At 36.4% G+C, this 144,179-nt stretch overlaps 2 protein-coding genes and 1 long non-coding RNA gene across 8 annotated transcripts; 1 reads left to right on the forward strand and 2 right to left on the reverse strand.

Annotated features, from left to right (window-relative positions):
• Positions 1–19,274: 19,274 nt before the first annotated feature.
• On the reverse strand, positions 19,275–48,190 carry KLHL31 (kelch like family member 31). Of its 3 annotated transcripts, XM_056818407.1 has the most exons (5): positions 48,104–48,190; positions 47,935–48,006; positions 33,024–33,129; positions 30,245–31,448; positions 19,275–27,217 (listed from the first exon to the last, which is right to left on the reverse strand). In XM_056818407.1, the coding sequence occupies exons 4-5, from the start codon at positions 31,414–31,416 to the stop codon at positions 26,485–26,487; spliced, it is 1,905 nt and encodes a 634-aa protein (XP_056674385.1). In that variant the 5' UTR covers positions 31,417–31,448; positions 33,024–33,129; positions 47,935–48,006; positions 48,104–48,190; the 3' UTR covers positions 19,275–26,484. The 3 variants fall into 3 exon arrangements, with proteins under 3 accessions (XP_056674385.1, XP_056674384.1, XP_001364569.1); XM_056818406.1 differs by lacking the exon at positions 33,024–33,129 and having other exon boundaries at positions 48,104–48,186; XM_001364532.4 differs by lacking the exon at positions 33,024–33,129 and having other exon boundaries at positions 47,935–48,186.
• A 2,601-nt stretch (positions 48,191–50,791) lies between these two features.
• LOC103102461 (elongin-A-like) lies at positions 50,792–112,762 on the forward strand. Of its 3 annotated transcripts, none has more exons than XM_007484098.2 (11): positions 50,792–51,016; positions 76,488–76,544; positions 85,828–85,940; positions 88,851–89,430; positions 91,761–91,863; positions 104,299–104,457; positions 104,655–104,752; positions 105,861–106,041; positions 107,505–107,613; positions 110,821–110,930; positions 112,419–112,762. In XM_007484098.2, exons 1-11 carry the CDS (start codon positions 50,807–50,809, stop codon positions 112,490–112,492), a joined length of 1,794 nt encoding a protein of 597 aa, XP_007484160.2. In that variant the 5' UTR covers positions 50,792–50,806; the 3' UTR covers positions 112,493–112,762. The 3 variants fall into 3 exon arrangements, with proteins under 3 accessions (XP_007484160.2, XP_007484161.2, XP_007484162.2); XM_007484099.2 differs by having other exon boundaries at positions 104,302–104,457; XM_007484100.2 differs by lacking the exon at positions 76,488–76,544.
• LOC103103243 (uncharacterized) lies at positions 71,288–101,309 on the reverse strand. 2 transcript variants are annotated; one of them, XR_462586.3, is made up of 4 exons: positions 101,196–101,309; positions 100,978–101,075; positions 94,609–94,713; positions 71,288–71,527 (listed from the first exon to the last, which is right to left on the reverse strand). It is a non-coding gene; the product is annotated as an uncharacterized LOC103103243 (long non-coding RNA). The 2 variants fall into 2 exon arrangements; XR_008916574.1 differs by lacking the exons at positions 71,288–71,527; positions 94,609–94,713 and adding an exon at positions 98,499–98,735.
• Positions 112,763–144,179: the final 31,417 nt, after the last annotated feature.

A 144,179-nucleotide genomic window follows, 5' to 3' on the forward strand; every position in this document is an offset into this window, starting at 1 on the left:
TTTTACCCTTATTCCATAGAGGCATATTCTGCCACAAACTGTCATGCTTCCAAGTGGGAAAGAGAATGTTCATAGCCCCGGCAATTTACATTCCTGGGTTGTGTCCCAGTTGGAACATTTTTCTCACTCTGAGCATGCCATATGCTGCTTGCTTGGAGACCTGCTGTTGTCACCTTCAGGCTATTTTTTTCTTAACTGACCTGCCATATTGGTAGCTTCAGTGATAAGCTGCTATTATTATATGTTGCCTCTCTGGTGAATAGCAATTGATAGGTAGCTTTTCCCCCTCGGGAGGAAATTTATGTTTTGAGTTGGCTTCTTCTTGAGCCAACCTCTAGTCTTAGGATTATTTCAGACCTCCTGGAAGCAGGTCCCACAAGCATACCCATTCATCAGAGTAAAAGCCCCTCAGGTGTAAACTATATCTTTTTTTATTGACTTTGATTTCCATCAGTAGAAATATTCCAGGCTTGATATTGGGTTGGAGTGAATACATCCTTTAAATCTGCACCATGTCCCTCGTAGCTAGCATCAGGGCCATGCCAAGCATCCTGGATCTTCATTTAGCAGCAATGGAAAGGTGGGATAGAGCTGACAACATTTACCTGAATTTCTGCAGCTAGACCAAGATCTTTGCCTCCCCAGTTCAGAAAAGCAAGGGTAAAATAGAGCATGTATACATATGTAGCATATATGTAACATATTTATTATAGAAATATATAGATGAGGTGTGTAGTGGAATGACTAGATCAGATCTTGAGGTCCAGCCTATTTCTGTGGCTATATAGCAAGGTCCAGTGGGAATAAGATTCTCCAAAAAGGTTGGATAATTTCATTCACACTTCATAATTTTCACTGGGCTAGAACCAATGACCACATATTCCATAATTATAACTTCAAATGGTGTGAGCATGAATACATGTGACCACTTAGGGGATTCATAATTTGTACTAATTGGTCACTCATTGTACCTGGAAGAGCATTCTGAGTGGAAAAGGGGCAATCTGCATCCCGGATCTCCAAGACTGGAAGAGCTATCCTATCTCCAAGAGGTCCAGGACTAGAATTATATCTATCTACCATCTCCTTAGATATTTCTAGGCCAGGGGGTTGATTTTTAGGATTTTAGATTGAAAGCTGCTTCCCTGATTATTCTTATAAGAAAGGATTCCCCCCCTGGTGATACAGTGGCTAGAATTATTGCCTGGAGATAGCCTGTGTTTAATTCCAACCTTAGATCTTTACTAGTTGATGGCCCTGGACAAGTCACTTAATCTCTGTTTCTTTTAGTTTCCTCATGTAAAATAGGGATAATAATAGCATCTAACTTACTAACTTGAGAGAAAAATAATTGTGAAGTGCTTAGCATAGTGCCTGGTACATAATAAGCTCTATACAAATATTAGTTATATTATTATTATCGGCCCTACCCTTTCCAGCTTAGCCCCTTTCCAAAAAAAGAAATACTGATTATAAAAAAGACCATCCATCACAAATAGCTGTAGCAAGGGAAAGTAGAATTTGCAAGAATGATTGACTGGTCTTAAGACTTAGAATATTTCATGAATTGGTTGGGTCAGAGTTCCAAGGAGTAGTTTCCAACTGATTCAGTCTGAAGTAAAGAAGGAACATGTGTAGTGAGACTCCCTGAACAAATGACCTATCAAGCAATTGATCTTTGAGGATTAACTGGCTGAGGGTGAGAGGAAAATCTCCAGTTTTCCTGATGGACAGATTAACTGGGGAAAAGTCCTCTGCTTTACTGGGACCATCTGTGGACACTTCAACTGGGATTCCTGATACCTGACCAACCATTGACTGTGTGTGTGAGATTCTGGGTTTACTGTGGGATTTATTCTTAGTAGTCTTTAGTTAAGATAGCTAGACAGTGTAAGCTTAGATAATCAAATATAGTGGGTAAAAAGTCAGATGCTACCATTACCCTTATTCCTTATCCATCATCTTTCCCTTCTCTGTTAATAAACTCAAGTTATTTATATGTGATTTTACCCTTTGTATATAACCTTCCTTCCCCCTTTCCAAAATTTATTAAACAGTTTGGCAGAGTCAGCTAGGTTAAGAAACCTTAGGAAATTAGGTTTATATAGGAAAACAGTTAAGTTTTATATAGGGAAAGTCAGTTATAGGCTGGAAGATTCTATCTTATACTTAGCAAGTGGAACATTCCACAGGGGAAGGGGGACCGTGGAACTCTGGGACTCTAACTGAGTTGGAAGAGATATTTAATCTTTAAAAAGCCCTCTGTCCCATATACTAGGTGGCCATATTGAAATTTTTTGAAATTTTTTTGAAAAATTTTCCCCTTTCCTTAATTGTATATATATATATATGTGTGTGTGTGTATATATATATATATATATATATATATATATATGTATTTCATTGTATATACATGATTAACAATGAATGTAAGCATGTTTTGGGTACATATTAATGGATCTTTTGCTTGTTCTGTGAGATTGTATTCTGTACATCCCATATATTCTGTTCATCCTATTCCCCAAAGTATGTTATATAGTTTTAGACTATAAGTAGATGAAAATGTGTATGTCAATGACTGTGCAAACTGTGTTGTCCCATGTCCCCATACTATGTATTTGTCTGTATGTTGTATATAAGTGTAGAGTGGTGTTATTTGTTATTGGCAATTGATTCAAAGATATAATGGTATGGGTTATGAAGGATTCTGAACTTGAGCAAATGGTCATATTCATGAAGCAACAACTGGACCAGATGGAATTGTATATGAAAGATAAAAGGTTTATGAATACTGAATATGGTTTTGGGGTAAAAGAAAATAATGGTACAACTGGAAATCTAAATAGATTACAGAAGGAAGAGACTGAAAGGATGGTTACCTTATTCCCATTAAGAGATCTCCTAATAGTTTCTAGGGATGAGATATTCCAGGTAAAAACACATAAGAGATTTACACCAGAAGACTCAGAATCCATAAAAAAGAGAACACCTGCCTTTGTTGATAAACCTAATAAGGTAATCAAAGAAATGAGAATAGCCATTGATTTGTTTGATCGTGATTATAATGATTTTGCCCTACTAATGAAAGAACTTTTGACAAAAAGGGAAAGAAACAAATTCATAGATGAAACTAGGCAGGATTTCTTGTTAACACCATGGCTGGAACATTATAATGACACTGACATGACAAAACGAGGCTCAATATGACATGATGAAAGAATCCAGACAAGCAGTATTAGAGGTTATGGGTAGATATACTAAGAGACCAAATGCATGGTCTAAGTTTGACGGCATAAAGCAAAAAGCAACTGAAACAACAACTTCATTCCTTGACCATATCACTGAAGCTGCTGAGACATACCTGAACATAGATGTTCTGGAAGAGGGAACAATAGCATGTATAAAAAGAATCTTTGTGAAAAATGCTATCGCTAAGAGAAAACTATTTTTAAAAAATTACCCTGATTGGGAGAAGATGGAATTGGAAGATATTAAAAGGAAGGCTACATACTTATGCACAGATACTGAGGATAAATATGAGGAGAGATGTACAGTTATAGAAGATCTTAAAAGGAGATTAAAGGAAGCAGAGGGAAAAGCAAGAGAAAGTGAAGTTAAGGCTAAAGAGAAAGAGGTTAAGGCAGTGGCTGCATAAAGATCTATGAAACCTAATTACAACCATTACAAGCCGAGGGGATAGGAGATCTGGTCCCCAACATTGTTTCCTCTGCAATAGAATTAGTCATTTTGTCAGGGAATGTAGATACAGAGGTCAGTTTTCCAGACATTTGAATAGGTATGGAGGATTTAGTAGGCAGAATAATTAGAATAACAATAATAATAACAATAGCAATAATAGCTGGAATAACTATTCAAGAAGGAATAATGGAAATACATGTCAGAATGCCTGCTGTCAGGGAGCTCAAGAACCAGATCTGAGCACAATGCAGGACTGGGTTAAGTCTGGAGCAAGGTTTAAATACAGTCAGGTTGTTAAGGGTGATCAAAGCAAAGGGGCTTGTTCCTTATGAAGTTTGCCCAGTGTTCTTCTGTATATAAATCAAGAGATAATGAATTGAGAGTAAATGAAAGTGATTATAATGATAATCAGGTTAACGAAGATATAGATGATGTGACTGAATCATAGGATAATTTAATTAGTGTTAATAATTATAGGGGAAAAATATTGTAGTGTAAAATTAGTAGAAAATTCTAATGATTGTAAAGTAATGGAAAATAGTGAAGAATATAAACTGGATAATGATAATGAGATTGTAAAAGAGAACAATGATACCAAGATAGAGAGTATAAGGACCAAAGGGAGGAGTGATAAAGCTGATGATGGTGTTAAAGGTGCAAAATCCTGGGAATATCATACAGTTCAAGCAGATGTAAACTTGGATGGTCAGGAAATGACTGAACTTTGTTCTGATGTTACTATGCTTGTACCAGTATTAGAAACATTATCTTGACCTCCAAAAAGTACTGAACCATATGTATCTGTTACTATAGGTGATCATATTTATGATCTTCTGGTTGATACTGGAGCCAGTAAATCAGTTTTTCAAAGTCTTGCTAAGAATTGTGGAGCGGTTTGGTACAATGGAAGTAATAGGAACTACTGATAAACCAGAGAGAGTAGCTAAATTACAACCTAAAATGATTACTTTAGGTCCTTTATCTGTGGAACATACATTTCTTTGTATGCCAGACTGTCCCATGAATCTTTTAGGTAGGGATTTATTATGTACATTATAGGCAATAATCCAATGTATCATTACATCTACCAGAAGAATCTCTGAAAGCTTTTCCATTGCTGTTCTTAGATTCAGAGGATCACAGAGGATGACTTGGATTCTATCGATCCTATACCTGAGGATATCCCTGAAGGTTTATGGTCAAAGTCTTCCACAGATGAAGGTCTATTTAAATCAGCTACTCCTGTAAGGATTAAGGAAGGACCAGTTCCTTGTGTACCTCAATATCCCTTAACTATCGAATAAACAGAGGGTATCAGACCAATCATTGAATCCCTAATCCAACAGGAGGTAATACCTTGCTTCTCAGAATATACTACACCTTTTCTTCCAATCAAAAAGCCAAAGCTAGATCAAAATGGCAAAGTGGTATATAGATTCATACAGAATTTAAAAGTGGTAAATGATTATGTGATAAAGACACACCCTATTGTAGCAAGTCCAGCTGCTATAATTTCTTCCATTCAAAGTCAGGCAAGATATTTCACCATGGTAGATTTATGCAAGTGTTTTTTTTTCAATACCAATCCATGAGGATTCTCAAAAGATCTTTGCTTTTACCTGGGAAAAAAACTCATTGGACATGGACTCATCTTCCCCAAGGGTATACTGATTCACTGAGTCAATTTTCACAAATTTTAAATAGAGATCTAAAAACCATAACATTCAAGGAAAGTAAGTTAATGCATTTTGTAGATGATATTATCCTTGAATCCCCAAATGTTAAAATATGTCTAAGAGGTAGCAAGATTTTTTAAATAGAATTATAAGCATGGGCATAAAACCTCCAAGGCAAAATTACAGTGGGTTTTGCCTCAGGTGCAATTTCTTGGTTTTGTGTTATCAGAGGGTTCCAGAAATATCACACAGAAAAGAATAGCAGATATCCAGAAACTGAGTGCTCCTAAGACCAAAAAGCAACTCAGAGCTGTTCTTGGATCAACTGGTTTCTATAGGCAATTAATACCTGGGTATAGTGAATTAAGAAAGTGTCTAACAGATTTAACCAGGAATACAGAACCAAAACCTGTGAAACTAAAACCTGAACATCTGCAAGCATTAAGTAAACTTAAAGAAGCCATTTTATCTGCTCTAGATTTGGGTATCCCAGACTATATAAAACCATTCCAACTGTTTGTAAATGAAACTAAAGGAGCACTTTGTAAATGAAACTAAAGGAGTAAACTTCTGGAGTCTGACACAGACTTTAGGACAAAGTTATTGTTCAATTGGATATTATAGTTGTCAACTTGATCCAATAGCTGCTGGTACAGTTCTTTGTCTAAGGGGTATAACAGCTGCAGCTGTGTTAGTCCAGAAGTCAACAGACTTAGTTTTAGGATGTCCATTGACTGTATATTATTCACTCAAATAGAGGCACTAATGAGGAAATTTTGTACTCAAGCATATTCCAATCAACAAATACCTAAGTATGAAATTATACTTCTAGGTAATGAGAACATTCAGATGAGGAGGTGTGGTGTATTAAATCCAGCTACACTTCTTCCTGATTTGCCAAAGAACAGTGAACAATTACATAAGTGTGTAGAAGTAGTAGATCTAGTGGATATGCCTAGGATGGATTTGAAAAACACTCCAACCAAAAATCCAGACTTGGTGTTATTCACAGATGGATCTTCATATTTGTGTAATGGAATTAGATGTACAGGTGCTGCAGTGGTCACAGAATTTGAGCCACTGTTGTATGACTCATTACCTAATAACTTTAGTGCTCAAGGGGCAGAGTTCGTCACATTGAAGCAGGCATGTCTTCTAGCTGAGGGTAAAAGTGCAAATAACTCTCATTTTGCATTTTCTGTATGTAATACTACAGGAAAAATATGGAAACAATGAGATTTTATTACTGCATTGGGAAAACCAATTGCTCATGCAGAAATAATAACTGAGTTGTTGTATGCTATCCAAAAACCAACAACAGCTAGCAGTGATCCATTTTAGAAGTCATACTTCTGGCAGAGATTCAGTCTCTAAAGGAAATCATAGAGCTGATATAACTGCAAAATTTTCTGCCAGGAATGCTCCAGTGTATGTAATTAATTTGTCAACTATTGAATCTGATGATCTAGAAAAAGCTTATGTACACTCAGAAATTCAGAAGTGGAAGGAGAAATTTGGAGCAAGGAAATAACATGGAATATGGGTTGCAGACACTGGAAAACTGCTGTTACCAAAAGACTTGTATATCTATTTGTATCAATCCACCCACACAAAAGGTCATTTTAGTCCTCAAGCTGTAGTAGACTCTATAAAGAGGCAATGGGTAGCTCTTGGAATAAGTTGTGTAGCAAATAAGATCTGTACAAGTTGTTCTGTTTGTCAAAAATTCGACCAAAGGGCAGAGACAGAAAGGTTTGGGTGGTAGACCCTTAGCATATTGTCCATTTGAAAGTCTGCAAATTGATTACATCAGCATGCCAAAAGCTAGAAGATACAAGTTGTTTTCTGGTAATTTTGGACAGATTAACTAAGTGGCCTGAAGTTTTTCTATCAAATACAAATGCAGCTAGCTTTGTGGTGAAAGTGTTGATTAAGGAAATTATTCCTAGATTTGGTGTACCAGTTACCATAGACTCTGATAAGGGATCTCATTTAACCCAATATATCTTGAAAAGAGTCTATGAGAATCTAGGAATAACACCCAAATATCATGTTCCTTATCATCCACAAAGTACAAGTCAAGTGGAGTGTGTAAATAGGGAACTCAAGACTATGGTGGGGAAAATCTGTGCTAAAACTCATCTATAATGGCCAGATATTCTTCCCAAAGCTTTGTTTTACCTATGTACGAGACCAAGAACAGATTTACATATATCATCCTATGAAATGCTCTTTGGATATGCTATACAGGCAAAGACTTGTAAGACAGTCTATACATCTCTCTTAGGAGGAGATTGTGAATTTGCATCTTACTTAAGTGCTATACAACAACAACTTAAAGATTTACATGATATGGGAGTATTGATCCAATCTGGTCCATTGGATTATTCTTTCCATGATTTCCAACCAGTAGACATGGTAAATGTCAAAAATTTTGCTAAAACTTCAGCAACACAAGAGAGTTGGGTAGGACTTAAACAATTGTGTTAGTTTCTACATCTTCTGTAAAAGTTTTAGGTAGAGATTCATGGTGTCATTGTTCACATATAAAATTAGCGCATGGAATTAATAATGAAAATGTACAAATTATTAAGGAAGAAAATGAAGAAGAGATAGTAGAAAGTGAGAATCATCGGTCAAATTGAATCTACAGTTAGAAAGATCAGTAAGGAGAGGACCATTCCAGTGGAAGAGGACATCTGGATAGAAGAGGACAATGCAGACGAAAAGGAGAATTCAGAAATTAATAGACATTGTTAAAAGACTGTAAGGACTTTAAATATTTATACAAAGACTTTAAGGAAATTTGCAATGAAGAAGATCAAGTAATTAATGGACTAATGGATTAAAATTTTGGGTAATGTATTATAACACAAATACAATATAACACATATTCACACAAGCATTCTTAATTATATTTACTACCATGGAGTTGGTGAAGAAGAATTCTTCAATCAAGATGAGGAGAGAAGGAAAGTTTGAAGGAGTGGTTAAGTATATTACATGCAACAGTAACATAACACTAACATAGAGGTAACATTGAAACAACACTAGCAAAACAACATAACAGCAAAAATAACAACATAACAAAACACATATACACAAATACATAAACATGATTAGGTTACATTGATTCAGTAGTTGAATGAGCGAAACAATGTATAGCTATGATACTAACAATGTTATAATTAGCTATAAATTAGTTAGTTACTAACAAAAATAGTTAGATACTTAGTTTAGTATAGGAATATAGGTAGACAGGAGAATTTTGAAGATGGGGATTTAGTTAGATAAAATTAAAGTAGATAAGATAAGGTAAGATACTGACTTACACTACAAAAGGCATACAACATACATAACATGACAGACATATAACATCACACCACACAAAATTGTAAATACATATGTAAATAGTGTCTATAATAGTTAGGATTGTAAAATTAATTGTATTATAGTGTATGTACATGTGTATATGTAACATATGGGCAAAATGAAGTACATTGGTGTACTTGTATAACATACATGTATATATTGTATGTAGGATCAGTATGTAAAATTTATGTAAATAGATCACTTATGTTTATTTTTATCTATTGTTACATGTATTTTGCATAAGTGAGTTTAATGTTTTGGTTTAATTTTCTTTGTAAAACTTATGCAATGTTGTATTATAATTTTCAAAAAAATTTTCTCTAAGTTAGATATTAGTGCATTACAATGGTAGCAGAATGTTTTGTATTAGTTGATAAGAGTTTATGAGTTTTGCATGAAAGTTATGTTTATCTTTTGATTTTGATGTTATTTGTTTGTTGTGCTTTTTCATATGTTTGTTCTGTGAATGAAATTTATAATTGTTCATTATTTAATTCCCTTTTTTCCTTTCCTTGATAAAATTCCTAGATTAGGATAGTATTAGGTTAAGATAGTTGAGTGTAGGATGTTTGATATTTTAGTTTAAGTAATATGTAAGTAAGTTAGTTAATGCACAAATGCCAAAATAGTGTTTTCCACATGATTTAGGCTTTGTGCAAAGGGGGGACCGTAGCAAGGAAAGGTAGAAGTTGCAAGATTGGTTGACAGATCTTAAGACTTAGAATCTTGGGTCAGAGTTCCAAGGAGCAGTTTCCAATTGACTCAATCTGAAGTTGAAAGTAAAGAAGGAATGTGTGTAGCTGAGACTCCCTGAACAAACCACCTATCAAGCAACTGGTCTTTGAGGATCAGCTGGCTGAGGGTGTGAGGAAAATCTCCAATCTTCCTGATGGACAGAGTGACTGGGGAAAAGTCCTCTACCTTGCTGTGACCATCTGAGGACACCACAACTGGGATTCCTGATATCTGACCAACCACTGACTTTCTGTGTGTGAGATTCTGGGTTTACTGTGGGATTTATTCTTAGTAGTCTTTAGTTAAGATAGTTAGACAGTGTAAACTTAGATAATCAAATATGGTGAGTAAAAAGTCAGATGCTACCCTTCCTCTTATTCCTTCCTCAACATCTTTACCTTCTCTGTTAATAAACTCAAGTTATTTATATGTGATTTTATCCTTTGTATATAACCTCCCTTCCTCCCTTCCAAAAATTTGTGAACTATTTCATCTGAACTAATGAACTAATTTATCCAAACACCATAGCAAAAAGATCAGATAAGTTCTATAGCTTTTACCATGCCAAAGAACCTACAAGTAAGTGAGAACTTCATCTGGGAGTAAGAGATTTCAAGTCAAAGGAGAAAAGCAAAAATGAATGATCTCACCCAGAGATCCAGTCTTGGTAGTTTTTAGAATTGTAAGCCCTGGAAGTCAAAGAACATGATGGAGCCATTCCCAGGTTTAAGGACTCCAGCAAAACATTTAAAAGTGACTTGCTCAAAATCCCAAATGAATTAAGTAGTACAGATGGGATTTGAACCCAGGGCTTCTGTGGCTCTTAATCAAGTCCTCTTTCCAATGCATCATGAGATTCCATAATTCCATCATCAAAGAGATATTATAGAGGATACCATGGATATAAAGGTTTGTGACTTTTTAAAACCCTTACCTTCTGCCTTTGGTTCCAAGGTAGAAGAGTGGTAAAGTTGGAGTTCTATAACTTGCCCAGGTTCACACAACTAGGAAGTATCTGGGGCCACATTTGAACCCAGGATCTCCCAACTCTAGGTGTAGCACTCTATGCATGGAGCCACTTAGCTGGCCCTATGCATATAAGGTTTTGCAGAAATAAGGGGGAAGAAAGGAGAAGATCGTGGATTGGGAGAAGCATGATTGCACTCATCATTCACATTACTATAATTCTCTTATATTTCCAAAGTACTTTAATTATATTATCCCATGTAGAATGACAAAGAACCTTTCTCAGGTGTTGATGGTAGAAAGTTATCCATGCAAGAAATGTCAGTGACAGACTGTAGCTGGGAAGTGTTCTTTGGGGGGGGGGGTCCTGAGGACCAGGTTTCATCTCTGAGGATATTGCTCCCCCTGCCCCCACAGGATTTATTCTCAGAACTCCATTATCCTCTTTGCTCTTGTCTCCACCTTTAGCTCTGAAGGGAGTCCCTTCCACTCTTCTGCTGCTTGAGGCCCTAAAAAGCATGGATCAGTGCAAAGTACACACCAACTAGTAGATTTTCATTTTAATTTCATTTACTCCTTAAACATTAAAAAAAATCTGCTTATTACATGCAGCGGTAATTAAGTTAAATATGGAGAGAAGCCATCTGAATGCTAAGATATGTTACTGGTGCTTAAATTAGAGTGACTAAATGAGGACTTGGCTGCCCCTGCTGAAAGGTAGCCAGTGCTTCTTACATTAAATGCTTTATCATAGTTGATTCCTGCTCAAATGTGAAGAAAATTTGGAGACAAATGCCAGAATGGTGAATTTTTTGAATTAACATTCAGATGGTTGACATAAGGGATGCTGAATTTCAACCCATCTTTTAAAGTAGAAAATTTTAACCTTTTCTGTTCCACAGAGCCCTTTGTGGGGTATGAATGACTATTTAAAAACAAGTTCATAGACTGTAGGATAAGGACTCTTGTTTATAAACCTTCTTCAAGTGTCTGTTGAATTTACTTTGATGATTTACCTGGCTGTTAACCATCTTCCCATTCAGAATTTTCACAACACTTTTCTCTTCCCCCTTTTCAATACATTTATGTGATATAGTGTATCATAATTATTCAGGATTTTACCTCTACTTCTTACTGGGTTGATGCATTGGAAAAAGAATCAGATTTTGGTCAAAGGGAATTGGGTTCAAATCCCAGTTCTGCCACTTATTACCTACATGACCTTGGGTAAATAATTTTCCAGCTTATTTTGTAATCTATAAAAAGGGGGTGGGGATAGACTAGATGAACTCTGGAGGTAGTTTCCAATTCTAAATCTAAAATCCTGTGGTTTTGTGACCATTGCCAATGGTTCTAAATATTTTGATAACTATTTTTAGTATAATTGGTTTCCTTTATAATTCTATGTGTCTTATTTTATACATTTAAAAATATTATTCTGAGAATGGGTCCACAGACTTCCCTAGAATGCCAAAGAGAGCTATGTCATGAAAAGCTTAAGAACTTCTCTATTAGACTATAATTTCAAGGGGGATCATATCTTACATAAAATTTATATATCTTTCAGAACAATTCACATGACTCTGCATACAATTGTAGGAATTTCCATTTTGGTGTCAAAGGATTTGAGTTTAAATCCTGGCTCTCTCAAATTCCCACTGCCTGTAATGACCTTGGACAAGTCATTTAATGTCTCTAATTCTTGGTTTCTAATCTGTAAAATGAAGAACTTAGACTCCATACCTGCTTAGGAAACATTAGTCTTTAAAAATGTTTAAAGAAAAACAATTTTGAATTTAATAAATACTAAAAACAGCATATATATTTTCCAAGTAGAACACACAAATAGGATTATATATAAAACATGTTTCTTAATTCTGTACTTCTTATTTTTAAATATATAAATTCAATATGTTATTTTCAACAATCTACATTTTTCTGTTCCTGTTTGAATTCCTTTCTTCTCTGTGCATATCTTAAAATGTTTCAATGGTCCTCCTCTTTTCCACTTTTTGTTTCCTTTGATATAATTTTTGCTACTCCTCTTTCCCATTTCTTAACTCCTATTCCTTTAATTAAAAAAAGAAGAAAATGTTTTATAATAAGAACAGTCAAGCTCCACAAACCCATAGCATGGATATATCCAAAGATATATGTCTCCCTCCACACTTTGAGTCCATCTCTATTTTGGTCAAGAGATGTATATCATACTTCATCTTTAGGTCCTCTGAATTGGTATGATCAGAGTTCTTAAGTCTTTCAGAGATTTTTATTTTTCTTTGCAAGGTTGTTTAACTCATATAAATTGTATTCCTGGCTTCTCCACTTCATTCTGTGATAGTATGAAACTGCTCAGGATTCTCTGAAATATTAAAAATTTTTTTTTCTTATGATAAAATAACATGTTCATCCATTTTCCAATTGTCTAAAAACAGTTTTAGATTCTGAGTTTTCTTTTTTTCCCCACCTCTTCCCCATCTTTTATTCCCTCCTTCAGGAAAAAGAAATTTGTTTTTCTTGTAATGATTTTTTACTAAGTATTTTCCTCACTCTTAATACGTTTTATTCAATTCTCCTGTTTCTCTGTTGAATTTGATGTATTTCTTCACCTGACTCTTCCTCTTTCTGTGTGTATGTGTATATATTTAACTATCCTTTGTCACTTTCAGATAAAATGTGTTTTACTTGACCCCTCCCATTGCTTCCTTCATGATTGTATGTTCTTCTTCTCACTTTCTCAACTGTGAGAAATAACAAATTCCAACCCCTTCTTCTTCCTTTCAATACTGGTATATTCCTCTTTTTATTCTCTCTTCTTTTTCAGCATTTCAAACCCTCTGAACAAAACCGATATACTACCAGAACCTTTATTTTTCTGATTTAACTTCCTCAATACACACTGAAAACAGGTTCTGAAGACACACTGGTTTTTTCTTCCCTGAATAGAATGTCAGCACTATCTCACCATATAGCCTCTTCCAATTGCTCAAATAAATATATCATTATGGGTTTCTCTGGACTTTTATGTATTTGCTTCAAGTTCCTACTCAGTTCTGATCTTTTTCATCAGAAATACCTGAACATCCTATATTCCATTAAAGGTCCATTCCTCTTTGCCTCTCCTCATCCCCACTACCTCCCTCCAGGGTTACATTGAGTTCTGAAGAGTAATTAATTTTTGGTTTTAAGCCCATTTCTTTCCTTTTGGAATATGGTGTTCCAAAGTTTCCTCTCATTAATAGAACAAGAAACTAGGTCTTTTGTGATACTGACTGTGATGTCTTGGTCCCTGAACTACTCTTCCCCAAATACTTATAGTATTTTTCCTTTGACATACGAGTTCTGGATTTTGGCTATGATATTCCCGGACTCTTCCTTATGGGGAGGTTTCTTTCAGGAGGCGATTGGTAGATGTTTTCTAATTTTACCTTAATGCCTGTTTCTAATAGATCTGGACAGTTTTAATTTATAATTTCTTATTCTTTTAGAATTTTTTGATTTTGTTCTAATGTGTCATATAAATGCTTGATTTCTTCTTAGTCTGTTTTAATTTTCTTGGAGTTCATTACTTGGATAAGTTTTATCACTTTCTCTTCTAAGCTGTTTTTTTCTCTTTCTAATTATTTCCTATTGAGCTTTTCTTGAGGAAAGAGGTTCACTTTATTTCTTTTAGGCATTTGTGTAGTTCTTCTGGAAAATTCATTTTTTTCCTTGAGTCTTTTCTTAGTTGTTATGGAGTTATGCTCCTCTTCTAGTTGGATTTTTTGGCATTTTTACATTTATAATGATACTTTACATTGTCTTCTTTGGCTTAGTTCCTGAATTGGAGCTTTGTTCCAGGTGCAGGTTCCATCTCTGTTATGTTTTTGAGTGACATAGTTGAGCTTGCTTGATTTGGATGTGGGCCACACACTGACCCCTATGCCCCAGGGTTAAATCCCCTTGAATCTTTCAAGTTTAGAATGCTGAATATTCAGGGACTTGACATGATGTCTCTGAATAGATTACTAGGGTCTTTGAGTCCAACTGCTTGGGTGGTCGGGATTTGAGTACTTCGTCAAACCTACTACATCCCAATGGTCAGTGCCACTCATTGTTGCTTCCAAGATCTATGCCAATGATTTCTAACCACCCCAAGTCTTTCTCAGGGATACTCTTGATTCTACACATACAACCTTGAAGGCAATATATGTTTCTGGTGTACTAAGAAGTTACTAGTTTGTCTACCTGAGTTTGGACAATAGTCTCCTTGACACATTCCTTTTCCTATTGTCTGTGGACTTCTGGCTGACTTTTTGTGAATTTCTGTGAATGAAATCAACCTATTTTACTATTATTATTATTATTATTATTATACTATTACTATTATTATAGTATTATACTATACTATAGTTTTTCATTAAGTGATGGAAGTCCTTTTCTCCCCTTTATGGGGTACTCAGAAATTTCTTATACTATAGTTGTTCATTGGATTTTTTGAACATTGTTTCAATTGGTATTAATTTTTGTGTCTTTTTCCTCTCTCCCTAGAGTAGGAGTCTAGGAGTTGGGCTGTATGCCTCCTTTTCCATTTTGGTTGAAAATGTACTCCCTTTAGCTTTAAAACTCTGATCCCAATTCTTTTTTTATTATCAAAACCAATTAATTAATGAATTTATTAAATGGTGTTAGGGGTAAAATTAGGGGTTATGACTGAATATATTATATTAGTGGTTGCCAAGGATTTAATTTCAATCCCAATGAAATACTCAAGTCAGTATGGGATTTTATGGTGGTTTATTTTCAATACAAGGAAGAAATTAAGAAGAAGGAAAAGAGGTAAAGGGTAGAAGATCTGCTCTGACCTGGCCTAAGCCAAAGGGAGTTCAGAGGCCTCATCCAAGGGGCCTTCTAAGAAGATCTAATCTAGCTCAACTTCCAGCCTCAAAGCCTCCTCCAAGATGAGGGGCCTCCTTGGAGTATAGTGCCTTCAGAAGGTCAAGGAAAGGGGGAGTCAGTCTTATCACTCACCAAGGTTGATTGAGGGAAACCACCTCACCTAAACCATGCTACAGAGCTCTTCCCAGTAAACTTCAATGCCAAGCCTGCCAAAGTTGCAAGCACACCAAACGCTGCCAAAAGCTCCCAACACTGTGGAGTTCTCACAGGAAGTGTTGCAAAATATATAGACCCTTCTTTATATCACTTCCTGTGTCTCACATGTACCAATGGTGGCTTATGCTTGTCTTAGGACAACCCAGGGGGCTAGTCAGTTGTTTCTGATTTGTCATTTGTTAGCACATGCTGGTCATAGGCCATCCTCCCCTACAGTTAATCCTTAAGTGGGGATGTATACATTCCTGGTTGCTAGAATTCTAAGGACTAAGCAGGGTAGAGTAAAACTAAAATTCTCAATGGGTTTGATAGGATATTCAGAAGTTTGAAGCAATAAATACAAGAATTACTATGTAAGGAGTGATCTAGTAAGTAAATGTGGCTGGGAAGGTGGTACAGTGAATAGATCTCTAGTTCAGGAATTGGGAAGATTCATCTTCCTGAATTTAAATCTGGCCTCAGACACTTACTAGCTGGGTATCCCTGGGCAAATCACTTAACCTTGTTTTCCTCAGTTTTCTCATCTGAGGCTGGAGAAGGAGACTGGAGAAGGAAATGGCAAATCAAGTATTTTTGCCAAGAAAACCTCAAAAGGGGTCACAAAGAGTCAGATATGACTGAAAAACAACTAACCAACAGTGAACTGCTGCCTTTATATAGGTGAATCATTAGGATGAGATTTACCAGTCCCAGTTTGAACCATCTGCCATGGCAATGAAATTTATATTGTCATCTAGAGAAGAGCTAGTTTCAAATCAACTATGGACAAAGAAGTTCCACTAATTTCCCTAAATATACTTGCCTATTGAGAAAACACAGCTGTATTGACAAAGCCACATCGTTTACTGAAGTGTGGACAATAGCTTCTCTGGCAGGTTCCCTTTCCTGTTGCCTGAGTACTTCTGGGTGACTTTTTGTGCAGTTTGGAAGCGAATGAAGTCACTTGCTTAGCTGTTTCTTGAATTTCTTGATCATTATTCCATCTGGTGTTATTCTTGGCTTATCCATTTGCTTTTCATTTATTTTCTGGAAAATTCTCTCCTCACAATCAATACATATAATAATGGGGAAAAAGAACTCTCTTATTTACTATTAACAACTCCCTAAGAAGAAGTCTTTTGAGGGTTAGGAAAGCACCTGACCCTTAGTTTCCATCTGCTCCCCCCTTCCTTAGCTGGAGAAGGATCACATAAACTTTGGATGATTAAGGAATTTGGATTTTCCCATAAATTTTCTAATCCTAGCAAAATCTTAGAATAGTTTTCCAGCAAGGTAAAACTAGATACATTGAGGAAAGGTAGCTTCAGGACTCCAGAAAGAGCCCAGCAGAAAAGTGACAATATGCCTGCCTAAAGAGAAATTTCTGTGTACCCCATGAAGGGGAGAAAAGGACTTCCAGCTAGGAACTGTTAGGTACCCAATTTACCATATATACTCTCTAAGCTTGAATCCACTTTCCCTTGGACTCTGTATATACTTGTGGAAAGGAAAAGGAATAAGCATTTATATAATCCCTACTATATTTCAGGCACTGTTTTAAACAGTTTTACAAATATCTCATTTGACTCATAGCAAACCTGGGATGTGAGCGCTTTTATTAAGAAACTGAGATAAATAGAGGTTAAGTGACTTGCCCAGGGTCAGACAGTTAGTGAGTCTTGCTGACTTCAGACTCAGCCCTTAATTCACCATCTTACCAGAACGTATAACAGACTTTTGTCTGGATGTTTTTAACTCTTCTTACACTAACCCTTTAGTAAAGATTCTTTTATAAAAGCTAATTAGACTAGTCTGACTAATTGTTTTCAACTAATAATCATGAGGGGAGCATTCTGGTGGAAGATTACAACCTATAGTGCTAGAAAAGATACCCTCAATTTCTCAGGGCTGTGTTCTGGGGATCAAGCTCATGTATGAAGACTGGGGGTTGGGACAGTCAACCCAGAACTTGTGCTACACAGATGAGTAAACTGAGACTGAAGAAGTCACTTCTTCAAGGTCACACTTGCCACACAGAGGCAGCTGGGAGATAGAGCCCTGGGTCTAGAGTTGGGAAAACCTAGGCTCAGATCCTGACTCAGACATTTCTTAGCTGTGCGACCCTGGGCAAGTCAGTTAACCTTGTTTGCTTCAGTTTCCTTAACTGCAAAATGAGGATAATGGCACACACCTCTCAAGGTTATGAGGCTAAAATGAGATATTTGTAAAAGCACAGTGCCTGGCACATAGAATGTAAATGCTTTTTCTTTTCCCTTTTATTTTCCCCTTCTTCTGTTACTGAATTCATGGTTTTAAGTTTTCACAGGTGAGGAAATTAAGGGCCAGAAGGGCTAGGTAATTTACTAAAAGTCCCAGAGATAATGTGGTAGGTCTGGTCTTCTGACTTCAAAATTCAGTCCTCATTTTATTACACCTCACTGGTTGTGGTCACTGTGGAATCAGGAATTGAATCTTGTAGAAGAGCATCCCAAAGGATGTTTCCAAGGATATGCTTTGCTTGACATTTCCCCAGTGTAAAAATAATAAGCAGTGAATTATGGATTATAAACTGATTAGATACTCTGCTTGCTGTGCTTACAAAGTTTCTTTATAGAAGCTTATATAAGTGAAATGAAGCTCATATGTGAACTTTTCTTCTGGGCCAGGCTCAAGGATGCTAAAGAGATTCTTGTTATATAAAAACAAACTTTTTATTGAGAATATAAGGATTAAACAAGATTTCTAAGTCTAAGGGATTCTAACTTCACACAAATAAAACTCCCCAGCTCCACAAGGAACCACTTCTCCTGTTTCCACAGGCTACCTTGATCCTTCCTGATCTGACTAACTCAAATTTTCGCTTTTCTACAATAAATTAAACACTATTATTCTTATACTTCTTAACTTTGTCTCCAAGTTATAAAAGTAACAAAGGCTAGCTGACTGAGCCTCAGCAAGAACCAAGTTAGGATTCTGAGCCTTAGACTCAGAGTCCAAACCAAAGACCAGGTCTTTCTTTGGTCTTCTCAGATATAAAAACAATTTATGAAACAACAATAGACTGTCACTAGTGTTTCCCAAGTTGAAAAAGGAAAATCACTTGATTCCTTCAGGTTCTACCCTTCTTTCCTTTTACCTCAGACAGTGAGGAGAGAGAGAAAAAATGTCACCCACACTCCAAGAGAGAGTAACTGCCAACTCCCTCAGAGTAATTGCCACACCTAGAGAGCGTAACTGTTACAGAAAAACTGTTAGACTGTCAACATTTGAAACTGACACTCTGTCTCAGATCTGCTTCAAACTCCAATTTTTTCTCAAGCCAGCTTCTCTACTTCTTATTTCTAAAGTAATATAACAAGACTTCATTTCTATTATCATCCTTATACTAGCCAGTGTTATGATAAAAATGGGGGACCAGATCAACTGAGATTTTCACAAGTTATCTTTGACACATTTTTTTAGTAGACCTCTGTTTGAAATTCATTCCTGTACTTGGTGAAGGACAACATGAACTTTGGAAAGATCTACTATGAAACCTAATTATGTATTTAATCTGTGTTTTATATTCTGAAAGTTTGAATGACAAGGCCACCCATCCAGTAACTTATTTATTTTTCAAACTTTGTATATGATTTGCCTGACTTCTCTAGCCTTTATTGCAACTTTAGTTATTCCTGAGTTTTTGTATTTTCTTTTTTTCTCCTTCATTTTCAATGACATCAGAGACAAAAATCTCTCATCACACACACAAAATCAAAATGATCCACATATATTTATTTAATTCTTATTGAACATAGCTTTAATGATGATGAAAAGGTTACATAATATTGCATAAATTTTATTTTGTAGTACTAGAGTCATATAAAAATAGATTTTTTTGGTGAAAATTTACCAAATAAATTAATTTTATTTCAGGCATACCAACCTAACCATTTTGGAAGGTCATTCATAATTATTCTAGAGCTTGGTAAACTTTATTAGTCTAGCAGAGACTTATTCCCCTTAGCTTAGGCAGATTCATGGAGGAAATTATATGAATTAATTTCATTATAACTAGAAAAAATACATAAAGTTGAAATGGCTTAAGTTTTTTCCATCTAGGTGCTTTTCTGAGTTTTAAAGAAGTAATTGGCCAGTTCAGAAAGTAAAGAATCGATCTATTTATGCTTACATATTTCTGGGGAATTACTTATTTACACTCATATTGACAAATGCATGACTGGTAATAATTCACACAACTTTTACTATCATCCCTTATCTTCTAATTGCAGTAAGCTTATAACATTCCACCACTTCCTAATTAGAACCTAAAATAAATGACTCTGAGGTTACTGAGCACATCACAACTCACAACCATTCTTTAATACAGTAGATTGAAAAAACAAAACAAAACAAAAACACTGCATTCAATGACTTTGGCCAATGCTTTCCAGTTCTTTTAAAAAAAATAAAGGCTCAGCAACAAATCTTTTCTCTTCATCCTGAAATTCCCCAGAACACTTTGCATTTTTTTGTGCTTATCCTATTTACTTGACTTTATAATCAACCATATATTTTCCCATCTTTTTTGATTGATTAGATTGCAAGATTCTTAAGGGTAAGGATTTAACATTAGCTTTTTATACACCTAACCCTCTTCGATGTCCTCCCTCCTCCCTGTAAATCCTATTCCCCTCTCCCTTGAAATCCCACCAATATCCTTATAGGCTTGCTGCTTAAGAAATAATGAATCCAGTGGACCCAAGGAAGGTAACTAGATATTAAATAGCATTACTAACAATGTAATTGTTAATCCATCCATTGATTCCTTGATTCTGATAATTTCCCATGCTTCATGATGGTGGCTTCTCTCTTCTGTCTCCCACCCAGTCAAAGAGAGGAGAACTTAAAATTTATCTTTTCATGTCAAATGATTTTGCTTTCTATGTATGTACTCAAATGTTCCCTCTCCCCTCGCCCCAGCCTAAACTGCTAGTTTTCTAAAAATATAAGTACTTTTCATGAAGTGAGTAAAAGGAAGTCTTTAACTGATTGACCCCTTAACATCTGACAACATAACTGAATGAAGGGTTAAGTCAAAATTAAAATGAAGCAATTTCCAGTTGGCAAATTTAAAAAAAGAAACCTCAAATCATCCTGAGAGCACTGTATTAAAAGTGTTAAGTTTTTTAAAGCTTAATACCTAATAAATAAAACATACACTTTTTGTTCTACATTTTTATGCAGCTTTCAAAAAATAGGTTGGAAAGAAAAAGTGACAAATACTAACCTGCTCTCTCCAAAGAGGTTCTATATTATAACTTTCAACACCTGAGAGTTCAATTTATGCAACAGCTTCCTGCTTGCTCTTAAGTAAGTCATTACAGCATTCCAATTCACAATTGTCTTGATTTCAGCAAGCATGATACAGGATAATGATACACTGGGAAACTGCAAAGTATAGCTATGGAAGCTTTTTTCATTCTTCATACTGGCAATTTGTAAACTGAGGAATTAGTACTTTAATATGGCTTATCCAACTCAAATGTATCTCAATTTTCATCACAGAAACAAATCGCCACAAACTTTCTTTCCCACATTTATCTATCTAATCTATTATCACACATTCACAGGTGAATGAACTTCACTTTCACAATCTTTCCTTATTCCCTTCTTACATGTTTACAACCATACAAGACGCGAGTCTTCTTTTATTCCAAGCCCATGAAGCCTATTCTGGATACAAGGATCCCTTCAAGTCAGTGGAATCTGTCTCCATTGGCATGCATTAGGGAATCTTCTTAACATACCTCACATCGAATAGCTTTTCCTATCTTTGAGTCTGTCAGCAGTAAGTACCCTCAGGTTTTACTTAAATACCTGTCATTGGATCCACCAGGAATTCTAGAATAGACAAGATAGTCTCCTCATAAAAGCTATCATAGGTCTTGCTGAAACAACTTGTTGAAAAGTGAAATCTTTGTCACTGATTGAAAATACCTGGGGCAAGAACTTTTTCATGATGCTCCAGTAGAGCACTGAGGCTGGAATCAGGAAAAGTTGAAATCCAGCCCCAGATACTTCTTAGCTGTGTGATCCTGGACAAGCCACTCCATCTCTGATTGTCTGACAAAAAGAGAAGAAGATGGCAAACCACTCTAGTAACCTTGCCACATTATGGCTAGTTATGGTTCAGAGGGTCACAAAGTCTGACATGACTGAATGACTCAACAACAACAACAACAAAATAGCATCACAAATATTTTCAAGGAGAACATTTGTGGTCAAAATTTCTCGGGCTCTGAGTAAGTTATAATGTTTGAGGTAGGTATTTAGAAGGACTTGAGGCTAATCACTGTATTTCCAGCTATGATATTTATTTGAGGGATGACTCTGAACTTTCGTCAAAATCCAAGCAGTTATACAATCGAGATAATTATTTGCTGATAGAATTGAGGGTGGAAATTATGGTGGAGGTGGGGTATTGGTATCTCTAGTACCTAACTCAATGCCTTGGCATATCATAAGGATTTAATAAATGCTTGTTGACTTATGGGATGGAGATCAATTGGCTTGGACTGGGATGATTAAGGCTCTCCTAAGAAGCACACTATCATTGACTTCACTGTTATTTGTTTTTCTCCTGAGATCTTTTGAAGGTATTATTTGTGGAGAGAGAGAGAGAGCCTAGGGAAGGAATCTGTTGCTGGAGCTTTGAGATGTTTAACAACCCACTTGATTGAGCCATAGTTGTGAGATGTCATTACTTTAATGTGTCCCATTGTTTCAAGCTCTATCACAAGCACTAGCACAGTGCTAACTCCAGAAAATTCCCATTTCTTCCATCATGGCCATGACTGCTAAGAGGAAATGTTGATATGGGATGAACCATGTGTGATCTTAAAGCTTTTTAGATAACTTAGCTTGTTCAACAAGACTGATTCTCATGTTGTTTTATAACTCAGCCCTGGCAGCCAAGTTGCCAAGGGAGCAGAGCTCTCTTTGAAGTCAAGGGGAATTGTGTTTAGAGAGGTTTCCCATGGCTACTATGGGGGGAGGGAAGGTTGGGAGAGTCAGGGAGGGAGAACTGGAGCCAATCTGCTTGGTGGTGACATTCTTTCTGAATGTAGACGTATTCTTAAAATCACAAACCCCTCTTCAGGTATATCAGGAATACTTACAGCTTTGACTCTGGTGTATGTTGAAAGATTAAAATACCATAAAGTGACATTATAAAATTAACCCAAGGAAATTGAAAGTATAAACCTGTTTTCCCAGTTTGAGGAAATAAAAACCCCACCAGAACAGAAATACCACAATTTTCAGCCATAATCCAATATAAGATGGGTCAAGGATGAATGAAAACAGAATTAGAATTTTTCCATATACCTCATATTTAACCCTCTAAGTGTTTCTTTTGTTTTTTATTACAGATCGCTCAAAATTAAAGAGTGTTTTCTTTCCAAAACAATGAAAGTAGAATCCTGTGCACATTCCCACCTGAACAATGAATAATAGGAAAATGTATATCAATTGGCTACAATTTGTCTTTTTTGGATGATTTAGAGTTTGGCAATTATAAAAGTAAAAGGGATGATATACAGTAGACAGTTTCTATCTTGATTCACAAAGCAAATATGGGGTAGAGGTAACTAGGGAGCTAGGGTATCACAGTGGATAGGGTGTCAGACCTCCTGAGTTCAAATCTGGCCTCAGACCTTGGGCAAATTTTCCTCATCTGTTAAATGAGCTGGAGAATTAAATGGCAAACTACTCTAGTATCTGCTAAGAAAATCATTTGGGGTTATGAAGAGTTGGGCATGACTAAAAATTACTGAACTAGGCATATACATTAAAATGGTGATGAACAGTTTTTAATATTTCTTCATGAAATATGTCTGTTTTTCATTCAGAAGTCAAATGGAGCAGTGCAATTAGGGACTCAAAAGAAGAAGGATAGTATTTCACTGTTAAAGCCAGAGTTTAAGAGCGGCACTATAGTTTAAGGACATTCATAAGCTGGAGTGTCTACAGAAGCACAAGCAAGACTGTGTGAAGGGCCTTGAATCCATATCTTATGAGAATTGGTCAATGGACACTGGACATTTAGCTTGGTTAAGAGAATACTCAAGGAGAACAGTGATAGCTGTGGTTAAATATTTGCAGGGTTGGCATATTTGGAGAGGGATTAGAGCTGTTCTGTTTGGCTCCAGAGGGCAGAAACAGAAACGACAAATGTAAGTTATGAACAAGCAAAATTTAGATTTGATATCGAGAAAACTTTCTAACAATGTCTCTGAACAGAGACTGGATGACTATCTGTCATTTTTATTATACTGATGATTCCTTCTGGATTCATATAGAAGTCCTTCGAGTTGCTATGCTTTATGTATATAGCATCAAAACCCAAAGCAATCTAGAGTTTATAGTCATTTTTCATATGTGTTAAAGAGAGGTCAGTATAGTTTAAAAGGACCAGAGAAAAGGAAGAAAAGTATTAAATGAAGAGATTTTCATCTAAGTAGTAAATTGAAAAGTTTATTAAGACTCAAGAATAGTGTAACTTAGGGTCTTGCCATCATACAAATGAAAGGCAGGAAAAATTAGCAGCCATAGAGGATATAGAACATAGGGAGGGACACAGTGAATGGCACTTTAAAATATTATTTCTTTTAATTTATTTAAATTACATTTGAAATGTATTTTATTAGATATTTTAAGATAATATTTATACATGCATTTCTTTTCCTCTTTTTTTTAAACCTTTACTTTCTGCCAATCCTAAGTATCAGTTCTAAGACAGAAGCATGGCAAGGATTAACAAATAGTGGACCTGATTTTTAAACCTTGCTCTGGGAATAGAGAAGCTTTGATCTAGTTCTAATGGGCAGAATTAAAAAATAGGTATAGGAAGTGATCTTTATGGAAAATTAACCACTCATAATTCCCTGAAAAAATGAGGGAATAATAAAACTGGACTGAATTTTAACCTTATTTTGGTCAGTGATGAATTCTAATGTTTCAGATTACTGACACTATTATATATACCTCCAGTATTATGAGTTGTCTATTTGCCAAAGAATAACTAGATGGACTGCCTTCATGTTTGGAGGATTAACAATAGGATTTGTGACTCACTTGTCAAATTTTGCCTTGTGAATAAATAGAAAAACCTCTCATTCTATAATTAGAACTGCTGTACTAACAAAGTCATAGAAACAGAGGTTGGAACTGTTATTTCACTGATATAGGAAAGTCCTTGGTGAGGGATCCTTCAACGAATGCAAATCAATACCTTCTCTAGAATTTATAGACTCAGAGAGTGGATTAGAGAACTGAGAATTTAAGTGACTTGCTCAGTCTACCTGACCAACATGTTTCAGAGGTGGAACTTGAACTCAGGCTTCCATATTGCTTCTTTGACCAATTGATCCCAATGTATAAATGGCTGGTGTTAAATTCTTTTCTGAGAACAGGTTTTGCTACTTAGGGAGGAAGATATTGTGCCACAGGCCCCCAAATGGAGGAAAGGACTCATAAAGGCACATTCAAGAGCATCAAAGTCAAATTTTGTTTCTGATTTTGTCTGAGCTAGCCTTGATTAAGGATCCTGGCTCTTTTCCTATAAGACTCCATTCTAAGGGATGGGTAATAGAGCCAGGTTGAGGTTGTTTGTTAAGCTTTCTTTCTTTCTCTCTCTTTTTTTTTTAACATAGACTGCCTTAGGATATCCATTACCTAGCTATAACTAAGAAAATAAAACCACACTTCAATTATGACCAAATTGTCTCAAGTTGTTTTAGAAATAAATGACTGGAAAGAAGATGGGAGGGCAGTAAGAGGGCAAACCAATTCCCCCCTCCAATGATCTTAAAAGTGTCATATGCACAATTGAAATGACTGAGAATGAATTTTACCCAAGAATGAATTTCTTGCTTCCATGGGAGTCCTGTAGGTATGAGCATTTGTTTTCTATCTAATGTGTAACAAAGTACTGAGTGATAATATGAAATATGCATACCGGTAAAGGATGTATTTTAAAGTATTACAGAACTGGATCTATTCTATGCAGGTCCGTAATGTAAACGTAAGCAAGATTATTCTTAAACTTTAATGTAAAGTCAAAACTGAATTGGAAAATTCACACACTTCCAGGAGAAAAGCAACAAACCCAGACTTAGGTGCCACCCAGCGGTCATTGTTGGGAACTGCTGCCTCTTTACTATGGCTGAAGTCTTGGTCTTCCATTCAAAATTCCACTTGTGAAGGAAGTCCGCAGGCAAGCCACTATAGGCGATTAGATGATATCCGGGTTTTTAAAATCTCCTGGCGTGGGATCATGGTTTTATAGTTGGAAGGTAAATTGCAGGTCATTATTATTATTCATTAGAACATAAGAGGGTGGGGACTATCTTTTGCCTCTTTTTGTATCACTAGTGCTTAGCACAGCTCCCAGCACATAGCAGGCACTTACTTAATAACTGTTTACTGAATAGAATAGAATCTCGAATGAGATATCTATAAAGGGTATAGTGTCTGGCACATAGTAGGCACTTAATAAATGTTTACTGAATTGAATCTCAAATGAGATATTTAGAAAGCCCATAGCACAGTGCTGCTTGGCACATTGTAGGTGCTCTTTCCCTTCCCCCTCACCTTAACCAACTCCCTTCATTTTACAGATGAGGAAACTATATGATGAGACCCAGATCTCAGGTGTATTCAGTAACTCGCCCAAAGTCATACAGTGGCAAAGTTGGGATGCGAACCCAGGGGCTCTGACTCCATATAACTGCGCTGTCCGGTCTCCTACTTGGTTCCATTATATTTTAAAATACAATCTTCTTAGGGGAAGTTTATATACTACTCTTTGTGGTTATCCAACCCTCTTCCCGCCCCCCCCCCCAAAAAAAAAAAAAAAACCCAAGTGACCAAGGAGTTAAATACATAGCTATACAAATGCATCTTTTCAATCTTACTACATTTAAATGCTGACTGGTACAGAGGACACTGAGCTAGCCCTAGATTCCCGGGTCATATTGTTAGGCATAGAAATGGTACAGCAAGAAACTCCCACAGTTGCTTCGGGCAACTCATCTTCCTCAATCCATTCATTAAGGTCAGGATTGAAGCACTGAATGCACTTCTTGTATTTCTTTTCTATTTCGTTCCAGCCTCCCACCAAGTAAATCCTACCATTGAGGGTGGAAGCCCCGGCTGTGCTGACACCTGTCTGAAGAGGAGCGACGTAACTCCACTGACCAGTATAAGGATTGTAGCACTCCACGGGAATCACATCCACCCTTTCCCCTCTGGGCCCTACCTGGCTCCCCCCCATAACATAGACCCTCTCGCTAAGAGCGATGGCACAGTGCCAGCCTCGTGGAGTGCTAAGGATAGACTTATCCTGCCAGTCATCGCTAGCTGGGTCATACATACATACTGAACGAGAATAAGCGCTATTGATATAGCCTCCCGTCACTAGGATCTTGCCATCCACCACTGCACTGGCGTGGCAACACCTTGCCACCTCCAGAGACTTCTTCATCTGCCACTGGTTGGTGGAAGGCACGTAGCATTCAATGGAAGACAGACAGCCTTCAGAGTTACGGCCACCTACTGCAAAAAGGAGCCCGTTGAAAACATTCAGGCTGAAATGAGTGCGTTTCTGATTCATGTTTGCCAGGTGGATCCAAGTATTGAAACGGGGGTCATATCTAGAAATGGTAAAGACATTGAGTTACTCTTCTTGGCGGCTTCTGGGAAATTTAAGCTAATTTTTATTTATTTATTTAAACGACAACTACAACAACCCCTTACAGAAGGATTGATTCCAAGGCAGAAGAAGAGTGGTAAGGGCTAGGCAATGGGGGTTAAGTGTGTTGCCCAGGATCTCACAGCTGGGAAGTGTCTGAGGCCAGATTTGAACCTAGGACCTTCCATCTCTAGGCCTGGCTCTCAATCCACTGAGACACCTAGCTGCCCTCTTAAGCTAATTTTTAAACCTTATTGGACTAATCCTAATAATATCCATGGAAAAGAGACTAAGGAAAGAGTCCGTTGTATTGATTTCTCTTCATACTATGGACTGTCTACTCCATTAAAAAACAAATTGTGACGCCAGAAAAAGATAATCAACAAATATCTTGTAAAGAAAATTTTAAGATATTAGCAGAATGTAGAGCAGCAATGTATCTCAGGGATTGTGAAATCCAGGCATTTCATTTTACAGATGAAGAAACCGAAGCCTGAGACGGTTAACTTGCCTAAAGTCACAAATATATTAAGCAGCAAAGGTGGCTTTGGGACCTGAATCCAGGTCCTTTTTTCCCTTTTAATCAATACAGTGCATTATCTGCTCCATCAATGACGAGTTATGAGACTTGCATTTTTTTGGATATATAGCTCTAGATTTAGGGTTGTATTCAGCAGATTTTTTTTTTCCTCATTGGTTGCCAATAGAACCCTGTGAACTCCTCAGTTCCATAGACACCTGAGAGAAGAGTTTGGACAAAAGTTGATGGCTAGTTCACCTTTTATAGTGATAATGCAGACTACTTAAGAAAGGGATGTTTGTGGGGTTTCAGGGAGAGATTAGATATTTATGGGGGACCGAAAGAAGACATCATCTTCCACCTTTGCCTTCATCTTATATCCCCACAAACATCCACCCATCCATAGCCAATTATCTACCTCCCTTTCACCCCTTCACTTCTCATCAAGATGGAAGATGTGCTTGGGATGTCATTTTTCAGTATCAGAACTTTTTATTCTTACTCTGTTCCTTACAATGTCCTGGTCTTTTAACTAGTTTGATACTGCTGCTGTAAACTTTGAAAAAGAGAGAATTAAATGTTACTTCTCTTATTCTTTATCTTTAGTTTATAAGGTCATTTTGATTTTAAGATATCTTTTCTGGTCATTTAATCAGTGATTTAGAGGGGCAAATATGTAATTGTATTGAATATTATATACCAGGAAAGACAACAGTGTGAGCCACAAACTCTGCCCCCTCCCCTTTTTGGTCACCTATATAGCAGTGGTTGGCACAAAATTAATATAGATGTAGAAATCACCTCTACATTCTAATATTTACCTTTGCCCAATAATAAAATCCTGTATACATACAGACAGATGCTCATTAAGTAAAAAAGAAACACAAAGATAGAACAAAATATTTTTCAAAGAATAATTTCTTCTTTTGTAATTGCCACCATTTAGGAAGAATAGATCTTCAAAGATACTTTTTTGTATGATCTAACTAGGCCTGAAGAGAAACACATTGTCTCTGAAAGTTCAAGGAGATGAAATTGCCCCATCCCTGCCCACATTCTCCCTACCTCCCCCATGCTGTCCCTCTGCCCTCCCTCAACCCCAAGCATACAAAACCAAGGGGATCCCTAGGAGAACATCATGTCGGTTGAACCCCTAGGAAGCTACAGAAACTTGGACAATAGGGTTGGTTCCTGGGAATTCCCACGGACATTAGAACCTCATGGACGTTCTATGTCTAAAACGACTGCCCATTCTTTCACTCATCATCTATCTGATGCAATCAGTATTCTGCTTTGGAAGAATTTCCATTGGTGTGGCCACTGGCAACCTCAGACTGCAAGAATTCAGGTTACAAACTCTTCCAGGAAATACCAACTGGTCAGAGACACAATCCTCCCCAAGTGTGCTCACCTGTTATGTGAAACATTCTTGGGCTTGCTTCCTATACTGAGAAGAGCAGTGTCTGTTTGGAAACCCCTCCTCCCCCGGCTTTATTTTTCTTTCGACAGTACCTCTTGATTTTGCAGAGATACTAATGTTCACACATGATTTGCTGAACATGAGATTTAAATGAAAGGATAATGGGAAGATACTTGTCTTCATTCTCTGAATAACCGTGTGATGAATGGATGCCTATAAAAGAATTTGTGCTTTTCTCTATACTTTTGCTACAATCTACTTATTCCTTCATATAAGTCTTAGAAATTAACTTAAATGGTAATTATTCCAACTTTCCCCCTGTTATTAATCAATCATTTGACAAGCATTTAGGGAACCCCTATTATTATTGCTAGATGCAAGATGCATCAGTTATGCATGTGGTAGAGTGAGCTGTCATGTAAAATAGGCAGCTAGTAGAGTTGGAAATACCTGGGTTCCAATCTGGCCTCAGAGAGTTCCTAGCTGCGTGACCCTGGGCAAGTCACTTAACCCCAATTACCTAGCCTTTACAATTCTTCTGTCTTAGAATTGATACCACAGAGGGCAGTGGGGGTGGCTCAGTGGATTGAGAGCCAGGCTTAGAGCCCAGAGGTCCTAGGTTCAAATCTAGCCTCAGACACTTCTTAACTGTGTGACCCTGGGCAAGTCATTTGACCTCCATTGCCTAGCCCTTACCACTCTTCTGCCTTGGAACCAATACACAGTATTGATTCCAAAATGGAAGGTAAGGGTTAAAAATAAAAAAAGAATTGATATTACAATAGAAGGTAAGGGTTTAAAAAAAAATAAAACATTAACAACAATGTCTCAAGAGTTTTCTTCCTAATGTATTAATTCATGTATTCAGCTCTGACTTTCCTCATAGAATCTATCTGTTCTGTTAGCCCTGGACCAATTTCTTTCCTTCTCCGATTCTATAAACTGAAATAGCACCCCTCCCTGCTCCTACCCATGGCTAGTGTACTCCCAAATAAGGACCATTTCTCTCAAATATTGACCTTTTCATTTCCTAATGAGAGATCATTTACCTGCAGAAATTGCTAACTGCATGCTTGGCTTGGTTCCTTGCATCATTCTGGTCTTCACCACCAGCCACATAAAGAAATCCATCCATCACAGTCACACACTGATTAAAACTCTTGGCGGGCATTTCAGTAAGCTTGCTCCATCCATTCTCAGGGTCCCTGTATAAGACATCTCTACTAAGGGACTTTTCCGTGAGAGCGGGCCGTCCCCCAACAGTGACTAGAACTCGGAAGCCCCCTCGGATTCTCGTGCGCCTAGACTGCAATGTGTTTTGGTGGTAGGGAAGCAGGTGATAATTCATGGCATCCACAAGAAGCTTGTGACAATCTGCATCTTGCATCATCCTGGGTACGGACTGAACATAGTTGACTAGGTCTTGAGCAGAGATGGTACCAAAGCGAATATTGCTCAAGAGATCAGCAGCATATTTCACTCTCTTTTGGTCGAATTCTAACCATTTGGTTGCAATCTGGAATGCGACTACTTCTGAAGGCAGCTGTAGGTCATCATCCACCAGCAGTTCATTGATCTGCTCAAAAGTGAGCTTGAGGAACTGGTCAGTTTCTGAAAACTCAATGAAGTTGTCCCGGATAAATTTCTGGGCGGCTGCTTTAGTGGTTTTTAGATTATAGGTTTCTGCTATGTTAGCAACATACATACAATTCTCAACACTGATTTCTCGTATCAGAAAGTCACTGCACATCTTCACAAGGGTATGAATCTGAAGGTAGGCAGCAGCAGAAATGATGCTTCCTATTGTATATAAGGAAAGAGTCAGCTTTCCAGTATAAGCATATGCAATCACAGTAGCCAGGCCAACTGGTGAGACATCATTAAGGTCCACTCTTTGAGTGGCAGGGTCCTTCTTTAATATGTTATAAAAATAGTCACTACAGGAAGCCATCACCGACTTGTGAACATTGAAGGATTTGGTTTTGGTACCAATGACTAAGTCACAAAGGAAATTCTCCTGCCTCATTTTGCTTAATCCTTCTAAGAGGTTGGGTCCATATGAGGCATCAGTCACTTCTGATGAGATGCAATTCAATACATTGCCTCCTTCTAAGAAACTGTTTAAGGCATTCAGTTTGTTGAGTGGGCTGTCTTCCACAATTATCGTCATCTCATTGACCTCTCCTTTGTTCTTTTTAATGGTCTTCTTTTTGGGCGCCATGACTGCAACAAGATGTCACAGGCAAGAGCTTGCTAAACAATGACAACAACAGAATATGATAAAATACATAGATTCAGTTTGGTCATTAAAAATTTCACCTGTAGATAATGTAGTAACATGATTCCCCCTCCATTTTCAGTAAGGTATATGCCAACTTACAAGTGTTATGGTTTAAATTCACAGATGTACCTGGGTACCAAGTATGATTTGTAGGAACTATGGGATTTTGTAATGAGTGAGAGAAGGTAGGAAGGCATATCTGTGTACAAAACCCATGTTACTTTAATGTATGGAGCTGAGACCCTTGCCAATTGGAGGAAATCCTCTTTGAAGTATACCTCTAAGAAACCTGTACATGGATTCTGTAAAATCTAAAAGTATATCTCAAATAATAAAAATATTATAGTTTTGGAGGTTTATTAAATGATCATTAGAAATCAAGGAATAAAGAGGATACAAAATAAAAACCATGTGTCCATGGCTGGTTAGCCATTTTAAAAATCCCCACTTACCACCATCACCACTGGCTGCAAGCCCAAGCAGTACTGGGACTCTCCCCTTCCTCACATTATATCCTCTGTCTACAGGAAGTATGTAATGACAGGAAGTCAGTGGGCTACTGGGAAATGTAGTTCTTTTTTTTTAGGGAAACAGATTTTCAATTATACAACTCTGAAACATGGCAGCATTATATAGATTCATATTGGGTAGATGTGCCTCCATTGTTCATAGTTTAAAAATATATGGGAGTCTAGCGGCATCTAGATAGCACAGTAGATAAAGTACCATGTCTAGAATTAGGAGGATTCGGGTTCAAATCTAGACTCAGATACTTCCTAGCTATATGACCCTGGGCAAGTCACTTAACTCTGTTTGCCTTGTTCTTGCCTTTCTGTCTGAGAGTTGTTACTAAGACAGAAAGTAAGGGTTAAAAAAAGTTTATAGGAGTCTCCTGAGAAAAGTGGATATGAGGAAGATGAGAGACAAAAGAAAAATAATAGCCTTACAGAGAAAATAAAAGTGAGAGAAGTTAGTAGCAGTGCCAAGAAAAGAGTATTACCAATATTTCTGCTGCAATGGATTCCCTTAATACCTTTCCATGAATTAACCTACTACCACTGCGTTAGGGAGATATAAGAGATGATTGGGAGTCAACTAATGTTCCTACAATTGTGGGACTGAAGGAGGTTAAGTACTACCAGTGTCCTCTAAATTTTAGTCCCCAAGGCAAAGCTCTATTTTCCCCACTCTGTTTATGGTCTAGGTCTATTACTGCTAAAAGTGTGCTCCAGCAGTCATTTGTGAATGGTTCCAGAGATCATTAAGTACCCAATTCTTTATTAATACCTTGCCATTCTCTTTTAATTAAATGTCTTTGTTTTGAATTTAGGTGTTTTCTGGATTGATTAAGTATAAAATGATATATCAATGGGGGTTCAAAGCTATGAATTTTAATAGTCAACTATCCCAACAGGACCATGGAGCTGGGTATAGCTGAGAAGAGGGTCATATTAAAGGGGGGCATGCTAGGTTGCATGCTTGTGAGTAGGTCAAATGTATTTAAGCATATAATTAAATTATATCCCACTTCAATTAAAACTACTAACCGATCTAATCCTGCTAGCGAGACACCTGGCAACATCAACAGTCACACAACAGGAACAGCAGTCCTTCTGTTAGTCCCTTCTGGCTTTTTCAGTTGATGTGGACTGACTGATAGTAAAAAATGTGTGTGTGTGTATGTGTGTGTAAGAGAGAGAGAGAGAAAGAGAGAGAGAGAGAGAGAGAGAGAGAGAGAGAGAGAGAGAGAGAGAGAGAGAGAGAGAGAGAGAGTAATAGAATCATAAAGGCTATCCTTCAAGATCAGTGGAACTACTTTTGGTCCTGACAGGCTATGTATGGGTCAGAGAAGGACTAGATAATTGCTATGATCTCTTAGCATCATAATTCTATGATCATAATAGCTAACATTTATATAGCCCTTACTATATACCAGACACTATGCTAAGTGCTTTGCAGTTATCTCATTTGTTCCTCAGGACAACCCTGGGAAGTAGGTGCTAATATGCTAATCCCCATTTTATAGCTAAAAAACCCCAATTAAATCAAAGAGGTTAAGTGATTAGGAAATGCCTGAGGATGGATTGGAATTCAGATTTTCCAGACTCCAGGTCCAGCATTCTATCTTCCAGACCATGTAGCTGCCCTTTTGAATTTTAGAATCACAGATTTCAGAATTGAGAGGGACCTCAGTGGCCTCCCAGTCACACTCCCACTCCCAAAGCAATCCTTATTACAACATATTCAATAAGTAATGGATTTGGCCCTAGAGTGAAGAGATAAGATCAGGAAAAACCTAGTATTGTGGAAAGGTAACTCCTTCCATTTTTGTTGTTCAGTCATTTTTATTATGTATGACTTCCTGACACCAGTTGGGGTTTTCTTTGCAGAGATACTGTAGTGATTTGCAATTTCCTTCCCACTGCAGCTCATTTACAGATGAGAAAACTGAGTCAAACATTGTTAAGTTGACTTGCCCAGGTTCACATAGCTAGGAAGTGTCTGAGGCCAGATTTGAACTCAGGAAGATGAGTCTTACTGACTTCAGGTCCTGTGCTTTATCCCCGGTGCCACCTAGCTTCCCTCCTTCCATTTTATAGTATCTCTAGCTGTCTAGGAAATTATTTCCTGGCATTGAACCCAAGTTTTTTTTTTCTTTGTTTGTTTGTTTTGTTTTTGCAACTTCTACGGATTGTTCTTATCTCTGTCCCCTGGTACCAAACAGAACAAGATTATTCCTTCTTCCATACAGCAGCCCTTCAAATAAGTGAACAGAGACATTTGTGTCCCCTAGCCTTTTCTTCTCTAGGTTAAACATTCCCATTTCCTTCACCTAATCTTCATGTGGCTGGAATTATGGCTCTTGACAATTCTGGTTGCTATCCTTTGGATATTCTCCACTTTATAGATATTCTTTACCTGTGGCCCCTAGACTTGAGCACAATCTTATGCATCTCAATTAAGTCCAGTCTCATTCACATTTGGGGGCTTATTTATATTAATTCACTATTGATTCATTCTGAGTTTACAATCTCCTAAAAACTCTGGATAGTTTTCAGATGAAGTACACTCTAATCATGCCTCCTCCATTTTGTGTTTGTCAAGTCTATTTTTTTAACCCAAGCATAAGAAATTTATCCTTGCTAAATTTTATTTTATTAGATTTAGCCCAGTGCTCTTGTTCTTGGCTTTGGTTTTCATTGTGTTAGTTATTCATTGGTCCCCTAACATCTTCCCCTTTGTCCCTGTCCTCAATCTTCATGTCTTCTTTAAATCTGATACTTGTACCATTCAGCCTCCAACCAAAATATTGATGTTAAACAGAATATAGTCATGCATCACAGATACCTTATGGACATTATATCTAGGACATTCCTAAAGAAATTTTGAATTTTGAGGAGTGTGAGAAAAATCACTGACTTTGGAGTCAAATTTCCTTTTCTACATGGGCTAGATTACTCTCCTTTGGTTTTCAGTTTATTCATCTGTAAAATGAACGCATGAAAGGAGATGGTCTCTAAGATCTAATTCTAAAATAGAAAATGTTTTTGCATTTTTAAGAGTGTTATTGAATATTTATAATATGGGCATCCCTGAATTTAGCCATAAAATGACTTTAATGCTATTAGATCCCTCTTCATTTTAGAATATGTGTGGCTTTAAAAAAATGGTTTTTGAGTCTTGGCCTCCTCATCTCATCCAGTGCTGGGAAATGCAATGCCCCTTCACCAGCCTGATCTCACTACTGATGAGCAGTGAAGTTTTGACTGGCTCCGTCTCTGACCCGTGCCAGTTCACTGCCATCCCTTTTTAGGTACATGGTGACCCTCTGCTCCCAGGAGTTCACCCTATTAGTCCTGGGTTTACTTCAGACTTTAAGCCCCAGTGAAGCCTGGAACCCACAAGCTCAAATTCACCAGCCACAGCTTCTAGTCTTTTCTATTACTATTATAAAGCTACAGTGACAAGGGGATCCAAAGAATGGATGGAGGAGGAGGGAGAGTGGGCTTTGAGGCTAGGGTCTTACTCCAAGGAAGGTGTGTATGACTCATTAGAGGGGATTAAGACAGGTCACATCTTCCCCCATAAGCCACCCCTCTTCCAAATTTGCCTGTGACTATGAAGGTCACAACAAATCTTACAATCAGGAATAATGAATATTTAATTTAAAAATCAATTTCATCCTCCATTGGGAAAGGCTGCAGCAGAATTTCATTGCATTTGATATTCAATGTGGAAATATGTTGATAAATTAATCTAAATATTTTTAAAAGAAATATAGTAGAAAATCTGCTGTAAAACTGATTCCACAATAAAGACAATAAATGTGTATCACTAAAAAGATACTTTTTGAATAAAGAATAAAAATTAAAAATCTAAACGCCAGTGAGCAAGTGCTAAATCTAATCACCAACCTTTATTACTATGATGACCTTATTAACCACTGAGAGAGTAGTGAGACTTAAGAGTTTATAAAATGTTTTGAGATTCTCGGGAAAGAATAGCAACCATTTTAAGTGAAAATAGGTAAGTTAAATTTTTAAAATGAATTCCAGCTATAATTCTATTGCACAAGACCAACTTCGAGGCAGCTGGTGGTGCAAAAGATAGAGTGCTAGACTTGGAGTGAGGAAGACTTGCGTTCAAATTCTTCCTCAGATACTAGTTAGCTGACCTTTGGCAACCCATTAATCTCAGCCTCAGTTTCCTTAAGTGTATATGTGCATAGTAACATCTCTTCATAGAGTTGTTGGGAAGATCAAATGAGATAGCTTAGAGATTTGAAACCCTTAAAATACAATATAAATGCTAAATATCAATATTATTAGGCTACCGATTTAAAAAGTAGATGCAGATGATTTTATGCAAACACAACAGGAATGAAGCCAGCTAACTGATTATTTTATGGAATCCCCAATTCTTCCTTATCTATAAAAAAGGGAATGGCTAGATGACCTTTAAAATTTTTTCCATATCTAAATTTATGATCTTATACAAACCAATGAACTAAGAACTCTCTGGACTCAGCCATCAGGCACTTGCAGGTCTTTCATTAGGGTTCTAAGAGATCTGGTCTATAACCTACCTGGTCCCTAAAAGTGAGATCCTTCTTTTTTTAACTTGGGCAGTGCTTGGGCTAAGCTTGAAATTCCAGATATCGTAAGGCATTGATCTTGGTCCTGGCTATTGCAATCACCTGGGCTGGAGGTGAATTCCAGTGCTTTATTGGAAGGATTTAAATTTCATTCCATTTGGGAATGACAAAACAGTTTCTGAATCTTTTGGTCTTATTCCCCATAAGCTATTCTTCTAAGTGAAATGAGAGGAAGCAGAAAAGTTCTATCTCTCTCTCCTCATTTCTCAAAGTCTTGATTGCCCTTGACTGTCAGAGAGGCCATTTACCTTCTTAGTCTAGGGTGAATAGGTATGATGGTTTGTATTTGTGCTCTGAGGTCTCCTGAGAAGATGGCAGAGGAAAGTGGGAATAGGGAGGCAGTGGGGTACAGGGAATGGGTCAGATGATGTAGTGTGGTACAATAGGAAGAGTGCTACATTTGGAATCAGAGCACCTCAGTTCAAATCCTAGCTCTGCCAGGTAAAACTTGTATGACCTTAGCTAAGTCACTGAACCTTTGTTGACCTCAGTTTCTTCATCTGTAAAATGAGTGGGTTGAACTAGATGACTTCTCTTCCATCTCTACAACTATAATTCTTTTCCTGGGATTTGAATCCTGGTTTTGTTGTTTCATACTTATATGACCTTAGGTAAGTTAGTTCTCCTCTCTGGGCCTCAGTTTCCCCATCTGCAAAATGATGATTTTGAAGTCCCGTCCATTCTCGGACCACTATCCTTTATTTTAAAATGTTGGTTTTAAAATATCATCTTTGGGTCTCTCTAATTGACGAGTAAAGAAGAAAGAAAAATGTTTATATCATCATGGATGAAATTGCAACTCTAATAGCATTTAGATCACCAAATGACTCTGTCGAGGATTGATCAAATAATCAATAGGCCAAGAACATGAATCTCATGGAAATACAAAAACAAGATAGTCCCTGACTGTGAGATATTTGCAATTGGATTTAGAAACTAAAAACAGCAGCAATAACTGCTGTTTATATGGCACTTTACATTCGTTGTCATCTGATATTCATAAAAATACAATAGCATCAATGTTATTATATAATATGTAAAAATGATGTCATTATATAATATATATTATTATGTTAGGTCATCTATATGTTACAGTGGATAGAGTGCTAATCCTGGAGTCTGGAAGTCATCTTCCTAAGTTCAAAATCTGGTATCTGACACTTAGCTGTGTGACCCTGGGCAAGTCACTTAACTCTGTTTGCTTCAGTTTCTTCATCTGTAAATGATCTGGTGAAGGAAGTGGCAAACCACTCCAATATTTTTGCCATGAAAACCCAGACAGGGTCATGAGGAGTCAGACATGACTGAAACAACTGAACAAAACAAAGTTTATGAGGTAAGAAAATGCAAGATTTTTTGGTGCAAACTAATAAGGTTAGTTATAAAAGGTACCATTTTTATAGTGATTTAAGTTTTGCAAAGCACAATGCATACATTTTTTCATTAGATCCTTACAACCATCCTGAGAGGTAAATGCTGTATGTAGACAGCTGTATGATCCTGGGCAAATCACTTAACTCTTTTTGTCCCACTTCCCTTGTCTATAAAATGAGCTGGAGAAGGAAATGGCAAACCATTCCAGTGTCTTTGCCAAGAAAGCTCCAAATGGGGTCAGGTAGAATTGGACAATCCCTACTTGGCCATTTAGCTAAAATCACATGTAGGAAGATGTTGAATTGAAGGAAGAATTGAATACAATTGAAATAATTAAATGAGAACAACTACACAGATGAGGAAACAGAGGTTGAGATGGGTTAAATGCCTCATGGCCACATAACTTATATGCATGGCAGGATTTGAAATCAGGTCTTCCTGACTCCATAATCAAGCCCTCTTTCTATCATATGATGCTACTACAAGATATACACTATCTCTACTGATGAGGGAAATGAAAATAAGGGGAAAATCACAGGGGGGAAGTCTTAGGATGGGAAGTCTTACAAGAAAATATACAAAACCTTAAAGTGTTAGAAATAAAGAAATCTCTGGGCCACAATTCTGAGCTGAAGATCCCAACTATGTCTAAAGATTGTTGTAAGGAGTTTTTTCATAATTATGAATCAAAGCAACGCATACATCATATATCTTAATCCATCCTAATCCTAATCCACTAGTAATTATTTCTATCTTCTTTTGATTGTGTATAGCTAATAGGCAGGGTTTGTGGGACTCTTTAACTCACATCAGTATCTTTGCCAAGAAAACCCCAAATGGCATCATGAAGAGTCAGACATAACTGAAATGACTGGAATAACAACAACTGCACCTTCCTCACAGAGTTCTGATGAAGATCAAATGACATCAAATGGATAAAGTGTTTCGCAAACCTTAGAAATGCTACACAAATGTTAGTTATTGTCATTATCATTCAAATATCTTACGAGTTGCCCAATCTTGTTAGTTTTACCTCCGCAATATCTCTTATATCCATCCTCTACCCTTTGACCATACATCCGCCATCCTGGTTCAAGCCCTTATCCTCTCTCACCTAAACCATGGCAACAGCCTCCTATTTGCTTTCCCTTCTTCTTCCTCATCCTGTACCCCATCTTTCTCCCTGCTGCAAAAAGTGACTTTCTTAAAGTCCATGTCAGTCCATTTCACTCCCCTGCTCAATAAACTCCAATGGCTTCCTATTGATTGTAGGAACAATTCTTATTTCATTTTTTCTTATTCTTATAAGATGTATATCTTTGTACAAGTTTTATAATATGAATAATTATTAGCATAGCAGTCTATGCATGTGATTTAAAAAACCCTTACCTTCTGTCTTAGAATCAAAACTGTGCATTGGTTCCAAGGCAAAAAGCAATAAGGATTAGACAATGGGTAAGGGACTTCCCCAGGATCACACAGCTAAGAAGTGTCTGAGGCCAGGTTTGAACCTAGGACCTCCCATCCATAGACCTGGCTCTCTATCCACCAAGTCACCTAGCTGCCTCCTCAGCACCCCCTGTAAATAGTTTATAAGTGATCAAATATATGGATATTGAAGGTGTGAGCCCATGAATCTTTTACTGATGGAGTGCATGATCAAAAACATTACTGATATAGACAACAGAGGGAACTATAGAGTTTTAAGGAAAGAAGTGGTTGAGGATGGATTACATGAGGACAAGCAGAGGCTGATCTAGCCTTTGTGCAAAGATTGTGCAAAAGGTAAAGGCAAAGCTGGTGTTTGGCACCCTTCTGTTCTTCTTGGAGGCCTCTCTTTTCCTAATTAGCATGTACTCTTTGTGCTGCCATCTTGATGCTCAGGATTTCCTTCTGGAATGTCCTATCCTTGATTCCTGCTCTCCCAATCCTACCTCACCTTCTTCCTCATTCAAAATCCATCAGTCCTCTTCCCCCTTTCTTGTCACCCTCCTAAGATCCTGGCTGGCTAAGGCGATAAATTAATTCAGACTAAGGAGTGAGTGGTTATTTTATTAATCCCTTCAGATAAATACCCTCTTGAAATGCAGTGTGAATTTACAGTGACTCACAAAGACACTTCAGTATAATGGCTAATGGGGGGATATTTTAAGGCTGGCTCTACCACTTGGCCGCTAGGCAGCTAGATGGTATAGTGGATAGAGTGCCAGGATTGGAGTCAGGAAGACCTAAATTCAAATCCAGTCTCAGACTCTTCTGAGCTGTGTGAGTAGTAAGTAAGCAAGTTACTTAACCTCAACTGTAAAGTGAGGAAAATAGTATCTAACTCATAGAGTTGTTGTGGGAATTAAATGACATGACATTTGTCAAGAGCTTTGCTAAATACTAGAGATTATCATTACTACATGTGTGACATAGAGCAAGTCACTTAACCTCTCTGAGACTCAGTTCGCTCATCTGTAAAATAAAGGGGATAGATACTAAGTTCCCTTTTAGCTCTAAATCCTATAGCTGTAGGCTTCTTTTCAGGTGTTTATGACATTTGTAGGAAAAGAGAAATCATTTCTTCTCTAGTCATTGTCATATGTCCTATAGCTATCTTTGCCCTCAAATGCACAAAATTCCTACATTAAACCCTGGTGCTTACTTTAGTCCCTGTATGCTTGTTGCAGCCTTCTCTACTTTCCTGAGCAATTTCCTCTCTCCGATCCTTCCCTCTCCTTGCCTTGCATCAATCTTCATCCTTCTTAGTACTTCCTCTGTTCCCAACCCATGGTCTTGCTCAATTCATTCAGGCAGCAGGCCAAGGAAACTAGAGGGCCTGTAAGGGAACGAGGGTTAGTGGTCACTGTTGCTTAGTATCCAGTGACCAATGTCAGCAGTGAGGACTCCCTGTTTACCTGAGGGATCAGATGTTCTGGCCAAAGCAAAACCTGAGACCTCTGTCCATCTAGGACAGGTAGGACGAGTTATCAGGCAAGTTGTCTAGTTACTTTAAATAGGTCTATACCTAGGCTGTGTTGGTGAACCTATGGCATGAGTGCCAGAGAGGGGAGCTGCTCTACCATGCCTGAGGACATTTCTTCCATCACCCACCCATCTGCCCAGCAGCCCAATGAGAGCACTTCCTCCTGCCCTTGTCTGGGGTAAAGGGGCTATTTTTTTTTAAACCCTTACCTTCCATCTTGGAGTCAATACTGTGTATTGGCTCCAAGGCAGAAGAGTGGTAAGAGTAGGCAATGGGGGTCAAGTGACTTGCCCAGGGTCACACAGCTGGGAAGTGTCTGAGGCCAGATTTGAACCTAGGACCCCCCGTCTCTAGGGCTAGCTCTCAATTCATTGAGCTACCCAGCTGCCCCCTTAAAGGGGCTATTTTTATGTGATATGAGGGGTGCAGTTTGAGCACTCAGTCTCTAAAAGGTTCACCATCACTGGAGGGGATATGTGTTCAAAGCAAAAAATGCCCCTGACCTTTTTGCCCTCCTCCACCCCTCCATATACAAATAACAACTCCAAAATATCTGTATACAGGTGAAATCAGACTAAAGTGAATACTAAGGACAGCTTTTGAAAGGAAAAAGGAATCACAAAATGGCAACCAAAGGAATGTGTATGAAAGAGGAGGGGCATTTCCTTGCTTAATACCAGTGAGTGTGTTGGGTTTTTTGGACTGCTTATGTATGCCTGCACATCAGCCTCTTATCCTTTTTTTTTTCTTTTTTTAGCACCTGCTGGTCTCCTCCTTAAGTTACTCAGCAGTTGTAACTCAAGCTTCCCAAAGCATGCAGTCCAGAACAGTTGTCCCAATTCGGTGGACTTTGGAAACTTCTCTGATCTCAGACTAAATCTCATATGCTTTTTACACCATTTAAAGAAAATTGACCCTGCCTTCTGCACATACTGACTCTGTGATTTTAGGTGTCACTTGACCTCTCAAAGTCCCAGGCAACTCTAAGACTAGACATTACAGAAAAGTTGTTGGTCTCCTTGGCTGAAAGAAGTGAGTTCTCCACTCTGAGATCCAAGTTCTTTATAAAAAATAAACAAAGGAAAGAATAAAATATGTGATGACTTGTTCACTCATTACCAACACTTTTAACCTATTTAGGATTTTCTTGGCAAAAATTTTGGAGTGGTTTGCCATTTCCTTCTCCAGCTCATTTTACAGATGGGGAAACTGAATCAAAGAAGGCTATATGACTTGTCCAAGGTCACATAGCTAGTACATGTCGGAGGCTAGATTTGTCTTCCTGACTCCAGACCTGGCTCTTTATCCACTGCCCTGAATAGGTGCTTTATGTGATGACTATTGTAATGCAAATGAAAAAAAAAACCCTAAAAAGCAGGCAAATTCAAATGAATTTCAGTGGCCACTCTTGGTTGCAACCAAAGAAGCAAAGATGACACGTATTTCCTTTCTTTGGTTAGAGATGTAAGTTACTGTGGGAATGGAATGTTGAATACACTGTCAGATGTGGTTATTTTTGCTCAGTGTTTTTCTTTGCTAGGAGGGAAGAATAGGTGTAGAGCATAGAGTAATGCATACTGGGAAATGACTGTGGTCTTGAGGTAAAATAAAACTTAAAAAATAACAACAGAGGGACAAATGGCTAGAAGTCCATTTTCAAAAGCATAAAAGATTTGAGAGTCTTTTCTGCCCTCAGGAAGGCTCCAGCAGCATGCCCCTTTGATGGGGAGGATCAAAGTCCTTTTTGCCTTGACAAGCAAGGTGAAATCCCTGCTTATCTTGTCTCCGTGCAGAGTGAGTGGGTAGGCTTAAACCCCTAATCGCAATAACTGACAACACATGAAAGAAAACATATGGAAAGAGAATGCAAAAACAAATGATATTACTTTTTAAGTCTCCATACTTATTTTTTCCTTTTGACAGACCATAAATACATCTAAGTTAGTAATATAAATTGAGAGCCAGACTGTGTAATAGTTCGAGTGATAGATTTGGGGAGAGAACAATCTGAGTATAGATTAGGGTTAGAATCTGAAGTCAAGAAGACCAAAGTTAGTTCAAATCTAGTCTTAACACTTAACTTCGGTCTGACTCAGTTTCCTCATTTGTAAAAGGGGTATAATAGCAGCATCTGCCTCCCAGGGCAAGTGAAGATCAAATGGGACAACTTTGTAAAGGGCTTTGCAAATCTGAAAGTGCTATGTAAATTCTAGTTAACATAACTAAAACAAACCCACCTCTGACATTTAATGGCTGTATAACTTTGGAAAAGACATTTCATCTTCCCAAGTTTCATTTTCCTCATCTATAAAATGTAATAACATCTACCATTCAGGTTTAGTATGAGGTTCAATTGAGATAATGACATTCAGTGCTATATAAATATGAGTTATATAGATCTTTATTCCTTATTTTGTATATTTGTTTCTTCATCTGTAGAGTGGGGATAAGAACACCTGTCATTATTGCCTCACAGGGTTAATATGAGTCTTGAATGAGATAATGTTCATTCAACCCTATATAGGTGTAAGCTTCTGTGTAGGATTTTGTTATTTATTTGAGACTCAGTTTCCTCATTTGTAAAATAAGAAGGAAGTGGCAAATCACTCTAGGATCTTTGCCAAGATGGGGTCATGAAGAATTGGACGTGACTGAACAACCCAAAGCAACACAATATATTAGAAACCATAATGAAAGGCATGGCTTTTGCATGTCATTGTTCATCACATTGTTCAGATTCCTTGGTTTGATCACTGACCATAATTCATTGACCTTTCTCAATGAATTCCCAAAGACAAATCACTGAGAATGAATATATGCTAGTACCAATGTCCTAGATGTAATCTGATATAGCAAATTATCCCTGAGATAAAATGCAGATAAAATTCCTCCACTTACTTAAAGAGATTAAACCTCTTGAATCTGGAAAGCTAGAAGTTGAGAAGACTATTACTAAAGTCTATGATATCCTGAAGAATATAGATATAGATATAGAATATAGATAGCTATAGAAATGACCCTTTTATCCAGATCTCAGAATCTAAGACCAAGAGAACACTTTATAAATGTTAAAGAAGCCCACCCAGAGTAAAATTAAGTAAAGGGAAGAGCTTCTTCCATCAACAGTTAACATATATGACCCCTAGGGGTTGTCCAGAATGAAACCATAAATAGGTTTAAGACAGGCTTAAGGAGAACGTATAGAGCAGAAAAAGGCTCAGAATAGCTGGGACCGGTGGCCTAGACATATAGTCCCTGCTGTGGGAAGACTGACGCTTGTGGATCATTAGAGTAAGGGAGCTTTGACCTGCAGAAGAGCCAAAACTGATCAGGTGTCCCTACTAAGTTCAGCATCAATATGGTGAGCCCCTCAGGGTAGGGTCTGTTAGGCTTCATAAGATGGGTAAAGTGGACCAGGTGGTATACAGAGAATATCAAAACTCCTATGCTGATCAGTAGTAGGATTGAGTCCTGGGTTGTATTAGTTTGGGCAAAATAAGGAGAAAATGCAATCACTCACCCTCATTGTTCCCACAAATAAACTTAGACTGATATGTCACCATAAGTAGCAATATGCTTCTCAGAGGATGAGCCCTAATTCAGGGAAGCAGGTCTCAAAAGGTTGGTATCAAAGTGGATCATCTATCATCATCATCATCATCATCATCATCATCATCATCTCTCTCATCTATCTATCTATCTATATCTATCTATCTTACCAATTTATCTATCCATCTACCTATCTATGCGTCTATTTATCTGTTGTTATTAATTTGTTTTCAGTTGAGTTCAATCCTTTGTGATCTCATTTGGGGCTTTCTTGGCAGTGATAGTGGTTTGCTTTTTCCTTCTCCAGCTCATTTTACAGATGAGAAAACTGAGTGAAATAGGGTGAAATGATTTGCCCAGGGTCACACAGCTACTAAGTGTCTGAAGCCAGTTTTGAACTCAAAAAGATGAGTCTTCCTGATGCCAGGCCCATCCCTCTATCCACCTAGCTGTTCTCTGCTTATTTATTTGCTTATCTCTCCACCTTCTCCCATATATAGACAAAATAAATAAGTAAATTCATTTGTTTGTTTAATGTGTTCGCTTACTTACTTTATCTATGTAATCTATCTATCTAATTACCTATCTATTCATCAATCTAATATCTATCATATCTATTTATCTAATCTTATCTACTACCTACCAACTACCTACCTACCTACCTACCTATCTATCTACTACAACATGTCCCAAAGATCTTCTATTGAGTCATGGAGATTTTGCCATTTTCACCAGTGGAAGGAATACCTACATACTCATGAACTCCAGATATTTTGGAGAGGTGAAATAAAATAGTGATGATAAGACATATTATGGAACTCATAGAGTTCCTGTGAGAAAAATGGTATCCAAGGATTTAGGAGCTGTAATGGACTGGAAAAATCACCGAGTCTTACTCAATCATTTTTACAGGTGAGGAAACTGAGTCCCAGTGAAGGGAAGGGACTTGTACTTTGCTAACTTTTTAGTGTTGTATATAAATATAAGTTGTCAGTATCTACAGGATGCAAACCTGAAAAACATTAATATAAATATGATTTAGTAGATGAGGGAATAGTAGAATGAGAATACTTTCTAGTTTTCACATTTAAACAGTCAACATTCATACACACCTCCTAAATCAATTTGTTCCCTCTTTAAACACATTTCTGATAATATTTCCTAGTGTTATAGCAATTCTAGCAACATAGGCAGTGTCTTTGGAATTGTCTAAGCTTAGCTGGGCACCTTTGCCAAGTCATAACCTCTATGAGACTCAGTTTCCTTTTTTGTTGTTTAGTCATGTCCACCTCTTTGTGAACCAATCGATCATACTCTTCATTGGATTTTCTTGGCAAAGATATTGGAGTGGTTTGCTATTTCCTTCTTCAGCTCAGTTTTAAGATGAGGAAACAAACAGGATTAAGTGACTTGCCAAAGGTCACAGCTAGTGTCTGAGCCTAGATTAGAACTCAGGTCTTTTTGACTCTAAGCCCAGTGCCCTACCTACTGAGCCACTCAGCTGTGTCAGTTTCTTTACATATCTAAACAAGCATTTACTTAATATCTAGCATGTGCCAGGTTGAAGTAGATGAAATGGTCTTTTACGATTAATTCCATCTCTGGATCTAGAATCCTAATAATCTGTGACTTCACCAGTTTTGGAAATGAAGAAACTCCTACCTAGGCAAATCAGCAACTTCTCATCACTTTAGTTTTAAAGAGTTGCCTGGGGACACTGAGAGGTTAACTGATTTGCCTAGGAGCATACAGCCAATAAGTAGGAGAAGTAGGACTTGAACCTAGAGCTTCCAAACTCTGAAGTCAACTCTTTATCCTCCCTACTATGATGTTTCACATACATACCTGTGTATGCAAGGTGTCCCAAAATATTAGGGCAGTTTTAAGCTTGAATATCTCTAAGGCTTTTGGAATATGTCTGTCTCTTTGTCTGTTTATGTGTGTCTCTCTCCTTGTCTCTGTTTCTCTCGGGCTCTCCTGTGTGTGTGTGTGTGTGTGTGTGTGTGTGTGTGTGTGTGTGTGTGTGTGTGTGTGTGTGTGTGTGTCTCATCTATTTCTGTCTCTATCTCTCTTTCTCTCTCTCCCTCCCAGATATGTGATTTCATTGAGAGGGAACTCCCACAAGAGGAAACTCCCTCTGAGACCAGTACTCATCAAAGCCTTCTCTACAATTCATAGTTTTAGGAAGCTGCTAGAACTCAAAAGGTTAAATGACTATGTCAGGATCACACAGCCAAGAGGAGTCAGAAGCAGGACTTGAACCTATATCTTCCTGCACAGTTTTCTATTCACTCCATTATTCTGCATATACACACATGCCTGTATTTAGTTCTAGTAATTATAAGCAGAGATTATCAGTTTACTTTTAGACTTTTTGAGGGGAAGGGAGAAAGATCAAAAGCCCCCCCCCCCCCCAAGATGTGACTCCACCAGAGGCTAGATAAAAAGCCATGTGTGCTAAAGTGTCAGTGTCATTCCCTAGTTTGAACTGGTTGGGTGTTCTAAATGTCTTATAGCTGGAGAGGTGAATCAGCTGCTCCCTTTCCCCCCTCCCTTCCACATTCCAATGGTTGCATCTGTTGAAGCCTATCAGAGTTAGCTCCAGGAATAGTAACAGACAGGAGGAGCCTGGCCCAGCTTGCCATTTTAAGTTAGGTCCAGTTTAAGGTGCATCTGCTCCTTGTATGCCTTGTATGTCCCATGTGCCTCCTTGCAATGTCTCATCACACTTTAGTTAAGGAACCTATACAGGCACAAGAGAACATGCTCATTCAAAGGCAATCTATTTCAGAGATGGCGAACCAAGGAGCTAGCGAGGCTGTTCTCTCTAGCTGAGAAGGATGCTTTTGACAGTCATCTAAAGTGTGAGTCCTGTGCTCTCCTAGCATTCGCATTCTGAGATCTATATGTTTTAGGTTTATATATGATACACATAAATGTGTAATATATACGCTGAATGTAAACTCTGGCTTCTTCTTAGTAGAAGAAACTTCTGGGGTGAATATAGCGGTGATATATTTTTCTGTCCTACTAAACCATTTAGAAAAATTCACCATACTCAAATATGGGAAGATGAAACTAGATGTGAAATGTGGGATTTAAAAAACACCCCCAAATACCACTGTTTTCTTCCCCCCACACTCCAACCCATCATGATTAGTTTTGGTCTTTCAAGTAACAATTAACTTGGGTTTCAATATATTAAACGTTTTCCAAAATTTGTCTGATCCCTGAGACTTTACACGAAATAGTACCCCCATTTGAACTTCCACTTGAAACCTCAGGCATGGCTAATTTGCACCAGCTGTAGAATTCCCTCAATAGAATTAAACAAAAAATAAAATGTGAAACCTTCTCCTGTGCCCTAACTCCAAGGAGGCACACACCCCAGAACACAAACTCCAGCTCTTACCCTCCACTATCCAAGTGCTGGCCCAGTGTTCCAAAACGAAGCCTCTGTACTGAACTCTTCTTGGTGGATAACCTGAGGGTAGAATGAGAGATATAGAGGGAGAGGGAGAAAAAGAAACAGAGAGAAAGAAAGAACAAGGAAAAATCCCACCCGAGCTGCCAACAGCCACCTGACAAGTCCCAGCAGCAGTGATTTCTAGAGTGACCCTTTCCTGTCACTCTGAAGAAGGGAGCCTGGAGACTGCGCGCTGGGACAGTGAGCATGACCCCTCCTGGCCACCCAGGGCCAGAGGGAGGGACTGGGCTTGGGAGGAAGGAGTTGGATTTCTCAGCCTATCCAACTTTTAAAAGTCAAGGGATCAGTTGACCTCAGTTCACAAAAAAGAATACATTTAGGGTAATGTGGAAATTTCTGGGGGGTGGGGAGTGGTGGAACATGGATTAAAAAATTAAGTCTTTAGAGAAATAGAAGACAATCACCTCAAATTCTTTGGGAAGATATTATCTGTCACAGATTGATTGGACAGATGTTACTGGCTCCATGGGATCTTGTCAGTCAGCCAATAGGCAGGTAGATGGCATATAAACCACTGGACTTGGAATCAGGAAGATCTGATTTCAAATACTGCCTCAGGCTGTAGTTGTGGGGCATTGGACAAGTCATGTAAACTCTTTCAGACTTAGTTTCCCCATCTTAAAAATGCCATTAAGAATAACACTTATCTTTTGGAATATCTTTTGTGAAGATCAAATGAAATAATATTTGTACAATGTTTTGCAAACTTTAAAATGCTATATAAATGCTATTATTATCAAATATTTATTAAGCACTCACTGCATGCCAAGATTACCTCCTATTTTGTTGTTGTTTAGTCATTTCAGTCATGTCTTTGAGATCCCATTTGGAATTTTCTTGCAAAATTCCTGGAGTGGTTTGCCATTTCCTTCTCCCATTGATACTGTATATATTTGACACATAGATGTTTGCATGCTGTCTCTTCCAATGGAATGTGAGCTACTTGAAGCCAGGAACTATGTTTATATTTTTCTTTGAATCCTTAGAGTTTAGCAGGATGCCTAGCACATAGAAAACTCTTAATAAAGAGTTTGCTTTATTGACAAGGCACATTTGCTTTACAAATATTATCTCATTTTATCCTCACAATAATCTCAGGGAATAACACCTATGAGTCCCATTTCACAGTTGAGAAAACAGGTAGAGGTGAAGTGACTTGCCTAAGGTCACACAATTAAGAACTTTCTGGGGCCAAATTTGAACTCAAGACTTCCTGAATTTAGAATGAGGGCATTGTCCACTGAGCTAGCCCTTATCCTCAGGGAGCTTGCATTCTAATGAGACAGACAATATAAAAGAAGCATGTAGCATTTTGTTCTAGCAGCTCATGTTATATGACCCCTGGAGGTACCTTTTGGCTCTGAGCACTATAGTCCTATTAAGCCTCAATTTTTAGTCAGTAGTTGTTCAGTTCTTATAATCATATCTGGCTCTTCCTGACCCCTTTTGGAGTTTTCAGCAAAGATACTAGAATTTACCCTTTCCTTCTCTAGCTCATTCTTTAGGAAACTGAGGCAAACAAAGTTAAATGATTTGCTCAGGGTCACATGGCTAGTAAGGGTCTGAGGCAATATTTGAACTCAGGTCTCCTGATTTCAGGTCCAGCACTCTATATCCACTGTGCCACCTAGCTTCCATTTAGTTAGTAGAGACTTGTGTTAAAATCTTGTTTCCCATATTTACTAGCTGAGTGATCACAGGCAAGTCATTCAGTCCCTCTGATCCTCATTTCCCTCATTGGCAAAATGGTCACTTATGCTCACCAATTTACAGGGTTGCTGTGAGAAAGGTGCTTTCTAAACCTTAAAGTTTGATTTAAAAGTAAACTAATATTTATGTTTATTTTCTGCTTAACCATCATATTTCTCAATGACAGTATTCTCTCCAGCAAAATGAATAAGATACTGGACTCAGCCTGGGGATCTGGTTATTTCTACTCTGGATATTCCATTTGAATCTCTAAGTTTTAAGTTTCCTCACTTGGAAGATGAAGAAGCTAGACAAGAGGAGCTCTAAAATCCCTTCATATTTCAATGATCTATGAGTCTATCTTATAGTTACTGGAGATAGGCAAAGAAAGTTAAATGACTGATCATCAATTATTTAATTTCTCCTGGGAAGACCTGAGATTAGAATTTTGGCATTCATCTCTCAATGCAATTCAAGCTGAGTTAGAACTAGCTTTTAGTGGAGGACATAATTTATTTGTTTGTTTTTTTCTATTGCTTTATTGCCACACAGTTCCATGGCCCAGCTCTCATCAGCTAGCTCTCATCAGGACATAAGATAAAACTAATGGTGTTTAGGAACATATCATGCACACTATAGTCAGGTGGGAGCCTTGTGACCTTAGATTAATTACACAAGGCAGTCAATGGTCTTGTCAACATCAGCTAATCAACAAACATTTATCAAATACTTACTATTTGACAATTGAGTATGATTGAAAAATGACTGAATGGCATGTAGCAATGTGCTAGGCACTGGCACATAGTAGGTCCTAAAGAATTGTTTATTGAATGGATAAGTACTGGGGATGAGAAGAAAAAAGAAACATGAAATAGTGCCCTGCCCTGTAAGGGCTTCCCTCCTATCAAGAAAAATTATATACATATAAATATATGCAAAATATGTAAAAATGAATAAGAGGTTAGGATTCATGGCAGGGGTGGGCATAAGCTGCTAGTGGTTTTCTAAAAAGGAACAGAAAACTTCACAAACACTCATCTTCCCTCCCAGTTTTCAGAGACTGGGTGGATTTATTGAGCCTTAGGACAAGTGTGGCTAGTTAAGAGTGATGGGTTTTTCTATAAAAGACACAGATGGGGCTAATTTCAGAGTGGAAGCTGAAGCTTTGGAGGTTATGGGATTGCAGTTCCCTGCTTTCCTTGAGGTCCCTACTGAAGGAACTCCCAGGGGGACTCTAACAATGGCAAAAACTAAAGACCTTGTAGCAAGAGTCCTGAAACTGAAAGAGCAGCTGGATAAGATTCAGGATTCCCAAAAGGTATGAGTCTGCTCTGTTAAAAGCTATGGAGATTCTGCAGATGCTTGTGTCTTCCTACCCACAGTAGCCTTGGGGATGGAGAAATTTGTGGAGTAATCCAAAATTCTGTCTGGACTCTTAGGGAAGGTTTCTTGCCAAGGTAAATTATTAAGGGAGGGTGATGGAGGTGAAAGATGTACAGGAAATATTTTAATGATGTTCCCAGAAAGCTGCCCTCTTTTTGGCTTCATGCTGACACCCTGAAATCTGCCTGAGGATGACAGTCTAAACTAGATTAATAAATGGTTAGACCCCCAGGTAAGGATTTGTGGTATAGTAGCTACTATAATCAATCTGTCAACAAGCATTTAAGTGTATTAATTGCCAGCTATTGTGCTTTATTATATAAAAGTTGGAGAGGGAGGAGGATGATCATTTTAGCTGGTTTCAGGTGCTTTGTTGGATGGTTAACAACTGGAGTCTAGTCATGCCTTCAAGTTACAGAGACAACTGTGTCAAGATAGAAAAACTCATTTTATATAACTTGAAACAAGTTTAAAGTTACTTTTCAATTAGTAACTAGAAAACAACATTCCTGTTCAGTTTGGGGGGTTGGTCTCTGGAAAGTGTTATATCCTGGGCACCAGAGTATCCAGAGCTTAAACATGTCTTTAGATCCATCCTGCGGGGTATCTGTGAGGGAAATGCTAGGCTCCTATGAAAGAACAAGGCGGATCTTCTTTACCTAATTCCTCATTAAGTCTTACAGAGCCATTCAGAAAATCCATCCATTCACTGGAATTTTCATTTTGGATATTTAAGTTTGCATTTCATATGCTATCTTGGTCCATATCCTCATAAGATCAAAGCAACCTATTCTCCAAAATCTGAATATATGTGAGTAACAACTTATATATGATATGTGAGTAATTCATCTTCAGGGTAGGACGTGCCGTGTGGAACTGAATTAGGGCCAGAACAGGTGGAGAAGAGAACAAATGCACAGAACCTAAAGAACCTAGTTCCCCAAAGAATGCAGCATGTCAAAAAGGGAATAATAAATAATATATAATATAATAAGTTATATTATTTATGTAATAATATAATAAATTCAAAAGTTGTGATGATGAAATGAGATGATAATTGGTAAGTGCTTTGCAAACACAACTATTACTATATCAAGGTTAATATAACTTTCCCTTTTTTTTCTTCCTTGATAATAACATTGTGAAGGAGGGGACCTGCTGTGGTGATATGGGAGACCATGAGAGGCAAGGCAGTCTTTGAATTTGAAAGGAGCCGGTACACAATAGATGGAGGGGGGCAGGAGAAATCATTCACAATTGATTTTGCTTAGTACAATTTCCTTTTTATAAGAAAGGAAGCTCTCTCAGACTCTCAGCTACTGAGTAGGTGTCAGTCTGTAGTAACAGGGAATTTCCTCACTTTGGAGTTCTCTGGAACAAGGAGTCCAACACAAGAGAATTCTGTGGATTTGGGGGGAGAGGCAATATTGAAACCTGTTAGTGGGATTGCTGTATACAAAAGCATCAATAAACATTTTAAATCCTTGACCTCAGTGGATGTAAAAGCAATTATTATTATGTAAAAACACATGTGAATTATGAGACTCAATCAACTTAATCAGCATTTATTAAGCATATGCCAGGTATTGTTAGATTGTGGAGATACAAGGACAAAAATGAAACTGTCCATGCCCTCTGGAAACCTACTTTAGAGTATCTGTACCAAAGACTTAATTTTTAATACAATAGCTTCTGAGTCACTATCAATTTGGCACTTTCCATTTAGATTTTCAGGATTAAATCTGATACTTGAAAGAAAAATGTCACCCTCTCATTAGTCCTTAATCTCATCAATAAAATGAAGGAGTTTGGATACTATGCAAGGTCCCTCTTTGCACTGAATCCTATGGTTGATAAAGGCTCTCTATGCTTCCTATTATTAGACACATGCACTTCTCAGATGCTTCCAATGTGCCAATCACTCTCCTAGTTTTGAAAAGCATATGAAACCAATTAATAAAGCCAGTTTTGTAGAAATTATGGCTAATACCCTTTCATAAGGCCTCTCCAAGAAGAGCCTGTTGGTACTATGTTATGACCACATTGAATGCTATCAGGTGGTTCTTCATATTTTTATTCCCACATGTGCAAACTTCCTCCTTAAGATTCTTTTATTATTATGTAATAAAAAAAACAAGCAGAAGAGGATAGGAGAAATGCACTGAACCTACATCAAATTTGTTTTGATGTCAAGTGTATGGTCCCCCCAAATATATAACCAAATGGGGATAACAATGTTGTGTTTATCAAATGATAAATATGTGAAGAGCTTTGTAGACCTTAATTCACTATTATCAGTATTGGTTATTAGGATCAACAGTCTTTATTATGCTTTTTAGATGAGATTAATTTTAAATACTAACAATTTATGAAGGAAGGGAAGCAGTGTGATATAGGGAAAACTCCCTGGGTTGGGAGTCAGGAGATTTAGGCTCTAGTTAAGGCAGACTGGGGTAACGGGAGCTCTTTCCCAGAGACACTGACATTTAAAAGGAATGAAAAGCATTTACCATCCTTTAGTATAAAAACAATTATATTGAACAGCTAGGTAGCAAGATAATTAGTCAAATAGGAAGCTAGCAAGTAGTGAGTTTCTAATTATTTGCTTTTTTTGTCTCTCTGAATCTATACCCACAGTGGCTGATATACTAAGATCTTTTTCTCCCTCTGAGGTCTTGTGTCCCACTGACTGGGCCCTCTTTCTTCTCTACTTTACCCTCAACAGAATTTATCTCAAGTGGTTCCTACCTTGGCTGCCAAAATTGTTAGTTACAGCGCTGTTCTTCCACTAATCAATTTTGCCTGAGCCAATTATAAATGTTCTGGGCCTGTTTCCTCCTTTGTAAAAGGAGAGGTTGAATTAACTCTCCAAAATTCCCTCTAAGGCTAAAACTCTCTTCTGAAAATTAACAATTAAATTTATTTGATGTAAGGGATATAGTAATGCCGGATAGCTAGCCTTCCACCTGGAGAACTTCCACTTGGAGAACTGACTTGGTGGGCAAAATTCCTTGATTTATGATGGTGTTAGAGTTTAAGTAACCATACATTCCTTGTGTATTAAGTAGGTGTGATACAACTTCTGTCCTTAGTAACCTCCTTGGAGTCTTCCTTTTCTCCTTTTGGGAGAATGAGTAAGTAGTCAGGTCTTTCCTGTATTGAATTGCTGCCTCCTTTCCTATCCAGCTGTCCATTTGCCTCATTACTTCTTTTCCAGTTTCCCTAAATTCTTGGTTTCTCTAAATGCCTCTGTGCTCCCATTATCCAAAGATATTCTAGTAATCCCATCTTAATCTTGCATCTTAGTATCTTTCATTATCCAATTACCTAAAAATATTTTTGTTCTCAAGGTCTTGATAGTTAATCTAGTCTTGGTCACTTGAGTTTTCAAATGTACAAAATAGCCTTTTTTTTTTTTGCAATGAGCAATGCTTGGCATCAGTGATTACTCCCAAGAGGTAAAGGAATAGTATGTGACATTTCAACAATCATTCCTTTTTTTCCCCTCCTAAGTTCCTTAAAAAACTGATGCTGTCAAACCTTTGAAAGTACAGTGTTTTCTAGCATTCTGTTCTAATGAGGTGTGAGATCATTAAGAACACCTACAACCTCTAAAGCAAAACTTAAAAACAGAGACACCTGTTTAAAAGAATCCTGATGAAAATTTAAAACTGCTTTACTTAAAAAAATTCCTCATAAATAATCATTAAAGTTGTGTCCTAATAAGTTTTTTTAAACTCTTTTTCCAGAAAGTAACTTAGAGATTTAGAAACGCCCTCATTTATCTGGAGTCCTGTAATACAGCTGTGGTAAGAAAATGTAGGCAGATGTTTCACATTTCTTTAATCTTGCTTCCAGGTTAATCTTTCAAAATGTAAGGATCTGTAGAACTGATGGGAACAATTAGTGTTAGCTATTTAAATACTTTTATAGAAAAGGTCGTTAATCTCATGTTAATACCTTCCAATTCTGTACAGATGAACTACTTAAGTAATAACCTGCACATTTGATCGAATACTCATATTGTAGGGAACATATGAAAGTTGAAAAATGTTAGGAAACAGAGTTCGTCAAAAATGTTCATGAACATTTTATATGTAATTGAAAAAATATGGAAACAATGAACATATCCAGGAACATGGACATGGTTAAACTGTTGCACATTAATATACTTACAGTGGAAAAATATAAGGAAAACAGACAGATCTAGGAGAACTTTTATGACATAATGGAAAGTGAAAAATAGCACAAAGGATCAAAAGAATGACATATACCCAATCTATGGGGAATAAGAATGGACAAAGAATTCTGATAGCAATTTATTGGGAAGAGCTAAAAAGAAATAGTTATAATGGATTATAGTTCATCTGGCATAAACAGATGCTAAATTTAATCCATAGGATCATATATCAAGAGCTTGAAGAGACCTTAGAGGTCATCTAATCTAACCCCCTCATTTTCCAGAAGAGGTACCCAGAGTACTAAGTGATTTTCCAAAGTTGCATGTCATAAGTGGCAACTTTTGCTCACATTGATGTCTTAGAACATAACCCCAGAAACAAATGGATAAAAGCAGAAATATTATGCAAATCTTTTGATGACCAATTTGCAACACAAATTATATTAAAAGGTTACTAAATAAAAAGTATTAAAATTAGTTAGAAACTAAAATAACTTGATCTTATGTGAGCCAATGGGTCAAAAATCATAGAAACAATAGATAATAACAATGAGATTAAAGAACAAAATTTGAGGAATGTTACCAAAGCTTTTGTTCCAAACAAACAAAAACCCAAGTAGTAAGTGACAGGGCCAAGATTGAACCCAGGTGTTTTGACTCAAGCACATCACTTTTCCCCCATTGTACCAGCCTGTATCTCTTATTGATATTTAACTGCTTTATTAAAAATATGTGAATTACCTCACAACAGAAACTGATAATAGAATGGATTAAAAGCAAGAATCCAACAGTATGTTCTTTATAAGAAACACTTTTGAAACAGAGAGACAAAGTAAAACTAAGGATGGAGTAGAATCTATTATGTTACAGCTGAGGTTAAAAAAAAAAGGCAGAGATAAGAATTATGATCTCAGACAAAAACCAAACCAAGAATAGACCAAATTAAAAGAAACTAAATCCATACTAAACACATATACACCAAATTGCATGGCATCCAAATTCTTGAAGGAAAAGATGAGTTAGAGGAAGAAATAAATAGTAAAACTATATTATTAGAGGGGCCCCTCAATTTCTCACCCTCTTAGAACTAGATAAATTTAATATAAATAAGAAATGTAAGGAGAGGAATTGAATTTTATAAAAGTTAAGTATAGTACACCTCTGGAGAACATTGAATGGGAAAAGAAAGGGACATATACCTTTATATCAACTGTAGATGGCATTTTCACAAAAATTGATCATGATCATGAACAGCAGACATTAAATGCATCCTTTTCAGACCATAATGCAACAAAAATTACATTCAATAAAGGCCTGTGGAAACATAGGTTAAATTAATTGGAAAATAAATTCTAAAGAATGAGTAGGTTAAAGAACAAATCTAAAACAATATCACTAAGTGAAACAACAAAATTTATGTGATGTAGTAAATGTTAAGCATAATTTATGTCTCTAAACACATCATTAAAGAAGAGAGCAGATCAATGAACTGGATATGCAACTAAAAAAACCCTTATTAAACCCCCAATTGAATGTCAAATTGGAAATCCAAAAAAATCAAAGGAGAAATTAATAAAAACAAAAGCAAGAAAACCATTGAGCTAATAAAGCTACAAGCAGGTTTCATTTGTTAAAAAAAAAAACTCTAACAAACTAGGTAAACCATTGGCTAATTTAATTTTTAAAAAGGAAAACCAAATTCAGTATCAAAATGAAAAGCATGAATTCACTACTAATGAAGATAAAATTAAAATAATTATCAGGAACTATTTTACTCCATTAAATGCTAATAAGTCTAATAATCTAAATTAGATGAATATTTACAAAAATATAAATTGTCCAGATAAGCAGAAGAAATAAAATACTTAAAATAACCCTATCTTAGAAAAAAAAAAAACTGAACAAGCTCTAAATGAGCTCCTAAGGAAAAAATCTCCAGGATCAGATGGATTTCCAAGTGAGTACTACCAAATATTTAAAGAATAATTAATTCCAATGCTGCATAAATGATTTAGAAAAATAGGCAAAGGGATCATGTAAAATTCATTTTATGACTCCAATATGATCCTGATACCCAAACCAGGGAGAGGAAAAAACTGAAAAAACTGTAGACAGCATTTCCCTAATGAATATTGGTGAACAAATTTTAAATAAAATACTAGCAAGGAGATTACAGCAAATATATCACAAAGGTCACACAAACAGTATGACCAGGTGGAATTTCTACTAGGAATTCAGGAATGGTTCTATATCAGGAAAACTATCAGCATAATTGGCCATGATAGATAATAAAAAAAAAATTATTGATTATCTCAAAAGATGCAGAAAAAGCTTTTGACAAAATACAGCACTGATTCCTATTAAAAAACATGTGAGAGGGGGCAGCTGGGTAGCTCAGTGGATTGAGAGCCAGGCCTAGAGACAGGAGGTCCTGGGTTCAAATATGGCCTCAGACACTGCCCAGCTGTGTGACCCTGGGCAAGTCACTTGACCCCCATTGCCTAGCCCTTACACAGCCAACACATAGTATTGGCTCCAAGATGGAAGGTAAGGGTTTAAAAAAAACAAACACGTGAGAGCCTAGGACTAAGTGATAAGTAATATCTAATACCAAGAACAAGCATTATATGTAATGGGGATAAACTTGAAGACTTTCCAATCATATCAGAAGTGAAGCAAAGATGACCATTATTGTCACTATTATTCAGTATTTTACTAGAAATACTAGCTATATCGATTAAAGAAGAAAAAAATTGAAATTAGAATGGACAACAAAGAAACAAAATAATCCCTTTGTAAATGATATAATGGTTTACTTAGAAAATCAGCTAAAAAGCTAGTAGAAATAATTATAGCAGAGTTTCAGGATATAAAACCCACATAAACCATCAGCATTTCTATATGCCACTGACCAAGTCTAGCAGGAAGAGACAGAAAAGGAAATTCTATTTAAAAATTACTACAGACTGCAAAAAATAAGATGCTGGGAGACTTTTTTGGGCAAAGATCTGACTTTATTGTGACAGAGAAACCATATGGCCAGAGGCCTGCTGGCTTCCTCCTCTGCAATTTAGAATTTGTTCTCCAAGGACTCTCTTTCCCAGCATCCCCAGTTATGTATCTATGTTATGTGCTAATATAGGGAGGATATACATTTTGTGTAGCTCTTCCCTCACATGCTCTTTTCCCCTGATCATAGCTGGAAAAGCTGGACTTCATGATGGACTGGAGAATCTAGACACGTAGTTTTACTTTTTGTTAGATAATTAGGTTTGAACTTCTATTTCTTTTATTTTCTTTCTTCTGCAAGTGATTATGAATAAACCTTATAAAACATAATACTTGGAGTTATGAGATATTAATTTTAATCTTATATTCCCAGTTCAAAACCTGAGACACTGACCATTGACATTGACAGGTTTTTAAAGGTAAAAAGAAGTTAGTAGAGGTGAAGACTTACAGGGATCACTCTTGATGTGAGTTACTGTGACTTATAGGTCTGCACACTTTTGACCTGGGCTTCTTTACACGTCATTCTGACATTCAACCCCCAGGAATCCTCTAAGGACCCTTGACCTCCTAGGCTCCAGTCCAATAATGACTCCTGTCTTTAATGACTTTTGGGTGGCCTTCTGATTCTTATAGCCTCTTAAATGAATTAACTTGATATAAAGTATATTATAAAATAGATTCATACTCCTAGGATTAACATAGTAACCCATTTATGATTATTATGGTAAATACACTTAAAATTACTATACCAAAGCACATATTTGAAATTATAACTCTGTTATTATCCTGGGACTACATTCTTAAATTGGTTACATACACAGACTCTTGTCTGGGATTATATTCTTACTATAAATCACACAGTTACAAGGTATCAAACTAAAGGGCTTCTTAAATGAAGTGCAGTTTAAGTTTCTCTTGCAGGACAATATAAAATACTTTGGAGTCACTTGCCCAGAAATTATATAAACACAATTACAAAATACTTTTTACACAAAGTGAGATCTAAACATTTGTAGAAATATTAATTGCTCATGGATCAGCCAAGTCAAAATAATATAAATGAAATTTCTACCTAAATTAATTTACTAATTCAGTAAATCAAAATAACAAAAACCCTATTTTATAGAATGAATAACAAAATTTGTCTGGAGGTATGAGGCCAAGAATATCAAGGGAATCAAAAAAAATGTGAAGGAAGGTGGCTTAGCAGTATAAGATCTCAAACTGTATTACAAAGTGGCAATCATCAAAATAATCTAGTGCTGCTTAAGAAACAATGGTGGATCAGTGGAATAAATTAGGTACACAGTAGTAAATGATCAAAGTAATCTAGTGTTCAAACTCAAAGATCAAAACTTTTAGGATAAAAACTCACTATTTGGCAAAAATTGCTGGGAAAACAAGAAATAAGTAAAAAGTAGGTATAAACTAATGCTCACATTGTGTAGCAATATAAGCGAATTAGAAGAATGAGGAAAATTTTATCTCTCAGATCTATGGATAAGGAAGAATTCTATGACCAAAAAAGGTAGAGAGCGCATTACAGGAAATGAAATGGATAATTTTGATTAAATTAAAAGCTTTTTGGGGAAAAAAACTAAGATTGGAAGAAAAGCAGAAAATTGGGGGAAATTTTTCAGAAACTTTCTCTAGTAAAGACCTCATTTATCAAATATATAGAGAACTGAGACAAATTTATTGGACTATGTGTCATTCCCCAATTGCTAAAAGGTCAAAGGATATGAACAGGCAGTTTTCAGAAGAAGAAATCAACACCGATAATAATGAAACCCTGCCCTAAATCACAATTGACTAGGGAAATTCAAATTAAAGCTACTCTTAGAGCACTGTATATCTATCAGCCTGGATAAAATAGACAAACATTGGAATGAATGTGGAAAAATTGGACACTAAGACATTGATGGTAGAGTTATGAACAATCCAACCATTCTGGAGAACAATTTGAAACTCTGCCCAACTGGCTATATAATATATCCTTTGATCCAACAATACCACTAATAGGTCTGTGTCCCAAAGAGAGCAAAGAAAATGGAAAAGGACTCATATACACATAAATATTTATAACAGTTCTTTTTGTAGTGGCAAAGAATTAGAAATGGGAGGGGGGAGATGCCCATCAATTGGGGAATAGCTGAATAAGTTGTATATGATTGTGATGGAATATTATTATGATATAAAAATGATGAGAAGAATATATATATTTTTAAAAACCCTTACCTTCCGTCTTGGAGTCAATACTGTGTATTGGCTCCAAGGCAGAAGAGTGGTAAGGGCTAGGCAATGGGGGTCAAGTGACTTGCCCAGGGTCACATAGCTGGGAAGTGTCTGAGGCCAGATTTGAACCTAGGACCTCCCATCTCTAGGCCTGGATTTCAATACACTGAACCACCCAGCTGATCCTGAGAAGAATATTTTTAAGAAAAACCTTGGATGACTCCTATGAACTGGTGAAAAGTGAAGTGGGCAGAACCAGGAAAACGTTGCATATATTAATACCTATAATGTAAAATGATAAACTGTGAATGACAGCTATTCTCAGCAATCAAAGACAATTCCGAAGGACCTATAATGAAAAATGCTATCCACATCTAGAGAAAGAATTAATGAAGTCTGAATGTAGATCAAAGGACACTTTAAAATTTTTCTTTTTTTGGGGGGGTCTGGGTTTTTTTTCACAATATATCTTAGGTTGGAACTATGTTTTCCATGGCCACACATGTATAACATATCAAATTTCTTGCCTTCTCCAAGAAGGGGAGAGGGAGAGAACTTGCAACCCAAAATTGTTTAAAAGAATGTTAATTTTTTTTACATGCAACTGAGAAAAAAAACCAAAAAGTTAAGATAAAAGGAATAGCAAGCCAAAGAAAATCTAATCTGCTATTTTAAACACTTTAGAAACTAATGAAAAATAATAGAAACTAAGATTATTCTGGGGATAGTTTATTTTGCAATGAAGCAGGGATAGTTACAAAAAATTTTTTCTTATATAGAATTAAACAGAGCTGTATCTTTCCTTCATATGCATGCTTCAACATACTGGCTTCTGACAACTTTAGAAATAGAAGATACTTGTCTGGTGATTTTTAAAAAAATAACTCTTCTGCCTTAGAATCAATACTGCTTATTGATTCTGAGGCAGAAAAGTGATAAAAGCTTGGCAATGTAGGTTAACTGACCTGCCCAGGGTCACACAAGTAGGAAGTGTCTGAAGCCAGATTTGAATTTAGGGCCTCTTGTCTCTAGGTTTGGCTCTCAATCTATTGAACTACCTATTTGCCCTCTTGTCTGGAGATTTTGAGCTACTTTAATAATAAAGCAAACAACACTCATTTTGATAACCTCTATGGGTTTAGTGACAGTTTTTGTTTAATGTTTTTAGACAAAAATGACCAAGGGTTAAAACAAATTATTTGTTGGGGAAAGTCCAAATTAAAAAAAAAAAAGAATTCTCATTGCACTTTGACCTACCTCTAATGTACTGATTATTCTTTTTTATAGTATTTATATAAGGGGCTTGTTTCTCCTACTAGATCACAAGCAGGGAACATGTCTATTTTTCTTTATATTGTCTCTTACACACAGTCCTAGTAGGCATATAATGTTTGACTATTTTATAGTTAGTCTTTCAACAGGCAAATATTGGTAATAGCTTTGGAATCAACTTAATGAAAATGTTCTTTTCTTCTCCCCCACCCCCCCAACTCCTACTTCAAATGAATCATATAGTTATTGAAGAACATATAGAACCATGACAGTCCCTACTAAGAATCAGCACAACAAAAACGTCTGCATTAAAAATGTCTTACAGTAAACAAAATTGTGTCAGTCTTTGGGCATTAATAACAGCCTCTATTAAATATTAGTAAAAAACCCTGAAAGTGATTGAGGCTTTAGCTATGATAGCTCAGATCAAGCAGGTTCCCCCAGTTGATATTCTATTTTTTAAATTTAATCTTAGCTTTTAAAAATACATATAAAGTCTTTCCTTCTGATTTCCCTATTTCTATGAATGGCTTGAAACCTCAAAGCCCACTTTAGATGTGGGAAGAGAAGAATAAATCAGTTGCCAAGATCTGTTAATATTTGAGTTCTAAGTTCATGATCTCTCTCTTTCCTCTCATCTTTCTCTTATCTCCTCCTTACTCCCATGATTCAGGCTCTCTTCAGCTCTCACTATGTCATAGATTTCTAGCTGGTTTCCATGATTTCAGTAATTACCAATCTGTCTACATAAATGCCAAATGTCTTTCTAATTTGTAGTTTTGACCAATGGACTGCTCTGCTTTAAAGCCTTCAGTGGCTCCCTTAATACTTGTCTTCAAAGATAGAGGGCTGTTTTATTTTTGTCTATATCTTCAATGCTCCTTGGTCCCTCAAAGTCCCTTTATGCTTGTCTGTCATCCTTTGCCTCAAAACTTAAAGTCTGATGTCACTACCTCCATGAAATGTCCTTTGTTGTTTTTTCTTTTCCTTTTCCTTCAGCTGAAAATGGTCTTGTGCCTCACTGTCTTTTCTTGTTTCATACATAATTGGTGTTTAATAAATACAATTTATTGACAAAATTTCTTTCTTTACACCAATTATTTTCATACTTATTTTTTATTTAGGCCACATTCCTACCTATGTTATGTATCTGCTTATAATATAAACAATGATGATCTTTTGGAATAGGCCAATTATGTAGTCTCTTTGATATTAATTTTTTACTAAAATAATTTAAAAATATTTCTCTCTATATATGCATATATATGAGATAGTGCTCCAGAAATCACCTGTGTTTTCTCATTTTGAACACAGTCATAGCTACTGTGAAGCTGTTTAAACATTGTCCTGTGTTATACTGAGTTGTGAGGTTAGTTTCTTTTTCCCTGTGGCTGGCATTTATATCCTCCAATTATAGTACTGAGTAAGTGGAGCTCTCCAGTCTCTGGTATTGCCATACATAGTAACTGATATCACCACAGACTCAGACATTCCAGGCTTTCTAGAGAGCAAGAGGAAGCCACCCCTTCCTTATAAGGGATTCAATCTATGGAATAGTGATTGGTAGAAGTCTATGGGGCTTGTGAGCAACTTCATAGTACTTCAGAAGCAAATGAATTAAAAAAAAGTAATCGATGTGTCAAAAATATTTTTCTGTGATTTTTTTTTTACACATCAAATAGAGTGAATCTCTAAAATTTATCAAAAAGTTTCTTTGGTTGTTATTAGATTTGGCCACTAAATTGGCCAACCTGTGACAAAAATGTCTCTTCTCAAAAAAAGGGTTGTGAATTGGACAAAATAGACAAAATCTCAAATAGATGATAGCCTCCAAGTTCCCTTTCAGCTCTTATTCTAACTAATACTATCTCTTCATTTTACAAATGAGGCCCATAGGGGCAAAATACCTTGACCAGGGATATAGCTAGTTAGTCCCTGAGGTGAGATTTGAACCCAATTTTTTCTGGTTCTAAGTCTAGTATTCATTTGCTACAAAATTCCTTTTTCTCAAAAGATGCTCAGGTTTTCTCCAACATTGAGAATTATATGGGATAATATGAAAGATTGTTTAAATGGGGATACATAGCTGCACATTCATTTACTTTCTATCTCTATAAAAGATGGGTCTCCTTTATGATCCTAAAAAAAAATTATAGAATCTTTAGGGCAACCCATCACAGTAATTCTACATAATTTTGTCAGCTCATTCCTCTAACTTTGTCTATGTTTTCAGAGCTATATTCCATTTGCAAATACCATCTGGCAAATCTCTAATATCTGTGAGGTCGAATCTGACACTTTATGTTAGGATCTCTAGTTCATCTTGTCTATTACTTACAAATTATGCATTTGAAAATGAGATCTGACATAATGGTTTTTTGTGGGCCATTTTTACCAGTTACCTGTATTTTGTGTCCTATGGATTTTGAGAATTGTTTACTGCTATTTTTCTTATGTTGTTATTATTCAATAGTATATTGTTTGGACTATATATAAGGAGCTTTCCCCCAACCTCCTCCTTCTCCCCTTCCTTTCTTTTCCACCTAAAACCCTCTTTACTACTCACAAGACTCAAGGCAGATATTTTTAACCAGCCCTCATTAGATACACTCTAACCTTGGCCAAGAGCCCATTATTTTTGTCTGTCATGCTACAGAAATTCAAATCTCATTCTCAGACATCACTTATTTAATCCACTGTTACCTTCTTGAACTTTCTCCTCTAATGTATCTCCTCCCATGAAGCAGCAATGAAAATACTATATGTTCCTATGGTTCAGTTTCTTACACAGGAATTCTGGGAGCTTCCTTATGATTCTGTGGGGGACAAATGATAATACTTGAAATGTAGGAAGAAATCAAGTTTGGCAAATTGTTGGCTCAGTCATGCTTCCAGTAGAAGGACAACAGACTTGCCTCTGCTACAACTATCAGGTTAACAAGTAATTGCCTCAGTACGCTTTATTATGGAGTTATTACCATTATTTCTTTCTTTGGTTCTTTTTTAAAATTCTTACTTTCTGTCCAACAACTGTAAGACAGAAGGGCAAGGGTTCAGTGACTTGCCCAGGATCACACAACAAGGAAGTGTCTGATGCCAGATTTGAGTCCAGCTCCTCCTGATTCAAGGCCTGTCATTTTACCCCCTCTGCCACCGAACTGCCATTCTTTTTGTTTTTGTTTTTTTTTAGTTGTCTGGTTGCTGTCTGTATCTATAACAACATTACCTTAGAGAAGTGGTCTTCAAATTGTGATTATACTAGTGTGAGAACTTATTTTTCATATCCTGTATTAATTTCTATGTATTATGGAGAATTACTGTGTATTCCTGTGTCTGAGATCTGGGTCAAAGATACCATCCAATTTGCTGCATTTTGCATTTTACTTTTTCTTGGAAATCCCAAGCAATATAATAATTTTAATAGAATTTGATTAATAAATGATGAGTTTTTTTTTTGCATATGTGATCTGCCCATCTGTGGAGATGGGGAGGGGTAGATAGATTGATGGATCACCTCTTAATTAGCAATCACCAATTGAAGATGTCTTCGGGTGTTCAAGAGAGGGGCTGAGTAATGAACTCCTACAAATTATTAAGCTGCCTGATACAACTCATGTTTTCCTTGCTCCCAACAACCTATGGAGACCTATATCACTTTATTGGTTATAATGCTGGCCTAACCAATAAACCTGATATAATTAATATACTTGTATTCTTATCCCAAAATCAGCCTCTCAATGTAATCTTAATTATAAAAGTCCTATCAGTAAATTTTTAAGCACCTCATTCCAACAAATATCTATTTTAAAGGTATATAATAATAGCAATGCATTTTAAAATATACAAAATAGAAATTTAAAGGATACAAGATTGAAAATATACAAAACTTTAAAAATTAATCACAACTTTTTTTGCTCACATGAATAATATTATTGAATGCTTAGTTATCTTTATTATATTTTTCCTCTTATTAATCTATCCTTCACTACCCAACCACCCCTTCAGATTTCTCAGACTCAAAAGCAAATCCTCAATAAATACCTACGTAGTCCTTGAAAACAAATTCCTACATTATCTATGTCTAAAAACATATCTCCTTCTAAATTCTAAGTTCGTTTCTTCTTTATTCCAAGATGACTAATAAATTTCATCTTCATCTTTTAGACTTGTGGTTTATCAATGTAGTGATCATAGTTCTAAAGTCTTTCAAAGTTGTTTTCCCTTATAATCTTATTCCTTGTTTTCTGAGCTCTGTTTACTTCACTCTATGTCAATTTATAGAAAGAAGTTTTTGCAGTCTCTCCTATGAAATTGTCATTTTCATCAATTCCTACCATGTTATTGTGCTACTCAATAAACCCCAATAACTCCTATTGACTCAAGAAACAAATATTATTTCATTTTAAAAACTACCTTCTTTCAATATTTATTTTATATAAAATGTATGTATATAATTCAATAGCAAATATACCTTATAAAGCAAATATCTTTATTAGGAGTATATGATAAAAAAAAATTTGGAAATCAGTGCTTTTCCCTCCATAGACTTAACTCCAAATGAGAAACATTCGTTTTTCCTATCTTTCTTCCTGTGTCTTCAGAGTCAGTGTGTTAGAGTAGAAAGAACACTGGCTCTTAAGTCAGAAGTTCTGGGTTCATATCCAACCTCTGAGACATAACCTGTAGGACTTTGAGGAAAATAATTTAATTTCCCAGTGTTTCAATATCCTAAATTGGCAAAAGGGGGCTACTTACTTCCATCTCTTAGGATCTCTAGTTTTCCTCAAGACTCTGCTTAAGGACTACTTTCCATATGGAACCTTTCCCGACCACTTCTCCATAAAAATGTTTTATTTTAAAACATTTAATTAAACTTAAATTTATTTTAACAGTAATAAATTATTTTGTTATTAATAAATATTTAAATAATAAACACAAAACATAAATATTATAAATAAGACTAGGATTTGGTACTTTGAAAAAAAACAAATAAAATGAAGTACTGGCTAATCTAATAAAAAAAGAAAAAATCAAATGAACAGTATCTTAGATGAAAAGGGTGATCTCACCTCTAGTGAAGAGGAAATTAAGGTAATTATTAAGAACTATCTTTCCCAACCATATGGCAATAAATGTGACAACCTAGGTGAAATGGGTGAATATTTACAAAACTATAATTTGCCTAGATAAACAAAAGAGGAAATAGAATACTTAAACAATTCCAACTCAAAAAAAGAAATTGAATAAGCCATCAAGGAACTTCTAGGAAAAAAATCCCCAGGGCCAGATGGAATTACAAATGAACTCTATCAAACATTTAAAAAACAACGAATCCCAACACTAATCAAATTATTTGAAAAAATAAGCAAAGAAGGAGTTCTAGAAAATTCTTTTTATGACACAAATTTGGTACTGCTTCCAATGCCAGGAAGACCAAAAACAAAGAAAGAAAGCTACAGATTGATCTCCTTAATGAATATAGATACAAAAAATCTTAAATAGAATACTAGCAAAAAGATTCCAGCAAGTCATCACAAGGATTATTCACTATAATGAGCTGGGATTTATACCAGGAATGCAAGGATGATTTACTATTGGGGAAAGCATTCACATAATTGATCATATCAACAAGCAAACAAACAAAAATCTCATAAGTATCTCAATAGATGCAGAAAAAAGCCTTTGACAAAATACCACACCCATTCCCATTGAAAACACTAGAAAGTATAGGAATAGAAAGGCCTTTCCTAAAAATAATAAACAGTATATATCTAAAACCGTCAGCAAACATCATCTACAGTGGGACAAGTTAGAAGCCTTCCTAATGAGATCAGGAGTGAAACAAGGATGCTCATTATCATCTCTATTATTTAAGATTGTACTAGAAGCACTAGCAGTAACAATTGGAGAAGAAAGAGAAATTGAAGAGATTAAAGTAGACAATGAGGAGACCAAACTATCACTCTTTGCTAATGATATGATGGTTTACTTAAAAAATCCTAGAAAATCAACTAAAAGACAGTGGAAATAATCAACAACTTCAGCAAAGTTGCGGGTACAAAGTGAACCCACATAAATCACCAGCATTTCTATATATTTCCAACAAAACTCAGCCATAGGAGTTAGCAAGAGAAACCTCATTTAAAATGACTCTAGACAATATAAAATATTTAGGAATCTATCTGCCAAGACAAACACAGGGATTATATGAACACAACTAAAAACACTCTCTACACAATTAAAACTAGATCTAAATAATTGGGAAAACATTAATTGCTCATGGGTAGGACAAACTAACATAAAAAATGACAATCCTACCCAAACTAATTTACTTATTTAGTGCCATACCCATCAAACTACCAATAAGCTTTTTTACTGAATTAGAAAAAATCATAACAAAGCTCATCTGGAAGAACAAAAGATCAAGAATATCAAGGAAAATAATGAAAAAAAATGTGAAGGAAGGTCGCCTAGCAGTACCAGATCTTAAGCTGTACTATAAAGCAGTGATTATCAAAACAAAATGGTACTGGCTAAGAGATAGAAGGATGGATAAAAAAGGTTTTATTTTTTTAAATTAAAATGTATTTATTTCGATAATTATTTTATATCTAATGGCTATAACACAATATCTACTAATTTACAAAGATTAAAATTAATAATAGAGCATTTATGTAAATCTTTTAGGGTCTCAAAAACACTTCATGTGCTTTATTCCATTTTAGCATCATTATAACTCTGGCTGGTGCTATTATTATCCCCTAATTACAGATGAGGAAACTGAGGTGGACAGGGGTGAAGTGACTTTCCTGGCCTTACAGAGTTAATAAGTATCTAAAGATGAATTTAAAGTCAGGTCTTCCTGACACCAGGGCTAGTGCTCTATCCCCTGAGCCAGTTAGGTACCTATGATGTGGACTCCACAGTGGATTCAAAATCCCTGTAGGGCAAAGGATTTGTTTTACTTTTGGATTTGTGTGCCAGTCACCTTGCATAATGCTAATAGATGATCTGTCATCTACCTTGTGGAGCGAATGGAATGTTGGACTTTAGGAGTCCAGAAGATTTGAATTTAAATCTTGCCTTAGATATTTACTAGTTATGACTCTCAGCAAGTCACTTTACTTACTTCTATTTCCCCATCTTTAAAAAGGGGATGATAATAGCACCTACTTCTTAGGGTTGTTGTGTGCATCAAATGAGGTAACATGCTCAATGTTTTGCAAATCTTAAAGAGCTATATAAATATTATCTACTTTCCCTCTAAAGACAGTCATGGTTCAATGGTTCAGAGCACTGGGCTTGGAGTCAGGAAGCCCAGTGTTTGAATCCAGCTTCAGGCACTTCCTGTGTGAGTCACTTTGTTTGTGTGAGTCACTTAAACCTCATTATTGCCTAGTAAATAGACAGGGGGGCTCAGGGAATAGTGCTGGAGTCAGGGAGCCATGAGTTCAAATCTCACCTCAAACATGTCTTAGCTGTGTGATCCTGAGCAAGTCTCTTAACCACTGATTTCTGGACTAAAGGATACACTGAACCACTGGAGAAAGAAACAGCAAGTCATTCCAGCAACCTTGTCAAGAAAAGTTAACTATGGCATGTAGAATCATGAAGAAATGAATATGACTGAACAATAGACATTTTTTCTCTAGCTCTATGATCCTATGACTGTTTGTTTTTATCTGGAAATATTCCTTCTTTTATTTCTAGGTCTAACAAGATTTGATAATAAAACTTCCCTTGAAATTTTTCACCTTCTGGAAGAAGGAAACTGAATTTTGTGCCTCTATGACAGTTAGTTGGAAAACATCCCAATGTAGCTCTATCACTTCCCCTTGACTTCAGTACTCGGTGGTAGCAAGAACCTCTGTTCTCAATGGTTTCTCAAGGTTGACTTGTGGCAAACTGCCCGTTGGCCATGTCCCTCTGGTTTACTGAATGAGGCTTTATTTTTAGTGATCTTGTCTTTTGTGGGGAAATGGTTAAGTTGTCCAACTGTCTTTGGCAATTAACAGCTTCCTGCCAAACACCCAATGGAAAAGTTGCAAACAGAAACTCAACAGACTATGCATGAAGGAAGATGCTTACCCAACTATGGCAAAGACAAGCTGCTGTTCTTGTCCCTTCCCCCTCCCTGTTTCCTCCATAACTATAGAGAATTTTCCACAATAATATAATTATAAGACACTTAGTACCTCTTCTGTTAACTTCCCAAAAGGTCTCAGAAGTCTCCTGCCAGATTGGGTCGGAAGTGTCACAGGGAAGGGGAAAGCTACTGACAACAGCAGGCCAAGGAAGAATTGGAATTAATGAAAGGGAATAGGAATACTCAAATGAAGGAACAGGTTTAAAAGTCTTGTTGGTGGTAGCAGATGAGGTGGAAGATTGGCTAAAGTTAGCCATTAACTGCCATAATGGTTCAAAGGAAATAATGATAACAGTAATAATAATTTTTACACATCATCTATTCTATGCCATTCTGTGCTAAGTGCTTTACAATCATGATCTCATTTGATCCTCACAACTCTGAGAAGTAGATGCCATTATAATCTTTATTAAAAATGAGGAAACTGAGGCAAATGTAGTAATAATAGTAGATAGTAAATGTCTAAGACTGGATGTGAACTTGTATCTGGCACTTTATACACTGGGCCAAGCAGCATCCCACCAAGGAAAAAGATCTTGGATTACAAATAAAGACACTTGGAGTCAAATAATTTCTATGCCAATTATGAACCATATGGCACTAAAAACTAACTTTTTGCAATCTCAGTTATCACATCTACAAAATAGGGACAAGGATACTAAAATTATTTACCTCAGAAAGGTTGAAAAATAATAGAAAAATAATAGTATGGGATTTTAAGTCAATAGAACCGAACCTGGAGTCCTAACTCTGTCAATTTATTAACTTGATGAGTTGGGATCAAGTGACTTTCTTTTTCTGCTTATCAACAGATTTTTCTTGTGAAATGAGGAATTTGGCCCAATTATAACTTCAAAAGATCAATGATGTATGCCACTCCCTGCTATTAAAAAGGATGGCTCAAGATGTAGATTGAGACATTTTCAGATAGGGACCATGTTTTGCTTGATTTTGTTGAGAGGGAGGGAGGAAGAGAGACAGAGGGGAGTGTGTGTGTGTGTGTGTGTGTGTGTGTGTGTAGCTAGAGGGGCATGAAAGATGAAAAACATCAAAACTTTTTCAGATATTTTTAAAAGTTCAGAAAGGTACCAACAGGCCAATTTCATTTCTACCATGATGAACTTAATTGGAGAAATGGCAAACAAGTTGTGGCGTATGACCAATGGAAATTCCACAAGAAATAAGGTTAATTTTTTTTTAATGGAAAAACTTACACGAGTGAAATGAGCAAAACCAACAGAATGATTGTTTGAAGACTTGTGTGTATGTATGTCCACCTCCAAAGAAAGAACAAATACAATAGAAGTATAGCAAGACATAATTTTATATATACATATATCTTTTTATTAAATGATGCTTCCTATAGTGCAGGAAAGGGAGGGAGAATGAGAGATAATTGGGAATTTCAATGCAACAATTTTTTAAAGAAAAAGCATATATATGCATATATATGTATACACACAGTATAAGAAATGTTCATGCCAGAAGTTGTTTCATCTGGAAGGCACACAATCCCCACAAGATGGACAATACATCTTAACCAGTTTCACTTAGTAAAAGGTATGTAATGTTGCTCCTGTTGTAGATGAATATTGCCATGCCTGAAAAGAGTAGAAAATTTTTGATTTAATAAAAACTGCTAAAACATATGCTAAAGATATCAATAGTTTTCAGGTTGTATTTAAGACAGAAAATGAACTATAGAGTAACTATGAAGACACATCCCCTTGTGAAAGATATTAAGTGATGCCCTTTTTGTAGAGAAGCAACTTAGTTTAGAGACAAAATTGTATTTATTAAAAACTGTGAAAATACAAGCTCAAAGAACTTATTTAAATGATAAAAAATTAGATGATGGGACATTCTGTGAATTTAGAGCTACAAGGCATTATGGCCCCACATCCGTTTGCATATAATTGTTTTAAGACTCAAGAGTAAAAATAAAAAAGATTTGAAGAGTGTGAGGTATGATTAAGGACTGTTCTGTAGGAGAAAATGGTGAGTTTTACCTTTTAAATAACAGGTGAGTTTCAGGAGACTGATTTAATAGCTGTAGAAGGCTAAAGAGTGAATAAATGTCAGGGATTAAAAGCACCTAGATACGAAGAAAGGGCAGCTAAAGCATCCAACAACCTAATTACTGATTAGTTGGAAAAGGGCTCAATCTCATTGCCTAGAGACAGTAGGGTGCCATAATGGATAGAGCTCTGTACCTGGAGTCAATTAGACCTGAGTTCATATCTGACCTCAGACATTCCCTGTGTGATCCTGGGCAAGTCACTTAACCTCTGCCTCAGTTTCCTCACACTTTCAATAGGGAGAATAGCAATTATCTCACAAGCTTGTTTTGAGGATCAAAGGAGATGATATTTGTAAAGTTCTTGGCAAACAGCAGGCACTTAATAAGTGTTTCTTCCCTCCCTCCTTTCCTTTCCAGATATTGCTCACCAGTGCCCCATAGATTTTAAAAGATGAAACCTCTCAGAAATATTAATTTTTCCTGCCTATCCCCTTCCACTATGAGAAGGAAAAGGCAGAAAGGGCTAAGTCAGGTTTTGTAGCTGCTATATCTGAAAGGATGCTAATATTTAATTAGATGATATAGAATCTTGGTGAGTGAGGAGTTGACTAGGCTAAATTGTCTTAAGTAGAGATCCAACTTGAGCTATTTTACTTTGGTCTTTGCTATAGTTTGATTGGATATTACATGCCACTGGAAGGGAATGGTAGTGCTCTAAATTTGTACTGTATGGCTCAGAGATAGCGTTTCATGAGCTTGGTGGTTCTCTGGCTTAAAGGGAACTGCTATTTACATGAAAAGGTAACTTTGATACCTTCTTAAGGATTATCATAAGTTGAAAGAGCTTATAAAGGGTTTATTGGCTGGAAAATAGAAGAGAATTTGACCAGCCAGAGATCTGTGGAAATGAGAAGACAAACATTTAGCTGAGAAGCAGCTTCCGTTGGTGCAGATAATCTTGAATGGCCACTGACATCAAAGCCTTCAATCCAGAGTTGTGAGTTACTCTGAACAGATGAGTTTTCCTTCCTCATGTGCTTCCTTGTTAGCACTCCTGTTTGTGTTCACTCTTTCTGCCTCGGATACTGAATGCATTGATTGGAAAGTATAACCCACCTTTATTTGTGGTTGTATTTTGTTATTCATCTACTTTCGTATGTGAACAACTATGATTTTATTTTGCCTATTACTGAGTAAATAGTTATTTTTAAGATCTAAAAATGTCACTATTGTGAATGTCTGTTTTTTTATAAATAGAAATGCATCAGAACTAAACTATTAAAAAGTATATTCCTGAATAACATGGTTATCCTTAGGACCCAGAGAGAATATGAATATAAATGCACAGTGGTGGTTCATTTCTTGGAATTTAGACCTGCCAGCCCAAGAGTAGGTGGGAATAAAATAGCATACAGAGATATGATGTACTACACTGGGTGAGAACACTCTTATGTACCTGAGTAACATCATCCTTTCTTGTTCTTTTATATCGATATATTTGTGTTAAATTCGTCATTTAAATTAGTAGAGAGCTAGAAAACATTTCTAACTCTTTTAGAGTAAGGCCTCTGACAGAGATCCTGTCCTTAATAAGCAAGAAAGTCAGGTTAGAATATAGAATTTAAAAGGGGGCTGGAGCTCATAGAAAAGAGGACAAATTGGGGGAAGTGGTCAGAAACTAAACTGGTGTAAATAGGATGGAAATAATATATACAGTAATCATAATGGTGCAATCTTTTTACAGGTATCTCTAATAAAAGCCTTATTTCTCAAATACATAGAGAAACAAGTTTAATATATAAGAATACAAGTCATTCCCCAATTGATAAATGTTCAAAGGATAGGAACAAACAGATCTCAAAGTAATTAAATCTCTCAATAGATTTGCAAAATTGCTCTAATCACAATTATTTAGAAAATTAAAACAACTCTGAGGTACTACCCCATACATATCAGATTGGTTTCATACCCTTTGACCCCAAAATACCATTACGCGGCTCGTATCCCAAAGAGATTTAAGAAAGGGGGTAGGAAGACCTATATGTATAAAAGTATTAAACATGGCTCTTTTTAGGAGAACAAAGATTTGGAAAGTGAGGGGATACCCATTAATTGGGGAATGACTGAATAAGTTATAATAAATGATTGAAATGGAATATTATTGTGCTGTAAGAAATGACAAGCAAGAGGAGCTCAGAAAAACCTAGAAAGACACGAACTGAAATAAAATAAAATAATCAGAAACTGGGTGACAGAAATACTTTACAATGAACAACTGTGAATTTATGGGCACTGTCCCTCCCCACCCCAGTTTCCAATTCTTTGCCACTTCAAGTAAAGCTGCTAAAAATATCTGCTGAAACTGATGCAAAGTGAAATAAGTAGAACTGGGAGAACATTGCACACAATAACAGCAATAATGGATGATGATTATCTGTGAAAATTTGGCTACTCTCAGCAATGCAATGATCTGAGACAATCCTGAAAGATTAATGATGGGGACCTCTATCCACCTCCAGAGAAAGAACCATTGGAGTCATTTTTCACATCTATGTATTTTTGGTTTTATTTTTCGGTTTAATTATGTATCGGTTCTTACAAAAATGACCAATATGGAAGTGTGTCTTGTATGACAATAAAAAAGAAAATAAACCAGCTAGTAGTCTTATCACACAATTATAAACATCATAACAAATATCTAGGAATTGAAAAATACCTTTTTTACAAGTAAGTACTTTCCCTCTATCTCAGCAGGTTGACTTGTTCTTGGCTTGCTCTTCACTGCTTGCCATAGCCTCCTGCTCTCTGTGCTCCCCTCTTACCCCATTGCCCCAGATGCTCTCTGTCTACCTTTAATGTTTTTCTCTTCTTAAAAGTTGTTTCACTTTGCCTCCTTGTTGGTTCTTTTACTCCTGTATTCATTTTGTGGCCTTATTTTAAGATTGGTTGGAGCGTATTTTTTATGATGACTTTGAGCTTCTCTGTGCTACTCCACCATCTTGGCTTGCCGTAGCATCTTCTTTGATGTGAGCATGCTATGCAGGTTGGTCCTGTGCCACTGTCTCCCATGCCTCAAATTTGATACTGAGAGACCTTGAAGGTGTCCTTATGTTGCTTCTTCTGACCTCCTGGTATGCACTTGCCTTGTGTGAGCTCTCCATAAAATAGTCTTTTAGATAAACATGCTGTTTAGCATTGGAACAATATGGTCAGCCCATCAGAGTAGATCTAAATGCTTGGCATTTTAGCTTGAGAAAGACCCTCATGGTTCATTTTCTTTAAAAATTAAACTTTAATATTCCCTTCAATTTTGAAATCTAAAAAGAAACATTTTTGAGAATTGGTCTGTAGGCTTCACTACACTGCCAAAGAGCTCCTTGACACCAGATCACCCCAAATCCTTAATATATAAGGCAATGCTTAAACTGATTCTTGAAGGACATGGGGGAATCCTATGAATTCTAAGAAATGAAGATTAGGAAGGACTATATTCTAGGTGTGGGAGACAGCAATGTCAAAGTAGAGGAGCCTTATGAAATTTAGGGTCATCTTGTAGTTTTCTTTGACCATGGCAACTATTAAAACTATATGAGGGGGCAGCTTGATGACTCAGTGGATTAAGAGCCAGGCCTAGAGATTGGAGCTCCTAGGTTCAAATCTGGCCTCAGATACTTCCTGGCTATGTGACCATGGGCAAGTCACTTATAACTCCCATTGCCTAGTCCTTATTGCTCTTCTGCCTTAGAACCAATACATAGTATTGATTCTAAAATGGAAGGTAAGAGTTTTAAGACACAAAACTATATGAGCTCTTTGAGGGAAAAGATAGCCTATTGCTGTATCCCAAGACTGCCATTTTTGAGATTCTTCTGTAATATGTAAACATCCTTGGGGAGGGGTCATGTTAGGCTAACTGATGAATACATAGAGTAGCAAGGAATTGGCTACTTAATTCAGTAAGAAAAGAATGGGATGGGGAAGGCACTAAAGACAAATCACTTATACCAAAATTTAGCTTAAAGGGGTACTATTTAGTGCTCTTCCTATCCTTGTTGGGTATATGTGCAAAAAGTCACTTACTGTACTCAGAAATTACTCTATACTTGGATGTCTCTTCTTAAGCTCTTTGGTAACAAACCAAACCTCTGAAATAGACTTTCTTCTCTGTTGCTACTAAAGTATTCTAGGCTCAGAGGCATCTACATAGCACAGTGGAAAGAGAGTCAGGACTGGAGTCAAAAGGACATGAGTTCAAATCAGACTCAGACACTTCCTAACAGTATCACCATGGGCAAGTCACCTAACCAAGATTGCCTAGCCCTTGCTCCTGTTCTGTCTTAGAAGAATTGATATTAAAACAGAAAGTAAGGGTTTCAAGAAATAAAATTCAATGGTTAATTGAAGATTTCAATGACTAGAATTCTTCTTCCTCCAGTGACCAGGCATAAACTCTAGATTTTGCTTAAAAGAGAGCTCATTAGGTTATAAAAGATGTCCACAAGATGTAGAAAATTCACCTTGTTTTTTTTTCCTTCTCCTAGGTTATGAAATCATTGAAGATATTACAGAATTTGAACATGTCCTTTGACCTCTTAGTGGCAAGTAGAATAATTAATCTTTTTTTTCTTTTCCTCTCCTTTCCCTAGTAGAAAGATTTGAATCAAGATAATATACCCTAGTTATTTCATGCTCTTGCACCTAGTTTCAGGACTCTACTCATGGGCAACTCAAGAAAGAAAATAACCTTTTTTTCCCTGACACCTTCAGAAAGTGACTGGTTTATCCAGGAATTCAAAGATAAAGCATAGAAAATAAAGTTTGAGGTATCTACCGATTGATAGTAGGATAATAGACCAAGAAAGCCCCAAATAATCTATGGATGGGTGTTTCTTGGAATATTTTACCTCTTTTCTTGCCTCTTCTTTTTTATTTACCTCCCCCCCATAAGCCTGAATTAAAATTATATTCTATAGACTAAAATCACAACCATGCAAAATAGTTATCAGCTAAATCTTTATTTCTGTGAGGAAATAAGTAATAGGTTAAAAATCATCTGGCAATAACAGAAGCCTCATTTGGTCTGCAGAAGCAAAATAATCAAGTCCTGAATCAAAAGACCCTTGATATGGTTGTTTCCCAAGTGGTGGCAGAATATAGGAAGGCAGCCCCGATTTGTACTCGCTTAATTATTGAGGTGTCTCTGTGTCAACATAATTAAAATTCTAATTTTTAAAATTAGATGTTATATCTAGTTATGTACAGACACACACACACACATATATAATAGTTATATAACTGATGTTTCTATTCCTTGCCTATGTATATGATGAAATATGTGGGAATTGACTGTTTTCAATTATATGGTGAGGTGGAGGTAATAAGAGGGGGGACAGGGATAAGCATGTATTCAGCACCCAGGATGTGCCAGGTACTGTGCTAAGCACTTTACAAATATTTTCTTATTTTATCCTTACAATAAGTCTATGAGATAGGTGCTACTATTGTCTACATTTTATATGTGAGGATATTGAGGAAATCAGAGGTTGGATAATTTGTCCAGGGTCACATAGCTAGTAAGTGAGGTCAAATTTGAACCCAGGTCTTCCTAACTATAGAATTGAAGTTCTATCAACTGCACTGCCAATACAGAAGAGATCATAATACTGAAGGCTTTTTTTTTGCGGGGGGGGGGGTGTCAAAGATAGAGGGCTACCATGTTCTCACTAGGTCCTTTTTTAGACCTTTGTTTAATAAAAGGAGCCTGAGATCTGGGATTAGAATTCTTGAGTTCATGTCCAGCCTCTGATACTTATTTGCTGTATGACCCCATGGCAAATTATTTTACTTCTTCTGGACCCCTGCTTCTGTCCTTCCAAGAGGCTTTCTTCTGATTCCTGGTGGATTCCCTCTTTGGAGGTCTTCAGGCAGACTGGATGCTCCTTTGTTGGGTATGTAATAGTGAGGACTCATTTATGTATTTGGGTTAAACCAATCACTGAGATCCTTCAAATGGAGTGTTAGGCTTTAGAGTTGGGAAGACCTGAATTAAAAGCCTACTCCAAACACTAACTGGCTATATAACCCTAGGCAAGTCACTTAAACTCTCTTGGTCTCAGTTTCCTGAACTATAAGATGGAGATAATAATAGCAACTACCCCAGAGCAAGGTTGTGATGATCAAATGAGATAATATGTATGTAAAGTGGTACTATATAAATGTTACCTATTATTATTCCAACTCTCAGATTCTGTGATTCTCTGAACATGGGCTCCTTGAGATTAGAAATGTGTCTATTCTTTGTATTATCAGTGACTGGTACATAGTGCTTAATAATAATTGGTTCTAGAGTCAGAGGACTTTGGTTCTAATCCAACCTCATTTGCTCACTATCTGTGACCTTGGGCAAGTCACTTAATCTTCTTGTACCTCAGTTTCCTCATCAGTAAAATTAGGTTAAATTCGATAGCCTTGAAGTCCCTTCCAACACTAAAGCTATCATTCTATGAAGGGATAGGTGTTTAAACATGGCAAAGAAAGAATTAATATTTTGTGACTGGATATTGAGGAAAAAGCAGATAAACAAGTTAAAGATGTATGAAATTTTTGATCCTGGCAAATGAGTAATGCTATTATCAGAAGGGGAAAAGTTAGAAGGAAGAATTTTTAGGGAAGAATTTTTCAGTGTCATTGTCTTAGAAGCCAATGTCTGGGAAGGAAAAAGGAGAAACTGAAGTCATAAGTCAGACCTGGAAGGGGAATTATGGGACTTCATGACTAAAGTGATCTTTGAATCTTGAAAGTAGGTGAAATTACTTGGAAGGATGGAGAAGAGAAAAGGGTATAAGGCATTGTGAAAGGATTTTTTAAAATTCTCTTTATCTATTTTGAGTTAATCAATCAAGAACTAAAAGTACCCCATTTAACACTTAGTAAATCACTAAGTAAGAGAGTTCACAAGTCACTTACTAGAAAAAAAAAGTTCACACCTCCAAAGGCCACAAGCACCCCATGACGACGACCACCACCACCACCACCACCCCACCCCCAACACTGCTAGGCAAATTGGGAGGCTGTGATTGGTTCCTGTGAAGTGGGAGAGAGATAGGAAGTGACATGTAAAAGGTGAGAAGAATTCTTTTCTTCCTTGGCTCTCTGGGCAACGATCTCTCCCTCTCCCTCTCCCCTTTGGTGGGACACTCTCTTTAGCATGAGCTCTGGTGGTCTTGACCTCATGTGCACTAAAGGTTCTTGGTGGTTTTTCAGCATCTCTTGACTTGGGATTTTGGCTTGCTGATCAGGACCTTGGATTCTGGTAAGATTCTTTTCAGATTCTTATTCATGGTCTGGAGGCACTAAAATTAGGACTTTTAGGGTATTTGTAGCTAGGTGATTTTTTTTCTACCCTTTTCTTATATTTCCCACTTTAGTATCTCTATCTTGCTATAAATAAAAGCTGCTAACAGTCATTTTGACTCAAGAAGTTAATTATTTTTTACAAACAGTGACTGATAATTTTTAGAAAATTTCTTTTATTTGTCAAATCCATTTTTAATTATTACAACATAGCCTTGGGGAAAACATCTACGTTTACATGGCAGAAACTTCAGCAGAAGAGAAAAGAATTCAAAACTATAGGAGACCCAAGACAGTAATTTTGAGAGAACCAAAGCAAGCTTCCTGTAGACTAGTGGTACTCACATCTCTTTTGCCCATGATAGTATTCTTTCCTGTGAAGAATCATAACTCGCAAAAGATCAGTTGGAAGACATGTATAATTGCAAGGATAAGTGCCATACACCTCAGGAAATTGAAAGATAATTTGTGAAATTATGAAATGAAGGGGGGTATGCCTGGTTCTTTGGATGCTCTCCAGGAAGAACCATGGTAACAGTGGTAATGGGGCTTCAATCATACTTTAATAACCAATAGGTAATATGGTGTTAAAAGATGAGATCACAAAGGTGGAAGATAGCATAGGGAAGAGAATGGAAAGGGAAAGAGGCAGAGAATATTCTAATAACAATAGATTAGAATTGGAAGCACTTAGCAGTATGGACTCAGATCAAAATGGAGGAATGCTCAGGGACAAGAGTTTGAGATCTCATTTTTATAAAGGAGTAGACTTTTATCTGTGCCATCTTGCGATTAGTTCATTAACATAAGCAAACCATCTCAAAGTTATCAGTACCTTTTGATATCCTACTCATCTGGAATTGTGGAGGTCTGAAATTTATTTTGAATTTGCTTGTCATGGGTCTTAGAACCCTTACAGCAGCACCTAGATAACTATTCCTGATTCAGCATATATTACCAGGATGTGAATTTTGGTTAATATATGATACAATTTGCAAAATAGGCTCCTTTAATCTTTGGGACCATTTGTTCTTGATTTCCATGTTTCTCTTTGCAATCTTATTTCTGGCTATTAATCCCTTTATACTGGCTACTTACTAGACTATACTATACTGATGAGAAAGGGTGAAATGTGGGGGGGACCAGAGCAAGATACAATATTAACATACTCAAGGTATGTCCTTGGAAGACCACAGCTCTAGGCTCAAACATCCTACCCATATCACCTTATTATTTCAAAAACATTTCTTTGATGCCCCTCTATAATTTCTTGTCTACACCATAAGATTTCCAACTAGAAGAGGTCCAATCCCCCTTTTTTGATCATTTCTTCCTTTAGACTTGAATTTGCTACATAAATGTTTCTCCACATGTAGGAAAGTATTAGGTACATTTAGAGGTAGGTGTGTGTGTGTGTCTGTGTGTGTGTGTGTTTTGAGTTGAATGAGCCATCTTAGCTCTCAAGAATTTTTCATGGTACATACCTATCACAGAACCTCTTGTATCTAGACTTGGCACTCAATCCATTGAGCCACCTAGCTGCCCTCATACTAAGGTTTTTTTATAGGAGAGGTGGGAACTGTGGTTAGGATGTCATCAACATGGATGTTCTTCAATCCAGATGTACTTAGAGATGGGTGGAGAAGAAAGCTATGATCAGAAGATGTTAAAGTATATCACAGAAAGTAGAGGACAGCCCCTAGAATGTGGAGATGGTGGCACAAGCAGATGGTACATGCTTATTTATACAATACTGCATAACAAGGGATAGAAACCAGTAAGTGTTTCTCTTTTATGGCTTCCATTTAGTTGACAGCTTTCATACCATTTTCTGAAGAGTAAATACTTGTGCAGGGGGAAAGGGCAGAGATCCATAGACTCCTTTTCAATCTGTTCTCTGGATCAGAGCTTGTTTTAGCCCATGACAATATGCTGTTGGGAAAGGCCAGCCAGGAGTGTCCCTGCACCAGTTATGACATCACTGAACAGATGGTGGTATCGGGGAGGGGGAATGATCTGAGAGGAAATATATTTTGTGCCTTTCTTGCTAGTCAAACAGATTCTGTTTTGCCTAAGCCAGCTCAGCAGTTCTGAAACTTTTGGCCTCAGGACTCTTTTCCACTCTTGTACATTATCAAGGATCTGAAAGGCTTTTGTTACATTGGTTCTATACATGAAAACTTCCATGTTAAAAAGTAAAACTAAGTTTTAAAACATTTCATTTATAAATAAAAAAACCAATTACATGTAAGGATAATTTAACAGTTTTTTATAAAAAATAACTATATGTTCCTAGACAAAGCATATTTAGCAAGAAAGCATTATTTTCTATATTTTTGTAAGACTCTTAAATGTCTGACTTAATCGGATACAGCTGGAATCTCATGTCTGCTTCTATATTTAATATGTTGTGACCTATTGTTTTGGTTGAGGTATATGATGAAAACCTGACCTGATACATATGTATTTAGCAAAGGAATCACTATTTTAATAGGTAAATTCCATCTTATTATTATGATGAAAATAATTTTGACCTTATAGGTTTATCCCCCTGAAAGGTTCTCAGGGACTCCCAGGAGTGATCAGACCACATTTTGAAAACTGCTGTTCTAGATGGTTGTTTCCTTTCTTTATGTTTTCAAAATTAGAACAAATCTTAGCCTTAAAAGATGCACAGAAACTGACTAAACTCAACAAGTATGTATGAGTCTTTCCCCCATGATACCTATATGCCGAATTCTATGAAAAATGCAAGTGAAAAAAGACATGGGCTTCAACCCTAAGTTGTTGCTATTTTGGGAAACAGAATTTAGGCATGGATTCAAAGAATTGTAATATAGACCAAGTTATGAGAGTACTTGTTTTTAGTTCCTCTTCATAAGATAGCTCAGTTTTAGAAAAGTACCATAAAGCTGGTATTCATTCAGTGACTTAGTTTCTCCCAGAGTCTGAGCTATTACCTGCTCCAACAAACATGGCTACCAAGGTACCTAAAGAAAAACTGCAAGTCATACACTTAACCAGTTTTGTCTTTTAACCAAAATTGTGTGTTTTGCAATATGTTTTTCTCTGGCATGCTATAAATTCACAGTAAGCTCACCAATAATTTCTATCCCATCTCTCATCATCCCATGTTTGATTCTGTCATAGTTCTTAGATTTAGAGATGGAAAGAACTTTTGAGGTAATTTAGTACAATCTTTTCCTCATTTTCTGGTTGAGGAACATGAGACCCAGGAAGATTGTGACTTGTCCTCGATGAAAGTTGGTATGTTAAGGGAAAGAGACAGAGGAATGATTCCATCAAAGGATAAAAAGGAATGCTTTCTAATTTCCATTTAGTTCATTTTACAAACTTTGCTGAGCATTTATGTTCTACTGAAGGTGCCAAGCTCAGTCTATTGGCATATAAAAAATCTGGTCTTCAGAACCTAATATCTTTCATTATGGAATTAATTACATGTTAGAATTTCAATAAATCATGTGCTGAAGAGTTAAATGGGTTAGACAGCATTGAGGAAAGTGGAATATGGTTGCCCAACTTCAGAGTTGGAAGAGAAATGGGTCTGAATTTTGCCTACAATATACTCAGTTTCCTCAACATACTGAAACTCTAGACAAATGTCAGTTTGGAATTTGCCTCCCTTTCTACACCTTTCCCTTCTATATAATCTAGACCCCAGTTTTCACAAGAAGACCTTCATTCTTTTAAGTCATTTTGTTCAGTCATTTTTAGTCATGTCATTTAGGGAAGTGCTTTTTCATTTCCATCTCCAGATCATTTTATAAATAAGAAAACTGAGGTCAACAGGATTAAGTGATTTGTCCAGGGTCACACAGATATATACAGTGTCTGAGGCCAGATTTGGACTCAGGAAGATGAATCTTGTTGACTAGACCAAGAATTCTATCCACTGTGCCTCCTACCCCCAGTGCTCTGTTGGAACTCCCCAACTCCCTTCAAGGCTAATTTCAAGTGACATTTCCTATAGCAGACTCTGATTTCCTACCCCTTTCATTACCCTAATGACTTTCTATTTACTTTGTTATATATAAATATACCTATGTACAGGTTATATTTTCTCCAAGCTTCTTGAAGGCAGGGACAATTTTATTTTTACAACTTTGTTGGCCCAACATCTAATCCAATGCCTTGCCTTAACAAATGCTTAGTTGTATTGAATGTTCTCATTTGAAAGCAAAAATGCTATACATACACTAAAGGAAATTCTAGCCTTCTTACATGTGAATAATCTTTGTCGTGTGTGTGTGTATGTATAATGAAGCTCTTGCAACTGTTTATGGTCAAATTAACTAAAGGAAAGAAATAATCTAAAAAATGTCATTATTATTAAGTCATTTCAGTTGTGTCTGACTTTTTGTGACTCTATTTGGGATTTTCTTTCTTTCCCTAGTTTTAATATTAATTTCCCCCCAGACTATATATTGATACAGTTTTAAATATTTATTTTCTGACATTTTGCAATTCATATTTTCTCCTTCCCCATGTTCTTGCCCTCCTCCCTAAGAAAACAGTTAATATGATATTGGTTGCACATATATTATCATACAATATATATTTCCATTTTCATTGTGTCCCATTTGGGGTTTTCTTGGCAAAGATACTGGAGTGGTTTGACATTTCCTTCTCTAAGTCATTTTAGAGATGAGGAAATGGGGACAAAAAGGTAAAGTGATTTACGTAGAGTCACATACATAGTGAGCGTCTGAGACCATATTTGAATTCAGGACTTCCTGACTTCAGGCTTGGTGTGCTCTCCTTTGTACCCCCTTGCTGGCCACTCTTAAAAAAACAAACACTTAATCAAATGGTTGCATGTATCTTTTGTGTGCTTGGTAAGAGTTACTTAGAGAGAATGCCTCTCAGGCTGTTAATATAGTCTAAAGAGGAGATGGGAGTAAAACTCAACTGCCAGGTACAGACCCAAATTAAAATGTAAATGAGAAATGTTTAACAAAATAAATTAAATATTCTATATAGCATAGATAATATTAATTTGTGGTTGTCAAAGTCAACATGAGGCCCTCTATTATTTCAATTTGAGTTTGGCACTACTGGTTTAAAGGATAAAGCTTTAATAGTTACAAAAGTCTCAAAGCAAAATAACTTGTGACCTCAGGCTGTTTTATAAGAGATGACTATTTAATGTGACTCCCCATCTTAAATGGGTTGCTGGATCATGGGTGGTACATTTAGCGATATTTCATTTTGATAAGATCATTTTATGATAAACTCATTTTTAAACATGAAAGATGCCTTTTTTGTCTTATTAGAAGGGATGCAGTATGATAAAATGGAAAGTATCATCTTTGCTCAAAGGTCTTGGGTTCTAATTCTACTACTAGTGCCAACAAGCTATGTGACTTTAGGTAAATCACTTATCCTCCCTGGGCTTCAGTTTCTCTAATCTTTTTTTTTTTTAATTTTAAACATTATTTGGTCATTTCCAAACATTATTCACTGGAAACAAAGATCATTTTCTTTTCCTCCCCGCCCCTCCTCCCACCACCTTTCCCTCTCCCATAGCCGATGCACGATTCCACTGGTTATCACATGTATTCTTGACTCGAACCCATTTCCCTGTTGTTGGTATTTGCATTAGAGTGTTCATTTAGAGTCTCTCCTCTGTCATATCCCCTCAGCCCCTGTAGTCAAGCAGTTGCTTTTCATCGGTGTTTTTACTCCCACAGTTTATCCTCTGCTTTTGGATAGTATTTTTTAGATCCCTGCAGATTGTTCAGGGACACTGCATTGCCAATAATGGAGAAGTCCATCACCTTCGATTGTACCACAATGTATCAGTCTCTGTGTACAATGTTTTCCTGGTTCTGCTCCTTTTGCTCTGCATCACTTCCTGGAGGTTGTTCCAGTCTCCATGGAATTCCTCTACTTTATTATTCCTTTGAGCACAATAGTATTCCATCACCAACATATACCACAATTTGTTCAGCCATTCCCCAATTGATGGGCATCCCCTCGTTTTCCAATTTTTGGCCACCACAAAGAGTGCAGCTATGAATATTCTTGTACAAGTCTTTTTCCTTATTATCTCTTTGAGGTACAAACCCAGCAGTGCTATGGCTGGATCAAAGGGCAGACAGTCTTTTATCACCCTTTGGGCATAGTTCCAAATTGCCCTCCAGAATGGCTGGATCAATTGACAACTCCACCAGCAATGAATTAGTGTCCCCACTTTGCCACATCCCCTCCAGCATTCATTACTTTCCATAGCTGTCATGTTAGCCAATCTGGTGGGTGTGAGGTGATACCTCAGAGTTGTTTTGATTTGCATCTCTCTGATTATAAGAGATGTAGAGCATATTTTCATGTGCTTATTAATAGTTTTTATTTCTTTGGCTGAAAATTACCTATTCATGTCCCTTGCCATCACCACTAGACTAAAATAATGAAAGTAAGAATGCTATGCAAAACATTTTATCAATAACTTTATTCTCATCCTTTTATGGAATCCAGATGATGATTTTTTCTTTCTACTGTTTTCACAAGGAAACTGGAATAGGAAAAACTGTGAATGGCTTTAGAAAGCATACAACTGCTGGAGATCTGGCTAAGACTTTGGTCAACCAATGGAAAAAGCTTATTTCACCAGAAAATGGAAGGTATTTATTGACTCCATTTTAGTCATTTGTTGAATTAACATTTCACCAAATTTATGTTTTGAGCAACTAGACTAATAAACCTCCTTCATGATCCCAAAGATCAATTGTTTATTTGTAGGGGAAGGAAGTGGGGTGTTATAGAAAAAGTTAAGATGTGGCAAACTTTCACATCTTAACTTTTCCTATAACAAGGGGAAAGGAAGAAGCATTTATTAAGCACCTCCTATGAGCCAAAGACTGAACTAAATACTTTACAAATATTACCTTGTTTAATCCTCACAACAGCCCTGTGAGGTAGCGCTATAATAACCTTCATTTTCCAGCTTAGGAAATTGAGGTAGACAGTGATTTAGTGACTTGCCCAGGATGGTGCATGGCACAACTATGGATCTGAACTCAAGTTTTCCTGATTTCAGTCCCTAGGCACCATCTAGCTGCCTCCAAGTTATACTTGCAGGTTAACTATTGGAGGGAGAGGAGCACAGGGGAAATGTTAACACACTGAGCGCACTAGGTCTGCATCAGCCTGAAAGGTACATGGTCTTGTGGCTTTTATTCCAACCTTGATTTTCTGCTAAGATTCGAACCGTATCCCAGAGATCACTTAGAATGAATTTTTACTCTAGTACATAGTTAAATTGACACAGGTCATAAAACATCCACAAAACATTCTCAGTAGGATATGATTGTCATATCCTTCAATAAGCACTGAATATCTATTATATTGAAAATTGGAGATAGACAAAAATGTTAGTCTTTTTAGATTTAAGAATAGCATAGGATTGGGGCAACTAGGTGGCACGGTGGATAAAGAGTGTCAGATTTGGGGTCAAGAGGACCTGGGTTCAAATGTGGCCTCAGAAACTTACTGGAAAAGTCACTTAACCCCAGTAGACTAGCCTTTGTTCCTTCTGTCTTAAGAGTTGTTCCCAAGGCAGAAAGTAAGAGTTTTTTTTTTTTTAAAAAGAGTAATATAGGATTATCAATACAAGTTATACTACTCAGAAAAAGGCTGCTCAGTGATATATACACACATGCATAAACACACATCCCCTTGTTATTGTTCGTTGGTTCCTCTACCTTACCTTTGTGGTTACACTGGGTATAAATGGTAATTATGAGTCTAATGCTTAAGGCCATTGCTAGCCTAGTACTTGATGAAAACTAGGGGCTAGAAGTTGTACCTTTGCCCTGGTGATTCCATCTGATGCTAGAGGGCACTCAAGGGAAATGCCAAACTAGTTATTAATAGACAAGAGCTGGTTGCATTTATTCTTTGGTTCTCTCAATTTTCTAGACAGCTGTGTTTCTATAGCTAGTCTGGGGCTGTGATCATTGCAAATTTATCTTTGGCTTAACCCAACACATTGGAAAAACTACACTCTTCTCCCTTCATGCTGTCTCTCTGTCTATATATGTGTGTATAACATATATTGAATATATAATATTGAAAATAGAATCAATCTCACAAGCAGTGTTTAACTTTATACAGTTATTTCCTGCTATCTTAGGAGTAAAAGAAAAAGAAGGAAACTATCAGCAACTTATATTTTGTGATCTGCATAAGTAGAACAAAAACACTCAGAACATCTAAGTACAACTTCATTTTGTTTCCATACCTATAATATTTACTTATAAAAAATGTTGGGTTTTTTCATTTAAATTTTTTCAATGAACAAAAATCTACATTTTCTCTCTCTCCCACTGGAAAAAAAAAACACAATGGGAAAATATGTATAGTCAAACAAAAGAAATTTCCATATTGGTCATGCCCCCAAATGGTGGATAATCGACATTCTAAGTCCATCCCCTCTCCATAGGGAGTGGATAGTATGTTTCCTTATGAGTCCTCTGTAATCATTGGTTATTGCCGCAAGCAGAGTTATTAAATTTTTCAAAGTTGCTTGTATTTATAATATTGTTGTGATTGTAAATCACTCTCTTGGTTCTGTTCTCTTCATTCCACAGATGAATATTTTTAAGGTGGGACTGGTCCTGTGATGTATAGGTATAGGTATAGGGAGCTTCCAGATTCGGACCCTCTCCCAACTGAATCATAATGACGCCTTTTCTGTGGTGTTTAGTGGTAAAGCTGCTTATAACAAGGAGAGATTAGATTACTTACTTACAAGGCAGAGGTGGGATTTGATCTTGGAAATCCTTGCCTTTGAGTTCAGCTCTCTATCCACTATTCCATGCTGCCTCAATGAAAGAAAACTTGATAGAACTGGTTCATCTGAAGCTGGCTGATAGTCCCGAGGAACTTGTTTGAGAAAGTTTATTTAAGAGAGTTTGAGTCTATCTAAGCCAGTGATTCTAGAAGGGTGTGCCACAGTTCAAATTAATTCAACTATCTTATTGAACTTGAACATTCTCTAGCCTCTACTCCCAGATACCTTTGGCTGTCTATTTTAATAACACCTCTGTTTAGGTGGGCACAAAGCTACCTCCTCCTGAGCAAATCCTGGGGAAGTAATGGATAAAGGTGAGTGGGTAGGGGAAGAAAAAGAGAAGCAGAAAAGTCTTAGAGGTCTGATGCTTGCCTTGGAACCTTTTTTTATTGTTACCTAAAACATTGAGTATGCCATGATTCCTTAAGGCATATTGGGCTATGAGCAAAAAAGAAAAAAAAAACAGTTTTAAACTCTTTCCTTCTGTCTTAGAATCAATATCAGATTCTAAATATCAGGTAAGAGCTAGGAAAATGGAGTGAAGTGACTTGCCCATGGTCACACAGCTAGGAAGTGTCTAAGGTCAAATTTGAACATGGAACCTCTTGTCTCCGGTTCTGGTTTTTTATTTACTGAGTTACCTAGCTGCCCCACAAAAAGAAATTGAAAGTCATTGATCTGAACTATTTCTTCAAACCTTTCTGATTTACTTGAGGAAAACTTTGATCTTGTTTTGCAGGAGATGCAAAAAGAAAAAACGTGTCTTGATGAAAGGCAAGGAAAGTGAGAAGTCCTCTATCAAAGAGGATGAGCTGTCAGAAAAGTTCAAGGAATCCAAGAGAACAACACCACATGAAAGATTTTCAGATTTTGAAGAAAGGGAGTTTATTGAAGAAACAACACAGAAAAGGGAGGCGAAGAAATCTTTCAGTCGGCTCACAGTTCAAGAACAAAAAATTAACCATTCAGAGAAGATCTCTGGTGAACAAGAGTCAAAGATGGAAGAAAAATACAAATCGTTGGTTCCACAAGGACCTGAGCCCATAAAGAGACCCTTTCAGAGCCCTAGCATGGGAAAACCCAAGAATGCCAAACCTGAGAAAGATGGGACCCCCAAACTGCCTTTTGAATACTATCTTAATTATGATCAAATCTCTAATAAGAAGAAAAATTCCTGTCCTAAAAAGGAACAGCATAGCCAAGTGTGGGGTTATAAGAAGCTTAGCTTACTCCCTAAGAATGAGTCCTCCACTGTTTCCAAAACTTTAGACACACCCCTCTTTAAACCACATGATCAGCCTGGTAGATCACTTAAAAAGGTAAGCTGTTGTCAATCAATAATGAGTGTTGTATTAACCCTTCTTAATAAGTGGATTTTACTATGATATTGATATATTTGCAATTTGACCTACTGGAGGTTGGAAAGGGTTGTTCCAAACATGCACTTTTCTGATCCCCAAAGGGGAGGTCTAATCTGGTTTAATTTTTTAAAAAATTGAGTCTGACCTAATTCTGACTTGTTCTCCAAAAAGCAGATAGTTGATGCTAATGATAACTCAGGCATTGGCTTTAACAGGAAATTGTTTATAAAGTGATAACAAGGAATGTGGAGGACAGCCCTATGAGGCATCTGTCTAAATGCAAATAATGTATCTTATCATACCATACCATAGGGAACTAAGAGAAAGGGCACAGAATTAGGAAATAACATTATTTAGGTCAGTTCTATTATACCTTAACCACAAAATGTCAGTATGACCTGCAGAGATGGAATTGGGTACCATATTATCAGGGACAATTATTTCAGGGAAGTTGATGAAGGTAAGGCCCCTTTCCTTTGTTCCTTCAATTTGACTCTGGTTACAGTGCCATAAATCTTGTTACATATGTATATCAGAATGTAAAAAAAAGACAAAAATTTATTTAAAAATATTTTTCACACAAAACATTGGTGTGTTTCTGTTGTCTATGTAAAAAAATTCATTTTGATTATAAAAATAAAAATTCAAAAAAAAGGGCATGAAATACTATATCCAAGTTACTACAGAAGCACATCATTTTAATGTGTCTCAGTCTCCAAACATTACAAATGGAAATGAAAATAATTATCTTGAATCATCACTGATCAAAAGGGGAAAAGAATAGATATTCTTAATTCCTATAAAATCCTCAAATTGAAACTCATTTTTCCTTTTCCTTAACTTAAAAAAATAAAGTGAAGATTAAGTCCTGGGCAATATTTGCTACATTTTAAAAAATTAAATATTTATTAAGTATTTATTACAAGTCAAACTTACTGCTGAGGATAGAGAAAAAAATTAAAAAGTGATAGTCCCAGTCCCCAAGGGCCTTTACACTTTGTTTTTTATTCTATGAGTAAATGAATTATGCTAATATGAAGGGAAATATGTTTGACTTGTGGGTATGAGGAAAAATGAGCAAGGACTTATTCAAAGTGTCAGCTTGACTTTCTTGACACTTGTACCAACAGTTAAAACCACGAAGGTAGAATATACTAAATTCATATTAGAGATTGTTATGGAAGGCATGATTGATTAGTGATTTCTTAACCAGTGTTATCCATACTTATAATGAGGTCTTCATATGTGTTTGGGGTGCCTAGCTGAGTCTAATTCCTCCTCTAGAAGTTTGTCTGTGGCATTAGTTTTCTCCATGGGTTCCATATGGTCTTTCTTCCATAACCTACATTCTTCCCTAAAATGAATGGAACTGATCTGATTTTGCTAGAAGTGAGCAGTCTGCTGCCTAATCTGAGAAACTTTATGGTAGTTAAATTATTAGCAAGATTCATCTCTGCAACTAACTGCCTTTTCTTGTCCCCATAATCACCTTTGAAAGGAAGAAATACAATTTACAAAATCCCCCATAGCCGTCTCCTCTCCTTTCCCCACTTGCCCCACAACACAGATTTCACTATGGATTATGAGTAGGAACTTAATTTTTATCTTCCCCAAGTCCCTTTTCCAGTGGGTCATGACAAAATCAGAATTGTACAGATTTGCCAAGAGACAGAAGTATGATAAATTCTGAAGTACAATTAGTTGATATCTGTCATGTGTACATTCAAGACTACATAGAGGAGAAACTAGGATGTAGATATGTGATTCATGAAGTATATAACGAGAGGAGGAAAATAATCCTGGTCCAGTATCCTTTTCCTTTTTCCTATATTTTGAGCAAAAAATTAAAATCCATTCTAATTTTTAGTAAAAAATTGAGATATAATTTTCCTTCTTATCAGAACCAGAACAGTAGAAGACAAAATTGTTTTCTCAGTTGAGGGATTAAAAAAAAAGCAGTTTGGCAAAGAAGAGAAGCAGTGTGGCAAAGTAAATAGACATCTGGTCTTGAAGTCAGCAAGATTTGGATTCATGTCCTGACTCTCACATATACTGACTATATGATCCTGGGCAAGTCACAATTTCCCTATGATCCCAGATAACTCTCAAAGACAATATTGTAGAATAGTTACATATCTGTATTGGTAGGAGTTTTTTCATCGGGAACTAATCTCAGTAAAATCATATCCATTCCTTTCCTTGCCCACAAAAAAGACTATGTTGATGTTAGATATCTTAAATATTGCCAGCATTTGATTATTGTAACAGAAATACTTTAATTTGTTTAGATAAAGAATCCTTCACTAGAAGAACTCATTAAGGTTCCACTGCCAAAATTTCTACCCGAGATCTCCTTAATACCTTCTCCCCCTTATGTTATGGAACCCAAAGGTAAGGAAACAATGATAGTAAGCACTCCGAGGAATTATGTCAACTCTTATTATAACAACTGTGTAAGAGTATCTTATTACCATTGGTGTACTATCTTTTGTCCCATAGTAATTATTAGCTGTATTTTAAAATCCTAATCTAATGTGTTCAATGATTCTAATACAGTCTATAGACACAGTAAAAACTAAAGTAGCTGGCACTTAACCAACCATGGAATTCTAGAGAGAGCTATATCCTATCCTTCCCTATTCTAATTTTCAATCTAGTCTTGCTTACCCCTTTATACTTACTTATCTTTTTTTAAAATTGGAAATTACTATTTAATAGGATTTATTAAGCATTGATTACATGCTAGACACTAGGAATACAAAGACATATTGTCCCTGTCCTCAAGAAACTCATGCTAAGTAATAGATAAAGCATTTATTAAATGTTGTGCCAGGCACTATGCCCATGGTAGCAAACCTATGGTATACATGCCAGAGGAGGCACTTGGAGTCTTCGCTACGTACACCATTGTTACTAGAAAGCCATAGGGACACAGGGATGGGATGCTCCTCTCCCCCCTCTCCAGGAGCACCTGAGGACATTTCTCACATCACCCATCTCTCTAAAAAGTTTGCCATCACAGTACTATGCTAACTTCTAAGAATACAAGTTCAAGCAACAATCTCTGCTATCAAGGAGATTAAATTCTAATGGGGGGATGCAAAACAGAGATTGTGGGAAGGTAGAGAAGTAGTTTAGGATCATGAACTGAGCTGGGTTTGAAGAGAGCATGGATGACTTGGGTACTTTCTCAAAATGAGATTACATGATGAAATCACCTGATGAGGTGGAGGCATTACCAGTGAGAGTAGGTTTCTGAAAATATGTGGAAGAGTAGCCCTGGTAGTTTGGGTCTGACTGAGCTGATTTGAAAGTGTACAAATTTACATAAAGTAATCTCAGATTTGGAAAGTGTGATTTCTTCCATCTCCCTCTTTTCTAAATATCCAAATAAAAATGAATTATGGTTATTGCATTAGTAATTGCTGACCAAGACAGTCCAACAACACCTGACAGAGAGGATTACTGATAAACTAAGTCTCTTTTGTATTTAGAACAGTCTTACAAAACTTATACTTGTATAGTGAGTACCATAATAGCTGCCCATGGCAGATAAAGGAAGTTAGTATTCATTTTGAGAACTTTTGAAAAGAACCCCAACCTTTCCCCAACAGCCTGGCCAAAACCTTCTTTTGGAAGACTTAGGAACAATTAGATGGAGCATGAGTTTGCTGATGTGAAAAATTTAATCAGCATGTAAAAATTAACCAAGATCTGCAGCACCCCCAAAGTTCTGTGTATTTAAAAAGAAAAAAATTTTGAAGAGTCCTAAATAGCTCAAAACAGAGATGAAGAGCCCAACTCGGAGTAAAAACCTTCAGATTTTTCCAATGTTCTATATCAAATGAGCCTTCTCACAGATCATGATCAGATTCAGAACCAGAACCAGAACTCCATTTTCTCCCTTATTATTGTTCTAAAGACTTTTATTAGTCAACATCTGTTGTGAGGCAGGCACTTGACTAGTGCTAGGGACACAAAAATAAAAATGAAAATGAAGCTATACTTACCTGAAGAGAAAAACCTAAATTTTCCCTTTCTTGTTTATGTGATTTTTGATATTGAGTCATTAAGCATTTATTAAGAGCCTACTATGTGCCTGATACTATGTTAAGCATTGTTATTGCTAAGGAGCAATGCTGCAACCAGGCAAGCATTTCTGTATTCTCACCTGTATCCTATAGTAGGATTAATTCATGTTACCTGGTCAGCAGCCTTTCCTCCTTCTATAAGTTAACAATTTTGTTCTCAGCCCTAACTTTTGCATAGTGACCTCTCCCAGGGGACTGAGAATTTTATGGACTTATCTTGATGATTTCAGAATTCATCTACATTCTACTTTAGGTATCTCAAAGCCAAATACTCTCACTGTTGGGGTTGTGGGAGAAGGAAGATAAGATGGAGAAGGGTCATTATGCATTGAATGAAACTAAATTACTGAAGTCTACTGCCCATTAATGGGTAGTAAGTAGCTCATGCCAGCCTATCTATCCCCATTAAAAATGAAACTTTAAGATTGAAGGAAAAAGAGCTATTTCTTATAATAAAGGCTACAGTTTATATCAGTGCTCGTTTTGTAAGTACAACTGACTACATTTATACTCATGATGGCTAAAAGAATTTTTAGGGTGGTAAAAAAATAAATGTATTACATGTCCATTACCCAAATAAATATGGATTTTATGGGTATCCCGGAAGACTCTATCCCAGACTTTTTCCTCCCTTTTTACATACTATTTTGTTTAGTCATCTTAGCTCCCCTGGTTTCAGTTATCATCTCTACATAAATGTTACTATTTACCCAGTCCTACAGTCTTTCCTAAGTCCCAATATTGAATCTCTATCTGCTCAAAGAACATCTCAAAATGGATGTCCTTTATACATTTTCAACATAACATAATTTCCTTTTTACTGTTGACAGCACCATTATCTTTCCAGTCACTCAAGTTCACAGCCATCTCTACTCCTCCATTTTGTCTCTCTCACACACCCTATATGTAATCCATTGCCAAGTCCTGTCAGTTTTGCCTTTCAATGTCTCCTTTCTGCCCCATTCTCTCCTCTGACACTTCCCCTCGATTGGTATAGGCCTTTGCCACCTCACACCTGGGCCATTCATTGAATTGGTCTCCATACCTCATCTCTTCCACTCTAGTTCATTTAAGGATGGACTCAGCTGCTAAAGTGATCTTCCTAAGCCTGATCATATCATCTTCCTGTTCAAGGAGCTCCAGTGGTTCCCTAAAGTAGAAATAAGCACAGGAACTATTTTTATCTTATGCTTATTGACTTGACACAGTCACAAACCTTACACTGCTCACTGGAGACATTAGCAAGGGAATTGCAATAAAAACAGTTGTAATTTATGCACCAAAATTTGTCACAGAGGATAGAGTTGAGAAATTCTGGGAATAACTTGACAAGATCCTCCATACAAAATGATCCATCAAAGAAATCTGAGGAATAGTGGTCAGGCAATAAGAGAGGAACCAAGAGAGAGTAATGCCATGAAAACCTTGAGAGAAAAGAATGATAGTGTCAAAAGTAGCAGATAAAGATAGATAAAAGGCCATTAGATCTGCCAATTAAGAGAACACTGATAACTGAAGAAAACAGTGTCAGTTGAGTGATGAGATCAGAAGATAGACGGCAGAGTAGTTAATAAGAAAATGGGAGTAGAGGAAGAGAAGGCTTAATGGTATATGGCTCCCCCAAGGAGTTTAGTCATGAAGGGGAAATATGATGATGCCAGTTAGCAGGGATGAATGGATTAATGAGAGTTTAATTGTTTTTTTGTTTTTGTTTTTGCATGGGGGGACATGGGTACCTTTGTAGGTGGAAAGGAAGCAGCCAAGAGACAAGAAGAGATTAAGGATTAGGAAGAGATCAGAGATGACAGATGGGGTACTCTATTGGAGAAGATGGTATAGAATGAGATCACTTGCATTTGTAGAAGGGATTAGCCTTAGCAAGGAGCAAGTCAACCTCTTTTTGGGAGCCAGGACAAAAAGAGAAGGTAGGAGAGGAATGTGTTTTGGTGAGTTGAGATGAGAATTACAGAAGAAGAGGGAATTCTCAGTAAATGACCTCAATTATTTCCAATGAATGAAAGAGTTTGTAAAAGACATTGTGATAATAGGGACAGTGAATGTTTTAGGAATCTGTCTTGTTATGGTAAAGTTCCCATTGAGATTATGAAATTTAAATTTGTAGTGGACTTGATCAGAAAGGTTTCCTGTTTTTTTTTTTTTCTTATTCCAATCAGCTATGTGAGAATAGGAGCAAAGGCAATAGACCAAGGATGAAAATTAAGGTCAGATCTCAATAAGGCAGGATTGGTGATAGATAAAGGAAGCAAAGGACTCAGATTTAAAGGATGGTATATAGTTGAATTGGTTCATAAATGAGTCAAAATGGTTAAGGGAGAGTGTAGTCTGTTCAGAAGTGATGACCTGGGAATGAACTAAGGGGTGGAAAGATTGGAGCTCTTGGTGAAAACAAGGTTGGGTGCCATAAAGCAAAAGAAAAGTTGCAATGATACAATATTATGATTAATATGATCAAAGTACATTAATGTGGAAGTGGAAAACTTGTGACAGAAGATTGAAGGCATGACCATCTCTGTATAGTTGTGGAATAGAAGGTCATGAGAAATTAGTAAATTTAAGAATTACATAAGTTAAGGTATTTGAGAGGGGTGTCAATTGGTGTGCTGAAGTCTCTCAATATGAGGACATAGATTTGGGATGGAAAGAGACACTGAATTAAGCACTGAATTCACAGCAGAAAGCTGGTAGATAACAGCCAGATATTAATTAGGTAATCATAAATATGGGTCGAATGAACATCAAAAGAAGAGAAGCAGGACAGCTAGGTAGCATAATGAATAGGGTGTCAGACCTGAAGTCAGAAGGACCTGGGTTCAAATCTGACCTCAGACATTTCCTAGCTCTGGGCAAGTCACTTACCTCCAATTGCCTAGCCCTTATATTGATTCTAATAAAGAAGGTAATTAAAAAACATAACAGAATGATAAAATATAGACATTCTCTGGTAGATGGAGAATCTGGAAGTAGCCATGGGCCAGGGAACAGGGCTTGTGTCATTGCTTCTGTTTGTCTTAGGTGCAATGAAACTCCCTCTAATCACCTCTATGAACCCATGAGTTATTCTTCAGTTTAGCTGTACATTCTTTGCATGTTGGCATTTGCTACAAATAAAACCCAAAGAGTACTACTGTGATGCTTCATGGTGGCATGGACTTGACCCAATGTTTTTGGAAGCTATATACCTGGAATGAAAGCTCTGACAAGTTCTTCTATGTTACAAAAAATACTTGAAATATAGTTCCATTCAGAGACTGTTTTTCAAGGACAAGCCTGCGTAAGTGAAGACTCACTAGCAGTTACTACATAATGATGCCATGGCAACCCCTGGAACAAAGAAAATTTCAAAATGGCTCTCAGTTGTATGTGCCCACTTGCTGTTTTGGCCATGATGGTAGTAAACTGTTAAAAAGAGGAATAGAAGATCTATTTAGTTTCTAGTCAGTTTGTAAATTTTAACTTATCTGATGATCTTAATGTGAAATTCACATGACCATTGAATGAGCATACTATATGGAGAAGTAAATCATGCCAAGCTTGACCTTATTAAAACAAAACTAAAAAACAGAAGGAAGTTAGAGCTAAACAAAGACATCTCACATGCTTTCCCGAGGCAATAAAAAGAATCAGTAGAGTTTGTTTATGGTTTGTCCAAAAGCAAAAGGAAGCATGATTTCATGGAATATTTGTAATCTGTTAATATGTTGATTAGTTTTTGCAAATTGATTGCCATAAAATCATCTATATACCAACCTCTATTTCAGAGGATGAAGAGTAAGATCCTCAAAATTAAATCAATGTGTATTTTGAACACACAATGACTTTTAAGTTTAAGAGAAAATAGAGAAGGATTGTAGAAAAATATAAGGAAGCCAGAGACTTAAGACTATGCAGAAGCTCTGTGTGTGTTGTTGCTGTCTAGTTGTTTGTTATGTCCAACTCTCCATGATCCCTATTTATTGTTGTTTTTGCAAAGATGGTTGGCAATTTCCTTCTCCTGCACATTTTACAAATGAAGAAACTGAGGCAACCAGAGTTTTTTTTTTTTTTTCAGGGTCATATAGCTAGTAGATGTCTGGCCAGAGATTTAACATCATGAAGAGAAGTCTGATTCTAGGCCTGATACTCTATCTACTGTGCAACTTAGCTGCCTTGTGTATTTGTGTGTGTATACAAATGTGTGTGTGTGTGTGTGTTTATATATGAGTACAGATTTGTATATCTATATATTACCTTCTTTGAGAAGAGAATTGATAGATGTTGGAGGTGAAACACAAAACAATATTAAAAATGAAGTTGCTTATATTTTACTGGGATGGAAAAGGACTTATTATTGTTATAAGAATTATTCCTGAATTTATTTTTTGGGTATATAGTCAAATTATTAGATCAAAGATCAAAGTTAATACAACATAACAAAGAAAATGAGGAACCTACAGTATATAGAGTAAGATATATCTCTCTTCTGACCTGTAAATAAAATGTTGACGACCAAAAAAATTTATAGGCAGAGAGGATATAAATCTATTTAATCATTTTCTGTACTGTGACATAAGCAGAACCCTTTTTTATTAGAGCAAAGATAAAATTAATGCAAATATATTTACTATAATTTCATAAAGAAGTTATAAAAAGTATGAATGAATTGCCATAAAAAAGAAACCTAACATACTTGAGTTACCCAACAGTTGACTAATCTGTTAAGTGTAGAGCGAGTAACCCAGGCCAACCCCAGTTTAGGAAGTAAACTAGTTTAAGATCTTATGGAAAAGGATGATGAAAATTTATGAAGAATACTGCCTCATAAAAAAAGCAGTAAATGGAAAAAAAGGAAAGCTTCTTTGAGCAACTTGACTAACCAAAGTCATCCTAAGGGTCTTTAAAGATTATGTTGGAAATGAGGGAAAACAAATAGAAAAAAATACAAATAAATCTGCAAAGATTTTTATAGCATTATTTCTATCATCAAGAAAATTGTTTATTGGTGGAGAGGAGGCAAGAATTCTACAATAGGCTACATATTTACCTCTCTTCAATTGACTAAAAGATGTTTGAATGTAAGACTTTACTGTGCTTGTTATTAATCATGGGGGGAACAATTTTTGATTCCGTAGAGTAAAAGTTCATCTTAAAGGCTTCCTTCCAGCAAGATGTCTCCTGTAAAGCCACCAAAATATGTAATATTTCTTTCAAATATAGGTAACATTATTCTATATGGATTTGATCATTAATATCAGGTAAGTATAGTATGCTTGCCAAAACTCTTTGCACTTGAGAAGGATATCCAGCACAGTTAGATCCACTTTAGATCAGTGGAAAGAGTCCTAATGTAGTCTCCTTTTTTACACCCTTACCTTCCATCTTGGAATCAATACTGGATGATTTTCCCAGGGTCACTTAGCTAGGAAGTGTCTGAGGCCAGCTTTGAACCCAAGATTTCCCATCCTTAGGCCTGGCTCTCAATCCACTGAGCCTCCTTCCCCCTAACCTGCCACTTGACCTAAGAGCGTCTTAATAGAGACCTCAAGAGTTGTCAAACACTAATTAGTATTTAACAAAGTAAATAAAAATATGGTAGAATATAGATAATGTTAAAATGTGATTTTCTAAACCGATATGCAACTTTCATGAGTCCCTATGTATTTAGTGGTCTTCTTTTTGAATTTGACAGAATTAGGCTATTTCATCCTATTTGCCAATGGCATTGTGCTAGTAGTGTTCAGCCCCTTAGACAAGAGCCAAAATGTCTTGAGAGTTTGAATTAACTTTACACTTGAGAAAAATTAAGTGGATGAATCTGTATTGTGGCATTGAGATGAAATGGACAACCTGCAGAGCTCCTCCATCACTCCACAAATCCTGGAGAGAAATGAGTTGGAGCTAGATTTACGTGGGAGATGGAGATTGGGCTGAGTTGCTTTTGGGAAAATACAAAGCCCAATTAGTGACTCAAAACAAAGACCCATCTTTTTGTTGTCAGCATTCTACTGGTATCATATCATTATGTGTTATGAGCTTTTGCAGCCTCCAAAGAATTGAAAATGATTATTACTAGGCACAAGGTGAATATGACTAGGATCTAACCCATAACAGAAGAAAACTCATAGAAAAGGGTGTCAAAGGAATATGATCCAAGGGAAAGAGTGCCATAGTGAAAATGAATAAGCAATGGAAAAAACCTGTATTCTTCTGCTATCCTATCCTGTCCTCTTGATGTTAAAGGGAAATGATTAAGGTTCATAGCATATATGGGGCTGTCTTTGGAGAATTTATTGGAAGATCTAGATGAGCATTGCTTGGGGCAGGGTAGATGGTTTGTTGGATAAAGCACTGATCCCAAAGTCAGGAAGACCTGAGTTCAATTCTGGTCTTGATTATTACTAGTTATATGGCCATGAACAAATCACTTGACTTCTGTTTGCCTCAATTTCCTTATCTATTAAATAGGGAAAATAATTGCACCAAATCAGAGTAGTGTTGAGGTGATAAAATGAAATGCCTGTAAATTACTTTATAAAAACTTAAAGTACTATATAGATATTAGCTATTATCATCTTATGATGAACAAGTATGGATTGGCTATGGTTGGAGGGACCAACCACAATGAATTCATAGATAGATTAGATCCTATGTGAATGTGGATAATTTTTTCTAGTGGATTTTTGAAGCACATTTAGAATATTGTTCAGTTGTTTTTCAGCATGTATGGCTCTTTGTGATCCAATTTGGAGTTTTGTTGGCAAATATCCTAGAATGGTTTGTCAGTTCCTTCTCCATTTCATTGTGCAGAAGAGGAAACTGAGGCAAATAGAATTAAGTGACTTGCCTAGGGTCACAAAGCTAGTGAGTGTTTGAGGCCAGATTGAATGCTTGAAGATGAGCCCTCCTTACTTCAGGACTGATTATCCATCCCCTAATCCAACTAGAGTACCAACTGTTCAATGTTTTGTTAATACTATAAGAATTGTGGTATTCTAACACTTTTGCTATTCTGTTTCCCCTTCTGGATGTTCTCTCTTCTTCTGAAACTCCTGAAACCTCCTACTTCTTCTTAAAGCTACATCATAACTCCTCTTTCTCCTTTTTACCTCCAGAATGTGAATATCCTTCATATCCCTGATGCTGGCTCTCTTCCTTCAAGATATACTTTTTCTCTTTACCCAGACAACCTTCTCTGTTCAATGATCTCTATATAAATGACACCCAATCTATATCTCTATCCCCAATGTCTCTGCCCTGTTCTAATATCTCATTTTCAATGGTTTGCTGAAAATGTTCATCTGTAAAATCAAGGGATTGGACTAGAAACCTCTTAAGTGCCTTCCAATTCTAGCTATGTGAACCATAGTTCCCAAACACACCATTTTCTAGAACTATAAAAAAAAAAATTGAGACTCACTTAAAACGGGCAAACCAGATGCAGTTATCACTTTTGAGTTCACTTGTCAGAGGCATTTAGTTCACTATATTCACTACATTATCCAATGTAGACAATGCCTGGTGGGATACATAAGTTGTTAAAAGTCCTTGTTGTCAAGCAATTTATATGGTAGAGTGGGAGAAATGAAGTAGAATGAAGGAACGATAAATCAGAGGTCCAGACAAAGTATATAATACCTGAGAAGGGAAAGAATCATTTTCAATTAGATATGTGAAAAGAGAGTGGGATGGGGAATCAGGGAAGACTTCACATGAGAAGTAATACTGGAGTTGGGCTTGAAGGAAGATAAGAATTTCCACAGATAGGCAGGAATCACCTATGTGACTTCATAAAGGTGGGGTGGCAGCAGGAAATAAGAGAACAGTTGGTCATTCACTTTGGCCAGATAACCAGAGTACTGGAAGGGAAAAAGAATGAGCTAAGGCTGTGTAGGTAAGTTGGAGTCAAATTATGGAAGTATTTCACGTGAAACTAAGGAGTTTGTTTTATTCTATAAGAAAACAACGAAGGCTTGTTTTAGAGTGGAGGATTAATGAGATTGGATGTCTTTTAAGGGAAGATTTTGACTGATTATGAAGTATCTAATCCAGAGGGGAAAAATGGGAGATTAACTTTAGTAATCTAAGTGAGAGGCAATGAGGATGTGAACAGGGATATATTATTAGTGTGAATAGAGAGGAGGAATAGATTTAAGAGATACTATAGTTGTGGAGAGCTGGACTTGAAGTCAGGAAGACCTGACTTTGAATATTTTCTCAAATGCTTCCTAGTTATGTGATCCTGGGCAAATTACTTTTCAGTCTCAGTTTCCTCTTCTTTAAAATAGAAATAATAGTACCTTTTTCACAGGATCATCATGAGAATCAAATGAAGTTATATATATATATATATACACACATATATATATAGTAATACTTTGAAAATCTTATAATAAAATGAAATGTTTTTGTTGTTCAGTCATGTCCAACTTTTGGTGACCCATTTGGGGTTTCCTTGGCAAAAAATACTGGAGTGATTTATAATTTCCTTCTCTAGCTCATTCTACAGATGAGGAAACTGAGACAAATAGAGGGAAGTGAATTGCTCATGGTCACACAGCTAGTAAGGGTCTGAGGCTAAATTTGAACTCAAGTCTACTTGACTCCTTCCACTGTACCACCTGTCAGCCCCAGTGGGGACATTATTGAAGGAGGAGGCATAATTGTTTTAGAAACAAACCCTCTTAGTTTTGGGATGTGACTCACCTTTCCAACTTCCCAGTGGTTGTTTAAATACCTCTTGGAGTCATTCCAAGCTTCATCCCATCCCTTACATTAGGGTCTTTTAGTCTAAAGTATAGTTCTAATGCAGGAATGATAACATTGGGGGTCAGCTAGATTCCCAGAAAGTTTAGCCCTTGTCCTCAAAGGGGTTGGGGGAGGAGAAAGAGAAGGTCTTAGATGAAGGAAGCTACACCAAGGGGATAGACTTAATAAGATTTGGGAACAGTGGTAGCCATTGAAATTGAAGCTACTCTGGGGAGAATTATTGATGACTCTGCCAAGGGCAGCTTTGATTCTAGGTTCTAGGGTCATTCAAAGATTCATAAAGATATGGCTCTGGACCTTCAAAGAACTTGTGGTCTAATGGGGGAAATAATAATCAGACATAAATGTAATACAGAGGCAAAAAATCAAATGCTCTAGGAGACTTTAGGTCTTTTTTCAATTTTAATAAAAAAAAAAAAGATGTCTTCCTCTTTCCTACCTACATCCTGCTTTCTGCCTCCCTTTCCCATCTTGGAGCACACACAACAAAAAATTTTTTTGGGGGTGGCAAATCTTTTAACCTCTCAATGAATAAAACACTTTATAACATCTAACATAAATAATTTAGGATGAGATTAAACCCTTTTGTCCATTTGCAAATTATGCTATAACTTATCCTAAAATTTACCTGCTTTCCCTACCTCATAGATCCATCTCCAGCTTAGTAACCAGCTAATCCTACTGATCCAGGACCAAAAAGAAAATATTTTTTCTAATATAAAAAAGAATTCTGTAAATAGAGGTACCTAAAAGGATTACAGTTCACCTGATAGATATGTTATTCAGTGATTCTTGAAAACTCCTTTCTTCTTCAAGTGATCAGGAAAAATGATCTGAGGATAGAAAGAGGGCTCCAGATTTTTGTTATTCCACATGTTATACTCAGTAAATCTTGAAAGGGGATTATTAATTCAACAAATAATTTGTAATTAATCAAGAGTTTAATTATTTTAAATATTTTCATAAGCACTGTAATTTAAAGAAACATAATTTGTTTTAATTTTAATCAAATTAAATGATAAAATTTCATTTATATAATTATTGTTTTCATATAATTTAAGCTAATTATGTTAATATAATTTAGTTGACTAAGTTATTTGATTATGTAGTTATTTAAATTATAATTATAATAAATTTAATTTTAATTAATAATTTTAATTCAACAAATAATTAATATATGGAAAATTAGGGTTGATAGTGTTCCTCTCCTCATAAAGCTTATGGCTTAGTCTGAGGTGCTGATCTCCACTTCTATGGACATACACACACACAACATACAAGAAATCACATGTGTTTAAGAGAAGCACCAACAAAGTTCTTTGTGTTGTAGGATGAAGAAAAGATCATTACTGATTGGATGTGAGGGTCTGGGATGACTTTTTAGAGAAAAGGAAATCTTAGTTGACCTTTAAAAGTTAGGATGAAATGGATCAGTGTATATTTTGGAGGAAGAGAGCAAGACATTTGTGAACAATTATAGCACCTTTGATTGCAAAGGGGACCTTGGTCATCTAATCCAACCTCCTACCTACTAGATACCTTCCCTTCTATACCATCCTCAGCAGATGTTCATCTGGATTCTACTGGCATACTTACATTTATGAAAGGAACATGCATCTTTGGGAAGCAATCTATAATTTTGGGCAGCTATGAATCATTAGAAAATTTTTTTCCTTATTGAGCCCAAATTTGCTTTTGTTTGGACCTAATCCTCTTCTGTGGAACTGACTGGTACATTTTCAGAGAAGGGGAACTAGAAATAACAGGAGCAGTCACTATAAGATGGAATATGAATCTTCAGGGATGACAAAGTGGATTATGTTGTACAGAGAAGATTTAATTCTCAAAGTTCTAATTATTTTGGAGTGCCAATTGCAGAAGCTGTTCTTAGCTTCAATGATAAATGCTTTTCATATCTGTCTTTGGAGATAAAATAACTTTTGTTCCTTTGTCATTTTTGCAACATGGTTAGCAGAGGTCCAGCACTGCCAAGGCAGTGATGCTGGTCAATTTACTGGCCGAAGACTGAATTCTAAAATGCACGTTTATTCAGGATCTAAAATGGCTTCACTACCAAAGATGCTTTCTTTATACAAACAATGTATCCATGTACTTCAAAACAATATTGACTGTGAGTATTTTTTCATGTTTCTTATTATGTAACTGCTGGTACTCATCCATCAGTTAACAATCCAAAGTCCTTTATGTATAGAGTACAACATTTGTTTCATATGTACCCGTCAAAGACAGCCTCTCTGAACTGAATAGGAAAGTGGCTGGTAGTGAAGAATATTCAGAGAATCTAAAGTCTTCTGTGTTGTTTGACAGTGCTCCATGAAGTCGGTGGCGTCCCGTTTGACATCCTTGAACCAGTGTTGGAATGCTGTACCCCAAAGCAATTGTCAAGACTAGAGGATTATAATCCGGTAAACATTCTCTGGATGTATCGTTTGACTTTATATTGCTATTTTAATGGTACCATTTGGCAAAGGGGGAAAACACCTTTCTTTTCCCTTATAAAAATATAGGACTTGGGTTTTCCTGAAATGAAGAAATAGTGGGGTTTCAGCATCTGTGCCTTTTTCTAATTCTTGATAAAATTCTGGTACACTGAAAAACATTTCACTGGAGAATTTGGCAAATCTAAATATTCTGTTCTTTTGTAGAGCAAAAATTCTGATTTTTACCAAGCGCCATCATTTAGTGCCTTGGTGAATTTCCTTTCTACATGTCAGTAGTTGTAGAATTAAAGCATATATGTGGAGTAAGAAGACCCAGAGTCAAAAAGGATCATTAACTTAGAACTAGAAGGGACCAGGGGAAGGACATCTAGTTCAATCCCCTCATTTGCTAGATAGCAGTAGTTATTCAGTCATGACCAACTCTTTGTGACACTTTGATAATTAATTACTGTCCATCTTGGCAAAGATCCTGGAGTGATTTACCATTTCCTTCTCTAGCTTATTTTACAAATGAAGAATTGAGGCAAACAGGGTTAAGTGACTTGCCCACAGTTACAACTAGTAAATATTTGAGATCAGATTTGAACTCAGTAAGATGAGTCTTCCTGATTCCAGGCCTCCCACGCTCCATTCACTGAACTACTTAGTTGCTCGAGTATAGCTATGAATGTTGTTGCTGTTCAATTGTTTCAGTATGTTAATAGGTTTAAACAAGATTTGTAAAACCAATGTATTTATAAAGCAGAAGTATCATCTTTTCTCAAGTTAAGTGCAGATCATTGGCTTCTATAATCAATCCCCTCTCTAACTTTAACCTTTAATAGCAGGGCATGAAGCTTTGACTATGCTATAATTTGGTTAATTACATTATTGCAAGGATTTTAGAGTCATAAAACATTATTCTGAAGCAAAGCAGGGATTCCAAACCCAGGTCCTCTTAATGGTCCTTGACTACAAGTCCAATAGGCTCTATCTAATACAATAGGTAGGACTATCCATTGAAATGATATCTCAGAAGGCTGGGGAAGTTTGAGTCATTAATGGAATCTTTTTGCTGCTCTCCTTTTCCAAGACCTTTATCGAACTGGCTGATCATTTGTGGAAAAGGCACTGCCAGAGAGAATTTAAAAATGAGGAGCACCAGGACAATGAATCATGGCGTGAAATGTACTTTAGGCTTTTTGAGCAAAGAGAGGAAAAACTGAAGACCCTTACGAAGAATATTATTGTGTCCCAATCTGAAAAACCCAAAGGTAATAAACATTTTTTTTCACTTGTTTTCCTCTTTTGGAATTTTCCTTTCCATTATTTTAAACTTGACACAAACATCAATATGAATATGTTAATATGAAGATTAGGAAAAGAGGAAACTATGGATCTCCATTCTTTACAGCTTGTTTTAAAAATAATATACCTAATGTGGCAGTCATATGTCCCTTCTGAACTCTCTTCTCCTGTGTATTTTTAAATGATTTGTTAATATTTTTTCTCATTTCTTGGTAACATTATCATAACCCTCATCTCTAACTCTACCCCACACCTATAAAACCCTAACTTGTTACATGTAACTATAGTTACAAACTAATATATCATTAGTTTTTACTTTAAATTTATTTTTAGTTTATTCTAAAATTAAACTTACTCTGGGAATGGATATCATGAGAAAACTTTTCCAAAGCACTTACATTATTCATTATGAGACTTTTACTTGTTCCTAGGATCACTGCATATCCAAAAAAGAAAATATAAGTAATAATTGATTCAAAGTTTATAAAATCCTTCAGCTTAAAGGCTTACAGTTTATTGGACTGGACTCCTGTGAACACAGATTTAAATCTTGGCCCCTCTATTGCCTGTGGATCTTGGGAAATTCTTTTAACCTCCCAATATTTGTTTCCTCTTCTGTGAAATGAGGCATTGGACTAGCTGGCCTTGAAGTTCATTCTTCTAAGATATGATTCTGATTTTCCAGGTGAAGAAACTGAGTCAGAGAAGTAAACTTCTTCATAGTCATATAGTTAGCATCTAATCCAGATAGGTGCTTTAAAAAATAACTTTCCTTGTGCCAGTTATAAGCATGAATGATTCTAGAACATTTAGACAGAAAAATTGAACCATAAACATGAGCTAGAAGGGAACACAGAGTCTATCCATTTGAACTCCTTTGTTTAAGAGATGAATTTAGGAGACTAACACAAGGTCACACATAGGTCATAAGTGTCAGAAGCAGAATCTGAACCTAGGTTTTGTGACTCCAAGCCAGATCTCTTTCCATTTTGGTAAATTTCCTGGAAAGCTCCCCCTCCCCCTTTATTACAGAGGAAATTTGGGTCAATTCTTTGGACTTCCAAATATTATGTACTTTAGTAAGTCATATTTTATTTGAAAATCTTATACTGCCCAGAAATTAGACTGGGTTTGATCCTTTATCAGATTTTTTTGTCCTACATTGAAATTTTTATGTGGATGTATTTGTATGTATATTTGTATTTTGTAAATGTATTTATCTGGTTCATATTTCTTATATAATCCTTTCTTATTCCTGCATATTAAAAAAGTTTGCATATAGCAATTAAACTTACAAAAACTTTAGTTCTCTTTTAGGCTGGAAAATTATTGTTTATCACTCTATATGTCAGAAACAAAAAAGTCCTTGGCCATTAAATCAACACCAGCTGCATTGTATGTTAAGTTCTTCCCATTCCCTCGTATTCAGGGCGTCAAATCAAAATGGCCTATGTCCAGGGTATGGCAAAGCCTCCCAGAGAACTCAGACATCATCCAGAGAACTGTGACTCATCCAAAGTTCCTTTAAACAAGCTTATGTGAGTATCAGGAATGTACTGGTAGAACTGGGTGTCACAGAGTATTTCATTTTTGGAAGGTATATTTTTAGGATAACATAGGGGATAAAGAGTTGATTTTGGGGGGCACTAGGATTGAGAGTCTGGGCTAGAGATGGGAGGTCTTGGATTCAAATGTGGTCTTATATACTTTCCAGCTGTATGATCCTGGGCAAGTCACTTATCCCCATTGCCTAACCCTTACCACTCTTCTGCCTTGAAATTGATATTTAGTATTAATTCTGTGTGTTTTAAAAAAATTGTACCCCAGAGACTACATCCCCCAGCATCCTCTACTCTTCCCAGGGTTCCCTTTTCTCATATCCTGGTATAGGTTGGGCTATAAATGGGATGATTCCATGCCAGGAGGGGTCTTGTTGAGGCTCAAGTAGGCAGGCTGCCAGGGCTCTGGCTCTTGTCTCTGCTCACACCCCTTTCTCTCTCTGACCCCTTATTTTTACCCTTACATTATTTACTTTTTTTCTCTTTTATTTGGATTTTTGTGATGTTTTTGATATTTTTCTTTGGCAATTTATTCATATACCTCATACCTCAGCCATGTATCCCTGTGTGACTTCTATGTTTGTCAATATCCTCCTCAGGGAGGAATGTGTTATTATCTTATTTTGAAACTTTAATTTCTTTTGAGAGTAATTTTATTTTTATTTTTAAACCCTTACCTTCCATCTTGGAATCAATACTGTGTATTGGTTCCAAGGCAGAAGAGTGGTAAGGGCTAGGCAATGGGGGTCAAGTGACTTGCCCAGGATCATACAGTTGGGAACTGTCTGAGACCAGATTTGAACCTAGGGCCTCCCATCTCAGGGCTTGGCTCTCAATCCACTGAGCTACCCAGCTGCCTCCTTTGAGAGTAATTTTAGAATAAAAGACTTTCTACCTCCCAGAATCTGGAAAAATGAACTGCTTACAGACGGTGCCATGAAGTAGCCCAAAGAGACCACATGCTGCTCCAAAAGATCCTGAGTGAACTTTTGGATGTGCTGCATTGAACTTTGGGGGGTTAAATGCATTTGTTTTGAATGTATACTTTAATGTCAAAGGGGAATGCTGCCCCCAAATTGGTTTTGTTCTTTTTCTCTTTCTTTCCCTCTTATACCCAAATTATTGTAATTTCTCCTTAGAAACTATAATACTGTATGTACTTTTAGTTAAAATTCTTTAGTTTTAAGTTGGTTATGTTTAAAATGATCCATTAGGGAGACTGGTCTCCCAATGGTTCCTGGGGGGGGGGAGTGTGTTTTTAAAAAATTGTACCCTGAGGACTACATCTCCCAGCATTCTCTAATCTTTCCAGGGTTCCCTTTTCTTATGTCCTGGCTTAGATTTGGCTATAAATGGGCCAGGAGGGGTCTTTGCTGGAGTTCAAGTAGGCAGGCTTCTGAGGCTCTGGCTCTTGTCTCTGTTTGTACCCCTTTCTCTCTCTTACTCCTTATTTTTACCCTTATAATTCTAAGATGAAAGATAAGGTTAAAAAAAGATTCCATCTTGAATTCTGAAAGACCTAAGATCAAATCCCATCTCTGACATATATTGGTGATGTGAGTTTTGTGACTATCTTAACCTCATGGTTCCCCAGGCACCAGAAAAATCAGAGAGCAGGTTCCAATCTGTATGGGTAGAGGGTATCCCAAGATTTCCTTACTCTTATGAAATCATAGATCTTTGACTTTCTAAATATCTCTGTTTGTCTCCCTGTCTCTATCATTTATCTCCTATCTAACTGTTTTAAAAATAGTGGCACTACTTCATACCTCCGTGATTAGATGAGGTAAGCTAGGTAGGTTATGTGACAAGAAAAAAAGGCAATGGGGCAGTTAGGTGGCTCAGGGGATTGAGAACCAGATTGGGCGACTGGAGGTCCTAGATTCAAATGTGACCTCAGCTACTACCTATCTGTATACCAGGCAAGTTATTTAACACCCAATGTCTAACTCTTACTACTCCTCTGTCTTGGAATCAATATACATTATTGATTCTAAAATGGAAGGGGATGCTTATGAAGTTATCTTATTATTTAAATCAAATAATATTATTTGAGGGTGTTTAAGAGGGATTTTTCCATGCCATATTAAGATAGAATACCCACCCCAAATTTTTTATTGAATTTTTGTTTTCAAAAAGCAGAAGTGTTTGAGAAAATATATGCATTTCCTCCCTTTTAAAAGTTAGGGACAGTGTGGATATGGAATAATGCATGCACTAACAGACTCGGTTACTGTTTTGACTTTGCTAATCTACCATTTCACTCCTTTATTTTTTTAAACCCTTTTCTTAGTAACACAGAAGGGCAAGGGCTTGGCAAATGAAAGTCAAATGACTTAGTCAGGGTTATACAGCTAAGAAGTGCTTGAGGTCAGATCTGAACCCAAGTCCTTTGGATGCCAGGCTTGGTTATCTATCTACTGTGTCACCTAGCTACCCTTCCTTTTCTTTTAAATCTTGATTATAAGGAATAATTGGTTCATTGGGCTATGGGGAGGGAGGAGGATGGAAAGATATATTTAGAAAATAAATAGTATAGTAGAAAGAGTCAGAAGCTTTGATATTTGAAGACATGAGTTCATATCCCACTTCTACCTACTACCAGAGGAAATCTTTGGCAAATCACTTAACCTACTGCACCCTCAGTTTCTCACTTGTCAAAAAGGGGATTGGATTTGATGACTTCTGAGCTCCCTTCTAGCTCTTAGTCCATCATCTTATATTAAAAAAATACAGAAAGGAAAATAAAAGGGAAAAGAGAAAAACGTTTAAGACATTTTTCTAGCATTTTCTTCTTCACCTTCTACATTTCCTTCACATGCACAATCTTGGAGAATCTCCTCTCTCTGGTCCTTGTAGATTTGCCCTCAACTTTTCACCCTCAGTGAGATTAGCAATATTGTATTTTCTAACTAATTCTGCTTATCTACTAATGTGCCCACTAGAGGTCACTCTTACCCCTAAGTTTCTCAGGAACACAACAGGCAGGGATGCTCTGGAGCATCTGCTGTTAGGTGTCAGGATCACCGAAACCCTTTCAGACTATAAGGATTGGAGGAGTTAGTAAAACATAAGCTGACTTCTGGATGTAATTGTCTTTTTGACTTGAGAGACCTACAAACATTCTTACTTCCACCTTTGCCAAGAGAGGGAAACATAATTAATCTTTTTCTTTTTTTTCTTCAGCAAAAGGAAGCTTGGAAATGGAGAGAGGAGTGATTCAGGAAGTGACAATGTAGCATCCACAAATGCCAGTGTTTCTGGAGGGTCACAGCAAGATGCAAAAAAGGTGAAAAGTAAGTCTTCCTGAGCTAAGGTCTTTCCCCCCCTTCTTTACATTCCTCAGATTTTATGGCTCAGATTTAGAGGGAGTGTTGAATTATGGGCATAGGGGGCAGGTGGGTGGTATAGTGGATACACTGATGGGCTGGAGTCATGAAAACTTATTTTCCTGAGCTTAAATCTCCCCTCACAACACTTATTAGCCTGGGCATGTCACCTAACACCTTTTGCCTCAGCTTTCTCATCTATCTTTAAAGTGAGTTGGAAAAGGAAATGGCAAACCTTTATCTTTGCCAAGAAAACTCCACATCAGGTCACAAAGAGTCAGACATGACTGCATAGTGGATAAAGAGCTGACCTTAAAATCAGGAAGATTTGGATTCAGAGTCTCACCTTTGACACATACTGACTTTAAGACCCTGAAAAAACCATTTAACATGCTTAGTGTCACTGACAATTCTCCAAGAATTCCTTGTTCTAGCAGTTACAGGGCAAGTTGTAATCTACACTGGGAGAGGGAATTTCCTCACCTAAATTTCTGTATGTCATTGAAATCATTGTTATTTAATTATAATTATATAAAATACAAATTAGATTTTTTAAATGGCTCAAGTTAGTATAAGGGATTGCAAGATGCATTTTGTTCAAGGGCCAGGAACATTTTAGCTTTTCATTAATGGTGTTCACATTAGAATATTATAGTCATGCTTCACAGAATGAGGGGATTGGGTTAGCATGATACATTTGGAACTAGAAAGAAGTTTAGGAGACATAAAGCCCAACCCTCCTCCCTTATTCTAGAGATAAAGAAACTGAGGCCCAGAGAGGAGAAATAACGCATGTCAGTGCCCCAGTATCTGAAACTAGGACATCTGACTCCAAATTCAGCCAACTTTCCCATATTGTGCTTCTCAAGAAATGTCTGCTTCTGATTTTCTAAAGGAACTGATATGGAAAATGTGGTGTTCTATTATGTGTACCCATTCACTTGAGGGACTACACTGAGATGTTAGCTAAGAGCAATAGATGACCTCTTGTGTATTTTTCTGGGAAACTAGATAGTTCAATGTAGAGAATACCAGCCCTGGATTCAGGAAGACCCATATTCCCGAGTTCATATTTATCATCAGACACTTCCTGGCTGTGTAAGTCTGAGCAAGTCACTAAACCCCAAATGTATCAATTTCCTCATTGTAAAATAAGCTAGAGAAGAACATGGCAAATGACTTCAGTATTTTTGCCAAGAAAATCCCAAATGAGGTAAAAAAAAAACTTGGACATAACTGAAACAACCAAATCACAAAAATCTTCTTTGATTCCATATCCAGTCTATTTCTCCATTCTTCTCAAGGAATGTCTGCTTTAGATTTTCTGAAGGAACCGATGGAAGAAATGTGGTGTTTTATCACTCACACCCAACCACTTGAGATGTTAAGAACCTCTAGGATCCTTTCCAGATTGAGAAGCCTAGCATTTGATGTAATTGTCTTTCCCCCCCCTAGAAATTGCTCCTATGATGGCCAAGTCCCTGAAGACATTTAAGAACCGTATTGGACCATGGCAGAGCAGATTTTGAATGAAAGAAGTGCTAGTACAAAGTATGAACTGGATTAGGATTTCTAATCTGGTAAAAATCTTGTTAATTTTGTTTGTTCATATTAGCCACCTCAAGGATCAATATATAAAATATGATTTAAGCAAAGGAGTTGCCAGTAGATACCATTTTATCTTGGACTCCCACAATGCTTCTTTGTGGTAGAGTGATCAAGAGACAAGATAGAGAATATAATGAGACTGTATCACTTCATGCTGCAATTTTTCTGTTGCTAATAAATTCTCAAATTCATGTGTTCTGGCTACTTATTTTTAAGACATTTGGCACTTATATACTTTACATGCTCTATACATTTAGCATGACATCTGGCACATCGGCATTTAAATGGTTATTTTCTTATGGTGTCTCAGACTTTCAAAAGTTTCCCTATTTTAGCTGATTCAATAAGAATCTATCTTGCTTATTTGGCAGTTAACCACTTTAGGGGAAAATTAGAGTTTTTCCAGGGGGAGAATCCTATGAAATCTGTTTACTTTTATATTTTGTTAATGTATTTGTTTTTATATTACCTTTATTTCTTAATATATTGCAATATATTGCCCTTGTCTGCTTATGACAAAAAAAGAGGAAAAATTCAGTTCAGGAAAACTACCAAATGCATCAGTACATCATCAGTCTATGGGATATTGGATGAGACTGATCTTATTCAAAGGATGGAGACCTCAAGGCTCTAATACTAGTTCAGGCATTGAAGGTCAATATCAAATGTTATAATTCCTTTGAACCATACATGTATTATGAAACCTTATATAGAGAATGATTGATTGTAAATGTGTTCTGCTTCTATAGTCTTCCATTTCATTGTGTTAGCATAATTCTAGAATGCTTTCCAGCATGATTAGCAACACTATCAAAAAGACATTAATTAGCCTTGTAGACAACTATTTGAAGAAGGTTGGCATTGAAAAGAAAAGATTTGTTTACAATGTCTAAGGAGAATATGATTGGATGTCCATAAGAGTAGGAGCTAAAGAAGAAAAAAAAAACTATTCCAATATCTTTGCCAAGAAAACCCCAAATAGGACCACGAAGAGCCAGATACAATGGAAACATCTAAATAGTAACAACCACCACTACTATAAAAGAAGAGTAACATAGAAAGATAATGGAGCAAAAATGAATATTCAACTGAAATTATGTACTATGTGTTTATATTGAACCAAATCCGTGAGATTTAATGATTTTCTTTGGAATTATTCAGTAATTTAGGAGCTGGAATATAGAAATCAGGTAGTGGGAATTGTCCAGGGTTGCAGATCAGGAAATTGAGAATAGTAGATGTCCTTAGGGATAAAGGAGAATCCTGTTAAGTCTTAAAAAATAAATTCTGAGTCTTTAAGGCAACAAACAGAGACTAAGCTATTTTGGATTATTTGGACTAATTCATTCAGTTGATATTTGACAGATAAATAAGATGTAGCCATAGAATCATACAATGGTTTATATATGTAATATTTTTATGGAGTGAAAAGGAGCTTTTTTAATAAATTATTTCATCTGGTCCTTACCTTTAAGGTAAATATGAAATGTTGTTCAAGCTTTACAAATGAAGAAACAATGGTTGAGAAATAGTGGCTTGAGGAAGACATTTTGAAAAATTAGCTCTCTGAATTGATTGGTGTAGTACAGTCATGGTGAACCTTCTAGAGACTGAGTGCCCAAATCACAACCCTCATGCCACATGTGAGCCCCTTGCCTTACTCCAGATGGGAGGGAGGAAGCACTACCTTGGGCTACTGGGCAGAGGGGTGGATGATGTGAGAAATGTCTTCATGTATGCATGAGGGGGAAGTGAGCAACCCCCATGGTACCTGTGCCATAGGTTCGCCAACAAGAGTGTGAGAGATCAACCAACTTCTTATTTCAGAGCTGAGGTAAAGCAACTTTAAAGATTTTATAGCTAATTAATGGAAGAGCCAGGTCTGGGATAAAAATCTCTTCATTCCCAATCATGTGAGGTTTAATATGGAGATAAATTAGGAATAGGTAAAATAAATCATCTAGTTTTCTAGGCAGAGTGCTGTTCTCTCTTAAGTCTTCCACAAGATTAGTGAATCAAGAAAGGCTTTATTGGGATGTGATGCTATTTTAGCAAGACAAAACAATAGCAAAAATTAATCAAGAGTGATAAGGAAATTACATCATAAGAGACCATAGACAATGACACAATATCAGTATTAAACATATGTAGCAAATGCCATAGTATCTGTATAATTGAAAATCTGTTACCCTAAAAAAAGAACTACATTTCCCAGGAGCCCACTGACTTCCTGTCATTATGTACTTCCTGTAGATAGGGGATATTAGGCAGGGATGTGAAAGGTCCCAGTCACTTTACTTCCTGTCCCAAGCTTGGTGGTGGTAAGGCAGGTGTTTGAACTGGCTGATCAGCCATGGGCATATGGTTTTTTAATTTTGTATCTTCTTTATTCCTTGATTTCTAATGATCATTAATAAATCTCTTAAAATATATTTTTCTTATTGAGATTTAATTTTAACTTTTATACATCTAAATTCTTAAAGAGAAGTAACATGAGCTACAGGAAAAATAATAAATCATTACTAGTGGGGGACACCAATCTTCCCCTCTCAGAAGTAGATTAATCCGAACAAAAAATAAGCAAGAAAGAAGTTAAGTAGAAAAAACTTTAGCAAAGTTGGATATGATAGATCTCTAGAGAAAACTGGGAATAGAAAGGAATATACCTTTTTCTCATCAATACATGGCACCTACACAAAAGTTGACTACATAAGAGGGCACAAAAATGTAGGAAAGCAGAAATATTAACATCCTTTTAAGGCTATAATGCAATAAAAATTACATTCAACAAATGGCAGCAGAAAAATAAAAAAATTAATTGGAAACTCAATAAACTTATCCTACAGAATGTGTGGGTGAAAGGACAAATAGCAACAACAATTTCATTAAAGAGAATGACAACAGGGAAACAATATACTAAAATTTATAGGACACAGTCAAAGTTGTATTTAGGGGAAACTAAATGCTTATATCAATAAAATAGTGAAGAGCAATGACTTGGGTCTGCAACTAAAAAAATTAGAAAAAGAACAAATTAAAAACTCCCAAATGAACATCTAATTGTAAATCTTGAAAATCAAAGGACAAATTAATAACATTGAAAAAAAACATTGAACAAATTAGATGAAGAACTGATTTTATGGGGGAAAAAGTTATGTAGAGATATTGATCCCAGCTGCACCTGGCTCTACCATTAATTAACTATAAACTTTTAACAGTTGCTTTACCTCTGGACCTCAGTATCTCCTGAAATGAGAACTTAGATGGTTTCCTACAAAAAATTGAAAAAGCACTGTTAATTTTCTTAATTATTATGTTTATGTGTATTTATATTATACATATTTTATATTTGCATATAACATATTTATATATAATAAGTTAAATTAGTATTAATTTAATTTTAAAAAAGAGGGAAACCAAATTCAGTATTCAAAATGAAAAAAAAGATGAAATCACAACCAATAAAAAAGAGTTTAAGGCAATTATTAGGACCTATATTCTCCAACTATGTCAATAAATCTGACAATCTAAGTGAAATAGATGAGTACTAATAAAAAATAAATTACCCAGATTAACAGAAGAGGAAATAGATTTGAAATATCTATTTTTTAAAAAAAGATGGATAAACAAGGGAATTCTACCAAACATTTAAAGAAAAATTAACTCCAATACTACCTAAACTATTTGGAAAAATAGGTCAAGGAGGAATTCTTCCAAAACCCTTTTATGACACAAATATGATGCTAATACTTAAACCAGGAAGAGCAAAAACAGTACTAAAACTATAGACCAATCTCCCTAATGAATACTGATGCAAATATTTCAAATAAAATCCTAGCAAGGAGATTACAGCAAGATATCCCAAAGATCATATACCATGATCAGGTAGATTTTATATAAAAAATGTAAGGATGGTTCAATATTAGAAAAACTGTCAGCATAAAATTTACCATATCAATAAAAACCCAACAGAAACCATATGATTATCTCAATAGATACAGAAAAGACTTTTGACAAAATACAACATTCATTCCTTTTAGATTAGAAAAAGAACAAATTAAAAATCCCCAATTGAATATCTAATTGGAAATCTTGAAAAATCAAAGGACAGATTAATAATATTGAAAGTAAAAAATATGGCTACTCAAAACCATCAGAAAGCATTATTACCTATGGGAATAAACTAGAAACCCTCTAAAATCAACAGTGAAGCAAGAATACCCACCCATTACCACTACTACTATTTAATTATGTACTAGAGACGCATGCTATAGGAAGAAGAGCAAAAAGTAAAACTGGAGAAATTAAAATTGGCAATGAAAAAAGTTATCACTCTTTGCAGATAATATGATAGTATGCATAGAGAATCCCAGAGAATAACCCCCCAAAAGCCCAATAAAAACAACTTCAGCAAAGTTGTAGGATATGAAATAAACCCAATCAGTATCCCTATATATCACCAACAAAGTCCAACAGCAAGAGATCAGAAGAGAAATTTCATTAAGAATAGTTGTAGGCAACATAAAATACCCAAGGGTTTACCTACCAAAACAGCCTAGCAGTTGTATGAGCACAATTATAAAAACACTTTCACACAAAGTAAGACCTAAGCATTGGAAAAACATTAATTTGTTGGTGGAACTGTGTATATACCCTGTGAACTAGCAATATCACTACTGGGTCTCTAACCCAAAGAGATCAAAGATAGGGGAAAAGAACCCACTTATACAAAAATATTTATAGCAGTTTTTTGGTAGTGGAAAAGTATTGGAAACTGAGGAAATCTCCATCAACTGGGGAATGGATGAATATGATATGGCATATGATTTTGATGGAATACTGTTGTGCTATAACAAATAATTAGCAGATAAGTTCAGAAAAAGCTGAAATGACTTATATGGATTAAAGCCAAATAAAGTGAACAGAATCAGATGAACACACTACACAGTAATAGAAATATGATATGATGCTTAACTGTGAAGGACTAAACAGTTATCAGCAATGGAAGGTTCCAAAGAATCATGATGAAAAACGCTATTCAGTCAATGAAGGAACTGTTGAAATTACTTTGTAGGTCAAGGTATTCTATTTTTCACTTTATTTCCTCCATGAGTTTTTTCTTATATTTGCCATATGTGTTCTTTCAAAGTGTGTGCAGTGGTGGTCTAGCCACTGTTCCAGAGATTAGTTTTGGGGATATTAATAACTACTACCTTGAGAACAACACATTCATTTCTCACTCCACACAATAGCATGAGAAATATGAATTGCATGACAGCACTTGTTTAACCTATATCAGACTTTCTATTGCCTTAGGGAGGGAAGAGGAGAGGGATAGAATCTGAATCTCAAAATGTCAGATAACAATTGCTAAAAATTGTTTCTACATATAATTAAAAAAATAATTAAAAAATCCCCAAACGTAAGACCATTCTCAAAAGAATGAAATACATCCTTACTTTCTTTCTGATTTTCTGTAGATTTCTCATAGATCTCCAGAGCCCAGATATAACAGATGATCTCTCTGACTCCATAATGAGGTTCATTTCATAGCAAGATATTTTCACCTGTTATTTAAAATTTGCCAGTAAAGTACTGTTTTTTCCTAAATATGACATTGCAACGTATTTCTTAAAGCTACATTAACAATATAATTGTAAAGTAAAGAAGCAACAGAGGAATTAAACTATTATAAATTCAATATGTTTTCAAATGAATTTCCATTTTTAATAATCTCTGAATAATAATTGCATCTCTCAGGGAGTGTTGCTGACCTCTTTTTGGGTGTATTTTATTTTTTACATAAAAAAGATTTGAAATCACTACTCTAGGAACAGATTTACAGTGAAAAGAGATTTTGGCCATCTAGTCCCAGTTCTTTAATGTTATAGTTGAAGAAAGTAAGGCACAGAAGTTAAGTGACTTGCCCAATGTTACATAGGTGATAGAGCCAGGATTCACACCAAGATATTGCTATGTATACGAATCTATACCAGGCATCTTTCCAGAAAAGTTAAGAGTGTGGACTAGGCTAGTTGCAGTATGATTATATCATTGTTCATCTTTTATTTAGAAGAAGACCAATAATATCATGGATTACATCTTTACTTGAGTATGAATTGGGCTCAAGTGAATCAGAATTGCAGAAAGGCAGAAAAAGTTATCTTTCACAATTACAATCGAGGGGAAAGTCCTTGACTAAATAAGGGATCAAGTGGATCATTAGGGATAAAGTGGACGATTCTGATTACATAAAAATGTAATTTTGAATTGATGTAGAGAAATGATGACTTTGAATTGGTGTAGATATTTAAGAAAGAGATTGGAGAGAGAAAAGTAGAATTTGGGACTGATCAGAAATGTAATGACTTTTGTATGACTAATTGGAACCTCAAATTTCAAGCATGTGGAGAAATATGGCACTCCAACATGTTCCTTGATTCTCAGAGATTGGTTAAAGCAGACTTTTCAGTGAAGAATGTTCTCACCTTGTTTGAGGTAAGATTTCATCACAGAGGCCTATGACTTTCAAGTGTTCTGATGTCAAAAACAATCAGCATTACTTCACAGATCACTGCATTACTTTTTGCTTTGATAAATACTATTGCTTATAATTGTGATTATATTTTCATAATAAGGATCTAGGGAGAGGGAAGCTAAATTAACTGAGAATCTGGATAGAACTACTTCTATCCAACGGATCAGGGAAAATGGATTTTGTTTTAACTCTACTCCCTCCCCCAAAGAGCACAATTCTCCTAGTCTGAAAGTATTCAATATTTAGTAGACAGATATAATTTTAGAGCAATATGCAACTTGGAGATAAAAGAACCCTCCTGCTCTCCACAAAGGTAGAAATCACAGTTTCCATGAATAGGCAGTGGATGTGATTCTAATATCTATATAATACATTTATATAAATCTTATATATATCCATAATACACGATGGTGAGCTTTTCTAAATTTTTTTAAATTTCTAAAATTTTCTAAAATTATTGGGTTTATCTTCAGGGAGAGTTTTTAATCTGGAGGAGGAAAGGTTGAAATCATTGTCATATAAAGGCACCTATTTCACAGGATATTTGTGAAGATTTTACTAAAATGTATTAATAATAATAAAAATAATCTGCTTCATCTTGGTGATGTTTCACCAGAATAAATGCTATAGACTGTATAAGAATAGTGATAGAGAAATTCCTTTAGTTGATTATAGGAGAGTCTTGTTTTAGAAAGCAGTTTTGGGGCCCTTTTCTAGAAGGAAGTATAACAAGGTAGAAAGAGTCAGAGGACATAGATTCAAATCCTGCCTGACACTACCTTTTAATTTTGGTCAAGCCATTTAATTCCTTGGGCCATGGTTTCCTCATTTGTAAAATGAGGGACTTTTGAAATCCCATCCAGCTCTAAATCTGATATTCTGTGATTTTGCCCTGTGATATTCTAATTCCTGTTCTATATCAGAATTGAAAAACAAACAAAAATACATTTTTCTTTGCCTTTAATTTCTAGTTTTATCCTGGTAATTGTCCTCTAAGGTGGTCTTCTTCACTCAATGAACATTGTGTGATTTATTTATTATTATTATTATTATTTTGGTTAGCTATAATTGCTATTTCAATATTTTAAAACACATTTTCCAGGGTTGGGTCACCTCAAATATTATACCAAACTGCCCTCTAGTGTTCAAAGAGTCTCAATGGAACCACTTCTCTACCCAAAGCTAGAGAACCTCATAGATCTTAGAAGCTATTTATTTCTACCCTCTCATTTAATAGAAGCAGTCGTTGAAGTTTAGAGATGTTAAGTGAATTACTTAGACCCTTATATGTTACTTAGTGAGGAAAAGATCTGAGATTTGAGCAAAAGTCCTTGGAATCCAAATCCAGAGTTTTTCCTATTATACCACAGAAACTGACCCCAACCCCCCCCCCCCCCCCATATTTCTTCACTCTCTACCCTGCCTCTACCTTTGTAGGCTTCATAGCTGGATTAGCAAGTCTTTCTGGACTGAAAAGGGCTATCTTTATGGGAGAGCAATTGTCCAAGATTCCTAATGAAGTAAATGGCCCTTCTGGATATTACTATACACAGCGCAAAACCTCTTCTCAACTACTGGAGTAACTACCTTTTAATTCTCAAAGACAGCAAATCAACAAGTATTTATTAAATTCCTACTATGGGCTCCGCACTATGCTAAGCACTTGGAATTAAAAGAAAGACAAAAAATAACTTCTTCTCAGAATATCTGAGGATGACTTGGAGAAGTGCCTTCTCATACAAGAATAAAGCTAACAAACTACAGATGCTATTTTCTTCCTTCTGCCTGGAATGGAAAACTAGTATGCTTTTTTTTACATGGTCCCAACTTTAAGGCTTGAATTATATATATATATATATATATATATATATATATATATATATATATATGCATTATCTTCTTTGATCTTCACAAAGATCTCCTGATATAGGTGCTGTTGGATTTATTTCCATTTTTACAGGTAAAGAAACTGAGACTCAAAGAATTTAAGGAACCTATCCAGTGTTATACAGGTAGGAACTGTTGGTCTAAGGTAGAATTCAAGTCCAGTCTCTTCTGACTCTAATTTCTGTATATCATGCTGCATCTTAGGACTTTTTTTATCCCCAGAAACCATGTTAATAAATGGAGGAATGATAAGGGTTAAATGAGTTATTGTCAGCAGATCTAAGGTCATAAATAGATTTAGAACCAGAAATGACCTCAGAGCTCATCAGGTACATTCCCTCTCCTTGCTGCCTTACTCCCATCCTAATTTTATAAACAAGAAAATTAAAGCAAGAGAAATAGCCAAATTTGCCCAAACTCATATAGGTAGTAAGTGGCTAGGTCAGAATTTGGATTTGCCATTCTCTGATTCTAAATATAGCTTTTTTTCCACTGTACCACTAGCCTTTCTTTCTCTAAAGAAACAATAATCCATAAAAGTAAAAATGCCATATGGTGTCAGTCATAAAAGCAGTTCTGTACTGTTTTCAGGGAGTTATCATGTTGGGCATTATTTCTCTGGGAAAATGCCTTTCAAATACCAAACTACCCAGTTACAAATGAACTTTGAGAACACAAACCCATTCATAAATTGGGAACTGTGTGTACTGACGCAAGATTTCACATGCTATGCTAATCTGAAGAAATGACCTTTGATATCCCTGGACTAAAGCCCATGGACTGTGTGGTTGAGATATCAGGCTATGGGTTGTCCTGAGATGTAAATGAATTCCTTTTTTGTGAGTGTCTATGGGAGCATCTTTGATATAATGGAAAGAACCTACAGGACCTGGTTTCGAATCTCAGTTTATTATCTGTGTGTTCTTAGCTAAGTTAATTGAGACCTCCATAGACCCCAGTTTCATCATCTATAAAATGAGGGGCCATCTAAAAAATAGGGCCAGATGGCCTCTAGAGACTCTTTTATCTCCAGATCCATTATTCTGCCCTGTGAGATTCTAATTCCTGAAGTTGTTTTTCAGAGGTGAAAAGGAACAAATGAAAAAACACCTTTCTTTCCCTTGTTTTACCCTGGTGTTTTTCCTCTAAGGTGACCTTCCTCACTCAATGAACATTGTGTGTTTTTTTTTTTTGTTAGGTATGATTGCTATCTCTACCCAAAGGAGTAGCCATGTGTTACCTATTGTTCCTCTCTAAAAGAATATAAGTTGTCTTTGAGAAAGACAAGCCTTCTTTCTGGGGAGGAAGGGGAAAGATGCCTGAATTATGAACAAGCATGCCCAAGAATAAAAGACTAGGCTAACTTCCAAGACTAACCTTGAGATAAGAGAAAACAATCTTAGACCCCTTTATGGTTCAGGAAATGGTAGCTAGTAGAGGCTTTTAAAGACTTTTTCTCCTTTTTTATCATTTGTTCTTTCTCATTATTTTCTTTTCTGTTTTATGTCTTTCATGAAACCATTGATTGGCCCAGGTAAAAGAGATCTATTTATTCCATGAATTTCTAAAAATGATTTCTTATTCTTTATTTTTCAGAAAAATATGTTTGAATCTGACAGGCAACAACAAAATATGAACATTTCCATAACTGAAGAACAGAGGGTTTGTATGAAACAATGAATCTTAATTCTGTATAGTTAGGGTTTTTTAAAAGGCCATATAATATATATATATATATATATATATATATATATATATATGTATGTATATCATTACAGCACCAACACTGCCCTGATTTTCCCTTTTTGAACTTTTTTCCTCTCTTCTATAGATTTTAAAAGTGTTTCATTGACATTCTTTTCTATATTTGCATTACTATATCTAGCCTTCCCCACATCTCTCTCTTCCTAGTATAAAATGTATAGAAATAATCCTAACAAAGTATAATCAAGCAAAACAAATTCATAGATTGGTTGTATCTTGTTCTGTATCACTTCTCTGTTAAGGGATGGGAAGTATTCCATCATCATTCTCATGAAATGGAATGGGTTATTACAATGATCAGTGTTTTTAAGTCTTTTAAAGATTTTTTTCTTTACAGTACTATAGTTGTATAAATTTATTTCTTAGTTCTTCTCATTTCACCCTGAATCAGTTCATACAGATCTCTCAGAGTTATCTGAATCCTTCTCTTTAGTTGTTTCTTATTATAAAATAATCTTCCATTATGTTCATAGGCTATAATTTGTTTAGCCACTTCCAAATTGATGGGTACTTACTTCCTTTGTTTCTAATTCTTTGCTGCCATAAAAAATATGGATATGAGATGTCCTTCAAATCTTATTTCAAGCATTATTCCCTTTTATGTATTTTCTATTCTAGCCCCACTGGATATTAACTACTCCTCAATCTTGTTTTGCTATCTTCTGATTTTCACAGATCACCTCCCATCCCTGGAGCATCTTCCCTTCACATCTGTTGAAATCCTTCATTAAGGAGCTGCCTCCTCCATTAAACTTTCCCTCATCCTTCCTCTCCCCTCCCCCATGTTCCTCAAATTTTCTTGAAGTACTTGGTCTGTTTCTCTCTTTTGATTCATTGATATCATACTTATTTTATGTTTCACTTTGTTCTGGTCAAAATATAAGCTCTTTGAGAGTGGGAAGTACTGGATCCCTTTTATCCCCCTCTTTGTATCTAGTATAGTGTGACAAGGAAATCACTTTGAAAGACTGATATATATTAATTTAAGGTCGCCAAGGAATTCAGCTATGTGATTCCTAAATGAAAACTCAAGTCAGCAGTCAACCTTTTATGGAGTTTAATTACAAACAGGAGGAAGAAAGGTATTAGAGATAGAGAGAGAGAGAGGGAGAGAGAAAGGGGAGAGAAGGGAATAGGGCTTAAATACCCCTTCTGTTTAGGCTGGGCCAAAAGGTCCAAGCCCTTAGATAGCTGAGGCAAAGAAAAGAGATCAGTCCCTATCACTCACGTGACCAAAATGGAGAAACAGTCTCAGGGGCCTTCACCTCCAGCTTCCTTCAGAGCAAGCTTCTCAGAGCACAACCTCTCAGAGCAAAACCTCTCCAACCACCTCTCGTCCTCAGACCTCGCTATCTTTAAGGAAACCATCCAAGTTCCCTCCCCTCAGTTTTCACATCTACCAATCACTGTCCATGTGTTCCCTGTGCCAATGGTGGCTCTACCTTAACCCAGGACCACCCAGAGGTCTGTGGCTTTGCACATGACTATTGAAGGTCATATTCTCAAATAATTAAATCTTGATCCTTTGCTGCAGCCCTTCCTAAATCCTGTTAGGACTGAGTAGGGTGGAGATTGTAATTTCCAAGACCTGGTTCTGTCATTCCAAGTATCTCTATTGTATCAATTCTAAAATCAATCATGACTCAAAGAACTTCCTGTTCTATGCTTAAGCATAGGTCAAAGCCCTTTCCATTGTTCAGCAAAAGGTTTCTGTCCTAAAGTAATCTTAAGAAGGGAGGAGGAGGAACCTCCCATGCCAATGGGGTTCACATTCCAATAGACTATCAGTAAGAAATTTTCCAAGTATGAAATTTCCCAATGGTGAAATTTCCAACATTTATAAGTCTAAGAAATTTTAAGGTTTACAATAGTTTCCCACATAGTAGGAACTAGATTCAAATAAGTAGTACAGAAGATAGTGCACTGGACCTGAAGTCAAGAAGACCAACAGATTCTTACTAGTTCTGTAACTCAGGTAAGTTGCTTAGCATCAGATTCCACCCCTGTAAAACAAGGATAAGTCACTTAACCTCAAATTGCTCATGTGTAAAATAAGGATGTCATTTAACCTCAGTTTCCTCATCAATAAAACAAGGATAATAAGTGGGAATTAAACGAGATAATATTTATAAAAGGGTTTTGCAAGTCTGAAAGCACTATATAGATGCTAGCTGCTATTAATATAGGAGAAACAAGTACTTGCTGAATTAAACAGTTAAAAAAATTAAAAGTCATTTCTATTTTGGTCCAACAGCCCCACTAGGGCATAGTTCAGTATCAACAGGCAAGAATCCAGGTTGTTTTTGATTCCAGGTTTCTGCACCTCATGCTTGAAGTGCTCCACCTCTAAACAGGAATTGGAAGTCCAACTTACAGTTAGACAATTTGCTGCTACTCCTAATTTCATCCATTATTTATTTCATTGTAAAACCAGAAAGGAATTTAAAAGCCAATGATGTCAGCTGTGATGAAATTGAAAAAATTGAGAGACTTCATGGTATAGTAGACAAAATGCTTCATTTGCAATTGGAGGACTTGGATGGCTGGTTTGTTTTTCTGAGCCCTCTTGTTATTGGAATGAATGCCAGGAATAAAAGGAACACAGTCTCCTACATGTGCAGACACACACTCATATATCCCTTCTAGCATGTCTATTTAGGGATCTAGATAGCACAATGGATAGCCTCTGGGAAAGGCACTTAGCCTTTCTTTGACTTGACTTCCCCATCTGTAAAAGGGTGATAATAGTACCTACCTCCCAAAGCAGTGGTGCAGATCAAATTATATAGGTTTTAGCACAGTGCCTGGCCCATATTAAGGAATATGTGTTAGTTATTATTTTTATTGTCATCTGTCAAGGCCTTGGAGGAAAAAATTCAAATATGGCAGGCACCAGATGTTGTTGTGGGCCAACCTTTACTTTTCCTTTTTTTCCCCTCTAGAATCTCTCAGACTCTTGCCAGCATGAAAACTTCTCTCCTCCTGTCTGAGGGCTGAGCTCTAGTTAGTTTCTTTCCTTTAAAATTACAAATCCCAAGAGTTTTGTAGTCACCTAATCTCTTCCCAGAGGTTGTTATCTTTATGTATGTAGTAGGGGCTGTCTTCTCCATTACAGCACAAGCTCTTTAAGGTTAAGGACTACCTCACTTTTGTCCTCCTGAACTTAGCATAATTACCAGTACATACTTGGCATTTATATAGCATACCAGGCATGTTGGCATCTGGGAAGTATGGTTGATGTATTGATATTGTATCATATATATTCATTTACCAGACACATGGTCAGATCAGTTAATGATCATTGTATAGAAGTTACAGTCCAAAGGGCAAGAGAATTCCTGAGCCACCACAAAGGCCTAGCTCTCACCTTATCAAACCACATTCCTTTGAAAGGCGCATGTCAGGTTAATCTCCACCTCTTTGATCTTGTCATTGTCAATTCAACCAATGCTAAGACCTATACCATGTTACTTATTCATTGATCTCCTCCCAATCCACATTCCTAAAACCTCCAATAAATACTGGGGAACAAGCCCTAATCTCTCTCTTACTTACCTGGATCTTCAGAGTCTCTCTGTCTTAACCTTTTTCCTGCTGATCTTTATCTCTCCTCCCAATACTCTCGCCCCATACCTCCTATTAATGCTCAGACTCTCTTGTCTATAGGAGGCATCAAGGAGTTCTTACTCCCCACGTGTTTTCTCATTTCTCATGTTTCCCTTTAAAAATCCAAGGGAAAACATTAAGGAGATAGCACCTCTCCCCATTCTTTTTAACCTTTTGTCTTGGAGTCATTATTATTCACCTATTTCCTTCAGTCTCCTTTCTTCTTCTCAAGTTATAACCCACAGGTAAAATTACATATACATATATATATATGATTATATAACAACTGCAGGCAGGTTGTTATAATTTGATAAATATGCATTGACCAATTGATCAAAAAACTGAATGACCATTTGTCAGGTATACTGTTGAGGAGAATATTGTTTAGGTTGAGGCTATACTGGTTCTGGTTGGTTAACTACATGTTGTAAATGGCAGGACTTTTTGAATGCCTCTACCACCAATAAAATAAGAGCAGTTAGGCTACATAGTGGATAAGGCTCCTGGCTTGGAATCAGGAAGACCTGGGTTCAAATCTAACCTCAGATACTTAGCTGTGTGATTGTGGGCAAGTCACTTAATTCCATCAGTCTTGGTTTCCTCATCTGTAAAATGAATTGGAGAAGGACAAGGCAAACTACTCCAGTATCTTCACCAAGAAAATCCCAAATGGGGCCATGAAGTGGTGGACATGACTAAAAAATGACTCAATGACAGTGCACATTAGACAAACTCTGAGGTCCCTTTCAACCTGGAGATCCTGGGATTCTGTGAAATAAGCTGTATTTAAACCCACAAGATATCGATGTCTATGTGTTGCACCTGATAGAAATCTGGCAGATTCATTTTCCTGAAGAATATCTGTTTGTACTCTATAATATCTGCCTTCTATATTCTCTGAAGTCCTAACAGCTGTGGTCTCTTGTATTCATTTCTGGATAAGTGATGCACTGGGTAAAAGCACTAGAATTGGTGTTAGGAAGAGTTGCGTTTGAATTGTGCTCCAGACATTTACTAGCTTCATGACTGTGGGCAAGTCATTTAACTTCTCTTAGTCTTAGTTTCCTCATCTGTAAAAGGGGAACAATAATAGCACTTATCTCTCAGGGTTGTTGTGGGGATCAAATGAGACAAATTAAGTACAGCGCTTTCCATGCTTAAAGTGCTAGGTAAATGCTAATTACTATTATTAGTAGTAATTTATGAAGAATCTGCCAGAATTGGACTCACTTCTAGGCTTTTCACAAACATGAATAAATAGCATTAACTCTGGAGTTAGAAGCCCTGGATTTAAGTCTTATCTCTGATGCTTACTACCCATAGCCTTGGGTAAGCCACTTAAACTTCCTGGGTCTTGGTTTCCTAATATGAAAAATGAGGGGTTGGACCTACATGGCCTCTAAGATCCTTTCCCAGCTTTATAGCCATGATCCTATGATAAGGAAGTACCCTGGTCTCCATGAGATTATAGGAAGGCAAGGCTTTGTTTAAAACTTTGATTGCAGTTTCCTTTGGAGGGTATGGAGATATGTTTCATTGAGAAGATTAAGTTAATTTCCTGTCCATTGGGGGTGACTTGTCTGGCTCAGGCTTGTTGTGGATCAGAGAATTAGTTTATGCTAGACCTATAAAATGGAATCTAGTGTAGGGTTGGTCTAGATTCCAAGTGCCTTCCCTCAACAGTAAGAGAATTGCCCCCATAGCATATTCAAATTCATTTTCCTTTTTGGGGAATCAAAATCCTTTGGTTAATATGCTCTGTCTAGGGGCTCATAAATATCCTAGAGGTGAAAGTGGGCATTGTAAAGGATTGGCTTGCTATCAACTCCAAATTTATTTTTCTTCTAAGGGGGAATTCAAAGCACCAAGTGGCACTATGAGTCTTGGGGACTCTGTAAAGCCCTGTGAGGAAGGTGGTACTCACCAGAGAGGAAGAATTGCATTGCTTTTTTATGGATCACTGTTGAGTCCTTTATATGCTATGTTTCCTGCATTTTTTATGGAGTGGAATAAAAGCTCTCATATCTGCAAGGCATTGTTTCTGAGGGTGTTGCATAGGAATAAGGGAGCCTTTTACAAGCCACCTGTGGATACAAACTGTATTCTAATTGTATTCTGAGATCTTCCTCAACAAAACCCCAGAAAAGTTTTGGAAATCCTAGAAATGAAACAAACTGTAGAGATGTGATTTTTGAGAGGTCATCAAAATTGGATCCAATTCATTAAAGCCTAGACCTCAGGAATTGGACTCTGCACATCCTTCAAAATCCCTTCCATTGGTTGAAATAACATGCAAATTTTTTTTTATTCATTGTTAGTGGCTAAGGTCAGATACAGTAAAATAAAAATGGAAAAAAGATTTTGTTTTTTTAATTTCAGAAAATATTTTATATTGAAGTATGTTTTCCAGCAAGATAAATTCATGCTGAAATTTTTTTAGATTAGTAGTTTGCAAAATCTGTGCTGTGTACTGATATATTATCCTTTGATGGTTGTTATAATTATTAATTCCTATCCTAGAAAGAAAGACCATAATATCAGAACTTTCAATTTTACAATTAGAACTATTAAAATTTAGGTCAGATAATTTTTCATACAAAATGAATATTCTGCATGATACATTTTAAGAACTTCCTCTTATTTTTACCCATCTGAAGAAATTGATTCAATGGTTTACTAGATAGAACTAGCACATAATGAGTATATACTGACTAACTTTTTAGTGTGAGCATTTATAACCATGGAGGCCAGCAAACACTACAAATTAGGGCTTGATTTATTATTTTATTGATTGCTAAGACTTAAGAAAGTGACATTAAAAATGTTAGTAGACTAGGTTAAACTTTAAAAAGTATACTGTGAGTACATTTGATGTGGGTTGATTGTCTAATATTTACCAGCATCCCCCTAAATTAATTACTATTTCTCTCTGTTTTATTTTTCCTTTTTTTTTCTGAGAGCTTCCACTTTAAAAAAAAAAAAGGATTAGTACTTTGATCCAAGAAACGCATGTTATTTATTTGAAGATGCAAACTATCCAATCAGAATGCCTTTTTGAGGGGATTTACTGGTACTGATGTTTCCCAAAGAGAATGGAGGGAAAGCGTGATAAAGATTGATTTGATTTGAAAAACATTATACAATTTCTATTTATTGAATTTCCTTTGTAAAGTAGTAATATTCCCCAAAGCCACATTCATCATCATGATGGTGATGTTTTTACATCATTCCTGTGTTCTGGAGGATGTACCAGGTAACATCTAACTTGGCCATCAATGTTTGGTCACAATTGAGGATCACTTAAGCTTAGAGAATTATTTTAATTTATATTATTTATCAAACAACCTGCATGATTGCCATTATTTTCTAAAACTGGACCCTCTGCACCAGAATGGTAAGGAAGTAATCCTTTGGTTCTCAAAAGATATGTCAAAAAACAACAACACCATAAGCCCTGACAGCTTCTTTCACACTGGAAAGTCTTCTAGTCTGAGACTGCTGATGTCCCATATGTGTGAAATTCATCGATAAGTCTAACTAATTTCAGGAGAACTGTTTGTCACCAATTTGCAAGGTTATGATTCCTTCAACCAAAGCAAATCTTGAAGATCATCTACAAAATAAGAGGTGATATCAGTCTGTATTGGCAGAGAGAGTACTTCCACTGGAAAAAAAAAATTGTGATTCTTTGAACTGTAATTCTGGTCCCCAGGCACACTTTGGGGCATCTCTCACTTATCTGATTCTTCCTAGGTATAATCTGGAATCTTTGGTATTTGGCATTCCTCTAAAGACAGTTCCTCTTACATGCATCCAGGTTCACAAGGCTTCAAAATATAGTACAGTTTTGTCTACACTATAAAGGGCATGTGCCTCTGAACTCATTGTGAGTTAGGAACCTTGCTTCCTATTCCAAAGGGTTATTCTCTGCAACCAACCTCACTGACCTCCAGGACAAGCCTTGTGACTTTGTTGGGTCTCACTATTAGGGGAAATGCCATGGTTTACTCCTATGTGAATGATTTGTACTCAATTGCTTTTTCATTACCAGCTTTCCTCCTACCAATGCTTCACTCATCTATTGCTGCTTTCCACTATTCATAGCAGGGGTTGTGGGTCAACTTCACATACTCTGAAGCTTAGTTTCTCTATTCCATGCTTTTCTTTTTTCTTTTTCTTTCTTTCTTTTTTTAAACCCTTAACTTCCATCTTGGAGTCAATACTGTGTATTGGCTCCAAGGCAGAAGAGTGGTAAGGGCTAGGCAATGGGGGTCAAGTGACTTGCCCAGGGTCACACAGCTGGGAAGTGTCTGAGGCCAGAGTTGAACCCAGGACCTCCCGTCTCTAGGTCTGGCTCTCAATCCACTGAGCTACTCAGCTGCCCCCACTCCATGCTTTTCTATGGTCATCCAGCAGATAATGATTAATCCCTTTCCACATTCCAATTTCTAAAGGAGCTGAGCTTTAGAATGATTATACTGAAACTTCAAGTGACAAAGTTATGGCACTTTCTCAGATAGGGCCTTCAGTACCTTTAACCTATTTAAACCTTCTGTTGTCTCTTCTGTGGGTCCCACAGTCCACACAAAGGATCTTTTCAGGTAGTTGTAGAATTGTCTCTTTTTCAAACCACTTGAATTTGTCTCTGTTTCTTGTTCCAGTTCAACTTGCAGTGAGTCCATAAGCTGTTTACCTCCCCTCTCCCTGAGCATCTTGACAATCAGTCAATCAACAAACTTTTCTATGCTAAAGGCTAAGAACAACAACAAAAAAAGATTTAAATATTTCCTTCCTTAAGAGTTTGCATTCAAAAGTGTGAGACATGTCAATAAATAGAGGTGCATGCAATATATATGTATATTATATATATTAATTAGATGGCAAGCAGTTTTTAGTTGTGAAATTGGGGAAGAAAGATCCTAGAGAAAGTGACTTTTCATCTGAGACTTCAAGGAAGCAAGGGGGTTTAAGAGATGGAGGCAAAAACAAAGAGGCATAGGATATAGTCAATGAAAAGGCACTGAATGGGCTTTGTTTTTCAGCAATGATTTTTACAACCCCAAATCTTTCTGCCATTCTTGTAGTAATTTGAATGTTGCCTCTTTTTTTTTTAAATATATTTTATTTGATCATTTCCAAGCATTATTCGTTAAAGACATAGATCATTTTCTTTTCCTCCCCCCCACCCCCCATAGCCGACGCGTAAGTCCACTGGGCATTAGATGTTTTCTTGATTTGAACCCATTGCTTTGTTGATAGTATTTGCATTAGAGTGTTCATTTAGAGTCTATCCTCTGTCATGTCCCCTCAACCTCTGTATTCAGGCAGTTGCTTTTTCTCGGTGTTTCCACTCCCATAGTTTATCCTTTGCTTATGAATGGTGTTTTTTTCTCCTGGATCCCTGCAAGTTGTTCAGGGACATTGCACCGCCACTAATGGAGAATGTTGCCTCTTTTAAAATATTTTTAAAATAAATTCTAGAGCAGCTAGGTGATTCAGTGGATAGGGAGTCAGGTCTGGAAATCAGAGGTCCTGGGTTCAAATCGTACTTCATATATTTCTTAGCTGTGTGACTCTGGGCAAGTCACTTAACCCTAAATGTTCTTCCCCAGAGAAGGTAAAATAAATAAGTTAAATAAATTCTTAAAGAGTAGCTATTTTGAGACCATTATAAACCCAACAGAAATATTTATTTAGATTGATTATTAAGGAAACCTCTCCATAACTTTTCTCTTCAGCTTCTTTTACAATTAACCTCTAATATGATGATTTTATGTGAATGTCAACATGATTTAGCATCCCCTCCTCTTGGCTCCTATGGAACATTATGGGGAAAATGCCATTCATCATTTCACAATCAGAAATAAGTCTCTTGATTTATCACTAGCCCTTTTTTACTGACAGCTATGGTGGTAGATATTTGGTGTCACTAAACTTCTTTTGACTGAACATTTGAAATGGTGCTTCCCTTGCTAATTACCAAACATCAAGTACATTGGTACTTGAAAATAAAAGAGGAAAAATGCAAATCATTACTTGTTTCTAATAGGGAGTGCCTTGGAGTCATTGCCAGATACATGACTTGTGTTCTCAGGTAAACTCTTCAGGGATGATTTTTTAAAAATATTACACACAGAACATCTCTCAACATAGCGTGATTTATAGAATGATTTGTGTCATATCATTTGTATCGGATGGAGTTTTATGATTTTTAAAAATTGCATTGGCATAATTTGCTTTCATACAAGAAATCAAGTGCATAATAAAAATGCAAAGTTAACTTTCTGGAAAAAAGTTGAGACTATCAATTATTATTAGAAAGGAGTCAAGTGAATCCTTTAATTTTGGCAGGATGACACAGTATCAACATTATTGTGCTACACTGTAATTCTCTTGCCTTTGGTGGAGAATTCTTTTTTTTTTAAATTTTTTTAGTTTTTGAAACATTATTTTATTTGGTCATTTTCATACATTATTCATTGGAAACAGATTATTTTCTTTTCCTTCCCCCACCCCCACCACCCCTCCCCTAGTCAACACGTGATTAGTCTGGGTATCACATGTGCCCTTGATCTGAACCCATTTCCTTGTTGTTGGTATTTGCTTTAGGGTGCTCATTTAGCGTCTCTCCTCGATTATGTCCCCTCAACCTCTGTAGTCAAGCAGTTGCTTTTCCTCCGTGTTTTTACTCCCTCATTTTGTCCTCTGCTTAAGGATAGTTTTTTTTTTTTTTTCTCATAGATCCCTGCAGATTGTTCAGGGACATTGTATTGTCTCTAATGGAGAAGTCCATTACGTTCGATTGTACCACACAGTGTATCAGTCTCTGTGTACAATGTTTCCCTGGTTCTGCTCCTCTCGCTCTGCATAACTTCTTGGAGGTCGTTCCAGTCTCCATGGAATTCCTCCACTTTATTATTCCTTTGAGCACAATAGTATTCCATCACAATCATGTACCACAATTTGTTCAGCCATTCCCCAATTGAAGGGCATCCCCTCATTTTCCAATTTTTGGCCACCACAAAGAGCGCAGCTATGAATATTCTTGTACAAGTCTTTTCCCCCATTATCTCTTTGGGGTACAAACCCAGGAGTGCTATGGCTGGATCAAAGGGCAGACAGTCTTTTATCACCCTTTGGGCATAGCTCCAAATTGCCCTCCAGAATGGTTGGATCAGTTCACAACTCCACCAGCAATGAATCAATGTCCCTACTTTGCCACATCCCCTCCAGCATTCTTTACTTTCCTCTGCTGTCATGTTGGCCAATCTGGTGGGTGTGAGGTGATACCTGGGTGGAGAATTCTTGATAAAGTTGAATTTTCTTTAATGTTATGTGTCCATGGAAGTATGTTCCACTGTATGCTGGTGACTTACAGCTTTTGGTTCAGATGTTCAGATAGATGCCCAAGGCAAAGGCCTACATTACATGAAAAATCAGAATTCTCTAGTATTTAAAATCTGGGTCTTTATGAAGTGTTGTTTTTTTTTTACATGAGAGCCCTAAGCATTTGTTTATTAACCCTTAGTTTCTGCTCTAATGGAGCACAAGCAGAGGAAAAACATATATACACACTCAATTGGGATGATAATATATCTTATCCAATAGGGAAATGGGAGGAAAAGGGGATCAAAGAAGTGGGGTGGGGATGGATAAAAGAAAGGGAAGGTTAAAGGAAAACTAGGATGAAGAATGCCAGTTATCTAGATCAGGGGTCCTCAAACTTTTTACACAGGGGGCCTGTTCACTGTCCCTCAGACCATTGGAGGCTGGACTATAAAAACAAAACAAAACTGAACAAATCTGTATCCTGCTGTCTGGGATAGCGGAAGCAGCAGCGCTGGCTGTAATGGGCCTGTCACACCTTGCACAGGCCCATCACTGCCAACTCTATACTGAGCAGCAGAATACACACTGCAGAATCCCCTCCCCCAGATTGTCTCTCACCATGCTGATGTCTTCCATTGTTCAGTCACAGAATCCTTTGCATGGAGTCTCGTCTTGTTCAGTTACTCTCAGAACAAGGTGTCATGCAATGGATTATGTCACCGGAAGTAGTACTGTATGTGAGTGATGCCGTGCTTTGCAGCGCCGCCACATACAGTACTCTAGGAGCACAGGATGCATCTAACTGACCACCAATGAAAGACGTGCCCCTTCTAGAAGTGCGATGGGGACCAGATAAATGGCCTCCGGGGGCCACAGTTCGGGGATCCCTGATTCTAGATTAAGATATGTGGTTGGTTGGATGGCCAGTCCTTTGAGTTAGCACATTACTATATATATATGGAACAGGCACTGTAGGTGGAGAATGGATTGGACCTAGAATTCAATAAAAGGAAGATGGTGGCATCAGGGAATGATAGCATCTGGGATACAGTGCTTTTAATGATGCTAAATTGCTCCTTGATGTTAAATCAAACTTTCTATCCTATAAACAAAACAGAAAAACACATTCTTTTGGGAATGTTTTATGGTTGTGATGACTTAGCATTATGAACTACAAGGAATTAATGTTGCTGTTCACCCCAAAGGACAGTGAAGAGGTACATATTGAGCACAAGTAGGGTTGCACCATCTTTCCAATGATGAGCACTGGAAGTATCAAAAAGGATCATTGAGGAAAAGTATGATAAGAGATGAAATTGAGCTAGCCACCTTCACAAAAGTGGATAGCTCAAATGATCCATAAAATTTAAGGAAAGACTGAAGAATATTCCATCAATATTCTGTGAAAGAACTATGAAAGAATATAAGTAAGAATCACACAGAATAAGAAAGCAAAGGTACATCACAATTTACATTGATGCAATCAAAGGTCCATTAAAATTTTGAAGTATTTTGTCAGTTTGGAGAATTTGTCTTTTTTATTCAACTTACCCATGTGATCCCAAGAAAGCTAAAGCAGGCTATAAATAACTGAGTCACTGTTATGGTGTGACTTATTTTTCTCTTTTTGATTATGCAGATATTTTATTTCAATAATAAGGTGTTTGGTCAGGTAACTAAGCTGTAGTTGAATTGAGTTACTAATTACAACTTTTAAAAATGTTGTAAAACATCATCTCATTTGAGTAAAATGCTATTTGGTTTGGGAAAAAAGATCACTACTAAAATAAGTCACTTCTTAAACAGGAACAACAGTGAAGTCATCATCCCTTGAATCTTCCACCCAAGATTTCCAATAGCAGAGAAAGTGATTTTCCTAACCAATCCTGTTTTTTTTCTTAACACCAGGTAATAATATTAACAAAGACTGCTTTTCTCTAACAGAGTCCTTCCACATGTTACTCTTAAATTGCCCAATTTTCTCTTATGAAAACAATTGAAAATTTCTGAGCCCCAAAGAGACTGTTCATGAACTGATTTGTAGCCTTGATTTCTTTCAGAAAAGGATCAGCTTCAAGAACTTGTAATTATGGTCAAAGGGGAGCATTTTTTATTCTATTACATAGGGAAAGTACATCATATAACTAAACAGCTGAGACACAAAAGCTCAAAATTCTTTTTGGCAAAGTAAAAAAAAAGCGGATCTATTATACATGTAACTTTGTTTTTGTTTTTTTCAAGGCCCCTTTGCATCTGTTTTTTATTTAGGGTTGCAGAAATCTTATTCTATCAATGACGGTTTTTGATGTTATTTGGTGGTGCAGTGGAGAGAGAGCAGTTCCTGGAGTCAATAAGACCTGAATTCCAGGTTCTTACTAGATATGTTGCATGGGCAATTCAGTTAACCTCAATTTTCTCATCTGTATATAATATCATCATTAATCACATATAATAGTGTTTACCCCCCACGGCTGTCATGAGGATTGAATGAGTTAATATTTGTAACACTCTGCAGTTCTTAAAGTTCTATACCAATCATAATTCTTTTTATATGGTGCATTAGAAAGAATTATGGATTTGGAATCAAGGGCTATGGGTTTGAATCCCAGCTCTGCCATTTGCAACTTGTGTTGTCCTTGTAAGGTTCACACAACATCTCTGGGTTTCGGTTTCCTTTTATCTGAAAAATAAGGAAGTTGGACTGGCAGAGGCAGACCTTTAAGGTTCTTTCTAGCTCTATGATCCTGTGCTTTTCTTTCTAAACTGATTGGGACAGTGGCATTTGGCCTTGTCACTGTTAGTATGTATGAACTGTCATAACTACACCTTCTGTGACTAAGCCCTTCCAGACAGGAGGGGATATGATGGTGGAGGTAGCATGATCTAAATGAATATATTTGGAGGCCTAGTAAAAAGACTTTTTTTTATTTCTAGATTTAAAGGTTTGTGGAAGGCCAGCATACCAGTTACTTCGCTGAAAATGATTAACTACTTTGTTTTTTTTTTAATTTGTAAAATGTTATTTTCCATACCATTTCTCTTTCTCCACCCATTGAGAAGGCAAGAAATATGATACCCATTATACATATGAAGTCATGCAAAGTATATTTCCACATTAGTCAGATTGTGGGGGGGAAAAAGGAAAAATAAAGAGAAAAAACCGTGTTTAAATCCACACTCAGAATCCATCAGTTCTCTGATGCACTAATTTTCAAAATAAGTGTAAATAACCTGTATTTAAGTCAGACAATGGACGATGAAACACACTCCCCTTCTGTTAGTAGAGGGGCTCATAAGGGGCTGGAGGGCAGAATGCTACATATGCTCTTTGATGCAATTCTTTTAAAATGTATCTAAAATACTGCCATAGAAAAAGAGTTAGTTTAGTTTAACTTTTTCACTTTTATATTTGAAGAACAGATGAAGCTAGGAGAGGGGAACATGTTTGAGGGAATGATTGGTACAAAACCAAAAGGAATCATTTATTTTTCTAAAAAAATATAATGCTTAATCCTCAGTATTAGCTTGAATCAGGCATGACTGGAGACTTCATCATCATCAAAGAAGTCAGTGTTCAACTATTAAGGAAAGTCTTTCCATCCCAGCCTTATTTTGGGAGAATAGACTGGTCAATATGAAAGGCAAGACTATGGCAGAGTAAAGTACTTAGCATGTGAGTACAGGGATGATGAAAAAACAAACATAACCAATTAGATTATCCTCTGAAATATAAATTACAAACCTTTAAAAAACCCAAGCTTTTTCATCGCTAGACTGAAAGTGATTTGATCTGAGACTTAGAGTTGGTCGGGTCAGGATGAGTTATAAAGACATCTCTGGCTCCATAATGCACCATCTTTATGCCAACCTCCAACTTATTCCTGAGCTGCTTACTATGGCTACAGCTGTTTGGAAAAACATGAAGTTTTCTTGTTTGATCCAAGTCCAAGGAGATAAAAAATGTTGAACATCAGCTACAATACTTGGTTTTCCTCCTGACAGTCCTGGCAAAGAGTTCTGAGAAAGTTCCAAAGTTCTAACCTTGTTCTTCTTAAAGTTGAAAGTTGAAGTAGAAAATTAACTTTATTCACCCAAGTGTGGCAATTGTGTATACTCCAGGTATTTGAATTCCTCAAGTCATAAAATTATCTTGTTATTGAGGAGAAAACATTATCTGTCTTCCTGGATATTTTCCCTTTCATTTTCCCTTCAGATGAAGGATCTAGTGAATAAAAAATGATCTTTATTGAAATGAAGGAGCTGTGGTTTTAGTTAAAATCATCTGATTTCAGCTTTGTTGTTACTGTTCAGTTGTTTCAGTTATAGTTGGTGCTTCATGACCTCATTTGGGGTTTTCTTGACAAAGGCACTAAAATGGTTTGCCATATACTTCACCAGCTCATTCTACAGATGAGGAAACTGAGGCACAGTTAAATGAGGTACTTAGGGTCACACATCTAGGAAATATCCAAGATCAAATTTGAACTCAGAGAAATATCTCCCTAACTTCAAGTCCAACCCATTCCCTAATAGTTAAATGGCTAAAGGATATAAACAAATACATACTTAACTGACAACAAGCACATATCAGTTTGGTGTAGTATCGGTTTGACATAGTAATAGGAAGAGAAGAGTCATTAATTTAGAAAGACCTGGGCTCCAATCCTATGTGACCCTAGGCTAGACCCTTAAATTCTCAGTGCCCTAGGGCAGCTCTCTTGGGCTATAAATTAAAGAACAGTCACTAATTTGAAATGGTAGAGAGAATCTGAACACCAGGAATTCTCTATGTCAGCGAAATAACAAGTCTGATCCAATCATAGGGTCAAATAGGAAATAAGGCAGATATGCACATTAAAGCAACTCTATGCCCTTTGATCCAGCAATATCTTTATACTAGGTTTGTACCCCAAAGAGATAAAAATTATTGTTCAATATATGAATAACATGAATATTTATTCATAGCCATGCTCTTTGTGATGGCAAAAATTTAGAAAATGAGGGGGTTCCCCTGGACTGGGGATTGGTTAAACAAATTGTGGCATATGATGATGGGATACTATTGTGTGGTGAGGAATGATGAATTGACTGATTTCTATATGAACTGGAAAGACATTCAAGAACTGATGAGGAGGGAAATGAGAACATTGTACACTGAAACTGAAACATTGTGGAATGATCAAATGTAATCAACTTTGCTACTAGTATCAATGCAATGATCCAGGACAATTCTGAGGAACTTATGAGAAAGAATTGTGGGAGCAGAAATGGAGAAGAAAAACATATGACATCACTTGTTTATATGGGTTTATGATTTGGGGTTTTAGTTTTTAAAGATTGCTCTATTACAAAAGTGAATAATATGGAAATTGGTATCAAGTGATGACATGTATAATCTGATGGAATTGCTTGTCAGCAGAAAAAATCATGTGACTATGTAAAATATTTTAAAATAAATTTTAAAAATAAAAAACAACTTTAAAATTTCATCTCATATTCATTCTAAGTATCTATAATGGCTGCTCAAATTGTGGAATGTGACTATAATGAGATATTATTATGTTGCAAGAAACAATGTTAAGAATTCAGAGAAACAAGGGAAGACCCTTTTGAGACAATACAGAATAGAAAAAATAGAACCAGAAAAATAAAATACACAGTGCTTATGGAAATGAAAAAGAATGAAAAAAAGAAGCTGGTTATAAGTAATTATTATGATTATGGTTAGCTAGGTGGCCTCAGATACTATCTGTATGATGATGGTGTAAGGGTTAAAAATTAAAGGTTGGACTAAATTTATGAGAAATGTGGTCACAGAAATTAACTACTCAAGTCAGAATGACTTTTTATGGTAGTTTATTTACAAAAGGAGAGTGAAAGTAAAGGAAATGTGAAAGAGGATAGAGTAAGGTATCTAACTTAAGACACTAAGTATTTTGTTCTGGCCCCTGGCTCAACCCAGGCAAGCCTAATTAATCCTCAGCCAGAGGGCCCTCAGCCTTCAGCAGAGGGTCTGGTGATGAATAAAGCAAGGACTCCAGCCATGACACTCCAGAGGCTAGTCCCTCCAGAAAGCCAGTAAAAGGAGTCTGCCTTTTCACTCACCCATGTGGTAGTCCTAAGGGAAGGTCTAAGAGCTGCCTCAGCAATATCAGAGTCTTAGGTCTATAAAGCAAATCCTTCACCAGGCTCCAAATCAAACTCCAACTGGAACTCGAACTCCAAACTTGGAAGAACTCTCACAGGAAGTTACTTTTAAAGATGCTTCTTTGTGTCACTTCCTGTGCCTTCCTCCACTTTACATGAACCAATTGCAGTCTTAGAATTGCCCAGGCAGCAGTCAATTGTTTCTGATTTGTCACCCACTTTTAGCATAGGTGGATTGTAGCTCTCCCCCACTAAAGTGTAAAGTGAGGTGTATATCTTCTGTTGATTAAATCTAAAAGTGGGCAGGGGAGAGTTAATCCCATCTTCACAATGGGTACATCATTTGCCTCTGCTTGCCCCCAAGTCTTCATCTGTAAAATGAACTGGAGAAGGAAATGGCAAACTATTACATTATCTTTGCCAAGAAAACATCAAATGGGATCACAAAGAATTGGACACAAATGAACAGCTATAGCAGCAATTGTAATGATTAATCTTGATCCTAGAAAGCAGATGATTAGCACATTTTTTTGAAGTAAAAAGGTAGGATACTGTGAGTATGTAATATTGAATGTGTGAACTTTAAAAAACTATTCCACCCTACTTAGACTGTACTTTAGGGGAAGATAAAGTTGTAATCTCCTGATTGAATAATGAAGGTACTTAGTTCTCACCTTTTAGTGAAACTAGAACTTTAAGCTAAGTCTATTTTTAGATCTAATACAAAAAGGTGTTAAGTAACTATAAAGGTCAAATTAATCACAAAAAGGTCAAGTAACTCACAAAAGGTGAACTTAACAAAGAAGTATAAAGTAACTCTAAAAAGATAATCAAATCAAAGAAGTTGAGAACTAAAAGTATGGGCAGTCCTGGAGAAAAAAGCCTTTAATGTGATTGGTAGAGGTGAAAATTTAGAGGAGTAGACACAAAAAAAAGTTGAGATTTTTCACCCCTAAAGGACACTCTCTCTTTCCCTGATTGGCACTGAAGAGTTAGCTGAGAGCTGCGTGCTGAGCCTTTCGGCATCTTAGCGTGGCTACAAGCTATTGTCCAGTTCAGTGGTGAGTTTCTGGCTGAATTTTCCTCCTTTCCAACTTTTTCCTCTCAGAAGTCTCTAATCTTCAGAGACCTAGAGGTAGGGAGTTTAAAACTCCCCCTGGCATAGGCCAGGTAGGAGAAATCCTATATCCTCTTTCCTCCTTCTCCTTAAATTCCTTCCCTCTATATTAATTAAATTACCATACAATTCCAGACTGACTTGGGAATTTTATTTGGCAACCATTTAAATCTAGATTTAAAGTCACAACCCTAAAATTATCTGACAAATGTCAGAGGACTCCATGGTTTCCCTGCCTTAAGCCTCTCCTTACTCTAGTCTAACCTCTAAACAGTTGCCAAAATGATTTTCTTTCATTGTGGATCTGGATATGCCTCTCTCCTACTGAATAAACTCCAATGGCTCCCTACTGCCTCTAGGATAAAATACAAACTTCACTTTGGGCAATTTAAATCCCATCATGAACCAGCTGCTACCTATCTTCCCAGGATGATTTTTGTATTATATATTACTAAAGTAAATCTATTTAAGTAGGAGACTGATGTAATCAAGACTATGTTTTAGGAATGTCATTTTTTTCATAGCTGCACTCCTTGTGGTGGCAAAAAATTGGAAAATAAGGGAAGGGGGTGTCCCTCAATTGGGGAATGACTGAACAAATCATGGTATATAATGGTGATGGAATATTACTGTGTTGTAAGGAATGGTGATCTGGAGGACTTCTATTTGAACTGGGAGAACCTCAGTGAATTGATGCAGAGTGAAATGAGCAGAACCAAGAGAACATTATACACAGAAAATAAAACATTGTGGAACAATCCTGTATAATAGACTTTGCTTCTAGTAGCAATGCAACAAGCCAGGAAACTCCTGAAGGATTTCTGGGAAAGAATTCTATCCACATTGAGAGAAAGAACTATGGGAGTAGAAATGCAAAAGCAAAATATATGACATCACTTATCATATGTATATATGGGTGATTTGGGGTTTAGGCTTGAAAAGATCCCTCTACAGAAAAAAATGAATAATATGGAAAGAGCTTTCAAGTGACAACATTTGTACAACCCAATGGAATTGCTTGCTGGCTCTAGGAGGAGAGGGGAAGAGGGGAGGGAAAGAAAATGAATCATGTAAATATGGAAAAAAATTAAATAAATTAAAAAATAAAGGAATATCAATTTGGCAGACTTGTTGAAGAGAGCAGAGGTTGGATTTAGGAGACCGGTTGGAAGAGTATTGCAAAAGAACAGATGAAAGGCTAAATTAGGACAAACCTAGTATGAAGAAGGAGAAGATGAAAGATGTGAGAAATGATGTGGGATCTGAATTGGCACAAACTTGTTAACTGATTGGATTCAAGAATTGAAGAGTCAAAAATAACTCCTAGGTTGCAAACACAAGTGACTAGATGGCATGATGATGATAAATAATGGTATCCTCAATAAAAATGAAAAAAATGAGAAGTCATGCATTTAATGAGAATGATTAGTCCTATTTTAAATACATTGTGTTTGTGATGCCTATCCAATGTCCATGTCAGCAGACAGGTGGAGATGAAGGACTGGAGCTCAGAAGAGAGATGGGATCTGGGAGTCATTCCTATAAAGATGACTGAAACAATGGGAATAGATGAAATCTCAGAGAATGTAGACAGATTGGACCCAGTATAAAATCCTGGGATTTACTCAGTATTAAAGGATAAGGACATGAATGATGATAGTGCAAAGAAGAACAAGAAGGTCAGATAAAAGGGAAGAGAAGAGGAACAGAGCATTGTCATGAAAATTCAATGAGAATCCAGAAGAAGGAGTGAAATGCTGCAGAAAGGTCAAGAAGAACAAGAGGAGAGGGCAATCAAGTAGCACAGTGGACAGAGTGCCAGGCCTGGAGTGAAGTGGATCTGGATTCAAATCTTGCCTCAGATACTTCCTAGCTTGTGTGGCCCTGGGCAAATCACCCTTTGCCTAACCTTTGCCCTTCTGTCTTAGAGACAGAAAGTAAGGGTTTAAAAAAAAAAAAGGATAAGAACTGAGAGAAGAAAACACCATTATGCTAAATGAAGTATAATAAAGAATATTATAATAAATAAAGAAATTACCAAATAAGAAATAAAACATCCCAAAGCCAGTAACAGAAGATATTTTTATCTCTGGAGTCAGCTTTCTTGGGTGGATAGACTATGGATCTGATGCAATAGAATAACTCTTATATGGTTCCCTATTTATGCTCTCAGGAAAAACTACTATTTCTTTTAAAAACACTTTTAATTTATATTTTCTGTTTCTTATATCATCATGATTATCCTCAGCATCCTTTCCTTTCCATCCCCCAGAGATCCAACCCATATAACAAATAGGTTTTTGTTTTTTTTAAATCCTTACCTTCTATCTTGGAGAATGGTAAGGACTAGGCAATGGGGGTTAAGTGACTTGCTCATGGTCACACAGCTTGGAAGTGTCTGAGGCCAGATTTGAACCTAGGACCTCCCATCTCTAGGTCTGGCTCTCAATCCACTGAGCAGATTTTTTTTAAAGAGGAAAGAAAAGTAAATTCAACTGATTGTTGTGTTGAAAAAGTCCCAAAACATGTACAAAATGGATTTCCCACCTTGATGGAGACAGTTGGGATTGTCTTCTTGTATCTCTTTGAATCCTGCTCCATCTTTTGTTACATTTATTTTTTTATTTAAGATTAGAGTTTCTTAATCTTTTTTTATTCAAAGATATTTTATTTTCCCAATTTCATGCAATAATAATTTTCAACATATATTTTTCAAAACTATAAGATCCAAACAGTCTCCCTCCTTTTCTTCCTTCCCCCAACTTGGAAATGGTAAGCAATTTGACCTGGGGCATACATGTATTATCATGTAAAATACACTTCCATTGTGGTCATTGTTGAAATGTCATTCAAAACCAAACCCCCCAAATAAACCTATGTGAAGGATAGCATGCTTTGATCTGCATCTGACTCCAATAGTTCTTTCTCTGGATATGAATAGAATTCCCCAGCATAAGTCCTTCAGAATTGTCCCTGATCAACTTATGAGAAAGAACGCTATCCACATTCAGAGGAAGAACTGTGGGAGTAGAAACACAGAAGAAAAACAACTGCTTGATCACATGGGTCATGGGGATATGATTGGGAATGTACACACTAAATGATCACCCTGGTGCAATTATCAATAATATAAAAATAGGTCTTAATCAATGACACAAGTAAAACCCAGTGGAACTGCATGTTGGCTTGGGGGGTGAGGGCAGGAGGGCAAGAACATGAA

The sequence above is a fragment of the Monodelphis domestica genome, chromosome 2 (genome assembly GCF_027887165.1).
Source record: "Monodelphis domestica isolate mMonDom1 chromosome 2, mMonDom1.pri, whole genome shotgun sequence".
Lineage (NCBI taxonomy): Eukaryota > Metazoa > Chordata > Mammalia > Didelphimorphia > Didelphidae > Monodelphis > Monodelphis domestica.

Bases quoted from the DNA above. Each gene is read 5' to 3' on its own strand.
- KLHL31 (XM_056818407.1), bottom strand. From the start codon at position 31,416: ATGGCGCCCAAAAAGAAGACCATTAAAAAGAACAAAGGAGAGGTCAAT. The intron at 27,218-30,244 runs GTAAATGATCTC...TACCATTTCTAG, and splicing joins GCAGTTAGCAATTTCTGCAG to ATATGACCCCCGTTTCAATA.
- LOC103102461 (XM_007484098.2), top strand. From the start codon at position 50,807: ATGGGTTTTTCTATAAAAGACACAGATGGGGCTAATTTCAGAGTGGAA. The intron at 89,431-91,760 runs GTAAGCTGTTGT...TAATTTGTTTAG, and splicing joins CTGGTAGATCACTTAAAAAG to ATAAAGAATCCTTCACTAGA. The intron at 104,753-105,860 runs GTAAACATTCTC...TCCTTTTCCAAG, and splicing joins GACTAGAGGATTATAATCCG to ACCTTTATCGAACTGGCTGA.